This window comes from Meles meles, chromosome 7, assembly GCF_922984935.1.
Source record: "Meles meles chromosome 7, mMelMel3.1 paternal haplotype, whole genome shotgun sequence".
Lineage (NCBI taxonomy): Eukaryota > Metazoa > Chordata > Mammalia > Carnivora > Mustelidae > Meles > Meles meles.
Genome location: NC_060072.1, coordinates 10,242,523 through 10,379,455, shown reverse-complemented (window position 1 = coordinate 10,379,455; position 136,933 = coordinate 10,242,523). Strand labels below are relative to the sequence as shown.

At 57.6% G+C, this 136,933-nt stretch overlaps 6 protein-coding genes across 11 annotated transcripts in view; 3 read left to right on the top strand and 3 right to left on the bottom strand.

The window, feature by feature from the left end:
* The window catches only part of MFNG (MFNG O-fucosylpeptide 3-beta-N-acetylglucosaminyltransferase), a 16,426-nt gene extending 4,819 nt beyond the window's left edge, over positions 1-11,607 (bottom strand). The window contains exons 1-5 of the mRNA XM_046013005.1: positions 10,063-11,607; positions 4,984-5,032; positions 4,515-4,617; positions 3,936-4,089; positions 950-1,035 (exon numbers count right to left, since the gene is read on the bottom strand). Coding sequence (XP_045868961.1) covers positions 950-1,035; positions 3,936-4,089; positions 4,515-4,617; positions 4,984-5,032; positions 10,063-10,317 — 647 coding nt within the window. The 5' untranslated portion in view covers positions 10,318-11,607. The remainder of the gene's footprint in view (positions 1-949; positions 1,036-3,935; positions 4,090-4,514; positions 4,618-4,983; positions 5,033-10,062) is intronic.
* Positions 11,608-13,304: 1,697 nt separating this feature from the next.
* On the bottom strand, positions 13,305-38,529 carry CARD10 (caspase recruitment domain family member 10). Of its 4 annotated transcripts, none has more exons than XM_046012386.1 (21): positions 38,303-38,529; positions 37,877-38,128; positions 36,899-37,036; positions 34,733-35,058; positions 30,734-30,931; positions 29,726-29,881; positions 28,993-29,118; positions 27,774-27,965; positions 26,467-26,601; positions 26,014-26,129; positions 25,112-25,140; positions 24,513-24,657; positions 19,270-19,429; positions 18,737-18,848; positions 18,026-18,269; positions 17,773-17,842; positions 16,478-16,580; positions 15,297-15,455; positions 15,086-15,201; positions 14,509-14,624; positions 13,305-14,331 (listed from the first exon to the last, which is right to left on the bottom strand). In XM_046012386.1, the coding sequence occupies exons 1-21, from the start codon at positions 38,439-38,441 to the stop codon at positions 14,097-14,099; spliced, it is 3,267 nt and encodes a 1,088-aa protein (XP_045868342.1). In that variant the 5' UTR covers positions 38,442-38,529; the 3' UTR covers positions 13,305-14,096. The 4 variants fall into 4 exon arrangements, with proteins under 4 accessions (XP_045868342.1, XP_045868343.1, XP_045868344.1 ...); XM_046012387.1 differs by having other exon boundaries at positions 14,509-14,621; positions 38,303-38,528; XM_046012388.1 differs by having other exon boundaries at positions 24,513-24,636; positions 38,303-38,528.
* Positions 38,530-67,557: 29,028 nt separating this feature from the next.
* On the top strand, positions 67,558-75,812 carry CDC42EP1 (CDC42 effector protein 1). The gene is made up of 3 exons (XM_046012952.1): positions 67,558-67,698; positions 72,133-72,894; positions 74,231-75,812. Exons 2-3 carry the CDS (start codon positions 72,432-72,434, stop codon positions 74,851-74,853), a joined length of 1,086 nt encoding a protein of 361 aa, XP_045868908.1. The 5' UTR covers positions 67,558-67,698; positions 72,133-72,431; the 3' UTR covers positions 74,854-75,812.
* A 139-nt stretch (positions 75,813-75,951) lies between these two features.
* Positions 75,952-80,021, bottom strand: LGALS2 (galectin 2). The gene is made up of 4 exons (XM_046012953.1): positions 79,947-80,021; positions 78,001-78,083; positions 76,419-76,575; positions 75,952-76,254 (listed from the first exon to the last, which is right to left on the bottom strand). The coding sequence occupies exons 1-4, from the start codon at positions 79,950-79,952 to the stop codon at positions 76,108-76,110; spliced, it is 393 nt and encodes a 130-aa protein (XP_045868909.1). The 5' UTR covers positions 79,953-80,021; the 3' UTR covers positions 75,952-76,107.
* Positions 80,022-99,158: 19,137 nt separating this feature from the next.
* GGA1 (golgi associated, gamma adaptin ear containing, ARF binding protein 1) lies at positions 99,159-117,764 on the top strand. Its single transcript, XM_046012646.1, has 17 exons — positions 99,159-99,588; positions 103,321-103,405; positions 104,586-104,661; positions 105,672-105,770; positions 106,744-106,867; positions 107,251-107,351; positions 108,006-108,086; positions 109,091-109,231; positions 109,314-109,395; positions 110,494-110,601; positions 111,347-111,499; positions 114,031-114,095; positions 114,548-114,714; positions 115,162-115,355; positions 116,126-116,295; positions 116,543-116,653; positions 116,741-117,764. The coding sequence occupies exons 1-17, from the start codon at positions 99,546-99,548 to the stop codon at positions 116,849-116,851; spliced, it is 1,911 nt and encodes a 636-aa protein (XP_045868602.1). The 5' UTR covers positions 99,159-99,545; the 3' UTR covers positions 116,852-117,764.
* A 5,133-nt stretch (positions 117,765-122,897) lies between these two features.
* SH3BP1 (SH3 domain binding protein 1) lies at positions 122,898-135,611 on the top strand. Of its 3 annotated transcripts, XM_046013663.1 has the most exons (18): positions 122,898-123,260; positions 124,434-124,476; positions 124,717-124,821; positions 125,860-125,936; positions 126,252-126,363; positions 126,461-126,537; positions 126,999-127,143; positions 127,663-127,731; positions 127,893-127,983; positions 128,368-128,510; positions 129,431-129,542; positions 129,902-129,983; positions 130,072-130,152; positions 131,013-131,129; positions 131,582-131,679; positions 132,218-132,413; positions 133,440-133,534; positions 134,832-135,611. In XM_046013663.1, exons 1-18 carry the CDS (start codon positions 123,202-123,204, stop codon positions 135,233-135,235), a joined length of 2,106 nt encoding a protein of 701 aa, XP_045869619.1. In that variant the 5' UTR covers positions 122,898-123,201; the 3' UTR covers positions 135,236-135,611. The 3 variants fall into 3 exon arrangements, with proteins under 3 accessions (XP_045869619.1, XP_045869620.1, XP_045869621.1); XM_046013664.1 differs by lacking the exon at positions 124,434-124,476 and having other exon boundaries at positions 122,899-123,260; XM_046013665.1 differs by lacking the exons at positions 122,898-123,260; positions 124,434-124,476 and having other exon boundaries at positions 124,759-124,821; positions 126,256-126,363.
* Positions 135,612-136,933: the final 1,322 nt, after the last annotated feature.

Sequence of the window (136,933 nt, the reverse complement as noted above, 5' to 3'; positions counted from 1 at the left end):
CATAAAAGTGGGCGGAAGCCCAGATGGGGGCACCAGGCCAGGGAGGACCCCTCATCACGTGTACACATCTGCTCTGGACATGCTCCCAAGCAGGGCCCGAGTCGCCCCCTGGAGGACCCCTCCCATCCAGGTTGGAGCAGGCTGGGATGGTGTAGTGGCAAAGCAGGCAGGCCTTGGAGTCAAAGCCAGCAGCTGAGTGACCTCAGACCTGGGTGACCTTGGACCAATCACTTGCCCAACCTCTCACGCCTCAGTTTCCTTAGCTGTGCAAACAAGACTGACACGCAGTCAGTCTTGACGCCCCGGTGGAGCACAGGCCCGGCTCAGAGTGGGCCCCCAATATAAGGGAGCAACACGGATATTGTTGCTAATAACAAGAGCTAATAATAGTTGCTAATAACAACAGCCTGTCCACGCAGACCTCAAGAGGCCATGCCTTTGCAACTTCCTCTCCAGAATACCAGTACCCTCGTCCTACTGGGGGCTTCGACCACCCCCAGAATCCCCTTCACTCGGGGGCCTCTAGGGCTATCCCAGTACAAAGGCCACCTCTTCCAGGAAGCCTTCCTCCTGGCCCCAAGCAGAAGGCCCTACTTCTTCCTTCCTCTGAACACCTCTACACCTGGCCTTCACCTCCCCTGTGATATGAGGGACTGGGTGCCGGCCCAATTGTTCACCCTCCTGCCAACTGTTAGCTATCATATTATCAGGCCCATTTTACAGATGGGGGCACTGAGGCTCCCAGGGATTACACAACTTGCCTGTGTGTGGCAGAGTGCCTTGATGGCAGGATGGATGGAGTGGCTTTCTCACCACTAACTGTAACTGTGGCACGGCATGGATGAGAGGCAGGTTTTTCCTGAGCTCACTCTCAAGCCCTTCCTGCAGCAAAGGACCCCCCACACACCAGGCCCTGCTCTCCACCACCCGCCTGTGGGGCTTTGCTTACCTGGCCCACGGGGCCATCTTCAAAGCCAGTTCGCGGTTGATACAGAAGCCAGCACCCCCCGTGGCAAACCAGAACTGCACCAGCCTCTGGGGAGAGAGATGGGGAGGGCCAAGGTGCAGGGTGAGCCTAGAGGTGGGGGGCCAGCTGTGGCCCCCAACCGGGGGCCTCCGCCCCCAACCAGCATGGCTCGAAACCTTTTTATTTCACCTTTCACTAAAGTCTTGCTACAGCTTGGCATTATCATGCCCATTTTACAGACAAGAATACCGAGTCACATGGCTAATTAAGAGTGATGGGGTCATCAATTAGACGTAGCCTATTAGTCCGCCCAGCACACCTTACCCCTTTACCCAGAGGAATACCCCCACCTCATCCCAGCTGGTTCAGGAGAGGCCACCAAATACAGCACGGGCTCCCCTGGGCCCCAGGAAGGGGTCAGGTGCCCCAGGAAGGGTGGATCGCAAGGCCACACCCCCTGATCCAGTGACTGGCCTAGTGACGGGCACATGACTTAGGCCAGCCAATCCAAGTTCTTCCCTGAGCTCCCTATGCTAACTGGGAGGAAGAGACGCTTTCTACAGGGTCACCAGGCTTGGGGGCGGTAGTCCTGAAACCACCGGTACCAAGCTATCTGCACTGGCCTCGTCACTTCTAGCTCCAGGGGCTGAGAAAGCTTTTCTGCCCAAGGAGAGAATGAAGCCTCTCATGGAGTAAAGTGAGAAGGACAGGCAGGCCTGTGAGCCCCCAAGGCCAGCAAACCCCTTGACATCTCAGTCTCAGGAACCTGTTACCTCCCTTGGGGTTTAAACCACTCTCTGCCCCGCTTCTCTGGGAAGCCTCATGAAGTCACAACTCAAGAATTTCTCTAAGGTTCTGGCAAACCCTGCTCCCTTTCAGCTGTACTATCTCTTGACCAAGTTCCCTGTGGTTACCTTCTCCCAGTACACAGTTGGTGCTTAATTGATGCACATTGCATGGGGTTGGGTTATCTCCTATGATGCAGCAATGAGAAGAACCCGGAGCAGGAAGCTGAGAAGACTGATTCTGGGGCCTCAGCCTCCTCTACTGCCCAGCTGCGTAAACTTGAGAAAGCCACCGCTCCTCTCTGGGCCTCAGATTTGTCACCTTTGAGCACCCTGCTCCAGTTTGGCCATCCCTGTGTCCTCCCCCTAAAGACCTCTGTGAGGTGCTTCTGGAAATGCCGCCCTCTTAGACAGAGGTGTTCAGGCCTCTAAGCAGAATGAACAGGTTCTTAAGATCCTGACACACAGTTGGTGCCCAATGAATGCTTGTTTAATGACCTATGGGTCCAGGGCTTCTCCTCCCAGATAATTAAAGGAAAACAGCAGTAACAGTAGACATGCCCACCCCTGAGCACTGACATGCAGAGACTGGAGGTCAGCAGCCTGAGGTCCCAGAGCTGGGATTGAGCCTGAGCCGGAAATCTTGCCCCCTTTTGCTATCTCCCCCCACACCACATAGCCCTTGGAGGAACCCCAGAATCCAAACAGACTAGGACAGTTTGGGGCAGAGTCTAGGGATCCCGCCAGGGTGCAAGGAGGGTATTAGTGCCTGTTGAGGGTTTGGAGCCTGGGCGTCCCCAGCAGGTGCTGAACCTCCCCAGGAAGCAGAGGGCCCCGAGATGAAGGCCGAGCTGGGTTGGGTACTGACTGCTGACACTCACTAGTGTCGTCACGTGCCAGATCCCACTCCAAGCGCTTGGGTACATGACCTCATTGATTTGTTCCCTTTCCTGCTCACAACCACCCTATTAGGCGGGGACGGTTATCACCCATTTTGCAGATGAGGAAACTAAGGCACAGAAGGGTGGGGTGACTTGAGCAAAGGTCGGGAAGCCCGGGGGTGACAGAGCTGGCGTGTGAAGCCAGGGAGCCAGGCTCCAGAACAGCGTTCTCAACCCCTACAGCCAAGCATGTGGTGGTGTGGGGGCCTGGGGCACCCCTCGCTCACCTGGAGTCGACTCACACGTGCACCCCCAGGGTCCAGGAGGATTTAATTAGGGCTCAGAGGCCGATTAGCCACTGATAATTAAGGTTGTTTCCTACTCTTGGTTTCCCTAATGAAGCAGATGGCGAGCAGGGGTGGTAGAGAGCCCCCCTGCAGGCCCAGCTCCTGCTCCACGTGCTGTCTCAAGGGAGGGGCACCCCCTGACTAGCCTTTTCCCTGGGGCCAAGGGAGCCCTCTAGGGGCCTGGGCCACACCAATGCCAGAAGCCTGGTGGGTCCTGGGGACCAGGAGAGAACCACGCCCCATACTCACACTACCAAATTCTTCCCTGTTCAGCTGAAAGTCCAATTTAACTGTTACCCTGATTTTTGGTTTGTTTGTTTCCTAAGTCTCACAGCCCTCATTAGCGTCCATCTAGGTCTGGAGCTGAAGCTGGTGCTGGGGACCCCACTGTGCCGGGTGTCACCTCTTTAGTTGCTGGTCAGTGAAGTCCGGACAGAGGAGGGGTGCAGAGGGGCGGGGAGAGCATGGGGGGGGGGCTGTGCAATTCACCACAAGGCCCAACGGTATCCGGCATCTGAACAGTCTGTACAACTGCCTGACAATACCAGGGGCTGGGAGCCCTGCCATGGAGTCACAGCCTCAGCTCACCGCCCCCACCCCACCCCACCCCCATCCCACCCCCACATCCCTGTCACTGTGTGACCAGAAGGAGCCGCTGCTCCTCAGTGACTGAGGCCCTGCTGTATGCCGGAGTCTGCGCCTCACCTGCATCATCTCAGTCTCCCCATTTCACAGAGAAGACAGGATCGGCGGTGAAGTCAGCAACCCAAACGCACAGCGAGGAGACCAAATGGGAAAGCCAGAAAACCCACCTCGCTCCGCCAGGGTCCTGGCCACGCCCCCCACGTGGCCCCACCCCCATATGGCACCGCCCCAGTGCCCCAGCCCCCATATGGCTCCGCCCATGGTCAACCCATGAAGGAGGAAGGAAGAAGGAAGGGACGAAGGGACCCACCGTGCGGTTGTGGGGCCTGGGCTCAGAGGCGCGGATAGGCCGGTTCAGGCTGGGCCGGCCTACGTAGACGTCGCGGGTCTGTGGGAAGGCTTTCAGCAGCTTCAGCAGTGCCCTTGGGTTCACATAGTTGTCGTCATCCACGTGGCAGAACCACCTGTGGGGACAGAAAGGGGATGGGAAGCTTGGAGGAGGGTTCCCAAGGGCTGCCAGCTAGCCAGACTCCCCCTGCACCCCCCCCCCATAAGTCAGTCAGCAAAATTAGGCAGGGAGAGAGTAGCTAACAGCGAAGGCCCATGCCCTGAGCCAGACGGCATCTTGTGTGAGCGCCTGAGGAAAGTGTGCCCACGTAACAGGTGGGGACCGAGGCTCAGAAAGGTTAAGACACCTGCCCAAGGTCACACAGTCGGTAAATGGCAAGACTTGAACCCAGACCGTCTGCCCGGAGACAGACCCCAGGAGGCCCTTACATGCTTAAATTCATAGGACCCAGCTGACTTCACTTCTTTGTCACAACACCCTATTCAGGAACTAGACCAAGGCAAAGGTCACACTTGCCCTCAGAGACCCAGGTGCACTCACCGCAGCCTGCTGGCCAAGAAGGTGTCAAACTCAGCAGCCATCTTGCAGGACAGGGCGGGGTGACTGTGCTCAGCAGAGCAGTTGGTGACCACGAGGTGGGACCCTGAAAAGTGGGGACAAGTCAGGGGACCCTGCCCAGGTCCTCCCTGCAGCCCTGCACACCATGAGAATGCAGAGCAAGAGCCCACCCATTCCCATTTTACACATGGGGAAACAGACGCCAGGGAGCGCTGACCCTCTCAGGACCCCAGAGCTAATGAATGGGAGGCTGGGCTGGGACCCAGGGGTCCAGGGTACTGTCCAGGACAGCCCCTTTTCATGCCACACCCACTTCCAGGAAAGAAGCCTGCTCCCCTCCCCACATGGCAAAGGAGGGCAGCCCTGTTTCCTGGGGACCCTGGACCAGGGGATAGTCACACCCGCTTTCCCTGGAAACAACCAAGGGGTCTCCACCCCCATCTGGACCTACCCAGTCTCTCCTGAAGGCCTTCATCTGGGCTGTCGGTGAAGACAAACGTCTAAGAAGGAGAAAGAGGGAGGAGTCAGGACCCGAGTCAGCCAAGGGCAGCCCACAGCCACGCCCCTGCTGAAACACGGGTCCAGAGCTGTGCCCTCCGTCAGCGACAGACACACCCCCCAACATCATCACGCACTCCTTTCAGACACCATGACTTTCTCAGCTACCCCCACGAGACACACAACACAGCCTCCCAGCACACACCAGCCACTGTGTCGCCTGCAAGAGCACCCTTGTAGACCGGCGCCCACGGAGACCCTCCCGGAGTCACACCGTCTTCTATCCCGCACACATACGCACCCTGCAGCCCCACTTGGCGCCTCCATCACCACGCTTACACAACCCGAGACACTTTGTCGGGAGACAGACTCTTGGTGGGAAGACCCATGCCCTGGGGCACCACACCAGCCTGGGGAGTTGCTTGTGTCTCTCCATAGCCGCAACGGCTCCCCCAGGGCAGGTGCGGGGTCCTTACAAATCTCAGAAATTTTACATCGTGATCCAACCCCAGCTCTGATGACCTCCCTGAACCTCGAGCCAGGTGATCTGTTCCCCTCACAAGATGGCTAAGACACAGACTATGGTTGTACAGTTGGAAACTGCTGAGCTGGGATTCAGACCCACAGGTCTCGGAACCCCCCCCCACCCCCAACCCCGGGCAGGGAGAGGCTGCTCAGGCCCTAGATAAATTGAACACAAACTAAACAAGAGACAAATTAGAGGTCGCTTGGGGCCAGACAGACCGCAGCTGGGGACCCGTCTAACCCCTATTCCACGCCTTGCCCAGTACATGTCCCTTTCCCTGCCTGAGCAGGTCCTCACAGCAAGAGCCTCCTCTGACCCCTAGGGGGCCCTGCCCAGACCCTGGACAATTTTGAATTCTTTCCAAAGGAGGACCAAGGAAAAAGCATCCCACCTGTTGAAAGGCCGTCAGCCACCCCGGGGCTGGCCCTGTCCTCCTTCCAGACTCAGGGCCTCCAACTGCACGCCCCTCCCTGCTCAGCCACAAACTTCTCCCTGGTTTCCAGGAACCAGCCCTTCAGCTCAGATCCACCCCTGCCTTGAGGCCTCAGTTTGCCTGGCTGGAAAATGGGGACTAGGGGTAGCTGTGATGGTGAAGTGAGATAATGTGAGAAAGGAGAAGAAAGAGGTGGCAGTGAAGCCAGGCTCCGCTTCTTATCTTGGGGGAAACTGAGGCATCGGAGGCCAGAAGCCAAGGTTGGGCACAGGAAGGGGCACAAAGGAAGAAGTCCTGTCTCCCCAGGGCCCATAACCCCGGGCCTTCTGAGCTACTTACTATCGTTCAACGGATTCGTGCAAGACCTTCAGATCTGTTCTCTTGTGGGCACCAGAACCAGATAATACCCACATGCACCACCCCGCCTAGCACCTTCTGTGGCTCCCTACTGCCCTTGGGATAAAGGCCAGCCTCCTAAGTGTGACCATGAGGGTCCACCCAGCCCCTGGGCCTGAGGCAGCCTATCTCACCACTTCCTGCCCCACCCTCTCTTAAACCCAAAGGTTTTTCAGTTCCCCAAACGTGCCACACACATGCACACTCCTCTGAGCCTTTGAGCACGCTGTGCCTGTTTCTTGCCCCCTAAGTCCTAGTTCAGTCACCGCTTCCTCCAGAAAGCCTTCCCTGACACCCCTCCCATGTGTCCCTCAGCCACCTGTTCCTCCTGATGGTAAGTAACAGCAGCCCCTCAGTTACAGAAATCTGTCCTTTGGACTTTGCCACCAGACAATGACATCCTGAAGGGCACAGGCCTGGTCTGCTTTATCTCCCCGTCCCGACACCCAGCTCACCTGCGAGAGGCCTGGGCAGCACCCACCTCCTCAGCATCCCCTCCCTGAAATGTGTCTCCCGCCTTCAGATTTAGATAACACTGGAGGTCCCCAGATATCCCTGCAGAAAGTGCTGGCGGCCTACACTGGCCTCTTCTCTGTACCACCCACTGCCTCAGCAACGCTCTCCCGCCTCTCGGCGTTCAGCCCCATCAAGAAGCCAGCAAACCCCACGGCAGCCACAGTTTCTCCCTGGGTGCCTCAGATTCAATGGCCCAGCTCCCCCCAGACCTGTGCTCCTCTGGGTGCTCCCCATCTTGCTAGGTCCCAGCACCTTGGGGTCACCATATCTCCTCTCCTCCTCCCCCAGGATGCCAGCTCTCCACAGCAGCCAGCATGGCCAGCGGTGGCCCAGCCCCTCCATGGTCCTCTCCTGCCGGCTTTGCCGCAGTCACCTTTGCCCTGGTCTCCCTACTCTGTCCTGCCCTCACCCCAAGTCTGTTTTCAACACAGCCCCCCCAGGGAGCCAAGGAAAGAAATCAGGCCTTTCTTGCCCTGCTCCCTGGCAAACTTTTGCCACCAAACAGCCATCAGAACAGTTGGAACTCTCTGGAGTTGGGAGCATGGGCCAAATGGGCCAGGGCATATTTGCTGGTGGATGAATGAGCCCGAATCAGTGGGGAAGTGGGGGGTTCCTGCAGCAGGGCTGGGGGCTGGGCGGGGCGCGTGAGGCTGGCGTTCCAGTCCCCGGGAACCCTGAGATTGGCACAGAGCAGTGGGCAGAGTTTCCTCTGAGCCAAGGGTTGCATTTAATTTGTTTGAGGAGACTCTAACAATGGTTAAAACCTCACAGGAAAACAAAAGGCCAGGCAGCCCGCTGGGGTCAGGAGAGGGGGGCTGGGGGCCATCTGCTGAAGAGGAGGGAAGATGTGAGGCGGGCACTGCGGCCCCACCGCACTCGAGGTGCCTGCGGGGAAGGGAAAGTTCTCCCCACTGATCACAAAACGGGCCTCCCCCAGCCCGCCCCCTCTGCCTGGGACAAAGGCCACACGAGCCCCAGCCTGCCGCAACAAAGGCCCACCTGCCACCCGGCTGCCCTTAACCAGCTGGGGCGGGCACCCAGCCCTGGAGTTAACCAGCTCAGGCCCGCTCCTGCGGGCAGAGTTAAGAGGGGCTCCGAGACCCTCCTGTCCCATGCAGATGGGGAAACTGAGGGCTGAAACGGGGAGGGCCTCGGCCAAGATCACAGAGAAAGATGAGACAAAGGGGCCCCAGACGAGGTGCGGTAAGAATGTGTCTCCCTGTCTCCCTTCCTCTTCCTCAATGCGAGCATCCTTCCTGTTCTCAACGCTGCATGAAGGACAAGTTTTCTCGACTGTGCCCCTTTGTGCTGGGGTGGGGGTTGCGCAACGGAGTGAATTCATCTCCCACCTCAATCCCTCCCACTCGTGGCTGTCGTGAGGGTGAAAGGGAGCGAGGCATCTGATGGGCAGCTCCTGGGGTACTGAGCCGCTCCTCCCGCTGCTCGCCTAGCTGGCATGTGGGATTGAGCTCCAGACACAGAGTGAGTGGCTGCGTCCTCTCCTTTGCTGACCTGGTCCCGCCAGGCCCACCCAGGCTGGGGGCCCAAGGACCCTCTCCTATAAGTCGAGTGACGAGGCAGCACCGGGATCCTGGGTCTCAGCAGAGAAAGAAGGGTCCCAGCGGGGAGGAGGGGGCTGGGTTCCCCTGGGCTCTGCGCCCCCAGGCTCTTGGCGTGACGCTGACAAGCACTTCCTCCCTCTGGCCTCAGTTTCCTCATCCGGGGCAAGGGCACCACCATGGTGATCGAGACAAGGCAGGAAGGGGCCTCAGATCACGTGAGGCAGGCTCCCGGGTACACAGACGCAGCACCATAAACAGGAAGGTCTGCGGGGAGGGCCAGACTCGGCAGCTTCCGCAGGAGGAACCGGAATCTCCCCCAAGATGAGAAGCAGCGCGGGGGCCCCAGGGAAGAACCTGGGTGCTGGCGTCCCACTGGAGGAAGGGTTAGATAGGGTGCTAGAACATAATGGTCAGGAAATCGGGGGTGGGGTGCCCTCGTCCCAGAAGGCCCTGGGCTCCTACAGACATCACCTCGCCTACTCCTTGGTCTCCCAGGAGCCCCCAGTCTCCTCCAAAGGCCCAGTCACTTCCTCCCACTGAGCCAGTCACCATAGTATGGACTGTGTGTGTGTGTGTGTGTGTGTGTGTGTGTGTGTGTCTAAAGCCTTCACCTCCCCCAGAGATGGTTCCCTAAATCACTGACTTGGTTTGGGGAAGGCACTGGGTCTGGGGAGAACAAGAGCCAGAGGGACTCAGCTTGTCCCCAGAGACACAAGTCACGCACCCCCGTCATCCCCACACGTCTTGTCATGGCCCATCTAAGGCGGATACCGGGCTCCATACAGAGGCACACACACACACACACGCATGCACACACCACACACACACACACTGACTTGCTGGGCAGACCTCTAACCTCTCCCCGCCAGCGCCCCCTCGCTCGGCCACCCCCTCACAGCGGACCTCCCCACTGCGTCCCAAACTGCCCCACAGGAAAGGAGCACAGGAGATGAGGCTCAGCTGCGCTGGGCACGCCCTGGGCAGCCGCCACACGGGGCCCAGGGCTGTCAGGAATTCTGAAAGGATGCCCCCCCACCCCACCCCTCTCCTCCCAAAAGGCGCCCCCCAGACCTTCCCCTCCTCAGCAGCTCAGCGCCTGTTCCCCCCACCCCCAGCACAGCCAGAGCAGTGGGACAGCCGCTGGGGGCCTGGACTGGGGACAGCCTGGCCTGGGCACACGTCAGAGTCAGGACCTCGCAGAGGTCTCTACCCCAGCCGCCCAGCACCCCCCGCTGGCCCCATCACCAGCCTGGGCCAAGGTGGGCAGGAGCAAACCTGGTCCTAGAACAGCCAGGGACGAGAGGGACCCCCGGGAGGGGCTGAGGAGCCTGGGCAGGGCCCGGGCTGGCCCCTGAAAGACAGGGAGCAGGGGGTCAGAGGAGAACCTGGCTCCAGGGCCAGTGAGCGAGGGGCACAGGCAGGGCCGCAGGAGCCCCTGATCCCAGGAGGACGGAGGAATGGGAAGACAAGCCCAGACAGGGCAGGTGGGCAGGTGGCTTCTCCCTGGAGGCCGCCATGGACCCCAGCCCAACAGAAAGGCCTCTGGGCGTCCCTCAGGCCAGGGCCCACTCCTGGGGCCCAGAGTCACCCACTTGTCACCTGTTCCCTGGTCCTGGAGACCCACGTGTCGAGCAGCAGCTCCAGGCGGGAGCGGTGGAAGGCTCGGGTCGTCTTGACTGCAATGAAGACATCGTGCAGCCGCAGCTCACGGGACAGAGGGCTTGGAGGGCTCAGCCCGGGGGTCTCCTGCACGCCCTGTGGGGACAGGCTCGAGTGGTACTGTAGGGAGAGGAGCCCCATGCACAGAAGGGTGAGGAGGGCTCCCGCCAGGCCCCGGAGGAGGCGGCACTGCATTGGCCCTGGGACCCCAGACAGCTCAGCCCCCGAATCCCAGCCGGACAGGGAGGAGAGGCTGGTTTGTCAGGGGCCCCGGCCAAGGCAAAAGTCTGGCAGGCATGGGGGGCAGGCGAGGAGGGGAGAGGTAGGGACTAGTGCTCTGGCCCCGGAGGCCGAGCCCCGGCAGCCCCGCCGCCGCCACGGGCCCTCCCCACCTGCTTGGACGCGCTCCCGCCCGGGTCTGGGACGCCTGGCCCCGCCCCTGCCTCCCGCGCAGCCCGAGGGGCGGGGCCGGCCCGGGGGAGCCCCAGAGGTGGCTGGAGAATGCTCTGCTGAAGGGACAGCCCCAGCCCCGGCCTGCCGCCGGCCAGCTGCTGCAGTGGGGGTGGGGACAACAGCAAACCCTCCGTGCCCCATGGAAGGGAGGGGCCTTCCAGCCTCCCCACTCCCCAGAGGCTGTCGCTTAGCTCGTTCAACACGCATTGTTTTTTGGTGTCCTGCTCTCCAGCCTCTCAGCTTTTGCTCACACTGTACCTCCTCCTGGATGCCCTCGCCCATCCTCCCCATTGTCACCCGTGTTCCTTTCACCCAGCTTCATCCTTTTTGGACGTTAAGGCTCAGCTCAAGTGTTCCCGCCTCTAGAAAGCCTTCCCTGATGCCCCCCTCCCAACCTCCAGGGCGCCCACAGTAGTTGGCTCTGCTCCTTGGCTCTTGACAACAGCTCGAGCATTGGTAGTCCCAACTGAGAGCTGAGCACATAAAGCATGGAACGATCTAAGACGACCCAGCAGCTCAGCCACAGAACCAGTGGAACCCAGGTCTCTGGGCCTCCCCTGGCCCACAGGAGGCCCCAAGGAGTGCCTGTCCTGCTGTGGCTCGCCACCCCCCATCTCACTCAGCAGTCTTTACTGCTGCCTCTCTCCCAGCCAGGTGGGGACAGAGGGCATTCTCCAGCCAGCCCCTCCATCTGGTTGAACACAAGGCCACTCGCATCTCATCCTTCCTCTGTTAGAACCCTGCATCTCTCAGCTCCCTCAGAATAAAAGTTCAAGATCATATAGCAGCCAATAAGCCCTGTGTGAACTGGCTCCCCGTTCCCTCCAACCTCTCCTCCTACTATTCTTCCCTTGCTTCCTCCGCTCCACCCACTGGGCTTCTGGCTAGTCCAGGCACATACCCACCTCAGGACCTTTGCACATGCTGTTCCTGCCTGGGCCTTTCCCTGGAAGTCTGCACATCTCACTCCCTCACCTCCTTCAGATCTACACAAATATGTTCTCCATAAGGACTTCCCAGGCCACTTTTTAAAAATTGCAATATCTTCTCCCCCCCTCCTCCCTAATCTCCCCACCCCCAGGCCTGTCCTTTCCAGGCCCCTTTTTCTGCTATGTTCTCTCCATAGCACTTTTTAATCTTCCAACACCCTGCATATTTCACTTATCTATTGTCTGTCTTTCTCGTGTGTATATCAGGGCAGGGGGGTCTTTTTTATTCACTGAATCCCCATTGCCTAAGCACATAGTAGGAGCTCAAGAAATATTCATTAAACACAAGAAAGTACCAGATGGCTGGTGGATTGCACTGGGCCTTCCATGGTCCAAGCCTGCACTCGGTCTGCAGAGGGAGAGGAAAGAACCAACCCTTTTGAATCACGCTCCTGTGGGCCAACCCCATGCCAAGCCCACTCACGGCGCATCCCCTCAGAATGGCATCTCTGAGGGATGATCCTAGGCTTCATGCCACATGGACCAGAGTTCAAATCCTGACTGGGCTACTTACTAGCTGTATGGCTTTGGGCAAGTTACTTTACCTCTCTGAATTTTAATTTCACCATTTGACAAATGGAGACAAACTTAAGACGTGGTGAGGATTAAGGGGTTAGGGGCTTCCCAGTAAAAGGATACCTACCATGGGACCAGACAAAGGCAGAGGCCTCACTGATGTCCCACGATGTTACCCAGACTCATATGTCCATAGACCAAGCACTGGTCCAAGCACACGGCGAGAAAGTGGGGAGGTTCATTTACCCAAATGGGCATTACCCAGTCTCCACACCCAGGCAACCCACAGCCGCCTTCAGAGATCCGCCATCCTGCCACAAGGCAGCCCATGGCATGGCTAAGAAGTCCCAAGGTCTGGCAGAATCAAGCAGGCTTCGTGGAGATGGTGTCTGAGCCAGACCTCAGAAGACACTAAGATATAGGCAGCCCCGACCCCTGAATTTGGACTTCCGAGCCTCATCTCCTACCACTCCCCAGGGGGCCAAATTCAACTCATTTTCTGTCTCTGAGGCCTTCACTCTGGGGATTCCTTCCACCTAGTAACCCACTCTCCCAAAACCTGCACGGGCTGACCCAAGTTCATCACTGTGACAGAGGGCGGTAGAGGATGACCAAGGACAGCACTTAGGCACCTAGGTCCAATAAATACTTCTTGAAGGAATCCCAGACCCTGAGCTGAAGCGGCACCCCCGTAGTAATCCCGCCTGCACCGTCCTCTCACTGGCGGAGCAGTCAGGACCTGACTGTGCACAGACGGTTTGCTCTGGGTCTCCTGGCCTTGGGAGCCGGGCGTTTTTTTTTTTTTTTTTTTTTTTTTGAAGGCAGCAGCCTATTTATTTATTTTTTTTCAGCGTAACAGTATTCATTCTTTTTGCACAACACCCAGTGGAGCCGGGCGTTTTAAGCCAAGACCATACCCTGCTAGCTTCAGTGTCCCCTCTTCAGGGGACGCTCCTTTGATGATCAGACACGGGCAGAGCTGAGCGTGGAGGTGGCCCATCTGTGGGGCCCTTTTTCGGTCATTCGGGGGCAGGTAAGGTGATGCCAGCAGATGGCGGGCGGCTCTGGGATGAGCCAGGAACGAAATCTGACCCTTCCCATGGGTAAGCAAGGGGGTGGGGGAGCCCGAGAAGTGGTATCAGCCTGATCTGGGGGTGGGGACAAGTCAGGGGAGTGGAGAGGGGGCCCGGCAGCAGGGAGGCAGGCACGCAAAAAGCCACCAGCTTCTATAACAAACTGTTTAATGTTCCATAATGTGCAGATTCTGAGTGAAGAGGGCCCGTTCAAAATCAACGGGCCATACATTCTGGTGACGGAGCAGCCACCTTCTCCCTGCTGTCCCTCTGAGAGGCGGGTCACCACAGAGAGATGGCGCTGTGAGAACATGGTCCTCGGCATGCTCCCGGGAACACACGACTGTTAGTGCCCAAGGTCACAGGCCGGGGTCTGACATTTACACAGGAGAGAACCACAGATACACAGGAGACGGGAAGACGCGAGGGGCACGGTGGGCCGGGGAGGCCACAGTGCCCACGTGTGGAGGTATACATAAGGAACGTGAGCGGGGTGGGGGGGGGGGGCAGAGGCTCGCGGGACGGGCTTGGGGTTCCTCGGACAGAAGGGAACGAGAACCCAGAAGACCTCAGGTGCCTGCCGTGAGAACCTGGGTGTGTAAACCAGTGCACAGGAGTGAGAGCTCAGATGCTCCTGGGGGGCCAGAAGGACAAGGACACAGACGCGCACGTGAGACCCGCAAGTGGAATCACGGAGACACAGGGGGGCGCACAGAAGGCCCAGAGCAGCAACTACAGGGGCGGTGGGAGCTCCACCCCGGCGGCTCCCGGAAATTCGCTCCGGATGGAGGAGAGCCCAGAGCCGGGGGGCCCCATGTCTGGGAGTCCAAGGGTCTAGTTAGGCTCAGGATGGGGAGGACCCAGCTCCACTGCAGACTCCTGGGGCCCGGTCGGGGGGGCTTCGCAGGCGTGTGAGGAAGCCGCAGGCATCGGAAGGGGCCCCTCAGGCCTCGCTGCTGCCGCCCCCGCCGCCGCCGCTGCCGCGCTCCACCCACACGAGCCGGGCCTGCTCCTGCAGGATGCGGCCGCGCACCACCTTGGCCAGCTCCTCGGAGTGTCCCCACGCGTGCGCCGGCACCTGCACCCAGGAGCAGGGCAGCCCCCACAGCACCTGCTCCGAGCGAAGGCACTGCCGCAGCAGCTCCGAGTCCCGGCAGCCAGGCCGGCCCAGCAGACCCCTGCCGAGACAGCGGGTGGCCGTGGTCAGAGCAGGGGACAGGGACGGCCGGGGACGCAGAGACACACCAGGGTGTGGAGAGCCAGAGAGAGGACGGACAGAGGCAGGGAGACACAGAGAGACACAGACATGCAAAGAGGAGGGAAGGCTGGTCCTACCCACCCCCAGCCTTCCTCACCTGACTTCCCGGACATTCTTCTCTGTCACCTCCACGTGGATGACAATGGGGTAGATCTCGTTCCGGACCAGCTCCCGCACGCCCCGTGCGCCCAACTCCAGCAAGCAGTGCTTCTTCTCCGGAGACCAAGGCTATATTTTACTCCAGCCCGGAGACTCGAACCTCCCTGCCCCCACTGGGCTCCTGGGGCACAACCCCCCATGGGGGCCCACGTCCCCCTCCAGAAGGGTCTTGACAATAAGGAAAGACCCGCAAGGGAAGGCGAGAGGCCTGGAGAAGTCAGTCTCACTCCTGCTCTGGACCTCACCCTCGCCATCAGTGGGATGGAGTGAACCCCACCACCACCCCCATGCCTGGCAGCCCCTGGCCAGCCCCCCCAGGTAGTGGTGAATCTGAGATGGGACAGACAGGGAAGACGGACCAGCCAAACACCTCAAGGCTGACCCACGTGTGACCAGCCCAGCCGTCCTATTCGCAGGTGAGGCAACAGGCCCGTGGAAGGGCAGGGAGCAGCACAGGCCTGTGCTCAGACTCTAGCCCCCAGCCCAGAGAGGCAGCCCCCCACCCCAGCACCTACCTTCCCGACAGACTCCTGGATGGCACGGAGCCTGCTGCCCAGCCCGGGGGTGGCAGGCTGGGCCTTGGGGGCTCCAGGCGCTGCGGATGAGCACTGTTCCTCCCCAGAGAGGCTTTCTGCAGAGCAGCAAGAGGCAGGGAGGAGGGGCCAGTGGGCCATGCCGCCCAGCCCTCCCCTGCCCTCCCCACCCCTGCCCGGGACACAGGCTCACCCGCCGGGCACACTTGGAAGTCCAGCCGGGAGTTGGGCAGGTCGAGCAGGTCACGGATGAGCCGAGACGCCAGGCACTCGGGCAGCAGCACCACGGGCCGCAGGGCGGATACCAGCAGCGGCCGCACCAGGCTGTAGGGTCTGAGGCTTCGCTCCGGCTCTGCGGTGGGGTGGGGTACGGAAGAGACGAGGCTGCCCACAGGGTCCCCAGCGCCTCCTTCCGAGGGTGGCCAGCCCCCTCCATACCCAAAACCCCATCACCTCTTCTTTCCCTTCCTGAGTCTTGCTGTTGCTCCTCGTACGTGTGTGTGCACGTGCACACACACACACACTGCACACACACACACTTCAGTGTGCCAGTGACTTCCCACGACCCGCAGGAAGAAGGCCACATCCTCCACACGGGTGACCCAGCCCTGCCAGCGCCCAGACAGGGGCCAAGTCCCACGCCCCAACACCTGGACCAGCTGCCTCCCATCACAGGGCCTCCACATGACTTTGCAGCTGCCCCCCCCCGCCCCCATGAGGCAGGATGCCCCGAGAGGAGGTGCCACAGTGTCCCCTGGTCCAAGAACAATTCGCAACAGAGCTGGTGTTTGATAATACACTTGCTGTACTCAATGGCCTGCACACACACCACACACAGCGGTACCTCAGTGCCTTTGCATGGCTGTGCCTTGTGCCTGGAACAAACTCCTCTTCATCCCTGAAAACCCCACCGCAGACCATCTCCCTTCCAGAGAGTCTTCCCCAACCACCATCCTCTTGCCCATTTGGGCTCCCCCAAGCCGTTCTCCCTGATCTGACCCGAGGCCTCCCCTACTGCCTCCAGAAACCCACTCTGGGGTCTTCGTGGTGCCCGCCGGCACACGCCTGTGAGAGGCGCAGTTCTGCCCGCTCCGCATGACAAGAACGGTGCCGTGCTCACATGTGCCCCAAAGTCGCACAGACCCACAATCCCACGTGCACACATATGCCCCCTTCAACCAGCTCCCTCCACCCTGGTGGCCCACCTCCCCCCTGGCCTCCCCCACAGGAAGCCTCTCAGGCCCCTGGACACCCTGCTCCCCAGGGAAGCCCCACAGCAGGCTCTCTCAGGCCAAAAGGACCACGGGGGCCCAGGCCCCCCGGACAGACACTCTTCCAAGCCGCACGGGGCGCCCCGCGGCCACACGTGCTCACCTGAGCAGGGCTCCGGCAGAAGCGGCTCTGGAGAATCCCCTGACGAGCTTCCCCCGTGTTTGGGCTTCACCAGCCGGAGCTGGTCCAGGGCTCGCTTCTTCAGCTGGGGAGGGGGCAGAGGAAGAAAAGCCCCTGAGAGCCAGCTCTGTCCCACCCTCAGGGAGGAGAGGAGGGACGGGACCCTGGGGCCAGGCTGCCCCTGCCGTCCACGCTCTGCGGAAGAGCTTGCGTCAGCAGGAGAGCCCCCTCCCCACTAGGCCGTCTCCCAGCCCAGTGCAGAGCGCCCCACCACCACCCCAGCAGGTGAGGGCCACCATCCCTGTGGGCTCAGGGAAGCAAGCTTGTCAGAGGCGCCTGAGGTCCACCCCCCACTTTACAGATGGGGAAACCGAGGCCCAGCAACCCGAGGAAACTAATGTCACGTAAGAGACAAACTTTGGGACTCTTCCAACGGATGAGCAATGTGACCTCGTGTAAGGAGAAAAAGAACGTCAATAATGACAACATCAGGGGCGCATGGGTGGCTCAATGGGTTAAAGCCTCTGCCTTTGGCTCAGGTCACGATCCCAGGGTCCTGGGATTGAGCCCCGCATCGGGCTTTCTGCTCAGCAGGGAGCCTGCTTCCCCCTCTCTCTCTCTGCCTGCCTCTCTGCCTACTCGTGATCTCTCTCTGTCAAATAAATAAATAAAATCTTAAAAAGGACTAATAATAATGATGACAGCACCAATCACGCCAACAGCCACCAGGGGTCCAGTGGCTACCATATGACAAACACTGAGGCCCAGATGAGGAAACAGAGCCTCAAGGGTGGATCAGGTGCTGGTCCAAGGCGGTGAGGCTGGCATGTGGCAGGGCTGGGATTCGAGCCCGGGCAACCTGGCTCCAGAGCCCGAGTTCTCATCCCTGCGAGCTCCACGGCCTCGAGTTATTTTTACTTCTCTGAGCCTCACTTTGCCCCTACGGACATCGGGAGGCTCACCCAACCTGGCCCTTAGCCTGGCACCAGGAAAAGGGATGTGACGGCTGCTCTGTCAAGTGCTCCCGGTGGCCAGGCCGGCTGCTGAGCACCGGGCGCCCACTACCTCCCTTCATCCCCCCAGCGCCCCTGGTCAGTGAGCCCCGCCATTGCTCTGTTTGCCCGGAACTCAGCAGCCCGCCAGCCACGTCCAGGGGCAGGAGCGAGATGAGGGCTTCCCTCTCCTCCTCCCCGCAGGGCTGCCAGAGAACGGAGCCTGGCCTCACCCTTTGGGACCCCATCCCTGGCAGCCCCTCGCCCCAGGCCCTTGCCGCTTACGTTACTTCGGGACCCACGGTGGCGGCTGGAGAACAGGCCTTTCTCCTGAACTTCCAGGAGTTGCTGGGCTCTGTGGGGGGAAAGGAGGGGGCACGTGTCAAGCATTTTTAGACAGAAAGGGAGCCCCTCCGCTCCATCCCCCTCATCCTGTCCCAGAGGAATGCAAGGGTTTTGCAGGGAGAGAGAAAAAAGTCTCCCGGCCAGCTCCTGGCTCCCTGCAGGACCTGTCCCCAGACTCCCGGTTCCACGTCACCTCTGGTAATTGGGCACAGTGCCCCGGTCCAGGTCCCGCAGCGTCAGGGGATCCACCCGGGTGCAGAACCACTCTGGCCGCCGCTTATATGCCGGATCCACCAGACGCAGGATCTCCTGGGCTTTCACACGTAGGGCATGAGGGTCTGCTCGCTCGGGCAGGGAGAGGTTGGCTCGAATATAGAAGGGCTCGGTGCTCAGCCCCTTTGTCCAGGCATCCAGGGCCTCGTGGAAGGACTGACAGGCTGAACGTGGGCAGCAAGGAGGGCAACAGAAGGATAAAGTCAGGGAGCAGCCTCGGGTCACAGACACGCCCCTTTCAAGGCCTGAGCTTCCAAAACCCTGCTCTTCCTCTTTCTAAAATCAGAGTCTGAGGCCAGAGAGGGCAGAGGCCTGCCCAAGGCCACCAAGCCCACTAGGAACAGAGCCAGGACTTGAACCCAGGTCTCTGGACTCCTGTCGGGTGCTCCTTTCACGGTAAGCTCCTTACTGAGGATGAGATGGGCAACCAGCAAGCGGGACAGCAGTTCGGGAGGGAAAAGCATTGCCAAGAGTCAAGCAGCAAAGTCAGTCTCCTTCTCTCTCTCTTTCTCTCTCTCTCTCTCGTGCTTTGGTTGTCCCACCTATACAATGGGCTGGACAAGCCCTCTCTTGGGCTCCCTCCTTCTAGCACCCAGAGTCCCTAGTTCCTCCCTGCCCGGGCCAGACTTACCCTTGAAGTCCATCAGGAAGGGGAGCGTGGACACCTGGTTCCAGGGCAAGGTTCTCTGCGGGACCTCACCTTCCAGGCTTGTGCCCTCCAGGCCAGCAGCCTCAGCCCTTGGCTGAGAGAAAACCCAGGCAGGGAAAGAAGTGAGCTTCCCAGGGCAACACAGCTCTGGGACTGGAGGAAGACTGGGGTGGGGATGATATGTCCCATAATTCTGATGCCCCCATCTGCCAGGATGCCTATCCAATCAGACCTGTCTCCCATCAACAGGACTCCCCACCCAGGCTGGCCCATCCTGGTCTCTCCCGTATTCAAGGGTGGACATCTGTCCAGCTGCTGTCAGTCTGCCCCTGCCTGCTCAGATTTAATTTACTGCTGGTTAAGGTAAGACAACCGCAGTGTCATCTCTGAGCTGCCCACTGCTTTGGTCAACCTCCCCTGAAATTCCGCCCAGTGACGTGGATCCACCAATCAGAGAGCTCCAGGCCCAGCTGATGCGTTGGCTCCACCCCCAACTCAGAGGGGCGGGGTCGCACCTCTCTGGACTCCACCCTGGCAGACCCTGGTCCAGAGAGCACCCTCGGCACGACCGCCCCAGACCAGCTGTCCCCAAGGAACGACAGGCCATCTGGGCCCTTGTCATGGGACTCAGGCCCCCCCGGGGGGCTGCGGCAAGACACCCGGATGGCCAGAGACCTGGGAAGAGAAAAGGGAGAGGGGAATTAGAGTTCAGTCAGTAGTTGCGCTCAGTTCAACCTTCTTGGGAGAACCATCACAGCTATCCCCAAAAGGTGACATGACTCCCACCCGGGGGCCACTGCACCTGCTGTGGCTGGAACGCCCTTCACCCTCTTCTCTGCCTCCAATCGGCCTGCAAAAGCTCAGCTCCGAAGCGACCTCTCCCTCCCAGACCCCTGCATATGATGAGGCAGAGCTCTTCCTGCAGGACCGAACCGCGAGCTCGGCACCTGGCGGGGAAAATCCCTTGGAACCAGCCCGCTAGCCGGCTCGGCCCCGGCTCCCTAGCACCAAACCCAGTGTCTGGCACATAGCAGACGACAAATAAAAGTTTGTTACGCTCACAGCTGAGGGAGGAAGATCACCATGAGAACACAACACAGACCAAAGATGGTTACAGCCGGCTGTGGGAGCACAGAGGAGAGCTTCCCGGAGGAAGAGGCCTCGGGGCTACACGGTGATGGAGAAGAGAGGCACTTCGGGAACAGACAGAGAGGAGATGGTGTTCCAGGCCGAAGGGCTGGCAGGGACAGAGGTGTAGAGGACAGAATACAGGATGTGGGGAAGGATTTAGTAACAACAGTAATGATAGCGGCAGCGAACGCTTACTGAGTTCTCCCCGTGTGCCAGACGCCACGCTAAGCTCCTTGTCCTAATTAACTAATTTGACATCATGGGAAACAGCTCCCAGAAAAGGCTGGCTGGAGCCAGCCTGCGGAGGGCACAGAATGAAGGCGACTGGCCTTCCCCTTGTGGGCAGTGGAAACCGCTGACAGTTAAGACAAAGAGTCACCCAGATCCCCACCGTGGCGGCACTCTTCCATCCCTGGATAGAACTGGTTGGGCCCAGTGGCCGGCTCAGAGACAACTGCCTGGAATTCCCTTCTGTGAGCAGCCCCCCCACAGCCCCACCCCCGGCCAGAGCATCAGAGGAGAGGAGAGACCAGAATGTGCCCGGCCTCCGCACCCGCCCCTGCACCGGCAGCTGCAACACGCAGCCACACTGCCCCCTGCTGCCAGCATGCGGCGAGCAAGGCTGCAAGGACTTTAACCCCATCAGCACCTACGCGGAGTGGAGAACTTTGATGAGTGGGGAACTTTGACGTTCAGAGTCTTTCTCGGCTTCCACTCCCTCAAGTCAAAACAAAGAGCCAACCCCGAAGGGCTGCGGCTGGACATGGGGGCCAGAGGCATCCACGCTGCCTTCACGGGCCCCAGGACTGTCCTGGCTGCTGTCAGTGTGGCCCAGCCAGATGGGAGGTCCAGGCTGGGCCTGGCTAGGCTGCCCCACGGCTGGAGACACACGGTCCCGCTGACGCCCAGCATTAACTGGGCCCCGGATTTGGACGAGTGAGCTGGCTGCTTGATTCTGTCACCACAGCCACAGAGCGGGGACAGTGATGGCCCCGCCTCCCACCACAGGGGTGGCAATCAAACTAATATAGAGATACCGGAGGAGTGTAAACCAGAGGGCTCCAGGGAACACCCAGCGGCAGGCCCAGCCCCTCTGAGGGTTGTGAAACTCACAAGGTCAAGGCCAGGGCCATTTCTGATTGGAATGGCATAGAAATCCTGCGTAGAGTCAATCAAACCATTGTCTCTCGATTCTTTTCGGGAATGTGTACTGGGTGTCTGTCGCAGTGGGGTGCCATCAGGGGAGTCTGAGGGAAGGGGCAGCAGCAGGGATTCTAGGGCCAGGCGGCCTGGGCGCTTAGCCTCTGGTCCTCAGCAGCCCCAGCGGCATCCACCCACCTCACGGTGGGACTCAGTGATTCAAACGCGGAGCGCTCAGAACGTGGCGGGGTGACACTGAGAGCCCAGTAACACTTGGACACCTACTGTCCTCTGGTGTGGCCCCCACTTTCCCCACCTGTTCCAGACCCACAGACAACCGAGCATCACGGCTGCCCCAGTGGAGAGCCCGCCCAGCAGCCTGTACTCAGCCCTTCTCGGTCCCACCTGCTTGCCCCACCCCCACCCCCTGCCCTGGCACACCACCTCACCCCCAGCCCGGCAACCCCTCCCTGAAACCCCAGGTTTTCACGCTCTTCCCACCAGCCCGGCTCTGGCACCACCTCCTTCAGAACACCCTTGCCCAACTTCCCGAGGGACTAAGTGCCTTCTCTGGGGAAAAGGGGAGAATCCACAGGGGAGGTCCCTGCGGCTAGGTCCAAACTGGGTCCCTCTGAGCACCAGGCCTCAGCAGACAAGTACACGGGGACGGGGGATGGGGCTGCCTCCTCCAGCCTCTGGATTCCTGGGTCTCTAGCAACACAATCAGACTGACCCCAACCCTGCCTGTAAGCGGTGGGAAGGATAGCCGTCCCCATCTCCCAGCCCCTTCCTCCAGTGTCCCGTCAGGAGTCGGGTCACAGAGGGAAACCAGGCCAGTGCTTCACTCTGCCAACTCTGAGCAGTGATGGGCGGAGCAGCCTGGAAGAGAGCTCCCCTGCCCCATGAACTGTGGGAAGTCCTCCGGGCAGTGCGCATGACCGCTCTGCTCCAGGCCAGGGACCTATGACCCCCAGACTCAAGCCTGTCACATAAATGACCTCATTTAATCCTCCCGATAGGGGCGCCTGGGTGGCTCAGTGGGTTAAAGCCTCTGCCTTCGGCTCAGGTCATGATCCCAGGGTCCTGGGATCAAGCCCCGCATCGGGCTCTCTGCTCAGCAGGGAGCGTGCTTCCCTTCCTCTCTCTCTGCCTGCCTCTCTGCCCACTTGTGATCTTTGTCTGTCAAATAAGTAAATAAAATCTTTTTAAAAAACCCTCCCGATAGCTCCATGGGAACCATCTGTGAGCCCTCATGTTAGAGAAGAGGGAAACTGAGACACAGGGCAGTTGTAACCTGACAAGGGTGGCCCGACCTGTGGGTGGAGGGCTACACCAATAACACCTCTGGGCAGACCGTGGCAGAGCTTCGGTGTCCCTGTGAGCAGTGCGCCTGCCAGCGAGCCCCACCCTGACGCTCACCCAGAGACCCTCGCCCAGCGCTCGCCCCACTCAGCGCCCCACTTACACTCTCTGGCTCTTCCTTGCTATCTCCCCGCCTGCCCAGGCGTTCACCCTTCACGCTGCACCCCCTGCCCTGCCCTGAGGCCCTAGGAGCCCAGAAGGGCAGGGAGACCTGGAGGCTGCAGAGGCCCAGCATACAGTGAACACGGAACACAACCATTAGCTGAAAGCCGCTTAGACAGAAGGGAGGTAGAATAGAATCCCCAATTCCACCGCCTAGTGGCCTTGGGACAAATTCCTGACTCTCCCTGGACCCCCGCTGTTGTCATCTGTATAATGGGGCTAAACGCCTCGGCCTTGCAGGGTTCCTGTGGGGACCGAGCAGCACTGTTCCAAACACTCTCATGGGGACCCTGGGACCCTACAACAACCCCACTTTACAGAGCCGGAAACTGAGGCCGTGGGAAATTTGGAGACTTGCACAATATCCCTCTGCAGCTGGTGACAGAGCCTGTGTCTGCTCTTCCCACCATGCTCTGCGCGGTACCACCAGCCCGGGACGCGCACACACACGCGGGCAGCACCCCGCCACCGGTCTGGGCTCCCCCCTCCCTCCCCACCCACCTACCCACATCTTTCTCTCTCAGTCCATCCCAGCCCCGCTCTGATCTGTGCTCTCCACTCCCCTCCCCATCTCCCTCCTCCCCCAGAACTGCAGAGGGCCCCTGGCAGGGGGCTGGGCCAGAACCTCCTGCCCCCGCCCCCCCCCCCTGCCCCCTGGATAGCAGCCAGGACCCCTGCTGCAGGCTGAGCTGCAGGAAGGGAGGCAGGCAGGAAGGGAGGCACCTCCGCCCCTTCCCCCAGAAGCATGTCCTGCGAAGGGAGAAACAATGTGGTACTGGGCCTGCTGCCGGAGGACCAGAGTGGGGGCAGGGCCTGGACGAGGGCCTGGCCCAGCTGCTTCAGGCTCCTGATCCTGCTCTGGCCCGATTTCTTGCACGGCCAACATTCCCACAGTCCAGCTCTGACGTGCCGCCCCAGACCCAAATCTGAGGTCACTGTGGACCTTGGCCCTGGGCGCTTCCCAGCTGTGTGACCTCAGACAAGCGCCTTAACCTCTCTGAGCCTGTTTGCTCCTCTATAAAACAGGGATAATCATAACAACACCCACTTCCCTGAACGGAGAGGATGCTGCGAGGCAGCCGGCAATAACAGCCGAAACTTCGCCACGGTTTCCCGGAGCGTGCAAGCCAAAGTCCACACTTTGCCGCCTGACTCACACCACCAGGCTGACTCATGGAGCCTGTCCCTGCCCCTCCCCCTCTGGCTGGGCTCCCATCACAGCCAAGCGCAGGGCCCTCCCTCCCTCCCTGGACAGCCTCTGGCCTCTGCTCTTCCCCAGCCGCCCTCCCTACCTGAGTTCGAAGGCCACATTCTCAGCGCGGCCTCCTCTGTCATTCACCCTCCTGAGACCCACCAGCGAGCCTGACTCGGGAGGTCACCCTTCACCCAACACCAACAAAGCACTTGGCCCGCCATGCATGCTGAACCCATCTGTTTTGCGACTCCCGTCGCGGGTTGCAGCCAGCCCAGCGGCAGGGCTCCCAGGGTGGCCCACCCACAGCGCGACACTCTGCCGGGAGCTCAGAGCCAGGGGAATGAGTAACAGTTAACCATTTTCTGAGCACCTACTACCACGCCCGGCAAAGCTGGTGCTCTCCCGACACGGGTCCTAGACCCCCAAACACCCCCGCGCAGAAGAGATCACTGACCACCTCCGGCAGAGGCAACGGAGACCCTGAAAGAGAAGTGACCACCAGTCCAGGTCACCCAAAGGATGAGAGGCGGGGACAGGATGTGAATCCCAGGTCTCTGTGAAAAGCCTGAATATTCTACACCTGCTGGGAGAGACTAAGGCTTAGCTGCTGCTCCCTCCCACCCACCACTGCCACCCTGCTGCAGGAGCCTGACCCTCCCACCACCACCACCCCACCCCACACTGACCACCTCACACTGAACCCCCACTCCCCCATCCTTACCCCACCCCTCCCCCCCCCCAGCTCCACCACCCAGGCAGCCACGATACCTGTTGATGAGCTCGAGGCCACAGCCTCTGGCCAGGGGGCCGTCTGGCTTCCCCAAAGGCCACACGCTGTCTGAGGATGAGGACGAGGAGAGGCCAGGAGACCAGGGCTTAAGCGTCACACTCCCTGTTTGGGGGGGGTGAGGTTCTGGGGTGCCAAACCAAGAAACAGGGGCAAGCCAGGGATCATGAGAAGGGGGTAAGCCCCTTGAGCCCGAGGACTGCCCAGGACTTTGGCAGGTTTGAGGCCCCAAAAGCACACTGGACCCGTGGGGCTCAGGGCTGGGCCCGGGCTGGCCAGGGTGACCCTTCGGTTCCCTGGGAGAGGACGGAGGGCGGGCTGGAACCGAGGAACCCTTGGAACCCGCGTACAGCACAGCCAGGCGTGCGAGAGAGGAGCAGGCCTGGGCTCTGGGGAAGTAACGCGTGGCCGGACTCCCCAGGGTCCTCCCAAGTACAGCCTCCCTGCCTGGCCTGGGCACAGTGGGGCCTTAGGAAGGGGCGCTAAGGGCAGAGCTGGCGGTGCAGGCCTCAGGTGGGCTGGAAAGCCACCGCCTTCCCCGGAGATGAGCCCTCCCCACGGAGTCCCCGAGGGTCATTACCTGTGATGTCCGACATGCTGCTGAAGGACCTGGTGAGGGGGGAGAGGCGGGAGCTGGGGCACAGGGGGCACTCTGTCCCACTCCCTCCTCCGTGCGCCCTGGCCCCGGAGGGGTCCTACGTCCTCTGCAGCTACAGCCGAGGTAGGGGTCCCAAGCACAGGGCAGTTGTGCCAACCAGCCCCCCTAAACTCACAAAGCAAGAAGCTAACATCATGACCTCCGCCTGCCCCACGTCCTTCCCCGTAGGATGCCTCCTGGCCTGGCCCCTCCTGGAAGCCTCCCCTGACCTCTCACCCCCTCGCCTCACCCCTACTCTCTGCCTTTGTCATTCGTGACTCCCAGATGCCTCCTCACACACCCTATCAGTCAAGCCCATGTCGATCACAGCCCCCCATGCCCAGCATCCGTGAGGGAAAAAATCAAGGGCAACTTACCCAGAAAAAGCTGTGACAGGGGACATATACCATCCTCTGCCCTTGGTCTTGCCACCAACAGACACAGCCTGACTTTTCTGGACCCCGTTTGCGCTCATGTCTGAACGCGGGGCCTGGTTCTCCTGCCTGAGGCTCCTGGCCCCTTGGAACATTCTCCTCGTCCCCTAGTCCTGAACCACCGAGGCTTACCCTCAAGGTTTAGGATCACTGAGGCTTGCCCTTCAGTGGCTCTCTTGCCACGGTGCTCGGCAAGGGCCTTTTGGCCTCGTCTTAGCCCCCAGCCTGGGTCACGGCTGTGACTCCCGAGACCTAAGTCCCCAGCGCCCTGGCCGTTGAAGAGCAGTCAGGGGAGGCGCGGGCCCAGCCCTGACACCGGCGCTGGCGCTAGGGATTCTGGGAGACGGCTGTTCTGAGAAAAAGCAGCAGCACCTCCCTGAGCCTCGACTGATTTCTCCCCAGTCTGTTTACCTCTTTGGGGGCGCAGGGTCCTCCTCACGCTGCCGGCGGAGGATAGAGCCAGCACTTGGGGGGAAAGGCAGGATGGAGAGCCGGTTGATCTCCTTCTCGCTGTCGGTGGCCTCCTCCTGCCAAGGGTCACAACAGGGTCTGGGTCACCTCCACGACACCTCCCACACCTCCACACACCTCCTGTGCCCATTCCATAGGTGACAAGTGGGGCCCAGGGCGGGGGGTGTGGGCTCTGTCCGAGTACGCCGGGGGTCCCAAGTCTCCCAGCACCCGGGCCCAGCACTGAGCTGGCTCTGGACAAGCTTAAATAAGACACTTGGCCTTCAGGGGCCTCCACGTCCTCACGTATGAAACGGGACTGTTGGCAAACTGGACAGCACTCCCCATGTCAGTAATTACACGATGCGAACATTCAGCATCCACGTCCACGCGCAGGGAGGGTAGTTGTCTTACCGAGGTGTGGGGCTCGGATCCCCCCATGACAGCCACCTCCCCGGCTGCTTCCGAGCCTCCCAGCAGCGGGGGGAGATCACTGAGGCTCCAGGTGCTGCTGAGGTTGGAGCACAGGGAATGGGAGGAGGCACAAGCCTGGGAGAGGAAGCGGGGAGAGGAGGTGAGCAGGGCGGGGCAAGGATCAGCCACAGTCATTTACTGAATGCCGGGAACAGGGACACAGCAGAGAATGAGACAGCTGGATCCCTGCCCTCGCAGGAGCTCACAGACAGACTGTAAACAAGCAGGCTGATTAAGGAAATAACCCCAAACTGCCAAGAGAGCAGGGAAAGAAGGTGCCCAGGGTGAGGAAGGCATTCAAAGGGCCCACAACGGAGTGCCTTCCAGAGAAAGTGTGGTTTGAACTAAGGACTCAAGGGTAAGTAGATATTAAGCTAATAAAGTTGAGAAGGATTGTCCAGGCAGAGGGAATGGTACACACAAAGGCCCTGGGGCAGGACTGTGACAACCGTCCAGGAATGAAGAGATGTGACCCAGAGAACAAGGTTAGAGGAGGAAGGGGCCCACGTTTCAGGTCTCTAGGGTCTGATAAGGGGCTCTGTTTTTCCCCAAGCAAAAAAGCCACTGAGAATTTTAAGTGAGAAGGGACAGATTTATGCTTCCTTTGTTCTATTCCTCCGGGCTCCATGCATCAAACACGGAGCCAAGGGAACATCTTTAAGCAAACCCAAGACTAGAAATGGCGGAGCTGCCGACAAAGGTCCGAGGACTAGCATCTGGCTGAAAGGGCACTGGCTGGCTGTGTGATCTTGGGCAAGCCCTCACACCCTCTGGGCCCCATATAATGAGGGACTTGGCCTAGCTGGTTTCTGGAGGGCTTTCAGGCCCTCATGAAGCTGCACTTCTCCAAGTGTACGCAGAACACGCTCCACCATTCCTAGTGCCCCGGGAGCAACCCCAGAGACTCGGAGACACACGGGCCCCTTTCCCATCCCCTGACATAGCAACCCACCCCCGCCCCCGCAGAAAGCTCCACCAGACCTGCATATTCTCCGTCCTGCCCAAGAGCTCCCTCCCAGACTAGCAAGTTCTTGACCCAGACGGCTAGGGCCCCACGGGGAGGGCCCCAGCCAGGAACCCACATATTTCCTCCCGGGCTCAGCCAAGGGCGCCCACCAGGTACTGTGGAGGCCCATCCCCAGGGCTGAGGTCTCCCACCAGGTCCCGCATGTTCCCAACCCCAGCCAAGAGCTCGGGCCAGGACCCCAGCTTTCCCACCAGCACCCCCGTAGGATGACCCTGCTCACCTTGAGGCAGGGACCGCCCTGGACCCGCTGCAGCTGTGCCTCTAGCAGGGCCTTGGCGCCCTCCAGGCTGGTGAGCGTGGTCAGCAGCTCGTCCCGCTCAGCCTCCAGGCCCCGCACCTGCTTGCGGTACTGGTCCTTCTCGATGAGGCTTTGGGAGTACTGCAGCTGGATCCGGTCACGGCTCTGGATGGCCTAGGGGGAGCAGGCAGTGAGAGAGAAGGCGCCACACTCGCCCAAGGGGAGGGCGGGGGGAGCAACAAGACCAGCAGCTGCCATGTAGTATGCCCTGGACTAAATATCAGCTCATTTAACCACGAACTTTCCAAGATGGACCCTGTCTTTATTCTCATTTTCCAGACCAGCCCACCCAGCAGGGACAGACTGGGATTCAGACTAGGTGGTGGAGGGGCCGCGTCTGGGCTCTTACTGTCTCCCAAGGGCAACTTCAGCCTCTTCAAGGAAACCCACCACGTATCCCGGGCGTTACTCACAGCATCTGGGCTAGTGGATGAGCTGGGATTCAAACCCAGCACCCCGCACCCAAAGCACTTGTCCCCACCGTGAAGACCGGGGTCCCTGGGAGCTGGACCACGGCCGTATCCTGACCTCCAATGCCGCAGAGGGAGTGGGGGGGGCCAGAGGGGTGCAGGGTCCTGGGCCCACTCCAGACCACGGGGCAGGGCCAGGGGCACCTGCACTTTCACCACGCCCACCAGGGGGCCCCAGGCTTGTTCTCATGCAGACTTCAACTCCTCTAGTGGGATTCAAACTTGGTGCAAGGACAAAACCTGCCCTGCACCCTGCGTGGGGAGCCCTCCACTAGGAAGGAGGGGGGCCAGGAGGAGAGGGCTCACCCTGTGGCCTCAGGAGATGAAGGCCATGAGATCCAGGGCCCGGGATTTTCTAGGGAATTTCTTCCCTGGCAAATATTTCCAACGCCTCCCTATATGGGCCTAGTCTTTGACAGAAAGGGAACAAGGGGTCGAGAAACAATGGGTGCGGGACCAGCTCTCCTGAACAGGGAGCTCCGGTGAGGCAGGTGTGTTCAGGCGGCAGGGCTGATGGATCTCGAGGGCTTATGGGCGAGAGTCTGTGCTTCTGCGGGCCTCCTTGTCCCCCACCCCCCAGACCAGTCGGAGCACCGGGAAAGTCTCCAGCTTCAACCCCAGTCCCGCTTTTCTGCGTCCCCCCACCTACGAGAACCAGCGGCCGGTCCCACCTGGTCCCGCTCCTTCTCGAGCTCCTCCAGCTGGGCCAGGACCGTGGCCATGCGGTGCTTGTACAGGTCGCAGTCCTTCTGCAGCGTGCGGTGCTTCAGCCGCAAGTCCTCCATCTCCTGCAGGTACTGGGGCCGGGCGGAGGGGGCGGGCCCCGGTCAGACCAGGCCGAGCTCACCGGCAGGTGCCCATGGGTCCAGGGAGAGAGATGAGAGCCTCGAGCACAAGGGTCCACCTCCCCCGCTGGGTGACCTGGGCCACAGACTGACTTCCCCTCCCTGGGCGCCAGTGGCCTACCCTGTCAAACGCGGAGAATCCCAACAATGACGTCTCCCCCCGCAACCCTGGCCACATCCCATCTAAACGGGGATCTGCCCTGCCGCTCATCTTCTTGCCCTCTGCTTCTCGGCTTCTTGCCCTCTGCCGCGTGCAGTAACGGACTCAGGATTATGCACACAGAGGACTGTGGGTCTCCCCTGCTGGAATTTGCCCTCTACAGGGGCAGAAACCTTTGTTTTGTTGGCGGCTGTTCTCAACATTCGAGAACAAACGAATGCACGTTTCTTAGCCCAGGTGCCTGGCACACAGCAGAAGCTCAGAGAAGGTGGGCTGCAGCCCAGCGCTGAGGCCCAGCCCCCTCCCCTCCCCAGGGAGTCAGGCTGTGAGCAAGGAGGACCAAGGGGACAAGGCCAAGACAAGGCAGGGTGGTCGGGGAGAGCGCGAGGGCAACACTACCTTGTCCCGCAGCTCCTCGGCCCACTGCAGCTCCCCCTGGACAGCGTCCAGCTTCTGGCACAGCTCCTGCCTGCTGTCCTGAGCCTCCCGCCAGTCATGCTCCAGGATGTCCAGGAGGATACGCTCTGAGCCCGGGGCCCCCAGCCTGCTCGCTTCCTGGGGGTCACAGTTCAGAGGCCACCTCAGCCTCTCGCGCAGGGCCCACCATGACTGGGGCAGGAGAGAGGGGGACGCACAGCCCTCCGCCCTCAGCCCCGCCCCACTCGCTCTGCCACCTTGGCCAAGGGCCTTGACCTCTCTGGACCTCCACTTCCCCGTCTGCAGAGTGGGTGCGGCCCACGGCCCTGCACACCCTCCAGGGAACATCTGGGATGGAAATGAAGTAAGTGTATGAGGGTGTGCTTACACAAGTTGGCCGGGATTTTATTCCTGAGCAAGAACCAGGCCCTGTTTGCTCTTGCTCCCGCCCCCACCCACGGCCCAAGGCAACAGATGGGCCCTATTTTCAAAGTCTGTCCCCAGCCCACTGACAAGGGGTCTTCACAGGGGCTGAGCCTGGCCTAGCAGGTAGATATGGGCCCGAGGTACAGCCCCCAGATCCACACCCCAGCCGGGCACCCCAACCTTGAAAGATAAGAGAGGCCCGGCTCCCATGCCCCACACTGCCACTGACCCCCTACTGACCTGCCATGGGATACCAAGCAAGTCCCAGAGTCACCCAGACCTCTGGGGTCTGAACCTTTCCAGGGTCACAGACTCTACCAATCTGAGGAAAGCTGCGGGCCGATCCCCAGAAAAATGCTCACACACGACATCAGGTGCACCGTTTCGGGATGTTCAGACACTTCCCGGGGCCACCCCCAGGCCCCAGAACAAACACCCAGGGAGAGCCGAGCGCTAAGGACCCTCCGTTCAGGGCTTAAGACAAGACGCCCGCCAGGATTCCGTCTCTGGCTCTGGAATCCTCACCCTCTGGGCCCCGCGGTCCAGCCCTCCCCGCACTCGCACCTGCTGCAGGCCTTCCTGAAGCTCCCGCAGGGACGCGGCCAGCCGCTGGTTCTCGGCGCGCAGCTCGGACACCAGGTCCACGCCGTCCGGCTCCTTGTCCTTCTCCTTGTCCTCAGCCCCGGGGGGCGGCCCCCTGGCCCTCCGCAGCAGCGCGCACTCCTCCTCCAGCCGGCTCACCTGGAGCTTCAGCTGATCCACCTGCGGCCCAACACGCAGATCAGCCCCAGGAGGGACACGGCCCGGGGGAGGGCCACCGGCAAGGCCACGGGGAGAGAGAGCACCCTCTCAGCTCCCACTGCCATCCGGGTTCCCTGAGCAGGAGGAGTCCTCCCTGGACTGGTCTCTGGAGAAGGGACAGGCTGGGCAATGACCATGCTTCAAGGACTCGGAGGCAGGTGTAGCAACCCCCCGGCAACAGGCTCTCCTGTCCCACAGCTCCAACACCAGCACAGGTGATCCAGCCCAGGGCCCTGTGCGACAGAGGAGCCGGGCTACACCAGGCCCAGGGAGAGCCGGGGTCTGGGCCTAGCTCTGCCTCTACTTCAGCATGACCTTGGGCAAGTCACTGCCCCCCTCTGTGCCTCAGTCTCCTCACCCATTAGATGGGCCCCCCCCCTTCCATGCCCCTGCTCCACACCCTAGCTCCCAGAGTCCCTGCAAGAATTCGACAACATGGTCGACGGGTAGAGGCCTTCAGATGGTCAGAGGCTGGCTTTCGGACTGCCAGGGACGGGACGGTGGCTGTCTTCACAGTCCTTGCTAAAACCCCAGAACCCCAACCTATCACCAGCTGAGTGTGCACAGCCAGAAACCAGCCCAAGGGGATGGGTCGGCAGCTGCGTGGTGGCCTGGCCCATGGCGACACGCAAGCCCGGCCTGCTTGCTGGGTGAGGAGAGAGCTCGGCCAGAGCTACTTCCCATGTGGGGTCTGAGGTGGCTGGGCAGGGACAAGGGCAGCCGTACGTGGCAGGCCACAAAATGAAGTCACTGTTGGGATAAGGACACAATGACCTCTGGTGCTTGGCACAGGCGTGCCAACGTCTGCTGTCCTAGGAGGGCCCTGCGCTCTCCAGGAAACGGCGGGTAGCCCCGCACCCCTCAGAGCCAGGCATGGCCGCATACACACACACACACACGCACACACACACGCGCGTGTGGGTCTGGATGCTGGGTCAGGCAGCCCCACTCCTCCTCCACAAAGGACTCAGAAAGAAATTCATGACTCTCACATTCCTTTCCCCTCACAAAACATGCTTTGTGAACTGCCAGAGAAAGACAGAGGCTAGTTACAAGGGCAAGTGTAGTCACACCCTCTCCAGCGAATCACAACCACACACCACGGCCCCGGGCCTGCCCCGCGGCCAGCAGGCGCCCCCGATGAGCTCAGAGGACAGGCCACTTGGGAGTCTCCCCCCCGCCCCCGCCCAAACACCAGGAAACGTGGACGCGTTTAATCCTGGCGTACACACTCACTGAGCACAAAATTACAGCGTTCGGGTCTGGAGTTTATGTTGCTCAGAAATAAGAGCTCATTAAATTTGCACCTTATAAAACACGGTATTAAATCACAGCCACCACACACCTGCCCGTGGGGGGAGGGGACCCAAGCGGCCAAGACAGGCGCTGTTGGCTGTTCTGTTCATTTCCACCTGCAACACCGCTCTCAGCTTCGTGGCAGGAAGGCTCCAGAAAGTTAAGGCAAATTTACGCAGGCTACCTTCAAAGAAAATCCTATCTACTGATCGAAGTTCATTCCTTGCTCTCTAGCCCCTAAAGTGGGGAAAAGCGGTCACTAACTGCCCAGGGGCAGATGACCCCACCCAAGGGGGGACATAAAAAGGACGTTGCCGCTAATCCGGAGACGCACAGAGGTACCCCCAACACATCTTCTTCATCCCCTTACCCCACCCCTGGAGACCCCAGACAGCTGTACACACACACACACACACACACACACACACACCTGTCACTTCCAAGGCCCCAACTCACAACTACACCCAAGCCAAAGACGAAATAAACCATGCCCCTCCTGACACCCCGGGGCTGGTGGCCGCCCCCCGATCCGCTCTGAGTAGCAAGACCCCTTTCTGCAGACCCCTTTCTTCCGGGAAAACCTCACAGCAAAGCCCCGCATCCGTTCCAGGAAAAGCAGACACAGTGAAGAAGCGGGGACCCTCAGCCGCCCCCAGTGGCAGCTGAGAGCAAAGTCAGAAATCCTTCACTGGTAGAACCCTGGGAAAGTGCTCCAACCAACCTCTCTGGGCCTGTTTCCTCAACCAGACTCGGGGGCGCTCCCAGGGTGCCCCCCAGCCCCTGCCTGGCCCGGTGGAGCTGCGAATCACGAAGTCCGGGAGAGCTGGTGTCGGGCAGACACGGAGGACCATTCGTGAGACCGGAGGCATGGCACCGCGGGTCCAGCAGCCTCTTCCAAAACCTCCCGCAAGGACGAGAAGGCAACTGAGGCACAGGGAGGGAAGCCTTGCTGGGGCCACCCTTTGCTCACCCTGCCGCCAGTCTGTGGGCCTCAGGCAGCCCCAACACATGCCAAACACAGAGCAGATGCTCAGAGGACAGCCTCACGGTCCCCTCACACCCTCGCATCGACCCCCTAGACGCACGACCAGCAACTCTTCAACGAGTGGCCTCAAAGTCCCCAATCAGGGGTGCCTGGTGGCTCAATGGGTTGGGCCTCTGCCTTCGGCTCAGGTCATGATCCTAGAATCCTGGGATCGAGCCCCGCATCGGGCTCTCTGCTCAGTGGGGAGCCTGCTTCCTCCTCTCTTTCTGACTGCTTCTCTGCCTAGTTCTGATTTCTGTCTGTCAAGTAAATAAATACAATCTAAAAAAAAAAAAAAGCCCCCAATCAGGATTCACTCCTCCCCAAACATCAACCCACCAGCACGCACGGCCACGCTCTGGCACCTACAGCATCACGCATGCCACCCGTCGTCCCGGGGAACCCAACACACCCGCAGCACCCCAGCGACAGGGGGCTTCAAATCGCACCGTCAGCATCCCCCCAACACCCCGCCGGTGGACCTCGTACCCTATCGCTGGAGAGAGCCACTGGCACTTACTCCTAGACTAGCATTCGCCTACTACACCCTTGGGCCAAGTCTCCGCAGTGGTAACACACCAGCTTTAGCCCCGTGCTAAGTCCCAGTAAGAGCGCCACAGAGGCAAGGCTCGGCTTCTTGCCCTAGACCAGGCGCAGGCGCACTCACCGCCGGGAAGGAGCAGGTGAGAGGGCCCCTGGACGGCAGCGGGCAGAGGAGCGTCACCGGGCGGAGGCCAGCCCGGGTGCCACGCCAGGCTGTGCCACTTCCCCGCTCTGGGACCCCGAGCCAGCGCCTCTGCAATCCCAGCCCTGGTGCCTATGTTTCAGAATGAAATCTGGTGCTTGGTGCCTCAGCAGGACAGCCCAACACGGCGTGTATATCTGGGAGGTGGCACATGGTCACACTGAACCACAGTGGCCGACGGCGAGACTGGTCTGAGCTTAGCCAATGGCGCCAGGCCCTTGTGTGTCTCAGACTCTGGGTCTTAAATTCCTGGAATCCACACTAACCAAGGTTGCTGCTTCCCCTCGGCGCTTAGTGACATCTTGGGCTAGGTAATGTGTGGCTGTGGGGGTTTTCCTGTCCACTATATGCTGCTCGGCAGCACCCCGGAGCTCCACCCACGAGAGGCTGAGGGCACGCTCTCGCCGGGATGACCGAACACGTCTCCAGATGCTACCAAATGTTGCTGGGGGTGGGCAAAGTTACCCTCCACTGAGAACCACCATCGTAACTCAATAAAATCAGTGCTACCAATATCCCCATGTTACAGATGAGGAAACTGAGGCACAGGACGCGGAAGGGACCTGTGCCGTGGTCCGAGAGCTGGCAGACAGTGGCTCTGGGACACAGTCCGGCTACCACAGGACCGGTCAGTTTTTGCAAAGGTGGTCCCTTCCCTGCTTCCCCGCTCTACCCCGCTCCCCTCCCCGGGGCCTACCGCCAGCTGCAAGTCCCGGCTGCGCAGCACAGCGGAGTTCTTCTCCTCGCTGAGCTGTGCCAGGCGCATGGCAATCATGTAGTTCTCGTCCTTGAGCCGCAGCAGCTCCAGGCTGCCCGCCTCCCAGTCCTCCCGCAGCCTCTGGCAGCGCTCCTGCGTCTGCTGCTGCTCCCGCAGCCGCTGCTCCAGTCCTGCCCGTTCCTCTTCCAGCACCCGGCCCCGAGCCTGCAATTGCTGCTCCCGTTGCAGCTGACTCTTACGAGCCTCCCGCAGGCGGCGCACCTCCGTCATCAGGAACTGGGTCAGGCCTTCCGGCCCCTCCTCATCTGCCAGAGACAGGGGAGAGAAACGTCAGGTCAAGCAGGTAAAATCCAGGAGGACAGGAGCCCACACAGAAAAACCCAGACCATAAAAACACTAGGTGGAAATTCTGGAATGCAGTTTATCATTCTGGAGTGGAGAAGGCCTTCCTAATCAAAGTACAAAATCTAGAACCTATAAAAGATAGACAAACCCATATAAAAAAATTTTTAACTTCTGAACCATGTAAGACAAGACATAACAGGGGCGCCTGGGTGGCTCAGTGGGTTAAGCCTCTGCCTTTGGCTCAGGTCATGATCTCAGGGTCCTGGGATCGAGCCCCACATCGGGCTCTCTGCTCAGCAGGGAACCTGCTTCCCCCTCTCTCTCTGCCTGCCTCTCTGCCTACTTGTGATCTCTGTCAAATAAATAAATAAAATCTTTAAAAAAAAAAAAAAAGAAAAAAAAAACACATAACAAAAAGTTAAAAGATAAGCAGCAGAACAGGAGAAAGTGTAACAAACATAACAGATAACTCAGAGCCACAATATGTAAACAGCTCCTACAAATCAATAAGAGCTATAAGAGAAAAAAACCAGACATATCCGTATAAAAATTTTGTAAACTTCTAAACAATGAAAGCTCTAACAAAAAAAGTTCAAATGTAAAAAGCAGAGCAGGAGAAAATATAACAAAGGATTTGGAGCCACATATACAAAGGGCTCCTACAAATCAAAAAGAAAAGAAACCAACTAAACATATGGCCAAAAACTAATGAGCAAGTTCCAAAACAAAGTTGGTTAATAAACAAAGAAAAGGACACTACAACTCACCAGCAATAATAATGATAATTATAGTAACAGTAGCCATGAACATTTGGCTTCCTTCTTTGTGCTAAGTAAATATAATAATTTACTTAACCTCATGACAAGAGCATAAGGTACTGTTATTACAACCACTTGAAAGACAAAAAAACTGAAGCCCAGGAAGGTCAAGTCATTTGCCCAAGGTTTACTCACTCATAAGCCGTAAACTACATCTCTCAATGAAGTACAAATTTAAAATAAGGTATTTTTGACATAGGAAACTATAAAAACCATTTTTAAATGATCCCCAGGATTCACGAGGGTACAGCAAAATGGGCACTCATACCCTGTTGGTGGGATGAACGCTAATTTAACACTTCAAATACGTATAGTCTTTGAGAAATCTTACTTCCCAGAACCTCTCCTCCCAAGGCACCCATTTGCATAAACATACACATACAAAGATGTTCCCAGCATCACTGTAAATGTTACAAAATGAGAAACAACCTGGATTTCCATGAACAGAGGGTCCGTTGAATGACTTATGGCACATCACTAAGGAACATCTGCAGCCATTTCAAATAAATGCACCAGATGCGCTAGAATTACTAAAATCAGTTTTCAGGAAAAGTGAAAAACGGAGCAACTCAAGTAGTTACACCTGTGAGCGTGTATGCGTGTGTGTTTGTGTGTGTGTGTGTGTGTGTGTGTGCAAATGCAAAGAAAAAAGAGACTCACCAAACTGTCACCAGCAGAACAGAGCTGAAGGAAGAAGTAAAGATCTTTTAAAGTCACCCGGAGTGTCTGAATTACTTACACAGGAAACTGTAAACCCTTGGAAGGCCTGACACACGCGCATCCGAAAACAATTTTAGGGGGAAAGGGCCATGTTAAGTGCGCAGGCTCTGAACTCAGACTAAATTGGGCAAACTGCTTTCGGTCTCTCCGTGCCTCAGTTTCCCCATCTGTTCAACAGGGATCATGGAAGCGCCTCCACGACAGGGCTGGGGTAAGGAACCTCTGCACGGCTGCCCGAGGCCAGCACCTACTGGGGACTCACCAAGGATCATGGAGCAGCGCTGGGCAGGTTCCTGGCCTGTGAGCAGCGTGAAGTGCTCGGGGTAGTAGAACTCCAGCGATTCCAGGAAGGCCTCATAACCCCTCTTGCCACGGCAGCGCAAGATGTCCATCAAGCGCCCTGGGGAGTGGCAGGGGGGGTGCCCCAGGGTCAAGTTCAGGGCTTCCCCCAGGACCTAGCTACTTCCTCCCCCTTTCCCACCCCATACTCCAGAGCCCACATTTCCCAGACTTTTTATTTGCCCAGATTTTTGGAGCCAGTGACACACACAGGGGCCTGTCTCAACACATCAGTGGGCAGAACCTGTCTGCCACAGCCAGGAAAGCCAGGACCCTCCTGCTAGGGCACTTGTACTTCAAGGGCTCCCCAACCCCCAGCCTGCCCCCCCAGACACACACACACAGATCTGGGGCCAGCAAATACTCCCTGCCTTTTCAGTGGCACACACGAGCCCCCTCTATCCCAAACACAAAGAAAAATACTATCATTTCTCCCCGCGGTCAATGCCTGAAATTCCACCATTAGACCCTCATCCCTTAGCCAGCTCGCTCTAGTTCAAAGACACACCCTGTGGGAGAGGGCACCCTCACAAAGTCTGATGGCTCTGAGCACTTAAGGAAAAGCGGCTCTCCAAGGAAATGTGTGCCACAGAGGGAGAGGGCAGAGAAAACCCAGGAGATCAAAGGGCTCAGGAAAGATGCCAGCAGGTCCCCAGATCTAGCCGGCACAGGCAACCGCATCCACCTCCCGGCTCTAAAGTGGGCCCAGGACGTGGGAGGAAAGTCCAAGAGAGATAAACCCCAGATGTCAGAGTGGGCACTACACACCCGCTGGATCGTGACGGTGGTTTCGCGGAAGGCGGGATGGTGGGCACCAGAACCCCAGGCCTCGAGCGCCAAGGCTCCGTGCGCGGCGCTCAGCCCCGGGAAGACCCGACCCCGCGCGCCCCCCGAGGCTCACCGGTGCGGTTGACACGGCATGGGAAACGGTAGGTGCTCAGCACCTCCTCCTCGTCCTGCTCGTCGATGACCCGGCACTGGCGCAGATAGGGCGTCAGCTTGGCCGGGTTGAGGGCGCGAGTCAGCCGGTGCCGGACGCCCTCGATCCGCTCCCACAGAGCGTCCTCCTCCGCCTCGGACCCGGAGCCGGCCCCAGCCTCCTCCTCGGCCTCCCCAGCCTCGGCCCCGCCTGGCATGGCCGCGTCCTCGGGCTCTGCGGGCCAGAGGCGCGCGCGGGGTCAGGCGGGTCGCCCAGGGGCGGGGTGGGCCGGCCGATCCCCTCCTCGGGACGGCGCCCGCGGGACCGGCCGCACGTCGTCGCCGGAGCCCCCGCCCCGCGCCTCGCCCTCCTCGCCGGGCCCTCGCGCCCCGCGCCCCCGGGACTCACCCCGCACGCCGCAGCCGCCGCGGGCTCCCGGGTCCGCGCTCGGGCGGCGGCTCCGCCGGCGCAGGGGGGCGGTGTCCGCGGCGCGCCGGGCTCCGCCTCCGTCCCCGCGGCCGCGGGGGCTGCCCGGGCCCCCCCACATCGCCGCCCCGGCCCGGGCCGAGCGTCCGGCCCCGCCAGCCACCCGCACGTCCGCCCGCACGCCCTGCCTCTCGGCCCTCCGGCCGCGCGCCTCCCCCCCGCTTCCTGTTTCCCGCCGGCGCTCCCGGCCCCGGCCCCCGCGGGGTCCAGGCGGCCCGCCCACACCTGCGCGGCCTCCGGGCGGAGCAGGGGCGGGCCACGCAAGCTCTCCCCAGCCGGCGCCGGGACACACCTCGCCCCCACCAACCCCGCCGCCACCCGGCACCCGCCGTCGGCTGCCCCCCAGCGCTGCAGTCTGCACCGCGGCCGCACGGGCCGGCGTCCCGCCCGCACGCAGCGCACCCGGCACGCGCGTCCCGCCGGCACTCGGCGTCCTCACATGAAGCTCCCACGGCACGGGGGTCCCGCCCGACGACGCACACAGCGCAGCGGCTCTGTGCAGAGCCACACACCCAAGCTCGGTCCTATCTGCTCCGTGATCTGACCGGGAAGCGTGGGGCGAGGGCTCCCGTGTTTACAGAACCCCAGAGGCCGCCCACGTCTAAAGCACGTCCATTGCCCCGCTGGGTTGTGGGGCCACTGGCGCCCTCGGAGTGGGAGCACCGCCTGGGAGCACTCAATCCTGAACCCAGCCACGCCTCTGACCTGCTCCTGATCTGGGCGACTGGGCAAGTGCTTGTGGTCTTGGGCCTCGGCGTCCCCAAAGAGACTCCCAACTCTGGCATCTTCCCTCAAGTTTCAGGGCAGCCTCTGGGTGGGCAACAAAGGACAGAGGTCACGGCCACCGCCTCAGAGATGGAGTCTGAACTGTAAGGCCACCACTACTAACTCCCACCTTACAAAAAGTCTCACTGAAGAACATGGGGCCAGGGGCCCCATGTTTCGCAAAGGGGTTCCTCCAGAGGAGGAGCTGAATCCAGAAATGCTTGGGAGTAGTTCTGTGGTCAAAGTCAACTAAGTTTGAGAAACGCTGGGTCCATACTCTCCCCCTCTTCCCCCTTGGGAAACTCATGGTCACTTACCATGATAAAGTCTATACCCATATCTACTGGCACAGGCGATACTATCTCTCTGCACATTAGAAATTGCAGATGTTGTCTGCTGGGAGGGGGGGATCAGGTGGGGCCAAATCCTAGCCCTGCCCCTCCAGTGAGGTCATCAGGCTGGGCGGGCCTGAGAATGGAGACAATAAGCCCGTTAAATAAACGACTTCACAGTAAAGTGCTTGGCACAGAGTTGGCCTCAGTGACAACAATAGCAAACAGTTTTGAGCGCTTATTATGTATGTGACATATTATGTACAATCGTTTTCCAGAATATATAGCCCCTTCAATCAACAAACCCATTTGTTAGGGTTCGTGGGGCTTCTCCTATTAGCCCCATCTTCCAGATGAAGAAATAGCTAAAACACGTGGAGCCACATGAGCGATATTGTTGGTGCCGTGCTAAGCCTGGAGGGGTGGGGGTCTGCTCTGCCCTATATGAGCCCCCTGCCACGTGCCAGCGCGGTTGCCTTCCCAGATTCTTGGAGCAGCGCTGTTTGGTGCCCACGACAGCGTAGAGCAAATTGCTTGCGGCCCTAAGAATAGGGAATCCTCAACTCTGCCCAGGGACATTAAAAACTAAAACTCAGGAAGAGGCAAGACAGAGAAGGGCGGTCCTGCAGAAGGAACAGATGGTGCAAAGGCCCCGGGGTAGGAAATCTCACTTTACATTCCCAGAGGGTCCTTCATTCCTCTCACTTGCTCAGACTTGCACCATTCCAAGCCATGGTCCCACTCACCAAGTTTTCATGACTCAGAACCCCCCCAGGGGTAGAGATGAGGTGAGTGGGCGGTCCTGCCCAGAAGGATGGTGACTAATCACCCCACGGGCTTTGCAGAGGGAGTTCTGACCCTGTGCTGGATTCTGGACTCATTACATATCACGCAAGCCCAGAGGGGACGCCAGCCATTCTTCAAGGACAAGTGAGGAAGCCGAAGCTCAGGTGAGGCCACGGGCCGACCGCCCACTCCCAACCAGGAAACTGTTGACTTCAACACCCTCTTGTGAGAATGAGCAGTCTCGGTGTGGACAAGGAAACCAGGTTGAAATCCCTACTCTGCCCCTCACTCGGGACTGGACTTTGGGGAGCTGGAAACTCCTCTCTTGACTTAGTCTCCCCCGCCCATGCGGTGGGGCCAGTCTGAACAAAATGTGAAACTGTGACCTGGTACAGGCTCTGGAACCAGACTGCCTGCATTCAAAGCCCTTTCCTGGTGCCTCAGTCTCTTTATCTGTGAAATGGGGAGGATAAGAGTACCAATCAGGGGGCGTCTGGGTGGCTCAGTGGGTTAAAGTCTCTGCCTTCGGCTCAGGTCATGATCCCGGGGTTCTGGGATTGAGCCCCACATCAGGCTCTCTGTTCAGCAGGGAGCCTGCATCCTCCTCTCTCTCTGCCTGCCTCTCTGCCTACTTGCAATCTCTATCTGTCAAATAAGTAAATAAAATCTTTTAAAAAAAAAAAAAGAGTACCAATCAGATAGGACTATTCTGAGGATGAAATGAGTTAACACACGCAGTACCCGGCACGTAATAGGTGTTCAGCGTAGTACCGGCTGCTGGAATCCACGAGGGCTCTGTCTGCTGGGAAGGCCCACGACTAGCAGGTTCTGCCCCAGTCCTGGCCACCCCACCTCCACATTCGTCTTGGTTTCAGTGCCGGCACACTTGGACCCCAAAGGAACCTCTGCCCTAGTCTATCTGGAATGTTCCTCCCTCCCTTTTCCTCGTGACTGGCTCCTCTCTACCCTTTAATTCTCTGCTCATAGGTTCCCTCATCAGAGCAGTTTCCTTGTCTGCTTTGCAGAAAGGAGACCCTCCTGTTACTACTCTTTTCTCCGCCTCCTTCTTTTGCCCTTTGGGGCTCTTGTGAAAATCTGTCAGTTCTTCAATGCATCCGTCCACATCCAACCCTAATAGAATGCAAGCCCCTAAGGGCAAATGTGGTGTCCACACCCACATCCCCGGCATCCGCAGAGCCTCGCTCGATGCCTGGCACACAGCAGCAATACACGGAGAATAAATGAATGAACGAACAAATAATACATATTAGGGTTCCATGCATCTCACAAACCGAGTAAGCTCCCAGAGCTCAGAACTGACAAGACCCCAGGGCTTGGGGCAATAATAAGGCTCACCAACACTGTAGAAATGCTTCCAGTATACTGGGGTCATTCTGAGGGCTTTCCACAGATTAATCCTCACCACAGACCTGGGAATTAGCCACTATTACCACCCCATTCCATGGATGAGAAGACTGAGGCTCCAAGCTAAGTAAGTTGCCCAAGGGCACCCACCTGGGAAGTCGGAAATCTGGGACTTTAACGCAGACACAATCTACTTTTGGAGTCAGCTTGCCTTTTTTTTTCTTTTTTTAAATAGGCTTTTTTTTTTTTTTAGAGCAGTTTTAGGTTCACAATAAAACAGACTGGAAGGTACAGAGATTTCCCATATACTTCCTGCCTCCCCCATTATCACCATCAGCTTGCTTGTGAGCACTGCCCAACTGCAGACAGGAAGGCTTCCTGGAGGAGGCAGGGCGGAAGCTGAGCCTGGGAGATTGGAAGAGATTTCTGCATGCAGACGGTGGGGGGGGGGAGGGGGGCGGGGGGCTGGGGGCGGCTGGCCTGCTCCTGCAGGAGGGAACTGAATGTATCTGGGCGCAGCTGGCACGAGCTGAGCCGAGAGGGCCTGGAGGGAGCCCTGGCGAAGGAAGTTAGGAGGTGTTCTGGTTGCCTGTTGGTGCATATCAACCCTGCCCAAACAGCAGCGTGAACAACCACCACCACTTTATTTGGCTTTGTGATTTGGCAGTGGAGCAGCTGCTCTCTGTTCCCATGGCATCCGTTGGGACACGTGAAAGGACGGCGCAGGCTAGACAGCCGGGGCTCCTCTGGCCCCTCTCTCTTTCCGTGGGCTCACGGCACAGTCTATCTCCAGGGCGTGGTGGCAGCGGGACAGCCAGCTTCCCACATGGTGGTTTCAAAAACACACGTCAAAAAGAGAGTCAGGGGAAGCCGTCCCACTTTATGACCTGGCCCTGGAAGTCAGCCAGGGTCACTTGGGTCACCCTCCACTGGTCAAAGCAGTCATAAGCTCGCCCAGGTTTGGCAGGGACAGGGGACAGGGCATAGACAGCCCCTCTGGATGGAGGAGTGACAGCGTTCCGCCAGACATTTTGGGGAAATTTTTTCTGTCCTAGCAGACGACTGGGGCTGGATCAAGGTGTCAGCCAGGAAGCCCGTACATTGTAGATTCAGTCTATGAGGCGTGGGGGAAGGTGACCTTATGCCCCAAGCCTTTCTTTAAGGCTCCGCAAACATTTTTACTCCCGTCTGAAACACAGGAAGTTGCACAGATCTTAAGCGAGAGCAAAACTGATTTCTACTTATGCGCACACCCGGGCGACCGCCCCCGCAATCGAGGTACTGAGCGTTCTCCATGCCTAGTCAAGACCCCCTCGGAGGCAGTTACTCTCCCATCCTCGATCCCCATGGATTGAGTTTCAGCAATCGTGCTCTTCCTGTGAAGGGACCCACACAGCAGGTGCCCTTTGGTCTCTGGGGTCTTTCACATGGGTAATACCTGTGCCTGTAGATTGCCTGTTCTCGGTCCTGAGTGGTGCTCTGTTACGTGACCGACCCGTGGAGTGGGCATCTGGGGCAGTTCCTGTTGGGGTTCACCGTTGCTGTGAACATGTGGGAGTACTTCTCTTTTTTTTTTTTTTTAAGATTTTATTTATTTATTTATTTGTCAGAGAGAGAAAGAGAGAGAGTATAAGCAAGCAGAGAGCAGGCTCCCCACAAGAAGCCCGATGTGGGACTCAATCCCAAGACCCTGGGATCATGACCTGAGCCGAAGGCAGCGGCTTAACCGACTGAGCCACCCAGGCGTCCCAGGGAGCACTTCTGATAAACACATCGGGCATTTCTGTTGGATTCATCCTCCTAGAGGGGGCTGGCCCGATCAGGGGGTCGGTCCCTTCAGGGCCTCGGTGATCTGCCCGGCAGTCAGCCCTCCCCACGCCAGCACCATGGTACCCTCCTGCCCACGCTGTGTGCCTTCCACACCCTCTGCGGCACATGCTGAGATCAGTTTAATTTTAGCCAGCCTCTTGGAGGTGAAATGGAAACCACTGTTTCGAGCACGGTCTGCTCTAAGACAAATGAAAGCAGACGTGAAGTGAAAGCGAGCGCTAGGGAACACGGTGTCATTGTTGGACTGGCTGACCCTGTGTTATGTATCGCTACCTTTATTGGGGTGATTCTGTATGGTAAGATGAAAAATAATCAACATCAGACACGTCTGAGGCTTTCCTGGAAAAGTTCCTGGCAAGGACAAGGAGCCACATAGGAGAAGACCCTAGAGCAATGATCTCAGAAATAGGGAAGCCGTGGGGACCAAGGCGAACACGGAATCCACCTCACTGTAAAATTAAAACAAAACAAGGGAAGAAGTTAGAGTGGGGGGAAAAAACCCACAAAATGTAAGTGTCATAAACTCCAACAAAGCAAAAATAATGTAAGCAGTAATAACAGGGAAGTGGGAACGAAGGGAGGTGGGAGAAGCAGAGAGGGAATCCAACGTCAAAGAGTCCATTCATTCTGATTAAATGGAAATATGTCGTTTTTTGGTTTTACTCCAAATATTCCAAGGGAAAGATAAAATTGTGCAACTAGATACAAATAACCAACCCAACTATGTGCTACATACAAGAGACACGATTTAAATCTAAGGACACAGAAAGGTTGAAAAGGATAGAAAGACATACCACACAGGGCACCTGGCTGGCTCAATTGTTTGAGTGTCTGACTCTTGGTTTCGGCTCAGGTCATGATTTCTGGGTCGTGAAATCGAGCCCTGCATCAGGCTCCTTGCTCAGTGCAGAATCTGCTTGAATTTCTCTCTCTCCTTCTCCCTCTGCCCTTCCCCCACTGCTCATGCACTCTCTCTCTCTGTGCCTCATAAATAAATCTTTCCAAAAAAAAAAAAAAAAAAAAAGAAAGACAAGGACGCCTGGGTGGCTCAGTTCGTTAAGTGGCTGCCTTCAGCTCAGGTCATGATCCCAGGGTCCCGGGATCAAGTCCCACATCCGGCTCCTGGCTCAGCAGGGAGCCTGCTTCTCCCTTCCACTCTGCCTGCTGCTCTCCCTGCTTGTACTCTCCCTCTCTGTTAAATGAATAAATAAAATCTTATAAAAAAAAAAAAAAAGAAGAAGAAAGAAAGAAAGACATACCACACAAACCATAACCAAGTCTGCTACAGCTGTCCCAGAGTAGACCTGCAGATAAGAAGCATTACTGGAAATAAAAGGGACATGTCAGTCAGGAAGATATCAGTCATCCCAAATGTGTCCGTACCCCGGGGCAGGGCTTCAAAATACAAGCAAAACTTACTGGAACTGGGGCACCCGGCTGGCTCAGTTGGTGGAACGTGTGACTCTTGATCTCAGGGTTGTGAGTTCGAGCCCCACATTGGGTATAGAGATTACTAAAAAAGAAATAAACTTGAGAAGTATAGTCATTTTTTCAAAAAGATGCTTCTCATATGTCATTAGGGAATTGCACGTTAAATCAACTGTGAGATTACACACCTATTAGCATGGCCAAAATCCAGAACGTTGACAACACCAAATGCTGTCGAAGATGTGGAGCCACAGGAGGGCTCATCCATGGCTGGTGGGGATACAAGAAGGTACAGTCACTTGGGAAGACAGCTTGGCAGTTTCTAACAAAATTAAACAGACTTTTACCACACGATCCTGCTGTCGTACTCCTTGGTCTTTACCCAGAGGAGTTGAAAACTTAAGGTCACACAAAAGCCCACGCATGGATGTTTGTGGCAGTTTTATTCACAATCGCCAAAAATTGGAAGCAACCAAAATATCCTTCTTCAGGTGAACGAATAAATAAACTACGGCATCCCCAAGCAATGGTGTATTTTTCAGCGCCAAAAACGAATGAGCTGTCAAGCCATGACAAACACAGAAGAACCTCGAATGTATATTCCTGAAAGAAGCTAATATGGAAAGACAAGATACAGTATGATTCTAACTCCGTGACTTTCTGGAAAAAAGCAAAACTATGGAGATGGCAAAAAGATCAGTGGTTTCCAGGGGTTGGTGGGGAAGGAGGGATGAAGAGATGGAGCACAGAGGACTTTTAGGATGGTGAGACTATTCTGTATGGTCCTATAATGATGAGCCCATGTCATTTCAAATTCGTCCAAGCCCATAACACGTACAACACCAAGAGTCAACCCTAATGTAAGCAATGGACTTTAGGCAATAAGCGTTAGTGTAGTTTCGTTCTTGATAAAACAGGTTGTGAATAGTGGCAGGAGCTACGTGTCCAAGGGATAGATGGAAACCCTCTGATCCTTCCGCTCAGTTTTGCTGTGAACCTAAAACTGCCCTAAAAAATAAAATCTGGGCGCCTGGGTGGCTCAGTGGGTTAAAGCCTCTGCCTTTGGCTCAGGTGATGATCTCAGGGTCCTGGGATCAAGCCCCGCATCGGGCTCTCTGCTCAGTGAGGAGCCTGCCTCCCCTTCTCCCTCTGCCTGCCTCTCTGCCTACTTGTGATCTCTCTCTGTCAAATGAATAAATAAAATCTTTAAAACAAAAACAAAAACATCAACTTCCTAGGCATACAGGTTTCCCCCACTATACACAAGTGGAGTGTTGCCATGAAAACTTTTGTAAGCCACAATCCTGTAAACTGAGGAACAGTTACCATTCATTTCTATGGGAACATGTCTGAGTGTTCCCAGACCCCAAAAAAACAACCTGTCTTAGGCTTTTCTGATAGCTGAGGACACATCTTGCTAAGAGATGCGTAGAATAAACCTGGATAAAGCAGAGATGTGCAGAGTTCAAAGCTCTGGCGGCTGGATGCTGAGGGTAGTCCCATGGAAGGAGCTCAGCGGGGTGACCCTTGCCACTGAGGGTGTAGGGAGGAAGGCTGCTTCTATAATGGCTCCTTGCAAAACCAAAGCTGAATGTTTTTGCTTTGCGCCTTTTTTGTAAAACTGAAAATCTTCAGATTTCTTTCGGCTAGTGAAAACAGGTGCCAATGGAGGTCCTCTGTAAAAAAAACGAAGTGGTGAGACACGAACTTTGGAAAATTGGGGGGGACCCGAAAATCGAACGGTGTGCAAGATCCCTACACAGAAAATACAAAATTGGATTTAGCATCAGGAAAGTAGAAACAGAAACCACAAGAAGATTCTATTCCACACCCACAAGAATACCTTAATCAAAATGACAGACAGTAACAAGTGTTGGCCAGGATGCAGAGAAATGAGAATGCTCTTCCACTGCTGATAGAAATGCAAAAAAAAAAAAAAAAAAAAAAAAGGTGCAGCCACTTTGGAAAAGAGTTTAGCAGGTTTTCAAAAAGTTAAATATAGAGTTCCCAGGTGACTCAGCCATTTTCACCCCAGGTATAAGATACCCAAGAGAATCGAAAATATATCTGCCCACACAAAGACTTACACATAATGTCCATCGCAGCGTTATTCACAAGAGCCCAAACATGGAAACAAACCTGAATGTCCATCAGCTGATGCATGAACAAACAAAATGTGTATATTCCTGCAATTAAATATTATCCAGCCACAAAAAGGAATGAAGTCCTGACACCTGTCACAACATGAATGAACCTGGGAGACATTATGTGGCGTGAAAGAAGCCAGACATATTTTGATTCCATTTATTTTTTTAAGAGTTTATTTATGTAGAGCGAATGGGGGAGGGGAGTGGGGAGGAGGAGGGAAAGAGGGAGAAGGAATCTCAAGCAGACTCCGCTCTCAGCACAGAGCCCGATGTAGGACTCTATCTCACAACCCTGAGATCATGATGTGAGCAGAAATCAAGAGTTGGATGCTTAACCGGCTATGCCACCCAGACGTCCCTGGTTGGTTCCATTTATATGAAATGTCCAGCAGAAGCAAACCCATAGAGACAGGAGGTGACAAGTGTTTGGCAAATGCTGGGTGTGGGGATGATAATGAATGACTACTACTGGGTATGGAGTTTCTTTGGGGAGTGATAATAATAATTGGGAATTAGGGGGCGCCTGGGTGGCTCAGTGGATTAAGCCACTGCCTTCGGCTCAGGTCATGATCTCAGGGTCCTGGGATCGAGCCCCGCATCGGGCTCTCTGCTCCGCGGGGAGCCTGCTTCCTCCTCTCTCTCTGCCTGCCTCTCTGCCTAGTTGTGATTTCTCTCTGTCAAATAAATAAATAAAATCTTAAAAAAAAATAATTGGGAATTAGATAGTGGGTACTGATTTTACAACTTTGTAAATATGCTAAAAAGCCACTAAATTGTACACTTTACACTGGCGAGTTTTATGGCATGTGAATTATATCTCAGCTTCTAATTTTTTAATAACATTTTACTGTCGAGCTACAATAAGATCGAAAAGAACTGAAATTAAATAAGATCTAAATAAATCGAGGGACATGTCGTGTTTATGGAGTAGAAGACTCAATATTGTAAACATATCAACTCTTCTCTGATTACAGATTCAGTTGACTCCCAATCAAAATCCCAGAAGATTTCCCCCTGAAATTAGCATGCTGATTCTCAAACTTACACGGAGATGCAAAGAAAAAGCCATTTATATAAAATACAAAAATGAAGGACAAAACCGGAGAACGTTCTGTACCAGATATCAAGAACAATTGTAAGTGTTAAAATGTAGACATTGTGGTGTTGATATAAGAATAGACAAACAGATTAATGGTACAGAATAGAGTCCAAAAACAACACACACCTGATCTATGACAAAATGACACCACAGTGTGGTGCAGAAGGATGATCTTTTTAGTAAATAGTGCTGGGTCAACTGGGCAGGACTGGGGGAAACGTGTGTGTGTGTGAGAGAGAGAGAGAGAAAGAGAGGGAAATCTCCTTCTGCCCTCCTCCTATAAGGACACATGTCGTTGGGGCTCCTGGGTGGCTCAGTAGGTTAAGTGTCTGCTTTCGGCTCAGGACATTATCTCAGGGTCCTGGGATCGAGTTCCACATTGGCCTCCCTGTTCAGAGGGGAGCCTGCTTCTCCCTCTGCCCCACCCCCACTCACAAAAATAAATAAATAAAACCTTTAAACAAAGGGTACATGTGGTTGTGTTTAAGACCCAACTAGATAAGCCGGGATAATCTCCCTACCTCAAAATCCTTAACTTAATCACATCTGCCAACACACTTCACATCTTTGGGAGCCCATTTTTCAGCCTACCACGATCCCTACCTTACACCATAAACAGAAATAAATTCCATGCCTAAATGTGAAAGATTAAAACAATAAAGCCTTCGAAAAAAATACAAGAGCACATCTTGATGACCTTGGAACAGGCAAAGTTCTCTTAAACCAAAAACAAAAGCACCAACCATTAAAAATAAAAAAGCCATATGTATGTGTAAATGGACGATACTAAAATTAAGAAATATGTTCAGGGTGCCTGGGTGGCTCAGTGGGTTGGGCTCTGCTTTCGGCTTGGGTCATGATCTCAGGGTCCTGGGATCGAGCCCCATATCCGGCTCTGCTCAGCGGGGACCCTGCTTCTCCTTCTCTCTCTGCCTGCCTTTCTGCCTACTTGTGATCTCTATCTGTCAAATAAATAAAATCTTAAAAAAAAAAAAAAAGAAATATGTTCAACAGGGGCAACTGGATGGCTCAATCAATTAAGCCTCTGTCTTCAGCTCAGGTCACAATCCCAGGGTCCTGGGCTTGAGCCCTGCATCAGGCTCTCCACTCAGCAGCGAGTCTGCTTCTCCTTCTCCCTCTGTGATCTCTCTCGCTTTCACTCTCTTGCAAATAAACAAATAAAATCTTTTTAAAAAAAAAGAAGAAGAGGGCGCCTGGGTGGCTCAGTGGTTTAAGCCGCTGCCTTCGGCTCAGGTCATGATCTCAGGGTCCTGGGATCGAGTCCCACATCGGGCTCTCTGCTTGGCAGGGAGCCTGCTTCCCTCTCACTCTCTCTGCCTGCCTCTCTGCCTACTTATGATCTCTCTCTGTCAAATAAATAAATAAAATCTTTTAAAAAAAAGAAGAAGAGTTAAAAGACAACCCACAAAGTGGGGGAGGATATTTATAATACACACATACAACAAAAAACTTCTACTTTATATACAGGAGATAAATATAAATATGTGTGTGTGTGTGTGTGTGTGTGTGTGTGTGTGTATAAAGAGCTCCTACAAATCAATATGAGAAAGGCAGGCATCCCAATAGAAACATAAGCAAAAGACTTAAACAGATAAAAGAGAATACCCAGATGGCCAGTAAATGCATGGAAAGGGGCTCAACCTCATTAGTAATCAGGGAAATGCAGACTAAAACCACAAGGCAACAGCACGGTACACCTACCAGAATGGCCACAGTGAAAAAGGTCGAAAATGCAAGTCAGGGAGGATGTTGAGTGATCAGAACTGGTGGGAACATAAATCGCTTGCTACCATCACCTTGGAAAATCTTTAGGGCAGCTTCTGCTAAAACAGAACATTAGCAGACCTTTGACCCAGCAGGTCTGTCCCTAGGTATACACCTAACATACTCACCAATAGACACGTAGCACTCTAGAATATTAATAGCAACACTGTAACGGGCAAAACCTGTAAACTCTCCGAATGTCCGTCAATGGTAGAACAGATAAAACGGGGGCACCTGGGTGGCTCAGTCGGTTCAGTGTCCAACTCTTGATCTCAGCTCAGGTCTTGATCTCAGGGTCACGAGTTCAAGACCCATGTTAGGCGTGAACTTACTTAAAAAGAGAGAGAATGGGGCACCTGGGTGGCTCAGTCCTTAAGGGTCTGCCTTCAACTCAGGTCATGGTCCCAGGGTCCTGGGATCGAGCCCCACTTTGGGCTCCCTGCTCAGCGGGGAGTCTGCTTTTCCCTCTCCCACACCCCCTGCTTGTGCTCTGTCTCCCTCTCTCTCTGTCAAATAAATAAGTAAAATCTTTAAAAAAAAAAAAAAAGAAAGAAAGAAAAGAAAGAGAGAAAAAAAAAACTGTAGAATAGATAAAGCCTGGTATAGTCGCACACTGGAGGACCACACAGCAATGTGAGCAAATAGTGTACAACCACAGCAACAACACAGAGGGGTCCCACAAACATGGTGTTGAGCAAGAGAAGCTGAAGACAAAAGAGGATATGATTCTATTCACACAGAGAACAAAAATAGGTCAAAATTTAAGAGGTCAGGACAGTGGTTCCCTTTGTGGAGAGTTGCAAGGGGCACAGAGTTCATGAGGGGCTGGTGGTGTTCAGTGTCTTTTTTTAAATTATTATTTTTTTAAAAGATTTTATTTAATTTGACAGAGAGAGATCACAAGTAGGCAGAAAGGCAGCCAGATAGAGAGAGGGGAACAGGCTCCCCACTGAGCAGAGAGCCTGATGTGGGGCTTGATCCCAGGACCCTGAGACCATGACCCGAGCTGAAGGCAGAGCCCAACCCACTGAGCCATCCAGGCACCCCTTAAATTATTATTTTTATTGTTTTTTAAAGGTTTTATTTATTTGAGAGAGAGAGAGTACCAGCGGGGACAGGGTGCAGGGAGGTGGGGGGAGAGGGAGAAGCAGGCTTCCCGCTGAGCATGGAGCCTGACCTGGGGCTGGATCCCAGGACTCTGGGATCATGACCTGAGCTGAAGGCAGACTTAACAGACTGAGCCACCCAGGTGCCTTTATTATTTCTCATTTTTTAAAAGTAGGCTCCATGACCAACATGGGGCTTGAACTCACGAAATCAAGATTTGCCTGTTAAGGGCATCTGGATGGCTCAGTCCATTAGACATCTGCCCTCGGCTCAGGTCATGATCTCAGGGTCCTGGAATCGAGCCCCACATCAGGCTCCCTGCTCAGCAGGAAGCGTGCTTCTCACTCTCCCTCTGCTGCTCCCCCAGCTTGTGCTCTCTGGCTCTCTCTCTCTGTCAAATACATAAATAAAATCTTTAAAAAAAAAAAAAAGAAAGAAAGAAAGAAAGAAAAAGATTCACATGTTCTACCAACTGAGCCAGTCAGCTGCCCCTCCATGTCTTTATGTGGGGCGCTGGCTGCTTGTCGTGTTCAGTCTGTAAACACTTACGAGTTTTGCATGTATATATAGAGTTATATTCAATAGAAAATTGTACCCACAAAAGTAAATTACACATTCTAGTAGAGGTCAAATGTAAAAATGTAATAAAGTGACAAAGTAAAGGCAGAATGTATATTGCATGCCACCATTTGTTTCAAAACATGGGGGGGTGTGAACATGCGTGTGTGGGTGTGTATAAGTGCATGTATATATGCAAACATATGCAGATATATGCATATGCGGACTTCATCCCTTGACGGAATCTAGAAGCTGCCATCAGCTTACTGTCTATCGGTGCGGGACCTGGAGGCCTGCGTGACGTTTTATCCAGGAAGTACATTTTCAAAACTATTAAATAGTTCACACATGTGAAAGTGTTTACAGAAAGACAATAAACACCTAAAAAAATGTATGAAAGACCAGTATTTGGAAAGTACTGGGAAGTGGCAAGGTCCACAGGATACCTCATTTGGGTTTCTTTCTTTTTTTACTTTTTTTCACTTTTTTTTTTTTTTAAAGATTTTATTGATTTATTCTTTGAGAAAGACAGAGAGCATGAGTGGAGAGAGGGAGAAGCAGGCTCCCCGCTGAGCCTGGAGCTCCATCCCAAGACCCTGAGATCATGACCTGAGCGGAAGGCAGATGCTTAACCGACTGAGCCACCCAGGTGCCCCCTCATTTGGGTTTCTGTTGGGATCAGAGAACTACGGGGGAGGGGGGTGGCTTACGCGCACCCCCTCTCCTTTACAGGCCGGGAAACCCGAGGTAGGACAGCAACCCAAGTGTGCGCCGCGCGCCCCCCTCCCCCCAGGTGTGACTCGGCTTGAGGATAGTGGGCGGGGCTTTGGAGTCAGATGGGGCTGGAAGGTTGTGTGACTTCTGGGCCGGACTCTGCTAGTCTGAAGAGTGGGACAACAACCCCCACTCCGTTCAGATGTCAGCAGAACCGAGGTATGTGGGTGGAGTGGCTGGCGGGCTGCGGGAGCTCTGTAAGTGGCCGCCTCACGCCGCCTGCCGGGAGGGGACTGCCCGGAGGCTCCGCGCGCTCTAGTCCAAAAGGGACACACGGTGGCGCCCTCCCCCCGCGGGTCCCGCGAAGTCCCAGCCTCCGAGGGTTTTGGGGGCTGGAGGGAGGGAGAGGTGGGAGGAAGCTGCGTGGGCACACTCAGGTCAGGCTTCTGGGCCCTGGGGTTGGAAGGGTGAAAGGCGGAGGGCGTCCCTGCTCAGGGAGGCAGGACCGTAGGGACTGGATTAGCCCGGGAAGGAGGGAAAAGGGAAAAAAAACGTTCCATCGGGCTCTTGGTTAAGATCTAGCCGTGTGTTGAGGGGTGGTCCCCTAAAAGATAGGTCCACCTGGAACCCCTGAATGTGACCTTATTCAGAAAAAGAGTCTTTGCAGAGGTAATTAACACGAGGCTCTAGAGATGAGATCATTGGATTACCCAGGCGGGTCCTAAACCAATGACAGGTGTCCTTGGGAGGGAAGACACAGACTGGGAGAAGGCCATGTGGTCGCAGTACAGGTTGAAGTGACACAGCCATGAGCCAAGGAAGCCAGTAGAGCTGAAAGAAGCAAGAAAGGAACCCTCCCCCTAGAGCCTTCCGGGAGCCTCGCCTGCCAACACCTTGATTTCAGACTTTTGGCCTCCAGAATCAAGAGGAAATAAATTTCTGTTCTAAGTCACCTAGTTTGTGGTCATTCATTCTAACGGCCCCAGGAAACCAATACATGTTTAAATTCTTTTGCTGCTGCTCAGGCCGCTGACTCCCAGCCCCAGGAGCCTACAGGACAGCACCCGAGGCCCCCTAGCTCCTGACCCCACGATTTGCTCCCCAAATCCAAGCTCCAGCACACCCACTGCTTCCCAAACATGGGCTCTTTCACCTTCTACGCTTTTGCTTTTGGTGGCCCGCTGCCTGGGGTGCCCCTCCTTATGGGTCCCCCCCCCATACAACTCCTATACACCCTTCAAAGCCCTCCTTAAACATCCTCTCCATCTCTCCCCAGGACCCTTGTGCCACTCCTCACTGGAGTGTTCCGCTGAGGCCCAGAAGGCAGAAGAACCTTCAGAAGTGGCAGAAGGATCTGAGCCCAGCCTGCACTGTGGCTCCTCCCGTGGGGGTCCCAGTCAGACACTGCCGATGCCTCCCCTTATCCACACCGCAGCTCCTGGCCCCAAACTCATGGCTGGCTCTTCTGTGGATTCTGAACCTTGTCAACACAGTCCTCCAGTGAGCAGGAGTGACCCAATCACACAATGCTCTCCCCACTAGGAAGCACCTGAAAAACTCTCTTTACTTCCCTCGCTCAGTGATAACTGGGCAATGGAAGGGGTTCCGTAAACCAGAATGAACAAGCGAGCCATTCTGAATGACAGAATGGTTTCCAAGGATGTCAGGTCCCGGGAATGTGTCACTCTCCTCAAAGGCAAGAATAAATTATGCAAATCTCTGAAGCCAGACTTTTTGCCTTCCCCCTCCCTGCCTCCTTCCTCCAACCACCTCCAACCCCCACCCCAACCGGGTTTCTGGGAGGGCACTGGGCTCTCCAGAAAATGCCCCAGGCTCTCTAGTGGCCCGTTTCCTGATTGCAGACGAAACTAGAGCTTAAAGCTGAGTGAATCACTAGCAGCCACCAGCCAGGGCCTGTTGGGGTGCCGGGCAGGAAAAGAGAAACCAGGCTCCCCCACCCGCTTCCCCTATTCCTGCCACCCCCGGCCCCACCATCACTATACAACTTTGCAGACCTCTGTAGTCTTGGCCATACGAGGTGGAAAGTGCCGAGCCCTGGGTACAGGCGACTTTGAACAGCTCCAAGACTGTCCCCACTCCCAGAACCCACTCAGCCACACCCAGATCCCAAAGAACCCACAGCCTGAACAGCTTGTAAACCCTCTTCCCATCCCTGGCGACTCACCAATGACACCCAGGTACAGCAGCCCCATTTGAGCAGTAGGGAAACCAGCTCAGGGAGCAGGAACTACTGAGACCATCGTCAAGTGTTCCTGGGGCTGGAGGCAGAGGTGGGGGAACTATAGAAGAACCCAAGTCCAGGTTCAAATTCTAAGTCAACTCTGGCAAGTCTTGGGATCCTGGCAAACTTGGGCACATTTCTTAGCTTCTATAGGCTTCAGTTTCCCCGTCAATAAAATGGGAGTCCTGGGGCACCTGGGTGGCTCAGTGGGTTAAAGCCTCTGCCTTTGGCTCAGATCATGATCCTGGGGTCCTGGGATAGAGCCCCGCATTGGGCTCTCTGCTCAGCGGGGAGCCTGCTTCCCCTCCTTTCCTCTCTCTCTGCCTGCCTCTCTGCCTACTTGTGATCTCTGTCAAGTAAATAAATAAAATCTTTTCTAAAAAATAAAATAAAATGGGAGTCCCTCTAAGTACCTGCACATCACAAGACTGTTGTGAGGATCCCGTGAGTTGACACAGAGAAGGCTTAGAACAAGCAACGCATCCTCTATAAACAGTGGCTGTTTTTTAAAGGGTATTTTGAAGGAATCTTTTCCCAAGGACAAAGCATTTGGAAGAATCCTTGTCATCAGAGAGGAATGTTCCCCACACCTGTCTGGTAGAAAGCTCAGGCCTGGGGCCTCCTTATAAATCCTGAGACCTGCCTCCCCCACCCCCGCCACACCTGCCAGGTCAGAGTCTGGGGGTGGGAAGCTGATGTTTTTAATAAGGGCCCCCAGGGTTCCTTGAATCATGCAAGTCTGGAGATCTCAAAAGACTTGGAAAGTCAAGTCTTCTGAAGATTCTTCTGGTAACATACCTTCTGCCCACCTGTCAACAGGTCCTTGGGGAGAAAACCAACTTTCTCTTTTTCCCAATTAGTAACACCACCCCTTTTAAACCAGTATAAGCACTCACCAGCTCTACTGAATGCTAAACTCATTCGATCCATCAACAGCCCTCTAAGGCAGGTTCTCTCTCTAGCCCCATTCTACTGAGGCCAGGGAACTTGGCAGGGCGAGGACTTCATTCACCATCTCAGTGTGGCCTGTGCCAACAGCCCGAACTCCTCGAGGACGTGCCTTGACGCCCTGGGACAGATGTCTCGGGAACCCGCAGTCTTCTCCAGCTGCTTCACAGAGCTAGAGGCCAAGGTCCTGGTCCCAGTCCCCAGGACCTTCCCTACACCTTGGCCATGAAGCCACACCAAATCCTGCTGGCTCCTTTACTGCCTCCTGGTCTAGGGCAGAAGAGGGCGCTCCAGAGCCAAGGCAAGTCCAGGCTTTGAGGCATCCCCCATCCCATCCTCTCTCCCCTTGCTCCCTCACCTGCTCCTTTCTCCAGCCCCATCGTGTCACTAGCCTTTTCTCTGGAAGCGCAGTGCCTTTGACCAGGCTGTTTCCCCGGCCAGGCCCACCCTTTCCCTATTGTAAGCTTCCATGTTGAGAGGGCAGCCTCCTCCAGGAAGCCCTCCCTGACTGCCGCTCTGGGTTAGCTGGCTCCTCAGTGCCCCCACCGCCCTCTAGGGCATGACTGCCTCAAACAGGGATGATGCTGTGACCTAAGGATCTATCTCCAGGTACTCTAAGCTGGTGGGGAAAGCGGGGAGGAGGAGCAGAGACAGAGAACAGGTGTCACTCACCTCCTTCCAGGCAAGGCAGGGGAAGAGGGACAGGGCCAGTCTCCCTGCCCTGCCTCTTCCACTGACCATGACCCCAGGCCCTTAGTCAATACCTGTTGGGCAACCACAGGACACACTGGCAGGGACTGACTGGAGGAGAAGGAGGGCGGAACTGTTTGCTTCCTCAGGGACAACTTTGGCCAGCCCCACCCCTCTCTGCACCCCACCCACACACACACCTGTGCTTGGGCCCCCGGGCTTGGAACACGGAGGCATTCCTTAAGGTGTGACTTCTTGATGGGTGGTCTCTCCAGGGGTCCCAAGCCCCCAGGCAGCCCCTGCCCCATCCTCCAGGGGACCCTGCAGGAATGAGGCTGACGGAGTCGCTGGCCCGTGGCCCTTGCCCACAGATGAGAGCCTGTGGCTTCCAGAGCCCGGTCAAGCCAGAGCTGAAGTCTTGTGGCCCCAGCGAGGCAGGATGGGGTCTGGCCTCCTCCCTTCCAGCTCCCACAGCCCTGCCCTCTCCAAGCAAGGGAGGCCGCTGGGGTGGGGGAAAGAGAATGGGGCGGGGCACCCAGAAGGTGGGGGTGGGGGCTGGGCTCTGGAGCCAGGGATGCTTCCTGCGGACATTCTGGACATTCGACTCCCACATTCCGGGCCCTTCCAAAGACTCCTCACTCCTCCTCCCTTCTCCCTTCCCTGGTGTAGGGGGAGGGCAGTGGCCCGGGTCTGAGCTAGCAGGCACGGGGGCCTCTTGGGGAGGGACTGAGGTCTGGACTGGAGGGGCTGCCCCGAGTCCTGTCCGAGAGGCACCGCCCCAGGGGTCCTTGTGATTCTCATAAACAGGAAGTCCCCCCCCCTCCACTGTTGCAGACAGGCCCGTGTGTGTGCAGACGCTGGGCTCTGGAGGCCCAGCGGTCCTTGACCTCTCCGGCTGCTTCCTGTTAGCTGGGCCAGAGGAGAGAGAGGGAGACAGAAATGGCCTGAGATGGGGAGAGGCCTGAGGGAGTGGGAGAGCAGCGGAGACAAGCACCGTGAGGCGGAGAGGGGGGAGGCCAGAAGTCTGGCCCATAGTAGGCGCTCAGGAAATAAGGCGGCCTGCGGCTGAGTAGGGAGGAGCGGGCCACTCTGGGGACAGAAGCCCAGTTAGGGGAGACAGAGGCACCCCACTCTCACTAAAGCCTGGCCCGTAGTAGGTGCTCAGCAAGCATGGGAGGCCTATGTTTAGGATAGGCGAGAAGGGAGTGTTCTTGGCGGAGTAGCACTACTGGGGGGTGGGGGGCGGGGACAAAGGGGGCTCCCCTGGCCTGGCTGCTCCCTGTGTGTGGACAGCCCCCCCAAGACTCAGCATCCCATTGTCCCTGTCTGGCCCCCACCCACACCACCCCCCACGACTGGCTGGGCCAGGCCACTGTCTCAAGGCCCTTTATTTTTAAAATCCCTGTGGTGTTCCCACCCCAAACCGAAGGAGCGGTGCCAGCCACAGACCGGCCTGCGGCCTGGGCTCAGGGCCCAGAGGCACTGGGGGCGGGGCATCCGGCCAGCCCGCAGCTGCTGGGACAATTCCGGGAGGACAGCGAGCCCCGCGAGGCCCCTGGGATGCCCCCACACTGGGCCCAAGGGGTTAGAGCCCAGAGGCCCCCTGGGGCAGCAACCAGAGGAGCATGTTAAATCCAGTGGTATATTCTTCTGCCCAGCAAACCTGTGTCCCCACAGTCCACCAGACAAACATGAGCACAGCACCTACTGGGGGGTAAGGAAGGACCAGCAGGCTCGACCTTGAGGGGTGACAGGTGGGGTCTTGCAAGGATGCAAGGGCGACATCTGTGGAGCAGTTCCGGAAAGGGCCCCCAGCTCCTCCCAGGCTGTGTGGCCTTGGGCATGGCATGCGGCCTCTCTGAGCCTCAGGCTCCTCCAGTGAGACGGGACAGTGAGAGCCGCCGCAGAAAGCCATGCGCCACCTCCCTGCGCAGCAGTGAGCAGGGCAGCGGTGGTTCCTGCCCACGGGGAGCTTAGTGTCCTGGGTGGAGGGGAGGGGCCCCTGTATGAGCAAAGTCATGGTAGTCTCTTAAGACACGGAGGAGAGGCACAGGAGGGAGTGTGCCCGTGAAGGCGGGTGAGGCTAGGGGTGGCGCCAAAGTCCATTTAAATGGGTGGTCTGGGGGGGCATCTGGGGGGCTCAGTCGTTAAGCATCTCTCTTCGGCTCAGTTCATGATCCCAGCGCCCTGGGATGGAGCCCCATATCGGGCTCCCTGCTCAGTGGGAGGCCTGCTTCTCCCTCTCCCACTACCCCTGCTTGTATTCCATCTCTCACTGTCTCTGTCAAATAAATGAATAAAATCTTTAAAAAAAGAAAGAAAGAGGGCGCCTGGGTGGCTCAGTGGTTTAAGCTGCTGCCTTCGGCTCAGGTCATGATCTCAGGGTCCTGGGATCAAGTCCCGCATCGGGCTCTCTGCTCTGCAGGGAGCCTGCTTCCCTCTCACTCTCTCTGCCTGCCTCTCTGCCTACTTGTGATCTCTTTCTGTCAAATAAATAAATAAAATCTTTTTAAAAAATAATAATAATAAATAAAAATAAAAATAAAAAAAGAAAGAAAGAAACAATAAAAGGTAAAAGGTATCCCCTTAAATAAATAAATAAATAAACGGGTGTTCTAGCAGGCTTCTGAGGAGGTGAATTGGGGCTAACAAGGAGGCCGACTTTCACTTACCTTGGGGAAGAGTGTTCCGGGCTGAGGAAGGGCAGAGGAAGATGCGGTGCAAAGGCCCTGAGGCAAGGATGGAGGGAAAGCCTCATATCATGGGTAGAAAAGGACTTTGTAAACTCTGGGGGGCTGTGCACTTGCCCTTTCAAGTCTTCTTGGTATTGTCATTATGTCAGTTCTGGGGAGGAGACAGGAATGTCCCATAGACTCAAACCGCCACTAAGGGCCATCCAGGCATCTGTTCCCCTTCATTTACTCCACCTAGAGAGTACCAGGCTGGCTGGCTGGCCAGCCGCGGTGCGTGGGCCCTTGGCCTACAAAGGGTGTTCACTCCGGCCCAACCCGTTTTCTCCTTTGATCCTCCCAACGGCCATGAGGTAGAGGAGGAGGGGCGCTTATCACGGGGTCCATTTGGCGGACCGGGAAACCGAGACCGGGGGTGGGCGCTAGACGGTGGCGGCGGCTTGCTGAGATCACCCAGCTCATTAAGGGCAAAATGAAGCCATGTGCCCAAGTAGCCTGGTTCCCAGGCAAGTCCATTTCCCCCCTCAGTCTCCCTTGAGACCTCCCTCGGGCCTCCCCCAAAAAGCATTTCCCTACCTTACCCCAGCATCTACGTTGGCACCCGCAAACCAGCACGCAGACTCCACCAGGAGGTGCCAGTCTCCCCCCAGGCTCTTGCCAGAGAAGAATGCGGCCTGACCCTCCCCGCGGGAGTTCTGGCCAGCAGGCCTTGGCAGAAGAGACACTGGCTGAGTCAACAAGAGACTGGCAGGGGCTCAGCCTGCCCACCGAGTAGAATCAGAGACCAAGACGGGGCTGCCCATCTCCCGCCCCTCACTCTCCAGGCCACCCACCCTCCTCCTGGTCTCAGCATCCCCCAACCCGCTTAACCCCTGCAGGCCTGCCCAGGACGTGGCCTGGTGAGAATCAGCTGGTCAGTCCCCTGCAGAGAGGTACTGTACGACCTCAGGTAGGCTGCTCCACCTCTCTGGGTCTGTTTTCTCACCCGTGAGATCCTCTATTCAGCCCTGAGGCTGTCGTTGGCTTTGTGGATGAATAAAGGTTATTCTGCACAGAAAACCACAAGCCACTGTATGTCTGCGAGCTGCAGGGGGCACTCCTGAGTCCAAAGGCAGGAGCTGTGCCCTGTTGCCTGTGCCAAGTAGGTACTTACCAAGGGCTTGCTGGGGTGTGACAACTGAGCCCATGGAACGATGCAGAGAAGGACAAGAAGGCTGAACATCTGCGATCATCGTGACCCACATCCCCAGCCTATGTGTACAAAGGTCCTTCCCAGCTATCTTCCTTGATCACAGGCATTGTTATTCCCATTTTACAGATGAGAAAACTGAGGCCCTTGGGGGTGAAGGAACTGGCCCATCCATAGCTGGGACTAATGGAAGCCAGGTCTTCTGACTCCTGGGGTGGGGGGCATTGGGAGAAGGGGATCCCCTGGGGGCATCTGTGTGCAGCACCAGGAGGCGGAAGGAGGAAGAGTGAGCAGGGATTATGGGGAGTCAATTTTGGCTCTATTTCAGGGAGAAATTCTTGACTGGCAGAGCTGTCCCCTCGGGGTGAGCTCCCAGTCACCAGAAAGGTAGAGACAACACCCAGTAGTCAAGGCTGCTTCTGCGCAAGTCCGGCCCCAGGAGGACACGTTTGTGGCCCTTCCCAGACACCGAGACTGACAGAACAGGGTCCCTTGTGGCCTCAGAGTCTTTGCCCTCAAGGCAGCCGAGCACTGGGGACACCACAGGCCTGGGCTTGAATCCCGTGGGACCACTTCTGCACTGTGAGAGGTTGAGGAAGTCACTTTACCTCTTTGGCCTCAGTTTCCTCGTCTGTACAATGGGGGTGTGAGGATTAGAGCAAACCCAAGTAAAGCGCCCAGCCCAGAGCTCAAGCTTGACCCAGACACTTAGGTGGTGTTTCATGAATGCTCTTCTGAATTCTGATAACCTTCCTCCTGCCATCAGTCTCAGAGAGGAAGGAGAAAACCAGGAGCTGAGAAGAGGTGGCACGGAGGAGGGTCATTGGGTGAACCCAAGACTTGGAGCCGGGAGCACCGGGTTTGAGCCCCAGCTCCACCAGGAACAGGATACCTGCTTCCCCTCTTCTGTAAGAGACCATGTCCTTAAAAACCCTTCATGGACCCAAGCGGGCCAGCTTTTGTTAGAAGAAAACAGATGGACCCATGCATCCCGGAATGAGACTTAGGGTGAGAAAGGAACCCCGAACCCCATCTAGATGGGGCCACGTGAAGACCCAAGGGCTGGGCGAGGTGGCGGCGGGGGGGGTGATCCTGGAGATGGTCAGGCCAAGGCAGCGCTGGCTCCCAGCCCACGGGCCTATCTCTCAGGCCAGGCTGGACCGCAGAGAATAGTCCATTGTTTCTGCTCCTCAAATACTTTTCCTGTCCCCCTTGCCCCTCCTCTCTCCACACCCCGCCCCTACCTTGAGAACAAAGATCCCCTGGAAGACCCCCTCCTCACTGCCCTTCCATCGAGGCTCCTGGACGCCTGGCCCAGCTCTGGAGAACCTGGTTCCTTCACCCCTGGGACAACAGGGTCACCAGGTCCAGACCTTTCGGCTGCCCTTCCCCACCTCCTGCGGCTACGGGCCCCTCAGGCCCCCACTCCGGCCTCCATCCATCCATCGGACTGTCCTCCTCAGGGGTGGGGCTGGAGGAACTGACCCTACATCCTTCCTAGCCCCCGTCCAACTTCTTGTCCTGTTCTCCAAGAGAAAGGGAGCCTGGCAGCAGGGAGGGGGTGGGGGAGCCTTTCCCCGCCCCCGTTTCCCTGCAGAGCGGGGGGGGGGGGGGGGGGGGGAACAAGGAATCAGAGCTGAATTGGCCTGCAAGGGTCCAGCTGAGAAAACTCTTCGACATGGCCAGCCCTTTTCCCAGAGCCTGGAATTCCAGAGGCGTTTCCGGCCCTGACAGCTGCCTGCCTCCAGGAGCTGAGCTCTCCCTCCAGGCCTCCCGGCCACGCCCTCCCAAATACCCTTGGGATTAACTCCCATCCTAACCCCACCGTCCCAACAAGCCACTCACACCCAGGCATCACCCCTAGAAACAGCTGAGCTGGACAGCCAGGGACTAATCTGCCATCACCTGGCCCTCAGGCCACCCGCCGGCCCCGCCACGGGGCCCCATTGTCCCTCATCACTCAGTCATCACTCCAGCCGACTCCTCGCCAGGCACACACTCGTGCCAGACACACACGCTTAGTGTACTCAGCCTAGCTCACACGCCTTCTGCTTTGCACAGCTTCACACATCTGTAGAGAGCCCCATCCTGCCTCCTCCAGGAAGCCTTCCAGGGAGCCCTGCTGCGTCCGTGCTCTGTCTGAGCCTTCACTGTCTGTGAGCCTGTGTGTTTCATCATTAGGGCTGGGAGCGGTCACCAGAAGGCACTCAGCAGATGGTCACCCACACCGAAGGCAGCCGTGGGGAGTGTGGCTTCCAGGGACTCCCAGCTCTGCTGTGGGCTGGCTGGGTAGCCCTGACAGACCTGCCCTCAGTGTCTCCACAGCCCTCTGAGGCCCTGACACTCCACACTCCACAACCAATGTTGACTCCTGGGGCTCTCCTGTAAAGAGGAAGGAATGAGAGGATGGAAGTTTCCTTCTAGAAGGATCTCTATCCCGTGGCTCCCTCAGAGCACATTCCTATCCTCAAGGTCCACCAGGAGAGAAAGACCTGGGGCTAGCTTGCTGTCTGGTCTGTTAGTGAGGAAACCCCAACCAGGATCCCAAAGCACCCCACTCCCAAGGGCAGCCCTCGCTGGGGGCGGAGCAGCAACCCAAGCTAGCTCAGGCCACAGAGGGCCTGGCATTCAAAGCTTCTCTCCCATCCTCCATAGTAGACCCTTCCTAGCTCCTCCTCTACCCTTCTGGCTCCTGTTCTCTACCCAGCTCACCTATGGGCCATGATTCCCTAAGATACTAAGCACAGCTCAAATACCACCTCCTCCAGGAAGCCTCCCTGGGCCTCCTCAATCAGTCCACTGGCTCCCTGGCCCCTTCTACCACTGTTTTGACCCTTCATCCTCACCAGTATCTTCCCTGTGTCTTCCCTACCAGACCAGAAGTCTCTGGAGAGTAGGAACTACACTCCTTACTCACAGCTGCCTCCTCACAAGACATCCCGCCTGGGGGGCCGACCCACAGCAGGAACTTACTTAAAATGTGTTAAATGAAATCATCTTTGGGGAAAGAGAATAATAGTAGCTGTCTTTCCTTGAGCAGTAACTATACAGGTCAGGCAGTGAACGTTATAGCCCATCACAGACAACACAAATGAGGCCCAGGCAAAAAAGCGGCTTGTCCAAGGTCACTGTGCTAGTGAGAGGCAAAGCCAGGATGTGGATATGGGTTGGTCCAATTTGCAGATGCACGCTGGGCTGTACAGGTTAGAGCATGGGATGGGGGGGGTAACCCCCTCAGTGCCATTACCGGTCTACCCTAGCAGATGACATAATCTGTCTCATGAACTTCCTCAGGCACCCAGTGCTGCCCCCTCCCCCTGCAACACCTAGGTATGTCTGAGGCCCTGCCGGGAGTCTGGCCCATGGAGACTCTCTCCCTAGAGTGGTCCTAGGAGGAGGGCTCCTGCCCTTATGGTGAGGGCAGTCAAGTTCAGGGGACAAGGATCCCCTTCGACGCTGCCTGTGACCGTGCATTTCCCCAAATGTGCCAGGAGTACTGGGAGACCCTCTCCTGGGAGACCTCGCAGGCCAACCGACATCAATATAAAGGATGAACCTGGTGCAGGGGAGAGGCTCTCTCTGAAGGAGGACCTCCAGGAGGAGGCGACATTTCAAAGTAGTCCGTCAAGGATGTTCTGCCCCAGGGTGACCTACTGATGGAGGTGAGCGAGGTCTGTGGATGTGAGAAAGATGAAGACAAGTTCGGAGACCATGCTGGTCCACAGAAACCAGGTGTGAGTCGATGTAAGGGGTTTGGACAGGATGGACAGGGGAAAGAACGAGTGAGCGCAGGAAAGGGTACGGGGTGGGTAGATGGGTGTGCGTGGGGCTAGCGGGTCAGCTGAGGAGTGGATAAGTGGTTAGGTGATTGGATGGGTAGCGGGTCAAAGGATGGGTAAGTGGGTGGGTCAATGGAGGGGTGGAGGGGGAGTAGAGGGATAGATGGGAGCGTGGGCGGCATCCAGGAGGATGGAATGGTGATCGCATCCGTAGATGGATGGACCCCTGGCTACTCAGGAGAGAGAGTACCGGGAACAGCCATCAATGGGCCAGAAAGCCCAGGCAGACTTTGGGAGGGAAAGGGTACATGCTAAGCTCCCTAGGGAGGGGCTGGGATGAGGGCTGATAGATGTGGCCAAGCCAACGCACTCAGCTTAAGGATCCCACTCCAAACCTCACTGGAGCCGGGTGGGCAGCCACTGGCATTCTTGAGTCCCCAAGAGGGAAGTGTCCCTCTCTAGCTGTTCCCTGAGAGGATACCCAGCCCAGAAACTGCCTCCTGCGCATAAGCCCCAAGCCTCAGCCCACCCAGTCTGCAGGGATGAGCTGAGGGGGCAGCTGAGCTCTGTGATTCGGCCCAACTCCACGCCCCCCACCACCACCCGCAGCCCCCTTCCTCCGGGTCAGAGGAGGAGCTGGATTCTAGGCAGCCAGAACCCGCTAGCAGCTCCCAGTCCCTGGCTGGGACACATTTGTTCTGCATTCTACACGGTGATTACAGCTCCCCAGGGTTAACCCGTGCACTCCTGGACACAGACAGCCCCTCCGGAGGGGAAGGAAAGGGACCCTGAGAAATTGGTGGAGGAAAAAAGAGCACAGGAAATGGGGGCTGCCTAGCCTTTCATCCTTCACAAGGATGCCAAGATCCCTCCAATCTACCCATTTTCCAAAGAGAAAAACTGAGTTGGATCCTTAAATCAGGAGTAGAGCAAGGAACAGGAAAACAGCCTACATGGAGAGGTAACTTCTGTCTGGAGAGAGGCTTTGAATGAAGGGAGAGAGCATCTCTTAGCCTCAGTTTACCTATCTGTAAAATGGGGCCAAAAAAACCCCCCATTCCTGACTCACAGACCGCCTTGCCATGTGCTAGTGGAGACCAAGTACCTCACACATAGGAGGAAGGTTCTCAGCCACTGGTTCCCTGCCCCCAGCCCGGAGCTAGAGAGGATGGAGGGAGTGTGTAGCAGGCTGTAAGCACTCCCACAAAGACTGCCTTCTCAGCCATCTCTGGGGCTGCCGACAAGTAGCAAATATCTGTCCTGGTATATACCATTTTATAGACAAAAAACTAGAGGATCAGAGAGGCCAAGTGCCTTTCCCCCAGTCACACAGTGCCTGGGAAGCCGCGTGAGCCAAGTTTTGGGTTCAAGGCCTTTGACACGGCACTAAATCGCTTCCTTTGCTAGTTGTTCTGGGGATCCTCTGGCTAGAATGCCAAGTAATTTATTGTCTAAATAAGTCACCTTTGAGAATAAAAGGAACTGTTGCTAATACACTGACGGGCGCCTGGCTCGCTCAGTCGGTAGGGCCTGCAACTCTTGATCCCAAGGTTGTAAGTTCAAGCCCCACGCTCGGTATAGAGATTACTTAAAAATAAAACCTTAGAGTGCCTGTGTGGCTCAGTCGGTTAAGTGTCCAACTCCTGACTTCAGCTCAGGTCATGGTCTCAGGGTTGTGGGATCGGGCCCCGTATCAGGCTCCGTGCTTGGCATGGAGTCTGCTTGAGATTGTCTCTCCCTCTGCCTCCTCCCCTCTCCTCTCTCTCTCTCTCAGATAAATAACTCTTTAAAAAATTTTTAATAACATCTTTTAAAAGATAAAATAATTGTGCTGGGCCCATCCTGGGCAAACAGGGAAGTATAGCCATCGTGCCAGAGCAGGAAGCTTTGGGCAAATCACTGCACGTCCCTGCAAAATGGACATGAGGCACTATTGTCCCTATGGGGGTCTCATGAGGATTAAATGTGGCAGTGCCTGTAGGAGGCTGTAGGGACTGGTGCTCAATAAATGCTGCTTATTACTACCATTATTAATGAAAACAGCTCCTAGTTCCTGCCTCCATCACTGTCCTTCCAGTCCATTCCTGGCTCAGAGAAAGGGCTTCCAAATACACATCTGACTCACACTGCCGACTGGCTCCCCATCCTGCCTGGGAGAGGCTGGACACCCGGACCAAGGTTAAGCCCCTACCACCTGGCCCAGTTCTCTCCCAGCCCTTGACTGTGCCCCCGCCCGCATCCCTGCCTCTCAGGGGTAGTCTCCCTTCTTCTTCACCCGTGCTCTTCAGCACCCCTGAGACTGTCCCCAGTTCCCCCAGGACAAAACACCTCTGAGCCGGACCGCAAGGAAAGGGCTCTGACCCATGGGAGTCTCAGTCCTACTGCTGTACCACTCGAGCGGGTGCTGGGAATTCTTTGGGCCTCAGTTTCCCCACCTGTTCCTCTGTCCAGCTGGGGAAAGAACCCCGTGCCTTGGTGGTCAGTGTGAGGATTCAGGGAGCCAATGCCAGAGGGCGAGCCCTCTGTCAACAGCAAAACCTTGTCTCCTCCACCTGAGGGTAAACACAGCCCTCCTCCCCAGCCCCGACATCACACTCAGACGACTTCCTCCAGCCACACCCGCCTCCTCCAGGAGATCCTTAGCTCCAAATCTTTGCTTGTGCCCTTCCCCTCCGTTCCCCCTGCCTACGTGTCCTTTACAGCTTAAGTCAGCCATCACCTTCTCACTTGCTGGGCCCCTCCTCTCCCCTGGAGGCTGTTAGGGGTCTCTGTGCAATGACAGCCCCAGGGACTTTCAGCCTGTCCCCAGGGAACTCACAGTAGCAGAGGAGGGGGGGAGGGGGAGAGAGAGAGACAGAGATCAGAGCTCTATCTCCCCTCCTTGAGGACCTGTGCAGGGCCGTTCCCTGCCCCTCCCAGCTGGGGTTGGGGGATGCTCAATAAAGCTTTCAGAACCCATCGGTCTCAGGTGTGGTCTTACCACCACTGAGTACCTGTTCAGCAGGCCTCCAAGGTGCTGACAGAGCAGAGAACAGCTAAGAACGTAACATCTGATGCCTACTATTATCCTATTTTACAGATGGGAAACTGAGGCCCAGAAAGGGTAAGCAGTGGCTAGGGCGGGGGAGGAAACCAGCCGGTGGGGTCCTAGGGCCCCCGTCCTTGACTACCACACCACACACCGCTCTACAAGTTGCCTACTGGGGTCTGCTCCCGGGTCTGGCTCAGTCAGGTCTGTGTCCCAGCACCCCTGAGGCCTGCGCTGGACTGAAAGGAATCCGGGATTGGGAGAAAGGCAGTGGGCATCCCAACTTGTAGAGCTCAGGGTCTACGCGGGTGTTCCCGGCATTCAAGGCCCCGGAGACCCAAAAGGAGCGGCTGGGGAGGCCAGGAGCCAGAGTCCTCAGATCTGGGCGCCCCAAGGCCCCGCGGGGAGCCAGTGGGGGAGGGGAGGGCTGCAGACGACGTGCGTCTCCCCCCACACCCCGCCCGCCCCCGGGCACCCGCACTTTCCCCGGGTCCCCCCTGCCCGGGGCCGCGGGCCAGAATCCCGGCCCCGCGCCCTGGCCGCCGTCCCTCCCCCCCCCCCCCACCCCGCCGCCCCGGCTCTCACCGCCCCTCGGGGCGGCACGAATGGTGCCCCGGAGGGGGCCCGGCCCCGCCCGCGGGCGGGAGGAGCGAGGCGCGGGGAGGGAGCGCGCCCACACCCCGCCCCCGCCCCGGAGCCAGCCCGCGGAGCCCGCGGCCAGGGCGGCGCAGACCGGCCCAGCCACTCGCCCGGGCTGCGCGCCGCGACGCGCCGCCGCCACCCCTGCCGCCGCGTCCTCCCCTCGGCCCCCGGTCCCCGGGGCTCGCGGAGCGAAGGTAACAGCGCCACCTGGGTGGGCGTGGACGCCGGCGGGGGAGTGGGGGGGAATCCCGGCACCCTCCTAGGCACCCGGGGGTGGGGTTGGGGGGAGGCCAGGCGGCCCAGGCGCCCCCGGTGCCAACAAGGAAGGCCCAGCCGCCGGCCGCGGGAGCGGCGTGGGGTCCCTTCAAGTTTGGGGGTTTTGTACTGTCCCCGGCGAGCGGAGGGGCGCAGAGTTGGTGTGTGTGAGCGGTAAAGCGGGCTGCGGGAGGAGGGGGCGAGCGGAGGGCCGTCTACGCTCCTTCCTGCCCTGGGAAAGGAAGGGAAGGAACGGGGAGGGGGCGACGTCCCGGAATGTCGGGCCCCTTGGCGAGGCCGGCGTGGAGAGCGGGAAGTGGGGGGCGGGAGGGACCGCTGGGGAGATGGACCAGGCACCCTGCCCCCTCCCCAACCGCCGCATTCCAGGCCGAGCAGCGGATGAGGTCATCCCGTCCGGTTCCCCTCGGGCCACGGCAGCCGGCTGTCCCCTTCTCCCGCGGAGCGACCCTCCCCATTCTAAACCCCTGCCTCCCAGAGGGAATGTTTTATAGCCAAAGTCTTTGCCGGGACTTCCAACGCTGACTGGCCTCGAGATTGTTCTGTCCTTGCCTCAACCAGGCAAGACCCGCGAAATCTGAAGCCCATTTTCTAGACGGGGAAACTGAGGCCTAGGGAGGCAGAGGGACCCGCCCGAGGCCGCGCCAAGTGCCTTTCGGGGACTGGAAACCAGGACTGGGGGACACTTGGTCCGTGGCCAACCCCCTTCCCGAGTCGAGGGCTTCGGCCCTAACTTGGAGTGGTGGGCCAAGAAATGTCTCCCCTCGCCCCCCACCCTCTTCCCTCTCACTCCCCTGTGACCCTTGGTGCTCCCTCCTAACCCCCTCAGAGTCCAGCAACAGCGTCCCTGCTGCGACTTCGGACAGCTTGATACCCTTTTCCTGGTTTCAGTTTGCCTGTCTCTCCACGTGCGGGGGTGGGGGTGGGGGCTTCAAGGGCTACGAGGGTCCCCAGGGAGTTAATCTTTTATTCTAGCGCCAGTCCTGACCCAGGCAGGGCCACGCTGTCCAGCGGTACTGGTGGTGTTACCTAGCTGGACACCGGTGGCAAGGGGGCTGTGTGCATGTGCGTGGCCTCCCTGGTGACAGGTGGCGCGGTGGCAGGCACACGGGTGACCCCCAGGTGAGCCCGAGGGTGCAGCCGCCCAGCCTCTGCCCTCCCCCAATGTCAGACAGCCCCCTCCCTCCACCGCACCATGGAGCCTCCACAGCGGCCCCTGTCGGCTGCTGTGAAAGCGTGGTCCCTGCCTCCCGCCTCTAACCTTGTCCTTTGCGGTCATGACCACCATTGAGTAACCTCTTCCCAAGTGCTTCCGCCTGACTATCCTCTGTAGACTAAATACAAGGACTGCTGGGACCTTGAGGCTGCTCGCTGACCACTCCTGCCCAGGTTAGGGGCACTGAATCCACGCAGCTGAGTCTCCGGCCTCCCAGGCCCGCCCTTCCTGAGCTTAGCTGCTGGGCATTGCCTCCTCCAACAACCCTCCCTGGGCCCTTGTGGTCCTGCCTGTGCCCTGGCATTTACTAGTGATGGTGACAGAATCCCAGGGAGGCTCCCGGCCACGGCACTTTCTTTGCTCTGTGACTTGGGGCTGGTCAGTCCCCTTTTCTGCACCTCATTTTGTTCACCTGTAAAATGGGTGTCATGAGCGTTAACAGGTAGTAATTCTGGGCTGTTGGGGGGAAGTAGGCCTTGCACCGGGACACCTGGAGCCCCTCTTCCTCCAGAGCCAGGTGGGTGCATCTGATCTTCCCCAGTAAACCCTGCAGTCAGCACCTGGGGCGAAGTAGCTGGGACCAAGGGGGCCCCGAATGAGAGATCTGTTTGTGCTGGCATGTTGGGTTTGAGCCGGGGCTGCTCTGCTCCAGGAACTGGGGCTCTTACGGCTCCTCTGGGAAAGGACCAGCTCTTGATGTTTGTTCTTGTTTTCCACGTGGGAAAAGAGGTCCCCCGTAGCAATGCCCTGCCCTTGACCCCACAGCCACTCTATGGGCAGGGTCTCTTTCTTGCAGTGTGCAAGGTAGAGAGTGAGGACAGACCTTCCAGAGGCATCCGGGAGGCAGGAGCATCCAAAGACTGGGGCAGAAGCTGGGCTCGCAAGTCAAAGTGGCCATGGGGATTCGGTGGGCACCAGAGTCCCTTTTGCTGAGACAAGAGTGGCTACTTTGAGGTGGGGGCTGGGAGAGCAGTGGGTGTAGCCACAAGACAAACATAGGGGCCCCTCACATGGCATCTCAGGGTGACCCCCCCCAGTTCCATCCCCCTCCCAAAAAGTCATCCCTACCTCTGCAGAGCTCAGAAACCTGGCCCCTGCCCTGTACCTGCTAGGAGACCTTGGCCAAGTCCCTTCCCTCTGAACCTTGGCTCTCCCTATAAAAATGGGCTAACCCCTCAGCTTTGCAGGGCTCTAGGAGTCCGATGACGTCATGTACTGGTTGGCCAACAGCAGAGTGCTCCGTAACTTAGCAAACATTACACGAGGACTTGGTGCCCGGGGTGCCAGGGAAAAGGATGATTCAGACACCCCCCCCCAGGGGGAGGAGTTAGCGTTGGGGGAGGATCCGAAGGTGGGAAGGGAAGAGAATGTAGTCAGAGAACAAAGCAAGCTCTGTTTTATTGCTTTCTTTGTTTTTATCTTGTTATTTAACCCTATTTTGAATTTCAAATAACATTCAGAGGGCAGTATTGAGATTTTTCTGCTTGGAGGTGGCTGCAAAATTAAAAAAAAAAAAAAGTTGAGGCACAGATCTAGGTGTTCTTGTTAAGGATTATTATCAACTTTTATCAGCTGAGGTCCCAGGCGCTTGGCAGTAGGTGACTTGCTCAAAGTCATACGGTGAAGCTTTTTCCCATCCACCCACCTACCTGCCCTCCCTTGGAAGGTGGCAAGGGGTGATCTTTCGGCAGGAAGGTCATTGTAGCTATCTCCTGCGATTGAACCCCTGTTGATATGGCACTTGCCACGTGCAGAGCCCAAGCTGGGTGTCAGGAGGGAGGGAGACAGGATTATCAAGACGGAGGCCACACCTTCACAGTGTGTCGCCAATTTGGGGAAACAAGACCGGGTTCCAGGAGCCGGTCAAGGGCTGTGTGAGTCAGAGGCTCTGAGTTCAAGTTTTGACTAGCTCTCTTGACGTGACCTGAGTTCAAGTCTCGACTAGCTCTTTTGAGATGACCTTGAGCAAATTTGGACCTTCTCTGGGCCACAGGAAAACCAGAGATCAGATCACAGGCTCATAGGCATCCTCCAGGGATGAGATCAGACCAAGAGAAGCTTAGAGAAGGATGGGGCGGGGGTGGCAAGGAATAGGCTTCTGACACCAACTAAGCTTTTTCCAAAACTTGTTCCCTGACAGCAAGTCTCCTGCCTCAATTTGAAAATAGTAAAGTTCTTCCCTGCGGGCCTACTCAGAGCCTTGAATCTGCTCAGGCATGCAATCGGCAGCTGGGAAAAGCCACTTTTGACCACAGGATCCTTTTTCCAGGAAGCACCTTGAAGGCGGAGGGTTCTGAGGAACCTTGGTACAGGCTGTTTACACAGCAGTTCCCAAAGCCTGTGGCAGGGCACCACCTCCCTCCTGGACTCTCTGAGTGGAAGACAGTTTAACCTGGGAGCAGAGGAGACTGTAGCTTTGGGCTCAAGGACTCTGAGTTGGTGGGGCAGAGTAAAGGATAGGCGGTGCCTTGGCCTTTTTTTTTTTTAACAGAAGCTTTTTTTTTTTTAAGATTTTATTTATATAGCTGACACAGAGAGACAACAGCGAGAGGGGGAACACAAGCAAGGGGAGTGAGAGGAAGAAGCAGGCTTCCTGCTGAGCAGGGAGCCTGATGCAGGGCTCGATTCCAGAACCCTGGAATCATGACCTGAGCCTAAGGCAGACGCTTAATGGCTGAGCCACCCAGGCGCCCCTGCCTTGGCCTTTTGACCGTGTAGACTCTTGCAAGACTCGGTGCCGCCTTTACTGTGAAACAGCGCCTCCCTCAGGGCTGTCGTGTGAGTTTCGTGAATGACCGAGGTAATTTACCAGCACTTAGTAGGCGCGTCCCAGATGGTGTGGCTGTAAGGACCATCCACGATCCTTCCTGCTGCACATCTCCAGTGGACAGCTGGGTGGATTATTCTGTCCCCCCTCCCAGTGGCCCCTGCTCAGTGGCAGCCACAATGCCGACCTGACCCCTGTCGTTTCCTTTGCCCACTCTTCAGTGTCAGGTGCCCGGCATTATACAGCGTGTCCTCCTCGTGCACTGGCAGAGACCCCCATCTCTGTCTGGTGGGTGTAGTCCCCTGCTCTCCCTCACGATGATTTGGACCCAGGATCCCCCGGGCCCACCATCATTTTCTCTCTTTCTTTCAGGAATCTACCCCTGGGCAGAGAGGGGCTGTCCACACTCGAGGCACAACCTGTCCCTTCCCTGTTCTGCGACCGAACACCTACGGGGGCTTCCCCAGGGCCAGGAGGCAGGCCCCAGAGAGAGAACAGCCATGGGCCTTCCACAGCCACAGCCTTTGGGGGCGACACGTTAGGAGCACAGAGGGTGAGGGGGGCAGCCTTCGTGCACCCCCTTCCGTGGGGAAGGAGGGAGCAGAGACGCAGACCCCCAGTCCAGGCCCCGGGCAGGGGCATGGACCAGCAGCTGTGAAGAGCCAGAGCTGATGCCAGGCCCCCAGGGGGCAGGAAGAGCCCCCACCATGAGCCTGGGCAAGCTCTCACCCGTGGGCTGGGTGTCCAGCTCACACGGGAAGAGGCGGCTGACGGCAGACATGATCAGCCCCCCGCTCGGGGACTTCCGCCACACCATGCATGTGGGCCGTGGCGGGGATGTCTTCGGCGACACCTCCTTTCTCAGCAACCACGGGGGCAACTCGGGGAGCACTCACCGCTCACCCCGAAGCTTCCTGGCCAAGAAGCTCCAGCAGGTGCGGCGGGTGGGGGCGCCGCCCCGGCGGATGGCCTCCCCGCCCGCACCCTCCCCTGCTCCACCCGCCGTCTCCCCGATCATCAAGAACGCCATCTCCCTGCCCCAGCTCAACCAGGCCGCCTACGACAGCCTTGTGGTGGGCAAATTCACCTTCGACCGCAGCCCTGCCGGCTCCACGGACGGCCGCTCCAGTTACGGTGAGGGCCTGGGCTCGCTGCTCATTCTGTAGGTGCTGAAAGGGTTTGATGGGTCAGCCCAGCCTCCGAGTGGCCGCTTTTCCCCCATGTGTTTGGTTTCCCCCACGGAGGTCAGGCCGAGACTGCAGACCGTGGATGGGGTAGGGGCCAAAGGGGACAAGCCAGCTCACTCCCCAAAACACACCGAGGTTGAGAGGTGAGGAGCTTGGGTTGGAGTCAGGCCGGCCTCTAACCTGCCCCGCTGTGTCCAAGCCCCTGGCGGAGCCCATCCCCTCCTGTCCCCTTCAACCGAAGCAGCCCTCTTGCATCAGAATGACAGAGTGGAGAGACTGGGAGTCTGGGCTCAGGATTAAAATCCTGGTTCTTCCTGATGTCCGACAAGCCAGCTGACCTCCATCAGGTCCAGGCCTGGCCTGTATCATTGCTGGGATCCACAGATGGGATAACATGCATCAGGCGTGGCCCCGAGTCGCAGAGTAGGTTCTTAGGACACAGGACTCACTGCTGTGTTGTTATTTGAACAGAAGTTCCCGAAACTTGGCCAGTTTGGAAAAAACACTCCCAGGGACGGTAGCCAGAGGTCCCTCCTGCTGTGGGGCGAGTGGCCAGGGCCACTTGGGAGCCACTGCTCAGCTCACCTGGGAAGTGGAGCCCCTGCTGCCCCCTGGTGGCCGTTCCCTGCCATGTGGCTTTGCCTCACCGCCAGGGGCTTCCTCCAGTGCTGCGCCTTCCCACGGCGGTGCTCAGACCTCCACGGGGAGCTGGTCCGCAGTAAACACCCCCCGGCCTTGGGCCTGGCGGTCCTGGAGCGAGAGTATGGTCCAGAGCTCCTTCGCAGGGCATCTGCCTGTCCTTCGAGTCTGTGACTTCTGTGCAGTCAGACCCTGGCTGCTGGTCCTCTCCCTGTGCATACAAACCAGCCCACGAGCTGTGGGTTCGCCTGCAGCCCTCGGCCCCTGTTGTGGAAGGGGATCAGGGACCATGACCATCAGTTGGGACTGAGAGCCAGGAGGTTTGAGCTCCAGGCTTCGCGCCACCGCCTCAGACTCTGTGACCCAGGGCAAGCCTTTCCCCTTGTCTCCAACTGAGTCTTACTTTCTTAATCTGCAAAATGGGAATGAGGACTGCGTGTCCATTTTCCACTTCGAGACTTGATAAGAAGATCCTATGAAAGACTCCAGGGTTCACTATATGGGAAAGAGGGGAGAAACTGAGGCCAGAGGGGAGAGTGACATGCTAGAGGCCAGTTAGCAACCTGGGCCCGGTCCTGGCTCTCCCCTCCCCAATTCCTGGTTAGGGATCCCAACTGTGACCCTGCTCCCCATTTTTCTTACAGGCGTGGACTCTGGGTTCTGCACTATCTCCCGCCTGCCTCGCCAGGAAAAGCCTTGTGACCGAGACCGTGATAGTACCTTCCCCCCGGAGCCCGGGCTTCGCCGCTCTGACTCCCTCTTGTCCTTCCACCTGGACCTCGACCTTGGCCCATCTCTCCTTAGTGAGCTGCTTGGGGTCATGAGCCTTTCAGAAGCCTCTGCAGCTGAGACCCCAGCCCCCACCACAAACCCCCCAGCCCCTGCCGCCAGTCCCCCAGCCCCTGCCTCAAGCCCCCAATCCCGTGGACACTGCCCCAATGGGGTAACTACTGGGTTGGGCCCAGCAGCTGAGATGAGGGCCAGCCCGGTGGAAGAGTATCCCCATGCACCTGCTCACATGGCCCCTGGCAGGCCTTGCGGAGCGAGCTGGGGGGACAGGGACAGGCAGGGCAGCTGCCACCACACTGAGCTAGATTCCTGGCCGGAGCCCAGGAAGGTGCTTCCCCAGGCTCGGGCTTCTTGGGAGAGCCTGGACGAAGAGTGGGGGGTTCCCCAGGCAGCCAGCAGGGCCCCCGTGCCCAGCACAGTGCAAGCAAACACCTTCGAGTTTGCTGATGCTGAGGAGGACGATGAAGTCAAGGTGTGAGCTCAGGACCCTGCCTGGGCCCAGGGCGCCACCCAGGAACAGCCCAGGTGCAGCGCCTGCACCTGACGACTAGGTCTTCTGGTGATTGATGGGAGAGCTGAGCCGCCCCCCAGCTCCTCCGCACCTCTGCAGGACAGACAAGGGAGGGAGCCCAGAGGAGACCAGGCTCATTCTGGATCCTGCTGGGCTGCTTTGCCCAGCTCCCCCGGTCACTCTGGACCCACGGTCATTCCTGAGGCCCACCCCCACCCCTGTGCCACCCCCCGCTGGTTGTGGAGGGCCCAGCATCACAGTGCAGCCTTTGTGCAGGAAAAACTGTCCTTGCTGGGGGCGGAAAGGGGGGCAGCGGGGTGCATACCACACAGGGCCTTTGTCTCCTCTCCCAAAGGGACCGCCTGTCCCTAGCCCATCCTAGAGCTGCCCCCAGCAGGGTCCCTGCTGCATGCCCAAGAGCCCCAGCCCTTGCCTAAGGCTGCTTCCCAGACATTACAGACCTAAGACCTGGCTTATCCCAAAAGTCTCAGAGAAAAGTCAGGTGTGACCTCACAGGGGAGGAATCCCATCTTCCTGTGCACCCCAGACCCGCTTCTGGGTCCTGATTAAAAAAAGCTTTTTGATAAAAGGTGTCCTGCAAGATGCTTGGAGAACTAGGAGAACAGGGTCCCCTCCACCTGCTTAAACAGCCTCCCAGCATGTTTGGAAAACCAAAGAATCACGCTTTCTCTCCCCCCCCCCCATCACCCAAACGCCCGGGGGCCCCCAGTGAAGGGAGGGGCCGAAGCAGGGGGTAATGAGTAACCAGATTGGAATGAATGTTCCAGCGATAAAGAGGCCCAGGTGGGAGCCTTATCTACAGTTCCTGGAACAGCCCCTGGCCCAGGTGCCTGGAACCAGGGCCTGTCCGGAGATCCCAGGGGGCAGCTTGGCGCTGGGCCCTGGTGATAATCGGAGACAAAGAGGCAGCAGTGGGTGCTTGCAAGTGTTTGGGAGCGCGTCCCGACCCCCACCTTGCAGCCCTGTGACCTCGTGCCTCAGTTTCCTTCTCCATAGCATGAGGATGCTGAGGGTGTGATGTAATGAAAACAGTGGCCATGGAAAGACTGGCTTAAAGATGGGTTCTTTGTTGGTTCTTAGCCTTAGGGGAGGAGAGGAAGGTCCCAGGGGCAGGAACCGCTGGTCCTGTGTGAGTGGGTGGAGAAGCCCAGGAGAGGGCATCTGCACCCGGGGTCTTCACTCCAGGGAGGCGCTGTCCCCTTAGTCGATCTTGAAGGAGGAGACGCTCAGCCCGCCCAGCACGCTCAGGTAGCTCAGGTGGCTGTGGCCCATCCTGTTGGGAAAGGTCAGCTGGTGCCCATCTGGCAGCTTCACTTCGAATCCGTCATCCCCAAAGGTCACGGTGATCTGTGGAGAGAGGAGGGTGTCAGGGAGGCAGGAGGCCCCGGAAGTGGGCCGGGGCGGCCCGCGGTGGCTCAAAACAGTGCCAACACGTGTCTAGGCCAGGGGGCCCTACCCTCTGGGCTCTCCCAATGACCTCCTCCTCAGGTGCCTTTCCCCTCCAACCTCACCTTGACCTCTGACCCGGGGCTGAAGCACATATGACCTTCCCGTTGCTCCTGCCCCCATCTGCCATCCCGTGAGTTGCAGACGATAGTGGATTCACTGAAGCGTGGGTTGAAATGCAGGTTGAGCTTCTCCGGCCCCTGGCCTAGATTGATCACAAATCTGGCGGGAAAGGGGTGACAAGTCAGGACTGGGGGCCAGCCCTGGGGGAAACTGCTTGGGTTGACCACAAGCGGAAAGGATCACGAGAGAAAGTATTAATTGCAGCCCGTGCCTTAAAACAAAGGAGGCAACAACCCGGTCAAACGTAGCATGGGGAGAACCGAGTTCCGTTTGGTGCCCGGACTCAGGCTCTGGACAGGAGGGTCACTGGGAGTGACAGTGTCTGGGATGGGAAATGCCCATCCTGGCCGGGGGGGGGGGGGGGGGGGGGGGGGGGGGGGGAGGACTGCTGTCCTCAGGTATCTGGAGGCCTATTGTGTTTGACCCTAAACATTTAAGCTAAGGTTTTGTGTTTTGTTTTGTTTTTTTAAGAAACAGACTTTTTTTTTTTTTTTTAACAGACAGAGATCTCAAGTAGTTGGAGAGGCAGGCAGAGAGAGAGAGAGAGGAGGAAGCAGGCTTCCCACTGAGCAGAGAGCCCGATGTGGGGCTTGATCCCAGGACCCTGGTACCATGACCTGAGCGGAAGGCAGAGGCTTAACCCACTGAGCCACCCAGGCGCTCCTAAGCTAAGGTTTAAACGTTAAATGTGAGCTCCCTGTCGTTGCAGGTGCTCAATTAGGGGTCTCTACAGCCTGGCTTAGGCCGTCAAGGTGCCTGAAAGTAGGATGCGCTGAGTCATAAAGAGGGTGCTTTCAGCGGGGGGTCTCAGACCCGAGGACTCACAAATGTCTGTAAACTTGAGGAACCCAAGTAGGAGGAGGGGGGTGACCTTGCTGTTGGCTCCTCCCACCTACATCAGCCCGCCCCTCCCCAACCAAAAGTTCATGGAGATCAGCCTCAAGAAATTCTCTACCGGTTCAGCACACAGGTAGATCCTGATGCTGAGCTGTAACCCCGGGGAGCGTCCCTGAGGCCCCTCCTAACGGAGAGGAGGCAAGTGAGACCCCTTGGCGCCTCCTGGTGGCTGTCCCCGGTGTAACATGTGAGAGGTTGGCCCTCTGCCGGTTCAGCGGGGTAAAGCGGGTGATGGAGGGGGCGGGCGTGGGCTTTCAATAGACACACCTGACCCCCCGGGGGGCTGGGCAGAGCTCCAGGGGCTTCTCCACCTGCCCCGTCAACGTCTTTGGGGACCACGGAGTTGAGCATATAGCATGAGCTGTGAAATTCTGAGGGTCCCCAAGCAGCCTCAGCCATGAAGGCAGGCCCCTCACAGGAGGGGAGCCAGCGGGGGCGTGGGAGGGTGTGAGAATGAGCAAGGACGTAAAAAAAGCCCTTTTGGGCTGAGGTCGCTGTCCTCCGTGTGCATCTCACAGGGCTGCCCTGCCCGCCCCCACCTTCCAGGCCTGTTTGGGCTTGTGGACAGCTCCCCTGCCCCCTTCTGCCCCACCCCATCCCCCACTCCCCGCCCCTCCCCTTGCTCACCCATCAGCATCACTGGCAATCTTGCCCTTGATCTTCAGGGTTGTCCCCAACTTCATGTCCATGTTCATTATCTCAAATTTTCCCTGTGCCAACAGAGAAGCATTGCACAAAAAGCCCATCACACGCATGCCCAGAGCATTTCTGCCACTCACAAGCACCATCGCATGGGGCTGCAGGTCGCACTCACCCTCTGCACCCTCGAGGGCACCGAGCTGGGAAGGGTTCCCCCACCATTAATATAAGAGATTTGGACTGGGGGCGCCTGGGTGGCTCAGTGGGTTAAAGCCTCTGCTTTCAGCTCAGGTCATGATCTCAGGGTCCTGGGATCTAGCCCCACATTAGGCTCTCTGCTCGGCAGGGAGCCTGCTTCCTCCTCTCTCTGCCTGCCTCTCTACCTAGTTGTGATTTCTCTCTGTCAAATAAATAAAATATTTAAAAAAAAAGAGAGAGATTTGGACTGGGTGCTCTCTGGAGCAGGAGGGAAGAGAAGGCAGGGTTGGAATGAGCGGAGAAGCAGAAAGAGGGTCGGGAAGGTCTCTGGGCCACAGAGCTCCCCGCCCCCCACCCCCAGAGGCTGAGGACAGGTACGACATCATCCCTGCCACACATGACCCCACCTGTGGCATTCACGTTCTGCATCTTTTTTTTTCTTTTTTAAGATTGTATTTATTTATTTGACAGAAAGATAGAGAGCACAAGTAGGCAGAGCGGCAGGCAGAGGCAGAGGGAGAGTGAGAAGCAGTCTCCCTGCTGAGCAGGGACCCTAAATCCCAGGACCCTGGGATCATGACCTGAGCCGAAGGTAGCTGCTCAACTGACTGAGCCACCCAGGTGCCCCACACATTCTGCATCTTATCCATACTGGCTTGAATGGTGTTTCCCAAAAAGTCACGGCCACCTAACACCCGAGGCTGTGACCTATCTGGAGTTACGGTCTTTGCAGATGCAATCAAATTAAGAATTGCTTAGGGCGGGCCTTAAGCCCAATATGACTGGCATCCTGATAAGCAAAGGGAAAGTGGGTCCAAGGACACAGACATGCAGAGGAGAAGGCTCCGAGGACAGAAGCAGAGATGGGAGCCATCCGGCCACAGCCAAGGACCACCGGACTCCCCGCAACCACTGGAAGCTGGAAGAGACCAGAAAGGATCCTTGCCTGGAGCCTTCAGGGGAGACCTGACCCTGCCGACCCCTGGATTTCAGACTTCTACCCTCTGAAACTCTGAATCAATGTGTTACGGCAGCCACGGGACACTAAGACACTTTCTGATCCTCAGACGCCGTCTGTGACCAGTTCCACAAAGGCAGGAAACTGGGGCTCAGAGAGGGGGAGTGACTTGTCTGAAGCCACACAGCCAGCTATGACAGAGAACCAGGGACCGCAAGGAGGATCCACTCAAACTCCTGCACTTCACAGGTTGTGACCTTGGGCCACTTCCTCCCCCAGCCTCAGTTTCTTCATCTTTGGAAAGCTCAGTCGAGAGGCATCGATCGGTCTGCCTTGGTCTCAGGTCACATCTTGGAGTCCTGAGTTTGAGGCCTGGCTCATCAGGGAGTCTGTTTCTCCTTCTGCCCCTCCCCCTGCTCGTGTGCACGCTCTCTCTCTCAAATAAATACATAATTTTTAAAAAATTCAGTGGGTGTTGGCAATTATTATTACTCCTAATATTATTATTATTATGGATAAGCAACTGAGTGTAGAGAGGGAGAGAGGCAGGCGTGGGCTCCCGCTGCAGGGTGCTGGGAAGAGCAGAAAACATCCCTGCGACAGGGCAGTGGAGGCCGTCTGTCTGTCTGTTCCACTCGGTCACGATACAGATAGGGAAACCGAGGCCCAGAGTGGGGCAGTGACGCTCTTCCCCAGCCCCCCTCCCCACCAAGCCGCTGTGCTCAGGCAGGGATCCAGGAACGGAGGAGGGGAGCAGCCGGGAAGCCGGCATCCTCACCGACATGGTGGCAGCTCCTGGCCGCAGCTCTCGGGGCTCCTGGAGGCCTGGGCTCAGAATTGCACCTCCCGGCCCAGTTTATATTCTAGAATATTACACATTAACTCTCTCAAGGCCATAAATGGGGACTTTAGTCCCTTCTGCCGGGTGTCTCTCCACGGGCATCTCCCAGGACCCAGAACAAACAGGAGAGACACTTCTCATCTGGGCGTGCCCAGCCCCACCCAGAGCATCCTCCGGACTTACCTGCTCCCAGCCTCCTGCCTCCAGCCCCCAGGCCCCCTGCACCCAGCCCCTGCCTCCCACCCCCTGCACCCAGCCCCCCCTACCCACCCTCCAGCCCCCCTGCTCCTAACCGCCCATCCCCTGCCCAGCCGGGCCAGCACGAATCCTGTATGAGCTTGGCAAGCCACCTGAGGTCCCGAGCCCCGCTTCCTCATCCTCAAACAGAGAGACTTGCTCTGTAAAAAAAACCTCGAAGCTTCTCATTTTCTCTGATGTCAAGGTTCATTGAGAGCCTTTTGTTTTGTTTTCTCCCCTCACCCCATGATTTTTCTGATTGTACGAGTAAGTCTTAAAAGCAACCCATGGTGGATTCAAGGAAAACTCTAGAAGTATCAACATCCAACTGTTAAAAATCAGAGAAGGCGGTGGGGGGGGGCTGAAGTGGGGCAGGTACTGGGAGTTTAAATGCTTTGATCTTCGGTGACTTACGTCACTGACGGGCTCACAAAGGCAGTTCGAGATATGAAGGGTGAGAAAAGTCAGAAACAAAGCAAGCGCTCACAACCCTCCCGCCAGAAGGAAACCTGCTTGCTCTCCGGGTGCCTTTCCCTCCTCCGGGTTCTCTGTGGACTCATATCACAGGCAGCTCTCTGTCGATGCCGTTTTGTGTCCTGCTTCATTGACTAAACGTTAATGCTCACAAATCTGTATTTCACAACGATCGTGTAATGCCCCTGAACTATTACGCTGTTCACTGGCTAAATTGATTGGACTCGTTTCCTTTTGCTGAACACTTAACCTTAATTCTAAATGTTTGCTCTTAAAAGTGCGGCTGCATTAAAATCTATTTGCATAGGACGTTTGACTGCATCCTGACCACGAATTTAGGGTGGATTCCCAAAAAAGCAGGATTTTTCTAGAGCCCTGGTTTGGCCGGCCAGAGTGGTTTCCGCTCTGGGAAGGGGTGCGGGCAGGCCGGCCCCACGGGGAGGCCTCGGGTGCCAGGAGCTGACGGGTGGCTTGCTGCCCAGTGCTCACAGAGGACACCACCTCCAGGCCCCCACCTTCCTCGAGAGGAAGGTGATTTCCTCATTTTAAGCCACAAGGAAATCAATCCCTTCTCGGCCTTCCTCCCAGGGCTGCGGCAAAGCCCAAGCAAGATAAGGAATTTTCAAGTGCTCTGTACACAAAAACCCCTTATCAACAGAAACTACACCTTGAAAAGGTGCTATTTTTCTGATTATAGCGTAATTCTAGCTCCGGGTAGGTTTCGATAAGCTCACAAAGTAGAAAGAACTTACACGCTCACTTGTTTTAGAAAAGTCCTTAAAGAGGGGAGCACGTGGGCGCCTGGGTGGCTCAGTGGTTTGAGCCGCTGCCTTCGGCTCCGGTCATGATCTCAGGGTCCTGGGATAGAGTCCCACGTCGGGCTCTCTGCTCGGCAGGGAGCCTACTTCCCTTCCTCTCTCTGCCTCTCTGCCTACTTGTGATCTCTCTCTGTCAAATAAATAAAAATAAATAAAATCTTTAAAAAAAAAAGGGGGGGGAGCACGTGCCCTCGTTCCGAATCAGACACTCTTCTGTGTGTATGTGTGACATCAAAGAAAGATTTGTTGAAATAGAGGCGCCTGACTTTCTCAGTTAGCTGAACGACTGCCTTCGGCTCAGGTCATGATCCCAGGGTTCTGGGATCGAGCCCCGAGTTGGGATCCTTGTTCAGCAGGGAACCTGATTCTCCCTCGCCCTTTGCCTGCCACTCTGCCTGTTTGTGCTCTCTCTCTCTCTCTGTCAAATAAATAAATAAATAAATTTTTAAAAAATCTTTTAAAAGGAAGGGGCAAAGGGAGGGAGGGAGGAAAGAAAGAGAAGGAAAGAAAATATCTAAATGTCCAATTCTTGCATCACCAACCTTGTTCTCTTAATAATGTCTGCCTTCCGGGGCGCCCAGGTGGCTTAGCCTGGTTAAGCGTCTGCCTTTGGCTCAGGTTAAGATCTCAGGATCCTGGGATGGAGCTCTGTGTCGGTTCTCTGCTCCCCAGGGAGTCTGCTTCTCCCTCTCCCTCTGTGCACTCTCTCTCTCTCACTCTTTCTTGAGAAAATAAATAAAATAAAGCCTTCCTCCTATAGGGTACTCTGTCCAGCAGTTCATCCAGCCCTCATCACAATAAACTCAACAAATGTTCAAGGTGATATTTATTATGATCCCATTTTTCAGATGGGGAAGGAAGGGTCCCATGTAAGGACTGAGTAGCAGAGCTTGCCTTAGCTCCCAACCCATGGTTCGCGGCCCTCACTTAGCGAAAGGAAGAGTTGCCCTCCAGAAGGATGACCTTTGTGTGACACACAGCCTGGGTCGTGGTGCCCAGAGATCCCTACCTCCTGGAATTCACACCTTGATATATTGACTCCTCTTGACTGTGGCTGGACCCAGAGACTTTCATGTAACTGGCAGAATACTAGAATAGGGCAAAAGTCACAGGGTGTCACTTCCAAAATTAGGTTCTGAAAAGACTGATTACAAAAAGCGACATTAAAGAGGACTGTCCCCTTCCCTCTCTTTCTGTGTCCTAACTCCGGGGGAAGCAAGCCACATTATGATCAGTCCTACGGACGAGGCCCATGGGCCATGTGCCAAGGAATCCATGTCTCCAGCCCACAGCCAGTGAAGACCTGAGGCTCGCTGACAGCCCACCGAGTGAACCGGGCAATGGATTCCCCCCACCCCTACCCCCTGGCGACTTAAGTCGTGGGGTGGCTGAGGTCGCCAACAGCTTGACTGCAGCCTTGTGAGAGACCCAGCAAAGTCCTGTCTGGATTGGAGCACAGAAGCTGTGCGAAACCTGTTTCTGGTTTTATGTCTCTACGTTTGGATGAATTTGTTACACGGCAAGGGATAACTAGTACACTTGGCTGAATGATTACTACCAAAAGCTCGGTGGGAGAAATATCCACGAAGGCTCCCCACCAAGGAATCTGCAGTCCGGGCATGTCCCTAGACATCCCATCATATTGGTCTTCTTAAAGACCCAGCTCCTGGTTTTGTGTCCTTAATTGTCCTCATTTCCTTCCTTTATGTCCTATTAGCTCTTCCTCTTGATGTTTCTTTTATTTTATTGCTCTTTTTCTCACTTCTCAAGTTGAATGTTCAGTTCATTCATTTTTCGTTTCATCTTTTTACCAAGAAATGTATTTGAAGCTATACATTTCCCTCACTGCCTCCTTGGCCACTTCTCAGAAAAAGATTTTTTAATATTTTATTTCTTGGGGCGCCCGGGTGGCTCAGTGGATTAAAGCCTCTGCCTTCCACTCAGGTCATGATCCCGGTGTCCTGGGATCAAGCCCTGCATCGGGCTCCCTGCTCAGCGGGCAGCCTGCTTCCTCCTCTCTCTCTGCCCACTTCTCTGCCTACTTGTGATCTCTGTCTGTCAAATAAATAAATAAAGTCTTTTTTTTTTTAATTTTTTTAAAGATTTTATTTATTCACTTGACAGACAGAGATCACAAGTAGGCAAAGAGGCAGGCAGAGATAGAGGGAGGAAGCAGGCTCCCCGCTGAGCAGAGAGCCCTGATGTAGGGCTCCATCCCAGGACCCTGGGATCATGACCTGAGCTGAAGGCAGAGGCTTTAGCCCACTGAGCTACTCAGGCACCCCAATAAAGTCTTTTAAATAAATAAAGTGATCAAGCCTCAGCAGGGAGAGAAGCTTGAGCACAGGAAACAACCAGAAAACAATTAATTACCCCCCCTCCCCCAGCGGAAGGCTGCAGAAAGTTCCAGACTCCTGGGGCGGAAAGGGTCCTTGGAAGTCCTTGAGAGGGCAATATGGAACCAGTGGAATCCTGGTTCTGCCCTTGCCAACTGTGTGACCTCGGGCCCAGTTACTTAACCTCTCAGATCAATCTCTTCCTCTGTAAAATGAGAACAAAAGTGTTAAAAGCATTAAGGGAGATAACACCTGGAGTTTTAATAGTTAACGGATATATTTGTTATTAGGACCAGGAGTCCAGTGCCCCCCTTGTGTTGGCTGTGAGGAGGGTAACTTACCCCCCCCCCCCCCCCCCCCCCCCCCGCCCCACACACACATCCATACCTGGCAGCTGCGTGTGGACCCTCAGTCTCAGACCTCAGGCCTGTGAGAAAGTTCTGGCAACCTCCCAGGGCCCCGTTATGACCTCTGCGAGCCCAGGGTACTTCTGCCTTCATGGGCCTCTTCCTGAAGTAACTACGCGTATTTTCATGTACCCATGCACAAACACGCACACCTATTGTCTTTTCCACGGCGCTCAATGAATGTGTCAGTGTTCTGTATTAACGCACCGGAAACCAACTTAACACTGTATGTTACAACCCGACTCTGGATTTCAGCTCAGGTCGTGATCTCAGGGTTGTGAGATCGAGCCCGGTGGGGGTGGGGGTGGGGCTCTGTGCTGCGCAGGGATCTGCTGGAGATTGTCTCTCCCTCCCCCTCTGCCTGTCTCCCCGACTCATACACACACTTTCTCTCTCAAAAAAAAAAAATTAACGTTATATATTAAACATTTTCTCAGGGGTGGGCGAAACGGATGAAGGGGTCAAAAGATATAAACTTTCAGTTATAAAGTAAAGAAGTCACAGGAGGTACACCACGGTGACTATGCTTAATTATACTCTAGCATAATTGAAAGCTGCTAACAGAATAGGTCTGAAAAGTCCTCATCACGAGAAAAAGCCAAGAAAAACAAAACAGGGACACGCGGTGGTGATGGCAGGCAGTGGTCACTTCTCCACACACGCGGATGTCAAATCCTTCTCTTGCGCACCTGGAACTAATATCGTGTGATATGTCAACTATTCCCCAGTTTTAAAAAAGCACTCCAAACGCCCACACTTTTTTCGACCTGAAAGTTCATTTTCTTTCGATTTTATAAGAAATGGAAACCTTTCGGTGAGCCTCCGAAGGGTGCTGGGTTCACGGCACGGGGTCTGCCGTGCCCACTGCGGGAGCCAGTCCCGTGGGGTTCTGGGGACTGCTGCCCACTGGCCTTTTGCTGTTGGAGGACTTTGGTCCTGAGGTCTGTGAGATCCCAGCCTATCTCCTCTCCTGTCCTGCTCCTCCCAAAGAACAAACAGCCCAACGCATCCCTGGTATTCTTCCTGCTTCCCTTCCTGCTCCCCTCCTCCCCAACAGCCTCCTTCAGCTGGAGCACAGAAGCCCTGAGAGAATCAAATGGGAAAATGTCAAGTGTCCCCTGCGGGCCGAGGAGCCACGGCAAGTCACTCTGAGCCTCGGTTTCTTCATCTGTGAGAGGGGGCTAAGAGTGCCTTCTTCACGGGGTGGCTGGGAGAATTTTTTTTTTAATTTAATTTAAAAACTTGACTTCCATGGCATGTGGGGCACATTCCTAGATGCTAAAAAGATAAATAAACAGGTATCTTCCTTCCTTGGGGAGGATTCCTGGAACGGTTCCACCTGCACTGATGACCCCAGAGCCCAGGAGAGTGGACAGAGCAGAAGCTTGAGTGAATCTGGAGCGAGCAGCCCCCCCAGCCGCGGAGGGTAGCTGGCAAGCACACTCCTTCCCTTGCCACCAGGGAGGACAGTTCTCCTTGGGAAGCCAGTGTCCATTCTGCCGGAGCCCGGGATCCTGGACAGGAGCATGGGGCATGAGAAGAAAGATGCTGGTGACAGTCGGACGTAGCCTACACAAATATCGAATCGGCTGGGGGCCCCATCTCCCAGACAGAGCTGGTGCTCGTGATCTATGCTTTCCAGTCCCCATGGAGATTAAAACCCTCCTAGCCTCGGTCTTTCTTCAGGTGTGTTGGCCTCAGGCACAGGGAGGCTGGTCTATAGCTGTGTGGCCTTGGGCAAGTCACGCAACCTCTCTGGGCTTCAGTTTGTCCATCTGTAAAATGGGAACTGTCACACCTCACTGGGTGGATATGAATCTTAAAGGAGAATGTACATGAAATGCTAAACACAGTGCCGAGCCAAGTTCAGTGTTGAATAAGCATTTGCTGTTATTAAATGTTATCTCTTGGGCTGACTTGGATATTAGGGCTGCCGGAGTAGATGTCCAGACCTGCTGCTCCAGCACCAAACAACCGCCCATCCGTCCGTCCTTCAAGAGACTTCCACCGGGTTCTTGCCTCATCTGCCCCAGAGGTCTTCTTTATTTAACCTGACCCCAGTTTCTGTGGCTCCACTCTGAGCCCCAGCTGCTGGCTAGACCTGGCCGCAGGCCTGGCTCACATCCCTCCAGGACCGCTGAGGTCCCCTGGAGTCCTGGGGTCATCCTCACCTCACCTGGAATTGGGGAGGGGCCTCGAAGAAGGAAGGATTTTGGAGAAGTGGTAGGAGGGGGTGGGCCACAGTCACTGAGCCGTACCCCCAACCCGTCCTCCACTCTTTTATTTTTTTTTTAAGATTTAATTTATTCATTTGACAGAGAGAGGGCACAGGCAGAGGGAGTGGCAGGCAGAGGGAGGAGCCCGAGAAATGGCTCAACCCCAGGACCCTGGAATCATGACCTGAGCCAAAGGCAGACGCTTAACCCACTGAGCCACCCAGGCGCCCCTACTCCCGCCCTGTCCTCCACTCTTGCCCCACAACCTTTGGCTGGGATCTTTATAAATCTAAGTGACAACACCCCAGCCTCCTGCACTAAACCCTCCAGTAGCTTCTTCTGGCATTTGGAACAAAATCCTAACTCCCCTCTTGGCCGACAAGACCTATTTGATCTGGTCCTGTCCATCTCGCAGCCTTGTATCACCTGCCATGTCCCCCCTGGCCAGGCTGACCCTTGAATTCACCAAACTCATTCCAGCCTCAAGCCTTTGTCCTTGCTGTTGCCTCTATCTAGAACTCTTCCCAGCTCTAGGATGGAACTCTTGGATGAGATGGATCATATCCATCTCAGCCCAAAGGTGGGTGGGTGTTGAATTTAAGTTAAAAAAAAAATTGGGTCCCTGGGTGGCTCAGTTGGTTGGGCGGCTGTCTTGAGTTCAGGTCATGATCCTGGAGTCCCAGGATGGAGACCTGCATCCGGCTCCCTGCTCAGTAGGGAGTCTGCTTTTCCCTCTGACCCTCCCCACCTTGTGCTCTCTCTCTCTCTCTCTCTCTCTCATTCTCTCTCTCAAATAAATAAAATCTTAAAAAAAAAAAAAAAGGTGGGTGGCTGGATGGTCCATGTGCGGCTGGATGGTGGTTTGGCGGCAAAAGCCCTCATCAGAGAGGCCAGAAGTGTGGGAATTTGCAGGAGCTCCAATCTAGGGACGCATGGCCCCATCACTTCCCTCCCTGGCCCCCAGCTTACTACCCAGGCCCTTTGGACCAGGAAGGCTCCCTCTCAGGGTAACACCTCCCTATGCCCAGACGGTGCTGGGAAGCTTTACAGAAGAGGCTATCATGTGCTGTGTTCTGTTTCATGTAAGTGGCAAGAGGAACATGTCCATAGAGAATGTCTCTCTAGAAATTAAGCAAGTGAATCAAACTGTTTCTGTCCTTAGGTGGTCCTGTAGTGCTCTTCCTGGCGGAGGGGAGACCCCAGCCCTGAGCCCCACTGCTCCTCCTGGGGCCACTCCATCTTCCTGCGGACGATGGTCTGCTTTGATGTCCCTTATCACGCAGCTGATGGAGCAGATCTGTGGGGGACAGAAACAGCCCCAGACTGACATTCCCACCCTGCTCCCCACCCCTGTCCTGGCAAACTCAAGGGCAGTACTCTATCTGCCTTGGGGCAGGTGGGCGGTCTTTGTGTGGGTGAGGGGAAGGGGCATTTATCTGCCGGGTTTTGGTAAACCGCAGAGGAAGCTCCGCACCAGGGGACACTCACTCCCTCCCAAGGCCTCCAGTCCACCTTGAGCTCCGGAAGCCACGAGAAAGACTTCCCTCTCATTGAGTCAACATCCGTCACCATCTTGCACCCCAGAATCAGAGTAGATGCTGCAGGATTCCAGGGGCTGGTGAAGTCCTTGGGGAAATACCCATTTCAGAGTCTGGCCCTCCCTCTTTAAAGTGGAGATGGAACCTGGGACCTATAATACTTCTATGAGTCAACTTGACAATTCAGAGAGCCACCGCCCAGAGCTGTAATGGGCCCCTGTCAAACTCCCAGAGGCCCCGCCGGGAGACCACAAGCCGCCGGCACAGGGCTAAAGAAGACCAGTGAGGATGGAGACCCCAAGTCCAGAAGAGCTGCGAGGGGGAGGGGGGCGTCAGTGGAATGACATCATCCTCAAGCCCTGGCTCCGCCCCTTACTCATTGCATGACCTTGGCCTCAGTTTCCCTGCCAGGAAAGTCATTTTATTTCTTTTTTTTTTTTTTAAGATTTTATTTATTGGGGTGCCTGGGTGGCTCAGTGGGTTAAGCCTCTGTCTTCCCCTCAGGTCATGATCTCAGGGTCCTGGGATCGAGCCCCCCATCAGGCTCTCTGCTCAGTAGGGAGCCTGCTTCACCCTCTCTCTCTGTCTGCCTCTCTGCCTACTTGTGATCTCTCTGTCAAATAAATAAATAGAATCTTTAAAAAAAAAAAGATTTTATTTATTGATTTATTTATCTGAGAGCGAGAAAAAGCGGACAGAGGGAGGGGCAGAGGGAGAGAGAGAATCTCAAGCAGGGTCCACCCTGAGCAGGGAGCGTGACGCGGGGCTGATCTCCCGACCCTGAGATCAGGACCTGAGCCAAAATCAAGAGTCCGGTATCTGACTGAGGCCCCCTGGCGCCCTTGGAAAGTCGTTTTGGAGATTTCTACTTCACAGTATTGCCACGGGGCTAAACGGGAGAACACGCGTGATGGGCTTCAGTACAGAGTCTGGCACGTGGTAGGACCTCCGCTACCACGACTCTTGTGACCAGTAGCTGGCAGCTGGCGTTTACGCGGTGGCTCCCACACTCTCCCTCGCCCGCATCGTCACGTTTACCGCGAGGCGCTCTGGGGCCTTCACAGAGCAAGCACTCCGGCAACAATCATCCTGTCGTCCGGACCCATGACAGCCCCCACCCTCCAGTCTCCCCAGCTGCACAGAGAGGAGTTGGGAGCAATGACCCTCCAGCTCCATGTCCAGGGGTCTCTCTGGGTGTTGGTTTCTCCCTCTGCCACTCTGCCCTGCCACGGCCACCCACCTCTCATGGCTCGCAGGCCTGAGTGCCCCTCCCCCCAGCAGAATTCTAGAGGCCCTCCCAGCCCCTCCCTCCCCGGTCTCCCCTCCCTAGGTCACCCTGAGCCCCACCCCCAGAAACTGATTTGCAAAGAGGATAAGGGACTTCACCCTCAGCTCACTGGAGTCTGTCCATTTCCCTGCAAGCCACAGATGGAACCGTTCAAGGTTTGGGGGCATCTGGGTGGCTCCATCGGTTAAGCATCTGACGCTTGATCTCAGCTCAGGTCTTGATCTCAGGGTCTTGAGTTCAAGTCCAGCTCTGGACGCCACACTGGGCATAGAGCTTACTTAAAAAAAAAAAAGAAAAGAAAAATCAAGGTTTCAACCCCAATTCATTGCAGGTAGGAATGTAAAAGCGTGTAGCCATTATGGAAAACAGTTTGACAGTTCCTCAAAAAGCTCAAAGTAGGATTACCACGTGACCCAACAGTTTGACTCCTAGGTAGGGTCAAAAGAGACGGACAAGGACTTGAACAGATCCATGTGCACCCCTGTTTACAGCAACGTCAGTCATGACACACAGAAGATGGAAACAGCCCAGCGTCCGTCAGCGGGTGGACGCATAAGCAGGACGGGCCGTGCACCCACGATGGAATGGTATTCAGCCTTAAAAAGGAACAAGAAGCCAATCCATGCCGCCACGTGGATGAAGCTTGAAAACTGTACGCTCAGTGAAGGAAGAAGGACACGAAAAGCCACACATCGCGTGATTCCACTTTGATGAAGTCTCTGTCATAGATAAATCCATGGAGACAGAAAGGAAATCAGCGGTTCCGTAGGGGACTGGGGGTGGGGAGTTACTATCTGATGAACACAGAGTTTCTATTTGGAGCGATAAAAAAAGTTTTGGAAATAGATGTGACGTTGCACAACATTGTGAATGCGATTACTGCCACTGAGTTATGCACTTAAAATAGTTAAAATGGAAATTTTTATGTTACATGTATTTTGCTATATATATATATATATTTTTTTTTTTTTTTTGAGAGAGAGAGTGTGTATGCACGCGAACTGGTTGGGAAGGTGCCCAGCGCTCAGAGGGAAAGAGAGAATCTTTTTTTTTTTTTTTAAGATTTATTTATTTGACAGATAGAGATCACAAGTAGGCAGAGAGGCAGGCAGAGAGAGAGAGGAGGAAGCAGGCTCCCAGCCAAGCAGAGAGCCCGATGCGGGGCTCGATCCCAGGACCCTGGGATCATGACCTGAGCTGAAGGCAGAGGCTTTAACCCACTGAGCCACCCAGGCGCCCCTGAAATATTTTTAAAAGAATAAAGTAAGTTAACAAAAAAATGAGCTTATCAATTGCTAAGCATCTATATCAGAAAGATAAGAAATTACGACATGCACGTGATTTAGAAAATACTTCGTAGAACTCGAAAGGGTTCGACCAGGAAAAAGCAAGTGTTCCCTTATGAAAATTCCCACGGCCACCCAGAGGAGAAAACACCATTCTCACCCTTCCTTCCAGAGTGACGCTCCATGCCTCTCAGGGCAGAGCCTGCCATACGTATTGTCCCATATCTCGGTTTTATTCTCTTAACGATTTGTCTCGGAAATTGTTCCATGTCACTAAAACAATTTTCTCTCTCTAGAGGCTGGGTCTAACTTGAGGTCCAGCCATGGGAAGCCAAGTTGAATTTGCCTTTAGTTGGAGTGTTCGTGGGTTATCATGATAAAGCTCACAGTCACTGCCAGGAATAGTTAGGTGTTGGCTCCCTGCCCCAGTGCAGACAGTGGTCTCCAGAAATCCAGCCATCACCAATACCATACCCCCTCTGCTGATCCAGCTGGTGTCCTGACACAAAGGTGCAGGGAAAGAGGTCCCATCACTCTGTCCCCCAGACTCTACCCCAGGCACCCGATGAGGGAAGAATGTGGGCGGTGGGGGAGAACCAAGGTCTGCATTGCACAGACCAGCAGGTGGTCTACGGAAAACCCTTCCAGTTCTCAGACAAGCAGTGAACTCCGTTCTGTCACCTAGCGACAAGGAATTCTGCGCGGTAGACAGTCAATGACACGTCGTCATATGTGACTCTAAATGTACCACACACTGCTTTCTTCTTTGTTGGGAATCCTGTGCAATTGAATGGATCAGAACGTCTCTGCTGTAGGACCCAAGCCTGTAACTAGCGCAAACACCAAGCGCCTTCCTGTGTTACGGTGAATACTTTCTAGAACGCAGGGCGTAGGGGTGTGTCTCGGCCTAGATCGCATTTTGTTTCGACCAAACTTTACAGTTCCTGATGAAACCACACATGAAGTTTGGCTTTCCCAAGCCTGACAATATGAGAAATTTAAGATTTATGTGACATTTCCTGTAACAGATTATAAAAAGCAGAATAAAATAAAAAATAAAATACAAAACTTTTTGATCAAACAGGCTAGAAGCCTGACTTTTCTTTCTCATTATAGAAAATGTAATAGGGCACCTGGATGGCTCAGTGGATTAAAGCCCCTGCCTTTGGCTCAGGTCATGATTCCAGGGTCCTGGGATGGAATGCCGCATCGGGCTCTCTGCTCGGCAGGGAGTCTGCTTCCCCCTCTCTCTCTGCCTGCCTCTCTGCGTACTTGTGACCTCTGTCTGTCAAATAAATAAATAAAATCTTTTTAAAAAATGTAATAAAATCACTGCTCTTGGGGTGCTTGGGTGACTCAGTTGGTTAAGCACTGCCTTCAGCTCAGGTCATGATCCCAGGGTCCTGGGATCGAGCCCCACATCAGGCTCCCTGCTCAGAGGGGAACCTGCTTCTCCCTCTCCCTCTGCTGGTCTGCCTGCTTGTGTCTCTTGCTCCCTGTCAAATAAATAAATAAAATCTTAAAAAAAAAAAATCACTGCTCTGTGAAGAGCATACAGCCCAAATTGTAGGGGAAAAAAAATGTTGGGGTGCCTGGGTGGCTCAGTCAGTTGGGCATCTGCCTTCAGCTCACGTCCTAACCTCGGGGTCCAAGGCGAGCCTCCCCCCACCTCAGGATCCTTGCCCAGCAGGGCATCGGCTTCTCCCTCTCCCTCTGCCCCTCTCCCTGCTCATGCACGCACTCTCTATCTCAAATAAACAAAATATTTTTAAAAACACGGGGCACCTGGGTGGCTCAGTGGGTTAAAGCCTCTGCCTTTGGCTCAGGTCATGATCCCAGGGTCCTGGGATCGAGCCCCGCATCGGGCTCTCTGCTCAGCGGGGAGCCTGCTTCCCCCTCTCTCTCTGCCTGCCTCTCCGCCTACTTGTGATCTCTGTCTGTCAAATAAATAAATAAAATCTTTAAAAAAAAAAAACATACTACGGTGGCATGTCAGGTAGTTAGGTAAAAATTTCTTATCGTTCCGATCTTACAAGTATGGTATTCATCAGCTTTTTTAAAGTTTGTAATTCATGGAAATTTATTTTCTCACTCTCAATGAATACCTAATTTTGCATGTGTCGTTTCATATTCTTCTGTTTTAATGAGGTCTCCAAAGTTTTATAAGCTTCAGTCTCCGTAAAACTTGAGTTCCCCTTGTCCTTATGTAAAGCACGCTGCTTACACTGGGTACCTGTCCAAAAAAAAAAAAAAAAGGACTGAACACCCACCCCCCCATCTTTTTTTCCCTAGTTATAGTCAGATGTTTATTTAAAAATCTGATCCAGGGGCACCCGGGTGGCTCAGTTGTTATGCATCTGCCTTCGGCTCAGGTCACAATCCTGGGGTCACAATCCTGGGATCCAGTCCCACATTGGGCTCCCTGCTCATTGGGAAGCCCGCTTCTCTCTCTCCCACGCCTCCTGCTTGTGTTCCCTCTCTCACTCTCTGTCAAATGAATAAATAAAATCCTTAAAAATAAATAAAATAAAAATCTGCTAGCCCAATGTAGCATTTTCCACGGGTGGAGGAAAGGTGCAGAAACCTTCCCAGGCTTCACAATCTCTTGTTTAGTTGCTGTCTTCGTGGGAGCCATTGCTGTGGTTTTCGAAGCTTGCTTAGCCTTTTTTGCTTCCTTGGCAGCCCTGATGGCCTCTTTGCTCCTTGAGCCTTCCTAACTTCAGGCTTCTGATTCCTCTGGGCCTTTATATCAGCAAGAAATGCACCAGGGATGGCCCTTTGGAGTTGGACTGCATGGCGGGTCCTTTTCTTTTGAATTTCTTCCAACTGTCCCTTGTGCTTTCTTCTGTAGCCGACTGTCCAGTTTATCTGCCAAGGATTAGATAAACGATCTCAGCGATTTCCTCCAGCTCCAGAATTCTCTCTGTGGGAAATGTGCCCTGCCCGCCCCCTCCTCCCCTCAGCTTGACTCGGCAGAAAGACAAGGAAGTCCTGTCTTGGAGCTTATCCAAGTCTTTCCTGCTGTACTCTGTGTCCTTTTCCGGCAGGGAGACGAAAGTACTGGGATGCAGAGCTCTGGGGGGCGAGGTGAAGACGGATACCTTGAAGATATAAGCTTTGGGGCAAAGGGAAGACAAAGGGGTAGGAACCAAACCCTAAACCTAGGGGATAGAGAGGGGGTGGGGGGGTGGGGGGAGGGAGCACTCCCACTATAACAGCACCAGTGACCGTTCAGAGCTTTCTTTCATTTAGCATTTAGTGAGTGCCTACTGTATGCTAGGTGTGGCAACGTATTATCTCTAATCCTCCCCGGGTCCCGGTCCGACTCAAAGTGGAGTGCCCTGCCCAAAGTCACAGGTAGCTCTGCTCTCTCCTGCCCTGCATGGCCTTCCCTCCAGCCAAGCCATACTTCCCACATCCTGTCCCCTTCTCTCCAGGAAGGCATTCCTGCTCTTACTTTAGTTCTCTGCTCAAGGGCACCTCCTCTCTGTCACCCCTCAGGATTACTGGTCTCCCCCCCCCCATTCCCCTCCCCCGCAGCCCCTGCTCCTGCAACACTTAGAAGACACCCTAAAGGATAATGACTGTGCAGCCAGCTCACAGCTCCCGGGCATCATCTTCCTGGCATCACCCCACTGGAAATTATCCTGTTCACTTACAGGTTTGTCAGTTTCGCAGAATGTAAATCCCACCAGGGCACATTAACGAATGCTAAGCATCTGTCCATCCACAATTAGAGAAGAGCCATGATTGAATATTGTCTTCCGATTGGTGAATTCTGGGGTTGCTTCTTTCCTTCCAGCCAATAGGGTGAGGGTCATAGTGTGGTGTCTGTGGCCACACACCCCAGTAAACCAGAAAACGGGTGCAGGGGGAAAGCAGGGTTGCTTAGAGCCTTCATTCCCTCGCCTTTTCCTCCTCCCTACCGGCTGGGTTGGCGTGTACAATTCAGTCCCTGGAAAGTGTGCCTTTCACTTGGTACATCTGAGAACCAAAGCAGGGAAAGGTTGATGTTACAATGAGCTGGGGCAGAGGGAGGCCAGGAATTGGGGTCCCATTCTGCTGCAGAGATCATCCATATGATCTCTGGTAGGACCTTCAAGGATGAGTCTGTGTAACACTAAATGTGCCCATCTCAGATCCGAGGTCCTGGAGGATCCAGGATGCAGGTGCTGGGGGCCCGGGGAGCAGGGGATGATAAGGCTAACTTTGGACCACGAATTCCCGGGCCATAACCCCAGCAAGTCCAAACTGAATATGAGATTGTCCAGGAGCCTGTATCCTTCAGTAGCTCCCCAGAGGACATTGACACACAAAGTCACCTCGGAGGAAATCAGCAGAGTAGTCCCAGCGCAACCTCAGAAATCAACAGAAATTGGTCCCAGCTCCCCACTGAATTGCAGCCTCAGTCATTATCCTCTTTAACATCTCTGGACCTCAGTTTCCTCCTCCGCAAAATGGGGAGATGAATCCCCATCTCAGAGGTGTGATATATTTGTAAGAGTCACGGTACACTTGACTTTCAAATCAAGTCATTGGCACACACAACCGGTGAGTCAATAACCGGTAGCAGGTTATCTTTGTCATGGAATCAAAGCGAAGACAGTGAAACTGTCACAGGAGAGATCCGCACCCATTGCCCAACTCCCCTAGGACATGGAAAAGTTCAATGAACAAGTTCATTTCCCCAGGGGCCTCAACCCTCTCCCTCTACACACAAGAAATGACCCAGTCCCCTGAGAACACATGTTTACTGTCCCATTATTTCAGGCAGTCCAGATTTGCTGGGACAGCTCTCATTGTAAACAACCAATTAGATCCTTTTCTGTAATAGAGGCTTTAGATCTGAGCTGAATTTATCCTTCCTTCCACCTCAAAGGTCAATCTTTTCAATAAGGATAATTCATTAAATGTACGGGGGGAGAGGGGAGTAAATGTACCAGGAAATAGGGCTGAATTTTAATACTTCATGAGACTTCTCATTTATGTCAATTAATAAATCAGGCCAATAATCTTCCCTATACCATGCGACCTAGTTCTGATTCAGAAAATAGGAGCCCCTGTCCCTGTTCCCGTGCACATACGTAAATGGCTGAAGACATCAGCTACATGAACCCTCTCACCTTTCTGATGCCTGCTTTCCCCTCGGCCAGCAGTAGAACCCGGAATCGTGGTTTCTGGAACCAAGCACATACTGGGTGCAGAGACTCAAGCTTGAGCTCGGATTCTGTCTCAGGTTTGCTGAGTCTGATGACCTCAGGACCTCTGCACTTACTATTTTCTTGGCTTGGACACACTTCCTACAGCGAGCTCCTTCTCAGCTATAATGTGAACTCATCGAAAAGGGCTGCCCTCACCCCCCACACCCGGCCTCCACTCCCACAGCAGCCCATCGCAGTGTTTTTTTATAATGAATTCAGCATATTTTGTTTGCTTTTGTATTTTCTGTCCTTGGAAGGCAAGGACTTGGGTCTTGCGTAGGCTCTTGTGATGGAGGCCATGTGGCAACACTGATCAAAACACAGCCATACGCGGGGCCTCAGAACGCTCATCTGTAGGACTGGGAGCATAACACCCAGCTCTGAGGTCTGTGTGAGGATTATGGGACACAAGGACACCCGTGGTGCTCTGTGCCCCCCTCCCCCTTTCTGGGCAGGCTGGAAGGGAGATGTGAGCCAGGATCTGGCTGGGGTCACAGGGGCTGGAACTAAGTCCATGACTCAGCCTGTCCCTGGGTCTTCTACCACCTGACCCTCCCCAACCCCCCCCCCCCAAAGGACTGAGTGCCTTCCTACTTGTTCAAGATCTCTCCGCATTTCCTCTTTCCCCCTCCCCCACCCGTCCTCACCACCTTTTCCAGTGTTGGAAGGGTTTTCCGGGGAAGGGTCTGAGGCCTGAAGCCCTTGGAGGTCAGCTTGGGTTGTTAGTTACAGGTGCTTCAAGGATGGCTCGGCTTTCTTGCAATCCCCCACCCCAAGGTTTCCTAGTCACTCAGAGCAGGACATTTGCAAACAGTAGAGATAGCCACAGCTTTCAAAGGCCAAAGCCCTATGTTTCCTGCTTCAGGTGCTGGTGCTCCTTCCTTTCACCAACCTCGGGTTCCTCCTCCTGCCCCTTCTCCAGGGGACCCCCCACCCCCAGCCTGGACCAGGCCCGACCTGCCTGGCCGCAGCTCCTGAGTCTCCCTCACCAAGCCCTGTTGGACTCACTGACACACAGTCTTGAGCCGTAACAGCGCAGCCTGACCTCCACCCACCCCCACATTCCTTTGCAATTCCTGCACCCTTCCATCTATAAAATTTATGAAATAATGCTTTCTACTCCTTCATTTATTCAGTGCGAATCTATGAAATACCTACCATGTACCAACAACTCTTTTTAAGCTTTGGAGTTACAACGGGAAACCAAACATGAAATTCCTGGTTCTCGCACAGCTTACATTCTGCTGGGGGAAGAGTGACCAGCAAACACAATGAAAAGGGGCGCCTGGGTGGCTCAATGGGTTAAAGCCTCTGCCTTAAGCTCAGGTCATGATCTCAGGGCCCTGGGATGGAGCCCTATGTTGGGCTCTCTGCTCAGCAGGGAGACTGCTTCCCTTTCTCTCTCTCTCTGCCTGTCTCTCTGTCTACTTGTAATCTCTGGCAAATAAATACAATCTTTTAATAAAAAAAAACAATGAGGGGCGCCTGGGTGGCTCAGTCGTTAAGCGTCTGCCTTCGGCTCAGGTCATGATCCCAGGGTCCTGGGATAGAGCCTCACATCGGGCTCTCTGCTCAGTGGGAAGCCTGCTTCTCCCTCTTCCACTCCCCCTGCTAGTGTTCCCTCTCTCACTGTGTCTCTCTCTGTCAAATAAATAAAATCTTTAAAAAAAAAAAAAGAAAAAAGAAAATACATAATAAAGATATGTACTAAGAAGAAAAGTTCAGCAAGGAAAGTGGGTAGGAAGCCTGTGTTGGGGGGGTTCACTTTGCAGACACATTTCTTTGGATTCTCACAACGATGTTTCAGATGAGATCATAATCTGACATCTAGGGAGGCTAAGTGACTTGCCCAAGGTCATACAGCTGGAAAGCAATGAAGGCAGAATTTGAATCCAGGTCAAATCTATGCTATCTTTAAAAAAGTGACTCCCGACTGCCCTTAAATCGGTACTGTAAATACGGTTGCCTTTTATTTCTGGGATAATTCATTTCAGTAAAAAAAGAAGCAGAAAGAGGTCGAAGTACACATTACTTTATGGCTTTTATTGAGCAATGCAATGAACGTACATATCACTTTCCTGCATAATTTCAACGGCCTGCGGGGGAGAATTTTAGAAAAGCATCTCAGTCGGCTGCATGGTGAGTTTAGGGGGAAAACTGACCCCGCACAACCTAACCCCCTCATCTCCCAGATGAGGTCACTGCAGTTCTGCAAGGTGACTCGAGGTCGTTCAAGGCGCTCACCAAGCCCAACCGGCTTCACCAGATTTCCTGGTCTCTGCGGCTTTAACCCTCCCCGGGACTGAGTGGCTCCAGAGGGCGCTATGAAGTGGTTCCCCCGAGGGCCACCAGGGGGCGATAGACTGCAAAGGACTCGGGAGCCAGGGACCTGCTCCCCCCGAGCATGACGTCATCTTGCGATCCACCTGCCGCGGGTGCGAAAGCCAGAGGAGAGAGACCTTGGATGGAGGGAGAAACGGCAGGAGAAAAGACACTGTGGCTAGAAAGTCTGTCCATTCTACCTCCCTGAGTTCAGACTAGCCCCCACCGGTACCGTCTCCCCACTGTTGCCGCCTGGACCGCGCTAAAACAAAAGCCTGACTTTGTCGCCACCCCTGAAACTCTTCAACGACACCAACATAGCTTACTGGAAAAAAGCTAAACACAGACCTGCATGGTCTTGCCGTGGCCTAATTCCAGGCCCACCTCCTCTGGGGCCCTACGGACATGTTATCAATTCTCTCAACGCATCCTACTCTTTCTACCTTGCGAGCCCCGAAACGTTTGGTTCCCTCCACCTGAAAGACCCTTCCGCACCAGGGTTTATCCGGAGAAATCCGTCTGTCTTTCTGCTAAATGTCACCTCCGTGAAACCTCCCCTCACAAGAGCCCCTGCCTCATCCCCGAGACCCCTCGACTCCAATTTGGAGCCGGGGCAACCCCCTGAGCTGCCACGACCCCACAGCTTCCGCTACCGCACTGTAATAAATATCCGGCCTTGCCTTTCTCCTCCGGTTCTCCTCCAGCGCCCGTCACAGAGCAAAGCAAAGGCAGAGTTCCTTAAAATATCGCAGAACGAATGCAGAGATAACACGGGGTTTAGGTTCTGCCACTTGCGGATACCCTCAAACTATCTCATGGGCTCATGCGTTTGTTGTGGGAGGGAACGCAGTCATGCATAAAAAGTGCTTAGAACAACGCCTGGAACACTGTGAGCCCGCAACAAACTTTGACTTTCTCATTTTCGCCGCGACCAACGTACGTCATTGCCCTTTTAAGGGCCCCTCCCACTTTCGCACCTAAGCGGAAATAGCCCCTCAGCGTTCCGGACGTGACCTCAGAGCCCCTCAGAAACATGGCCGCGGAGCGTTCTTCCGGAAGCCGTCACGGGCATCTTCGTGACGCACAACGAGTTACAGCGTCCCGTGAGGTTTCCATGGTAGAGCTCTCGGCCCCCAGTCCCTGCGCTTCCTCTTCGGCCTGAGTGCCGTGAACGGGGAGGCCGACGCCGGGTTCCTCCCGCGCGGTAGACTCCACCCGGGGGGAGGAATTGGGAGAGCTGGTGACGCTCTAGGAGAGCTCGCTCGCGTCTCTATGGTGCTGAGCGCTCCTGTGCGCCGCTCCCGCGCGTCGGGGCGGACGTTGCCCCTTTAATCGGCGGAGGGCGGTGCCGAGGAGGTCCCGCGAGAGCAGCGGGGGGCGGGGGGCGGTGCCGAGGCTGGGGGCCCGTGGCGGATGGAGCCCGCGATGGAGCCGGAGACTCTGGAGGCGCGAATCAGTGAGTGTCCGGGAGGGGCGCGGGCCGGACCGGAACCGGAACCGGGGGCACGAGGCGGGCCCCTTCCCGGCGGGGGCGGGGTACGCGGCGCCCCCTCCCCACGCCCCGCCTCCGGCCCAGGAGAGGCGGTGCCCGGAGCCCGTTCCTCCGACCCTAGGGTGAAGGAAGACCCCACTAGCCGCGCGGACCCGCGGTGGGAGCGGGCACCGCCCACCCATCCGATCTTTGGGCCGCGACCCTCGGGGAGGAGTGAGCTGCACCCAGAATCCCCAGGACGGTGACAGTAGTCGAAGTAGTCTCGAAGCCCCTGAGGCCCAGACTTGTCCACCGCGGGTCGGACCCCCAAGGCTTTCCTTTAGGCCCGGGAAGAGGCAAGCCAGCGGCCCTAGGGCTGCATCTCCCCGAGGGAGGGACCTTACTCTTTCTGGGCCCCAAATTCTCCACTCTCTGGCCCTGCATGGCGTGATTCCCTCCTATCCGTTCCTTGAGCCTGGAACTCTTTCCTCTCAGATTTGCTCGTTTCCTCGCCCAGAAAGGGAGGACTCACTGGCCCATCAGATCCTCCAAGCTCTGGCCACACAGTGAGAAACCCTTAAACACAGGCTTAGGAGGGTCCCATTTGAGACTCCAGAAGTAATGTCAAGTTCTCTGTCACTACCCTCAGCCCAGCCCCTCAGGTTCTGTACCTCCACCGAGACCCCATTCCCAGCCCTTGCTGACCTTCTTCCAGAGGCCCTCGAACCCTTTTCTGTGTGTGTCCTCAGGCAATGGTTCCTACTAGTCAGACCTCTTATCCCATATTGCTGATGGAGATCCTCGGCTCTCGAAGCCCCACGCTGGACTCTTCCTGGGCTAATGACAGCTCCCTCCCAAGTCTCTTCTCTCCTTGGTTCACGTCAATGCCAGGGCCTCAGGGAGCCCTCGGTCATCTACCTTCAGCTCAGCTCCTTGGCCCCTCGCACACCAGGGAGCTGTGCAGGGTGATTTGAGGTCACGGTCAGCCCTTTTTGAGCCAGTCTTGAGCAGAATTGAACCCTGAGGTTGGCCCTAGAGCCACAGCTTTTCCAGCCACGTTTCAGAGTCAGTCTAGTCAGTGGAGGGGGATGGCGTGGAAAGGAAGCACTAGGTGGCCCTCGAGACTGTTCCAGAATGCCACAAGTGTCCAGGTCCCAGCAGCAGCTTGGGAGGATGGGCAGGGCCCTGGCTGACAGATCTGACAAACCTCAGGACTTGAGCTGAAGGTGATACAAAGCACGGTCAGGTGTAACAACAGTGGGGATTTTCTGAGAGTCCCCAGTCTGATCTGAGAAACAGGAGTCAGGACACCCGGGTTTGGCAGTAGGCTGGATTTCAGTAGACTGAGGCTACAGTCGTTCTCTCTTTTTCTGCCCCTTTGTGCCCCACCAAAATTAGAAGCTCTTCCCTGGGCAGTGGTTTGGAGGTAAAGAATAGTTTCTGATAGATAAATGATGATATTGTCACCACTGTGGAGTGAGAGGGTGGAGACGTGCCCTGTTGTGAAAGACTTCCCTCTTGCCCTCCCTGGGTGTTCTCCCTTGCTTCCTGCCAGGGAAAGTGCTCCCCCCAGGTGGAGGTAAGAGGGCTGGGGGTCGGGGGCCCAGGCCACAGAGGTTGGTCAGGCCTCCTCGGACCCAGTGGGTTTCACTCTGAGCCAGATGCAGGGGAGAAAGCTAATGTCTCGTGATGCCCTTGCTTCTTCCTCACTGGCTTCTGACTCAGGAACAGTTTCTAGAATTAGCTTCTCTGTCCTCACTCAGACTCATGTGTCCGATACTTGTGCGGGACTTCCGGACTTCCCGTTTTAGGGTCTCCCTGCCAGATGTCATTGAGAAGGCAAGACCCAGTCCCATTCTCTCTTTCTAACTCCAGACGGGTGTGCCCCAGCCTCTGGCCACACTGGGGGACTAGAAGGCAGAGTAGATGACCACACTTTACCTTGGTTGGGGGTGGGGGAAGAGCGGCTGTTCCTGGATCCCTGGGCGGTCAGCAGGGGCTTCGTCTCCCTGAGGGACCAGAGGGCTCTGCAGGGCTCCTGGAGCAGAGATTTGTACCCAGAGAGAAAATGTTTCATTCAGATCTCTGCTCAGCTGTGCCTCCTCTGAGAGCTCTCCCCGAGAGAGCAGCAGCCCCCCTCCCAATCAAGACACCCTCTATACGTTCTCCTTGTTTTGATTTTCTGTATGATGCTCCTCAACAGCGTACAGTGTCCTGTTTCTTTGTTTGTCTGAGTCGTCGGTGTTTCTCTTGCTGGGCTCTGAGCTCCGGGAGGGCAGGAATTTTGTCTTTTTCACCTCTGTGGCCTCAGCTCTCAGAATATTTCTTGAATAAATAGGAATGGACTAAATGGCTGCCAGGCACTGGGATCCCAGAGCGCTGGGCCTCCTACCACAGCATAGAACCCAAGTGGGCAGGTGCCACACGCTGGGTCCCCAGCCTCCTGCCATCCACAGATCCTTCTCTGTCCCACCTGCTAGGCTGTGTTCTCTCCACACGCCGGCTCAATGTCAGGCTTGGGCAGAAGAGGCCAGGATAGGGAGAAGCTTAGAGACAGGCTTCTGGGAAGGTGATAAGGATCCAGCTCTGGCTGTCACCACGGCCCCAACTTGCGTCAAGAGTTTTGTCCTCTAAATCAGTCCACGTTTCACTCCAGCTTTATAAATGGAGAAACAGAGGTTCAGGGAAGTTATATTAGCTACTTGATTGTTTTCTAACCAGCGCTGGGTGTCAGGGAGGTGACTGTCTGGCCTGGTGTGTCACCCCTCCTGTAGGCCTGTACCCTCTCCTGGCCACTGCCTGTACCTGGGTTCAGACTCCCCCAGACCCTGCACCCACCTGCCGGCAGCTGAGCCCTTCATTCATTCGTTTGCCAAGGGGAAACGGGCGTGTGCCCTAGAGGCTGGGATGCCGCACAACAGCAGGCTTGGGCCCTCTGGTGAAGGTCAGAGCTGAGGCACGCACGAGAAAGAGCCGATCCGGCCGTGCCCCCCTGGGCAAGAGCCTGGGTTAGGGAAGACTTCGAGGAGGAGGGGATACCTGAGCCGCACTCCTTACCAAGGTCCTTCATGCCCTGCTCTGTGCCCAGTGATCCACATCTCACCTCCCCCGCCCAGCCCTTGTGCCATCCCCAGTTAACTCCTGCTTGAGTGTTGCCTCTTCCGGGCAGCTTCCCTGGCCCCAGGCCCAACTGAGTCCCCTGCTCGTGGCTTCCTCACCTCCCTTTTCTCACATTATGTTGAGAACCTAGCTTCCCTTGGCCCATTTCCCAGCCACACGGCTCCTTGAGAGCAGAACTGTGGCTTTTTTTTTTTTTTCTTACCTGTGGATCTGAGTGTGTAAATTCCACGAGAATTGTAAGGACACTTTCCGAAGCAGAATCAGAGGAGGTACAGGCAGGCAGGCAGACAGGCGTGCGGCTGCGGAGATGGGAGCCCTGGGGAGCAGGGGAACCACCCCGAGCACCATCTCTATAAGTAGGGCTCTCCGGGGCAAGGCCACAAGGGGAAGCCCGTGTATGGGAGCTCATCTGTCCACTGATCCAGCCGAAAGATAATCACTCAGGTCTTAAAGCTGTTGGGCCAGGAAGTCAAGGGGAGTCTTTTTGTTTGCTCAGTCCTCTCCCCGTCCCCTGCTGGCCAACCTTGCTGCCAGAGTAGGGAGCGGGAGAGGCAGGAACCCTTTCACCAGGCCACGGGGGCCCTCTCTCTCCTGCAGACAGAGCCACCAACCCCCTGAACAAGGAGCTGAATTGGGCCAGCATCAACGGCTTCTGCGAGCAGCTCAACGAGGACTTTGAGGGGTAGGTGGCCTCCTCCTTTGCTCACATACTCAACAGAATCCACTGTGCGCCTGCGTGCCCGCTCCAGACCCTGGCCTGGGGCGGAGACTTGAGCGTGGTGCGACTCCAGTTACGTTCTCATCGTGCTCACAAACTGATGATGGCACCGTTACCATAAGGTGCGCCACCTGTAAACCGGGCCTCGCTGAACCCATCGTACAGGTGAAGAAGCTGAGGCCCAGGGGACTCGGGGGTTCCCCACAAAGAAAGTGGTAGTCCTGGGCTTAATGAAGCCCAGGCCCGCCTGAGCCCTAGCCAGTGTTTTGTTGGGACATGCTCCCCAGCTGGGAGGAGGCCAGCGGGCCCTCTGCTCAAGGGAGAGTGAGAACCACCAGCATTAGAATTAGTGCTTGTCATTAATGCACATTTGGGGCTTGGTGCAGGCAGGGGCTGGAGTGGCAGGTAGCATGGGGTGGCTTTGCTAGCAGGCTCCCCACGTGGTGCTCAAGTCTGGGGAGCACAGCACGCCACCGTGCAGGCGCTGCGCTCTGGGAGGCCGTGATACTGCGTGATGGGCGCGACCCGGAGTCCAGCCGCTGGGGTGCGAGTCCTGTCCCTCTGTCGGCTGAGTCAGCCAGGCAAGCCTCCATTTTTTCTGTTGTAAAATGGGGGCGAGAGGGCTGTCGACTCTGAAGGGCCCCACTGAAGGCTGTGCAGGGAAAAGCATCTGGGGTGCTTCATTCATTCTAAGCACTCTGTCCATGTTCAGTGTCACGGTCACCGGTGATGGGTCTTTTGTGATCTAGTAGAGGGTATCACCGCCTCCACTGTGAGCTGCTTTGCTTTCTCCCAGCAAAATGTCCCTGTCTGCCTGTTTTTCATGGTCCGTTGTCATGGTGTACTCCCAGACCAGGCCCTTGGAGGCCGTGGCCCCCTCTCCAGCTCACAGTTCTCAGCAAAGCCAGCTAAGGGGCTGAGCTGATGCCTTTTGAAGGTCCCCAGCTCTGCATCCTTGCTTGGTTCTGCCCTGTCATGCCGCCATCTCTAACCCCATCGGACCAGAAAAGAAGCTGGGCCTTTGCATCTCCCTGCCCCACTGAAGCAGCCAAGGGCTGCGGTCCCAGCAGGGTGGTGTGGCAGCCCTCCCCTGGGGCGCCTCGGTCTCTGGCCATTTGGGATCTGTGCCGTTCCTCTTGTCCAGGCCTCCACTTGCCACCCGGCTGTTGGCTCACAAGATCCAGTCACCGCAGGAGTGGGAGGCGATCCAAGCCCTGACGGTGAGAAGGGGAGAGAGGGTGCCATCTGTGCCCCGACCATGGGGATGGCACCCGGGGAGGCCAAGACTGAGGTTGATTTGGGGTCCCGACAGGCTCTTCTTTAGAACCCAAAGGAGTGGTGCTGGAATGGCCTAGACTGGGAGTCCGGGCCAGCTCCTGGACTCCCGTGGCCTACTGCGCCAGCCCCTGCACAGTTAGGCTTCTTGTGGGGGCAAAGGCCCTAGGATCGTCTGACCCAGGGGTTCCCTGCTCCAGCCGTGTGTCAGATCTCCAGGAGGCTGGGCACATGCTGAACGAGGGCTGCACCCTGGGCTCGCTGAACCTGAACTCCTTCAGTATCTGCTCCCAGGAATCAGCATGTCAATAAAGGTCCCAGGAGCAGTGTGCGGCCCGCGGAGCCTGTCAGGGGTCTCCAGACCCAGGATGGTGCCGTCCTTCCCATGACGGTTTGACTGCTGATGCTAGGCTCACGCCAGAGCTTTCAAAGCTGTGTCAGCGGAAGACTGGGTGGGTTGGGGGGTGTGCTATGGCCCCCAAGCACAGGCCACACAGCAACCCACTGTAGAGCATGGCTGACCTCGGCTGGTAAAGTTTTTCTTTTCATAGTTCTGTATGCGTTTTCATGGGATAGGGTTTTCTCAGATACATGCTGGTCCTCTGAGGTCACAGATGTGTGGAGTAAGGCAAAGTAGATGGTGCCTGTTGAACTTTTAAAAAATCATCAAAGAAAAATCACAGGAAAATCATTGACAAGCAGTGCTGCTCCGTGGCCAGCCCCAAGTGGGGCTCCCCGGCACTGCCAGGTGGGTATCGCCAGCCCTCGAGGGCGCCCGCCCACCGTGGGGTGTGGCAGTCAGGCTCGGGGCTCTGACCCTCAGAGTCCTCTGGTCCTCAGGAGTCATTCCCCCCTACCCTCCAAATGCCCACCCCTGAGCTTCTGGGCCCTGGCCAACGTGTGAGGGGAGGCTGTCTCCTCTGACTTCTCTCGCTGGGATCCCCTCTCAACCCAGGTTCTGGAAACATGCATGAAGAGCTGCGGCAAAAGGTTCCATGACGAGGTGGGCAAGTTCCGCTTCCTCAACGAGCTCATCAAGGTCGTGTCTCCCAAGGTGGGTGGGTGCTCTGAGCCCCAGCTCAGGCCTGCACTGTCACTTGGGGGAGTTAGGGAAGGAGGACCCCTGCTCAGCCCCCGTTAGAAGTCTTGCACAAACACAGCCTTTCTCTCGGTCCTTCACAGCCAAGTCCGGGGCACCGTGGGGTCTGGGATGGGGGCTTCCAGGCCACCTGGTGGCTGGCGGCTCTGGACCTGCTCACGGATGGGGCTGCCCAGGCTTAGTGAGGGGTGACACACAGGGTGTGCACGCAGCTCAGCCACCCCGGCTCCGCTCTCTCCCCACGGACCTGATTGCCGTGCCCCCCACCCCCAGGCTCTAGTAGAGGGTCTCCCTGTCCCCACATCAGGATGCTGAGGCCCCACACCTAAGCGGGGGAGCCTGCTGAGGGGCCCAGCCCCAGCCTTGGCCTGGCGGGGTCTTCCCATAAGACATGCACCTGTTTGAGGCGCCTTGGATGAGATCCCAGCCCTTTGGCCCCTCCTTCGCTCCTACGCCCCTCTCTCGACCAGAGCAGCTGAATGTCCCCGCCAGCCCCGCGTTCTTTTCCCACAAGGCGACGGCTGTGAGAGCCCCTGCCGCAGCCTAGCCTGCTGCTAAGAGACTGGAAGTGGGACGCGCTGAGCGGTGCCACTCCCGCCCCTTCCCTGGCCCGCCCCCAGCCAGGCGGCTCCTTCTTCCCGAGGTCACAGTTAGGCCCTAGACGAGCTGGCCGCGGGCACTGGGCTCCGCGCCTTCCCTGGGTCAGCCCTTCATCCTCGCCGCTGCCTAACAGGTGGGCCGGCGGCGCTCAGAGGGGAGCTCAGTGTGCACCGGGTCGCTAGGGGGCGGGGAGGGAATGCCAGGGCCCTGCAGGCTGAGCTTTCTGGACGGAGTCCTGGGGAGGCGGCCAGCTCAGGCCGGGGGTTGGGGCCCGCAGCGAGGGGGGCCGGATGATGGCAGCGGCCTCCTCTCCCCTCCGTCTCTGAAGTACCTGGGCTCGCGGACGTCGGAGAAGGTGAAGAACAAGATCTTGGAGCTCCTCTACAGCTGGACGGTTGGCCTGCCCGAGGAGGTGAAAATCGCCGAGGCCTACCAGATGCTGAAGAAGCAGGGTGAGGGCCCGAGGGTGGGGTGTGGGCAGCGCCTCTGCCCCTCCTCCCCGAGCTGGGGCTTCTGGCAGCGAGGTCATGGGGCTCTCCTTTACCTTTTCAAGAACCTGTAGCTAGTGGGGCCTTTCTGTGGCTCTGTCTGAAGCTAGGTTGGGTGGAGGGAAGGTGAGTTTGGGTCACACTTCCCCTCAGAGAGTGGCCCCCACAGAGTGGCCTCGAAATATGGCTGCCTAGACTCCACCACGCAGTTCGACACTATAGTTCCGGAGCCAGCCTGGCCCACCAGAGTCCAGAGCCCACATGCTGGAGAAGACCCCTCCTGCCCCCCCATCCCCCACCCTGGCTGGAGGCCTTGTTCACAGCCTTCCCACCACCGTCTACTCCAGGGATTGTGAAGTCCGACCCGAAGCTTCCAGATGATGCCACCTTTCCTCTTCCTCCTCCTCGACCCAAGAATGTGATCTTCGAAGACGAGGAGAAATCCAAGGTGCAGCTCCAGGGGCGGGTAGGAGGGGTACAGGAGGACCTTTGGGGCCTACAGCGTCTGAGCTCCAGGTGCTGGCTGCCCTGCCCCAAAGCAGGGTCTCATGAGGGCCCCGGTCACCGTAGTGGGTGACAGGAGGGTCGGTGAAGCACTTATGTGCACTGAGCACGTCCCACCCAAAGTCCTGGCGTTCAGTAGACATGGGCGCACATCTGGTGTCCCTGGGATTAGTTTGAGGACATTTCAAAGGTTGAGCAGGAGTTTACATATTTTTGTCTTCAATCCTTGTGATGATAAGTTCATGTTAAAGAAGCATGTGCTCACGGGCGAGAATCTAAACACTATGGAGGAGGTAAGATAAAAAGCAAATATCTATCTAGTCTTGAACTAGAGAGTAAGCACTGTTGAGTTCCTGGTACATCCTTCCAGAAGATTCTCTGGTGAGAGTAACGTAACATTCTGTGTCATCTGTCGAGGATTTTCTCGGGGAACACTCGCATGCAGTGTCTCAGTGTCCCCCCTTAAGCTTCAGTAGATGCCTACTGTCTCACGGAGAGCTTAGTACGTACCCCACATCCCCTAGCGAGGACATGGGGAGCCGGGATATGACCCCAGGCCCAGTGCTGGTGACCCAGGTGTGCCCCTCTGTCCCTGCAGATGCTGGCCCGCTTGCTGAAGAGCTCTCACCCCGAGGACCTCCGAGCAGCCAACAAACTCATCAAGGAGATGGTGCAGGAGGTGATCGCCGAGCCCATAGTGTGGGGAGGAGGCAGAGGCGGGATTGAGCTGGGCCAGCGAGGGGGGGGTTGTGTGTGTGCGTATGAGAGCCCTGTGGTGGCCCCGTAAAGGGCTGTGCCAGCCAAGAAAGAGCTCACTGGGGGAGCCCAGTGGGCAGAGCCAGGACCCACGTGGAGGGAGAATTTCCCAGCAGCCGAGCTAGCCTGCTCTTGGAGGCTGACGGCCTCTTTCACAAGAGGTAGAAATAAATGAGGCCTCTTTATATTTAAGGTACTTCTGTACGTATATTTATCACGAGAGAGAGAAGCTTGCATATTTAAGTTCTAAGTGAGTGTACGGACGCGGTGGGTGCACACTGAAACGTTTTGTGTGGACGAGGCAGGACATCAGAGCTTATGGTCTGGAGACCCGCAAGGCAGGAGTCCCAGGCTGTCTCCCAAAGGCCAGCTGTGTGCCCTGACAGTGCAGCAGAAGGCCGGGGTGGCCCCCCGCAAGGAGAGTGACAAGGAGAGTGTGGCATGGCACAGCACAAGCCCACCTTCTGTCCCTCAGGGAAGGAGCTTGTCTGGTCAGCACAGGGAGACTGGGGTGGGAGGTTCCCTGTCTTAGCTTCTGGTTGTACTGGGTGACCACAAAGGCCCCCTTTCTCTCGTAAGTCTGGGCACCTCCTTTCAAAGGACAGACGCAAGGAGGACAAGGGTCATGGAGAGCCACACGTGTGGTCTGCAGCTCTGGTCCTCCAGTAGCACCTGGGCCAGATTCCTGAGCCATCCTGGAGGTGGTGTCTGAGGGCCCCAGCCGTTCTGACAGGCTCATGCGGAGGCCGGGGGCCAGGGGGCATCAGAAGGATGAGAGGAAGTGAGCATAGGGTTGGCAGAGGACTTCTCGGTCTAGAGTGCCCTGTGGTGGGCACAGCAAGCCAGTGCAAACTCTGTAGAGTGCTGTGGACGGTGCCTGGCTCAGAGCCGGCATGACCTGGGCTCCCCGGGGGGCGGCCTCCCTAGGACCAGAAGCGGATGGAGAAGATCTCAAAGCGGGTGAGCGCCATTGAGGAGGTCAACAACAACGTGAAGCTGCTGACCGAGATGGTGATGAGCCACAGCCAAGGCGGGGCCTCAGCCCACAGCAGCGAGGACCTCATGAAGGTGCACCGGCCTCCTCTGCCCAGCCCCTGCCCTCTCCCCGCCCCTGCCGGCCTGACCCCTCCCCCAACCCTATTGCCCCCAGGAGCTGTACCAGCGCTGTGAGCGGATGCGGCCAACGCTCTTCCGACTGGCCAGTGACACAGAAGACAATGACGAGGCCTTAGGTGAGCCCCTGGCTGAGTCAGTCCTATCCTCTGCCTCCTTCCCTCTCCTTTCCCAGGCTGTTAAGTAACTGCAGTTGGCGGGAGCTGCCACCAGGGGGCCCCCCTTCTCCAGCCCCAACCTTGGGTTCCTCCACATTGAGGAGAAAGCAGAGAGCAGGGGCGGATAGGGTGACAGGAGAGCCCAGGGGCCAAGTCCCTCCTCAGGCATTTCATGTGCTGCTCCTGAGCTGAACAGCCTGGAATGGGAAGGGACTGGCCCAGGTCACCGAGCCTGACAGTAGTAGGCCGGGGGCTCTCCCCAGACACTGCCTCCCTGATAAGGGCCAGAAGCTGAGCACAGATCCCACGGGCCGGAGCTGTTCCAGAGCTGGACCCCGTGACTCCTGCCAGGGCCACGTACCAGGTTCTCGTCCTTATTCTCTGCCGCTGTGTCAGCCAGAGTCTCTGGGGCCACAGTCCGGGTACCATCTCAGCCCCTGACTCCGTGGAAGCCCACTGAGGGCCTCCCTGTGCCAAGTGCCTTGTCCCGCCCACGGGACTTGCTGCCTGGACCCCTCTGAGCCCAGCCCCTGAGGGCGTGACGTTGGTACGGGCCTCGTCTCTGCCGGGTGCTCTTCTAGTCCCTGGGGACGTGGTGTGCTTAAAATGGACCAAAGCCACGTCCTCAGCAGAGCGTGTAGCCTAAGGAGAGGGGACGGACAAGAAACCAAGGCCGTGAGCAGTGGTCATTTCTCCGGTGATCATCAGGGACCCAGAGACCAGCCAGCAGGGAAGGGACAGAGTGTGGGGGTGGCGAGGAAAGGCCTCCTGAGGGGACTTGGCGTGAAGACCTGAAGGCAGGCAGGAAGGAAGCCACGCAGAGATGCGGGCGGCTTCCGGGCAGCAGAGGCAGTGCCAAGACCTGGAGGCCAGAGTGTGCAGCCGTGGTCGGGGCGGCAGGGACGCTGGACAGGGGGAGGTGAGCAGCGCCGTCGGGATGCTCCCGGCCCCACCCCCTCAAACCCTCACACGAGGGTTGGGATGCACGCAGGGTGTTCCTCTCCCCCGAGAGCCCCCCACCTTCCTTCAGCTTACTCTCTCTCCTCCTGCCTGTTCCAGCCGAGATCCTGCAGGCCAACGACAACCTCACCCAGGTGATCAACCTGTACAAGCAGCTGGTGAGGGGAGAGGAGGTGAACGGCGATGCGGCAGCCGGCTCCCTGCCTGGTGAGCGGGTGGCAGGGGGCCCGGGAGGGGCCTGGCAGCTGGAGTGGCGCAGAGCCCAGAGGGGAAGCGCAGGTTCTAGAGCCGGGGGCTGGGACTGCCGGGGTGACCCTGCCCCCTTAAGATGGGGAAGGCCCCTAGGGAGAGAGCTGGGGGGAGTCTGTGCCCAGGCTGCAGCTGTTGGGGGGAGGAAATCTGGACATGGGGCAGAGGGGGCTGGGAGCCAGGTTTTGGCAAGGACGGGCAGAAGATGGAAGACCTTTTTTTCATTTGATAAATCTGGCACCTGTTGTGCAGGGCTGGATGGTGCCCTCCAGGCCTAGTCACTTCTCAAAAGGTGATTGGTGGGAGGGGTTGCCGCACAGAAGTTGCGGGCTCGGCTCCAGTCAGGGTGAAGGGACAGCCATGGGGGCCCACGGAGGTTAGAATAGGCCCTGGTGGGGCAGTGGGGGGGGGGTACTACACAGAAGCAGTAGAGTTTAGGCGAGATCTCAAGGGATGGGAGGCCGTTGGCCAAGTAGAGAAGGAGGAAATAGGTTCTGGACAGAAGGAACACCGTGTGCTAGACAAAGGGCCTAGTGGCAGATTTGGGGGCCAGGGCAGTGTGGCCAAGGAGGGGGAAGGAAGCGGGAGGGCTGTGAGGGGAAGGGGTGCAGCTTGCTGCCTCCCCCTGTCCTCCGCGGGCACCTTGGCTTCCGAGAGCCTTGCTGTCCTTCATTCAGGGCGTGCCTGACTCGTTTCCCCACAGGGAGCACCTCAGCCCTGCTGGACCTCTCCGGCCTGGATCTCCCTCCTGCGGGCACCACCTACCCTCCCGTGCCCACCCACCCTGCTGATCCGGCCAGCCCCGAGCAGCCTAGCACCTCAGTTTCCCTGCTTGACGATGAGCTCATGTCTCTGGGTGAGGAGGGGGCGGGGCCTGGAGGAGGGCGGGATGGCTGCAGGTTGGGGTGAGGCCTCTGGAGGCTGGGGTGGGGGTTAGGCCCTTTTCATGACCGAGGAGGCTGAGGCTCAGGGAGGTCAGAGAGTTGCCACAAGTTCTCAGTCCGTAGGCGAGGCCAGCCAGCCTCTGAACCCGCCACAGGTGGGCTCCTGTGGCCCGCGGGAAACCAGCGGGACTTCCCTGCATCGGGTTAGAGCCGAGAATGGGGCACAGGCTGGCAGCGGACCCGTGGGGCAGAGGGGAGCCGTGGCTGGCCCTGCCGCACCAGTGCCCCAGGCACCTCGTGCCCCAAGCTGGTCCTGGACCACAGGCCAGGCGCAGGGCTCCAGAGCCCACGGGGAACCGGGCGCACTCCCGGGGAAGACAGTTGTCAGGAGTCTAGCTTTCTGGTGCAGCGGCCCCATCTGAGGGCTTGGAAGTGGAGGACCGTAGTGACAGCCTGAAGTTACTAAAGGCAGAGAGAGCTTGAGCTCTGTCAAAAGAATCTGGAAGGTTTTGCTGGGGAACCGACTTGGGAGGCAGTCAGACTGTGTTCTCTTGAGCCAAGTCTGAGGTTAAAAACCCAACCTGACGGACCCGAAAAAGTGCTCGTGTGCCGGGGTCCTGGGCAGGGGACTGGGCAGGGGGCTTCCCCAACAGCTGCTACCGCACCGTCGTATCACAGACCACCCTCCACAGGAGCGGGGGCTGCCGACATCTCTGCTTCATGGATGCGGAAGCAAGGCTTAGGAAGGCGGGGTGACTTGCCCAGAGGGGGGCGCGCAGGTTAGAACAAGGCACCCAAATCCTGAGGCCTCTCTCCGAGCCTCTCTGCTGCTTGAACTCACCTCTCGGCCGGGAAAGGGTCATAAGGACTTGGAATGGGACACGACGGGAGTGGGACAGTGGATCACCAGCAGACGCCCTGCCTAAGAGGGTCTGACCACAGGATGTCCAGGCTCAGGTGGCCCAGCAGGGCCGGCACCCGGTGGCTGGTGCCCCACTGGGCGGTTGGAGAGTGGGGCCCGGCCCCCCAGTGACCAGCGGGGACCAAGCTGCCACCTCACGAGAGGCAAGGTGTGCCTGGTACTTCCTGTCCAGCCGCTGAGCAGCTGCAGCAGCGCCCTGAGCCTCCAGCTTCCGTTCGTGTCTACTCAAAGGCAGAGGAAATGTGGGAACAGGAACCGCAAGTGCCAGGGCAGCACCCGCCCGGCTTGGCGGAATAGAGGAAGCCCCGGGACCACGGAGGGGGCTTGTCCTAAACGGTTCTTTGTGGCAGGAAGGGTGAGGGCTGGGGGCAGGGGAAGCCATGCGGACTTCCCGCCCGCCGAGGAGGGTGTCCCAGCACTGCTCAGGCACTTCTCTGAAGGGCTGGTTTGTCATGGTCCCCTCACGCAGACGCTGTCGTCAGCTTGGTTTTACAGATGAGGCGCGGGGAGGTTGTCACCAGCCCGAGGTCACACAGCCAAGTGGCCGGGCTGAGTTCAAACCCCTGTAAGGAGGTTGCAGACTCCGTCCGGGCCCCGGTGCTGCCCCTTGCCGGTCGCGTGGCCTGGGACAGATTCCCTGATCCCTCTTGGCATCCGTTTCCTCAGCCCAGAAAGAGGGATGACATCTCTACCCTGGCTTCCATGGTTGTTGGAGGAGTCAGTGAGCCCCGTGCCTGAGGAGCCTGACGTGTCAGGGGCCGGGGGTACGCGTGGGAAATGTTAGCGGCCACCCCCGTGTCGTCCCGGTTCTCGGGGCGGTGTGCCTGGAGGAGACCCGGCCTTCTGAGCTGCCTGCACCAGGCTGTAGCTCACACCTGAATGATTTGCTAGAAACGGGATGACTTGTCTTCCCTAGGTAAAGCCCGTGGTGAACTTGGCGGAGGTTAGACTGGTTGGTGACCTGCCGCACGGCAAGCCAGCGAGCAGAGCCACGCCGAGGGCTGCCGGCTCCCCTCAGCCCCAGCCAGCCCGCGCTGTGGGCATGGGCCAGGGCAGAGAGGGCCTGTAGGGTCTGCACCAGCTCCACCGGCCAGCGTGCACGTGGGGACACCACAGCTCAGCCAGGAGGGCTGTTGGGAGTCTGGGGCACCGCCTGCCCCCCCACCCGCACGCTCAGAGGCCATTGTGGGGGGGTGGGGAAGTGCAGAATGGTGCCTCCTGTCCGTGGCTCCTCACCTGGTGTCTCCCACCCTGCCTCCCTCCCCACCACCCCCGGGCTGCCAGCTGCCAGCTCACTTTGAAGACAGAATTCTGGGGTCCGGTGGTGGAGGTGGCTTTAGAGTGGCAGGCACGGAGGCGTGAAGGGTTGCAGGGAATGGGCCTTCGGGCTCTCTGGTTTCTGCTGCTGCTGTACCGCTGGTTCCCTCTAAAAGTGGGTTCTCCCCTTTGAGCTAAGCCTCTTGGGGGGGAGGCAGGGGGCGGGCAGGCACCAGCGACCCCCAGGCCAGCACGCAGCGCCCCCAGCTCCCATGCTTCCGCTCAGGAATCTGCCTCCTTGACCTCCGTCTCGCTTCCTCACAGGACTAAGCGACCCCACACCCCCTCCAGGCCCAAGCTTGGACGGTGCCGGATGGAACAGCTTCCAGGTAGGAGGGCCAGGAACCAGCCTGAGCTGTCGGGGTGGGGGGGGGGAGGACGGCTGGGCCAGGCAGCCTGCTGGGGGCAGTGAGGAGGGACGACCCTGCGGTGGCGGCCCTGGGGCTAAGGCACCGTGCGCGGGTGGTGGAGGGCCGGCGTGCTCTCCTCGCCTCCGCACCCTCTCCCTGTGTCTCCGTGTTCAGTTGTGATGGGGTTCCCGATTCTTTTTCTCTCGGGGGCGACTTTAAGGTCCCTGGAATGTGATGGTTTCTAGAGTAGAACCCCAGACCAGGCCAGCCCACGAGAGGGGTGTGGGCCAGCAGGAAGGTTGTCCCCCTCGGTGCTGCTGCTTCCCCAGATGTCGCCTGCCAGGCGGAGAAGGGGCCTCAGGGCAGTCCGGGTGACTGCTCCTTCTCTAGCACAGCCCTACCCCTCTGCACACTTTGTATATGCCCAACAGTCCTCCGATGGCGCAGAACCCCCAGCCCCGCCTCGGGTCCCCAACACGGACAGCCAGCCCTCCGTGCAGACGCCCCTGCCGGCGAGCAGTGGTCTGGACGACCTGGATCTCCTAGGGAAGACCCTCCTGCAGCAGTCACTGCCCCCAGAGTCCCAGCAAGTGCGGTGGTGAGTGCCCCCCCGGCCTGACGTTGGGGGGGATTCGCACCCATCCCGTCCCCCACCCAGCCCCACGGGTGGCAGCTTTGGGACTCTCCCAGGCCCAGCAGGGAGAGACCCAGTGCCCGCGTGCTCCTGCGAGCAGCGGCTGCTGGAGGACCGCCGTGTGCCAGGCTTCGTGCTGGGCTGGAGGAGGTGGTGGTGCCCAGGGCAGGGGCAGGGCCCCCATCCCGTGGAGTACAGAGGTTATGGGAGAAGGGGGAGCTGCGCCCTACAGGGCAGGGGTGGTGGGCAGGAGAGCAAGAGCCGCCTGTTTCGAGGTGAGGAGACCAAGGTCCGAGAGACAGGAGGCGTCTGAGCTGGCCATTTGGGATGGTCAGGAAGCCCAGCCTTTCCTATGCCCCTGATCTCTCAGCCCCCCAAGATTCACACCCCAATGCCACATCCCCCAACAAGGGAGAAGCAGCAGCCGGCCCCCCGGCTCACACTTCGGGACCTGCAGAATAAAAGCAACTGCAGCTCGCCCAGCCCCAGCGTCCCTGGCCTCCTCCACGCTGCCTTCCCTGAGCCCCCCGGGCCTCCGCAGCAGCCCGCGACAACTGAGCTCTCGCTGGCCAGCATCACTGTGCCCCTGGAGTCCATCAAACCCAGTGAGTGGGCCGGGGGCGCCGGCGGGTATGGGCTGGGCCAGGACCCCCTCGCCATCCACTTGGGAGCTCTTGGCGAGCCCCTTGCCCTTTTCGGGCCTCTGCTTTCTCATCTGTGCCAGAGTGAGGGCAGAGCGTTCCGCAGAGCCCAGGCTCCCGTAGGCAGGAGGACTTTTTTCGCTAGGTGCACCTTCCCCAGAAAGGCAGGGCCAGGACAGAGAGGTTTGGGGTCTCTTCAAGATCGTGAAACTAAATGAGCCTGAGCTGCCCCACGCCTGAGCTGCCCCTGCCCAGGAGCAAGAGGTGGGCCCGCCCAGCCCAGGCCATGAACAGACCAATGAAGACGGGCAGGTGTTCTCGACCTTGTCCCTCTCGTGACTACACTGTCACCAAGGGCCTCACCCCCAGTGTCCCCAAGAAGTGGGGAGTGGGAGCACCCTGAACAGCACGGTGACTGTACCGGGGTTGCATGGTGAGAGCGTGACCCCAGCTCACCCCTTGGCCTGCCTTCCAGCACTGGGGGATCCCCAGCTGTGACCCCGTCTGGGGTGGGTGTCCTGCTGCCACCAACACAGTGGAAGTGTCCCTGCCCCATCTGAGTGCCGGTCTGCAGCCCCCGGCCACCCTGCTACCCAGGGTCAAGGCGAGGACCTGAGCTCCTAGACCCATCCACTCCTTCCAGCAGCGCGGCGAGTGCCTGCCGGGAGCCAAGTTGGGAGTGGGCTGGTCTCGGGCCTAGCACCACCCATCACCCCTACCCTTCCCCCTGCCAGGCAGCATCTTGCCAGTGACGGTGTATGACCAGCATGGCTTCCGGGTCCTCTTCCACTTTGCCCGAGACCCGCTGCCGGGGCGCTCGGACGTGCTGGTGGTGGTGGTTTCCATGCTGAGCACCGCCCCCCAGCCCATCCGCAACATCGTTTTCCAGTCAGCTGTCCCCAAGGTGACACACGCGTTCCTCCCTCCTTTGGAAGCAGGGTGACTTGGGGCTGGAAGGGAGCCAGCTGGTGGGGCGCCGGGGACCAGGGGGCAAGGTGCAGGGTCCCTCTGGGAATTAGGGGATAGAAGGGAACCAAAGGACAGAGCCCCAGGACCCCCAGAGGAGGAGCTGGCAGGCGGACTGAGCCCGGTCCATCAGGATGGGGCCAGGAAGCCAGGGCTAGCCAGGTGCCGTCCCACCCCATCTGCAGGTCATGAAAGTGAAGCTGCAGCCGCCCTCAGGCACAGAGCTGCCGGCATTTAACCCCATCGTCCACCCCTCAGCCATCACCCAGGTCCTGCTCCTCGCCAACCCCCAGAAGGTGAGGGGCCTGGCTGGGACAGCACACCGCTGTGGGGGTGGGGCGGCCTCTTCTGTCCACCTGACTCTGCCTTCATCTCTGCCCCAGGAGAAGGTTCGGCTCCGCTACAAGCTTCTCTTCACCATGGGCGACCAGACCTACAACGAGATGGGGGATGTGGACCAGTTCCCCCCACCCGAGACCTGGGGGAGCCTCTAGAACAGGGAGGGGGCGGGGAGAGGAGGGGGCAGCAGGACCGGGCACTGTCTAGCCTGGGTGGGAGGCTGTGGTGGCCTAGGACACCCTTTGTTCCCATGGCGAGATCCCTTGGGCCTGGTGCTTCTCCCTCACCCCTGTGGTCCCCCTCCTTCCTCGTCCCCCTCCCCTGCGGAGCTGAACCCAGCAGGAGGCTGGGCCTGGGTTTGCACTGCTGGGGACCTTCGCCACAGGGGGGAGCCTGGAGCAGGGAGCAGCTGCGTGGCCCTGGAAGGACTTGGGGTCATGGGGGAGAAGCAGGGCTGTCAGGCAGGGGCCAGGACCTCAGGCCCAGCCCCGACCCCAGCCCGGGGTGGGGTCATCCCCACCTTTCTCTTATGCCTTATGGGAAGGCCCAGCCATAACTCGGGGGGCCATGCTGGTGCGGGAACCAGCTCAGGCCTCCTCCATAGGAACCGGGTGACTGGGGTGGGGGGTGTGACGCCTGCTCCCCCAGCTCTTTGCACTCTGTGGTGTGTGGTTTGACTCTTTGCTTTTCTTTCTCAGTGGCCCTGTGGTCACCATCTCAGGAGGCCTGGTTGGGGGAGCCCCACACGGCCCCCACTCCTCATGGGGGTTTCACTCCGCTCACCTGCCCCCTTTGCCATCAGGCCTCCTGAGGAGCTGTAGGGGCTGTGGCTGCTGGCCCAGAGGTTGTGGCGGAGCCGGGTGCCCCAGCTGGGGGCTCCAGGGCTCCTGGCCAAGGGAGGCCCTGCGCTGGAGTTCCTCAGTGCGTTTCCTTCAGTCGCCGGCCTCTGCTGGGGCCTCCCGTGGGTGCCTCCCCTCTGCCCATCCATCTCTCCGGGGGCCGAGTGGGGTCGGTGTGTGAGTGAGAGCAGGAGTATTTATGGAAATAAAAACGTCCTTTTTTCCTGTACCAGCTGCCCTTCTGGCCTTTCTGAGTTGGAGGGAGATGGGGCTCCAGGAGCTGGAGGACCCTGGGGCTGCCCCACAGGCTTCTCTAGCTCAGTCTTTGGAGCTCCAGCCCCCCCCCCCCCCGTCTCCCCGCCCCCCAGCACCCCTGAGCCCTTCACCGGAAGAGGCCCTGCTTGGGGGCCTGTGGTGGTGCTGAGTCACCAGAGAGGGCCCAGGGCTGCGGCGGGCCCAGAGCCGTCCCAGCTGGAAGCGAGTGGACGCTCAGGCCTGCCAGGAGCCCCAGCCGCTGCAGATGCTGAGTGGGAGCAACCCCTCCTCCACCGGCTGCTCACAACTTCCTCCTGCTGCTCTCAGCCCTCCAAACACGACTGCGTGGCGGCCCCAGAGGGCCCTGCCTCGCCTTCTCTTCTCGCTTTCCCCAGAGGCCGCTCCCAGGAAGCAGAGTGCTAATGGCAGCTCAGTTCTAGGGAGGCCTGGGGATGCTGCGCCGGGCCCCCTGCCAGTCCCAGCTGCGGCTCGCCACCCCCCGGTGCTACCAGAGTCCTCTCTTCCTGGGAGGCTCCAGTCCAGTCCCCCGAACGCTCAGCCTCTCAGCCGAGAGAGCAAGCCAGCGAGGAGAGAGCAAGGGGTGGGTCGTCGGGGGGGGGGGGGGGGGAGCTGAGCCATGGGGGGCCAGCCCTCCCGTGCTGCTCTGCAGGCAAGGCTTCCCCTCCAGCCTGGGCAAGGCCGTCCACCATTTCCCCTCCCAAGCAGATGATGGGGAGTCCTGTATTTCAAAAACCAGTTTCACTTTGCCTTACTTAGTGTTTCCCGGGCTGAACCGCTTCCCGCAGAAACGACTGGGACATCTTCCAGAGCCCAGCATGCTCCCTCTTTTCCAGCCAGCAGATGAGAAGGGCTGCCTCTCTGCGCCAGGCCTCGCTGGATGCGTGTGGGAGAGCTTCACGTGCCCGCAGGACCCCCACCCCAGACACAGCCCGCCTGCAGTGGGACTTCGGGTGCCCTGACCCCTGCACACCCCCAGCCGCGTGGCTGGTTCCTGTTCCCTTCCCCAGCAGGCCAGACTCCACGCGGACACCTGTGATGTCCCCGAAAGACTGTAGTAGGAAGGCTCTTGTAACCGAGATGAAACCCTGCCCCCAGCGCTCCTGCCCCTGGCGCTCCTGCCCCGGGTCCCAGAGTACCCGCTGGAGGGGGATCTCATGCGAACCGTTCTAGGGCTGCAGGGTGGGATGGGACCGTGCACAGCCTTGGGCTGGGAGTCTCTCTGCTCCCAGTGGGGCCCCTGACACACTATTCGACTTTGAGCAAATGGCTGCCTTTTCTCGCCTTTGGGTTCCTTGTCGATAGTGGGGAGGGACCCAGGGAGCTGTAAGGCCCCCTAAGGCCTCAAAGAGCCCTTGAACAAACTGGTTCCCCAAGGTGTTGGCCTGGAGTGACCCAAAGGTGACAGGGACAGGGATATCTTTTTCATTTTCCTCATCTCCCCGCTTCCCTTTTCCCTAGTCGGTCCAGCCGTCTGCCATGCTGCAGGGGCGTCTTGAGTGGCCCACATGGGAGGCAGGCCCTGTGGTCATCTCAGAGGCTGGCATGGAACCCGTGAGCCGGGAGCTCAGCATGTCTCATGGAGAGCCCGGAGGGACGTGGACCCAAGAGACCCGCCACGGGAGCCCCGCCTCTCCGAGGGGCTGGGGTCTGATGATGGGAGATGGTCCTCACCCTCCACTTCCCAGAGGAGTCCTAACCAAATAACGTGTCAGCTCGGCCCGCGGTCAGGGGCACCGAGCAGCACACAGGAGACCCAGAGCCTCTGGAGCCCTCCGGCTGGAACGGAGAACAGGGAAGACGCATTCTCTTGTCTCTCAAAGGGTGACCCCCACCTCTCACGCCAGGGGCAGTGGGACTTCCCAGACCCCGAAGCCACACTTCCACTTCTATTCCTGCGGCTGGAGGCTGCTGCTCATTTGGGTTTCTCTTTTAGCAACCGCAGCACACTGCTCCTCTGTTGGTGGCTGCCACTGGCCACAGAGGGGCCGCCACCCGCCCGAGAGCCTGTCTCCGCCGCCGTCCTGCTGCCCCCAGTCTCAGGCCAGGCGGAGACCACAGGAGCTGGAGCCTGACCGAGGTCCGGCCTAGCCCTGTGGCAGGCCTGCTGCTCACACCCTCCCCTTCCGTCCCCAAAGGCCTGCGGCGATGAGAAATGGAGACTCTTGGAGCTTGTCAAGTGCCCAAGGACACATGTTAAGGCCGAGGCCAACCAGCAGTCCCCCCAGGTGCCCCTGTGGCGGCATGTCGCCCCCCCATCTCCCGAGCCCCCTCTCCCTGGCCCTCCCCTGGAGCTAAGGCTAAGGCTTGAGGGCATGGGCTCTCAAGGGCTGTCATGACTGGGGTGTCATGGCTCCGCTCCACCCAGCGTTTCCTTCTAGGAAAGCCCTTCTGGCTTGAGAAGGAGACAGGCAAGTTCTCAGAGCCCCAGAAATCGCACCCCCATAGCTGGCTGCCCTGGGCAGTAGCCTCTGCTCAGAGCTGAGCACCGAGAGGACCAGACCACAAACCAGTGACTCGTCCAGGCGTCCACAGTGCGACATTCTTGCTCAGTCCTGTGGCTGCGCAGCTGACCCCTGCTCCCACCCCAGCCCCCCGCCTCGGCACCAGCCACCGGGCCTCCCAGCCCTCTTCCTGCTTGAGCTTCACCTGCGGGCACTGCCCAGACTGTCCCTGGTCTGCCCCAGCCGTGGGGATGAAGGAGAGGGCAGGGGGCAGCCTTTCCCCGTTCTCATTCTTCTCATCCGACCCAGGACACTGAAGCTCAGACAGGTGAACTCCCCGGCCCAAGGTCACCCAGCTAGCTAGAGGCTGAGCCCAGCTGGCCGGCTTCTTCCACACACACTCAAGCTCTGTTCTAGCTGTCTCTGGGCTGGAAATAAGCGTCCATTGATGCAATGCCTTCACTTGCATTCAAGTCAGCCCTGTCTGTTGAGCTCCTGTGACTCTGGCATGTCGCTAGACCATGCAGGATTCGGCACAAGCAGAGGAGAGCCAGCCAAGCCAAGGAGCCCTCCCAAGGCCGAGTGGAAAGGTCTTGTGATCGGAGATGGTGTTGGCCGGTGACCTCTGATGCCCCCTTCCTGCACCTGCAGCTCTAAAACTGTGATCTCGACATTTCCCGATAAAACCTCATAGTCCAAAAGTCTCTGATTACAACATCCTTTGAAGGAACAGCCTATGATCCAACCTTTGGGGCTTCCAACCCTTTATGATTCAGCATCCAAGTGTGCTCAAGCTTAAATATAACCTAAAACATACCCCTCACCCAAGCCAAGAGGCACAGCAGCCCCACCCAGGCCAGTCAGAGAAGAGCTCTTGGGTCAGGCTGGAGGGTAGCCCAGAGCCTGGGTGAGAGGCCCAGAGCTCCACTGGGCTGATCAGACGGCCCTTCCTGGTGGTTTCCAGCCGCTGCTTCTCCAAGCCGGGTGTCCTGACCCCTGTGAGCTTGGGCTCAGGCCTGGGCAAGCCTAGAGGGGACAAAGAAGCCAGACCGTGCCCTCAGGGACCTTCACAGCAGCGAGGGAAGTGGACAAGCCCAGGCCCAGAGTGTTCCAGGCTGGAGGCAGGGCTGAAACAGGGTGGGGACACCGTGTAACACAGGATTTCCCAGACAGCAAGGCAGCGGCACCTGGTGTCAAGCTGCCGCCTTAGGAGCCTTCAGCTTCCTAACTGTGTACACAGTAGGCTCTGCCCATTGCAGAGACGGGGGAAACTGGAGCCACTACGGTGTTCTGGGATCTGGCAAGTGAGGAAGGGGGAAAGGCCAGGAGTAGCACCCAGGCCTTGCAAACCCCAGCCCCACGTTTTAAGAAGCCAGGTCTACACTGGACTCTGATTGCTACTTCAATCGAGGCATTCCTCAAGCCCTGCCCTTTTCCTAGAATCCCCTCCAGGGGCCTTCCAGTTGGAGAAAGAGAGGTGGGTTAGGAAACCTTGTCTGGGGTCTCCTTATGCAAGATTGAGCCCTCAGTCTGGTGGTGGACTCCACACTCAGGTGGCCTCCCATCTGGGAGGCTCTGACTCCGCAGCAGCAGCTGGAGGGTTCCCTTCTCAGCCCCTCCTGACTCCCGCTGGGCTGGGCATCCCTTGGGTGGGGGGGTGAAGAGCAGCCAGCACCCAGTAAGCGCTCACTGTGTGCCAGATCCCTTGTCTGAGGCCACTGGTCCTGCCCTCGTGCAGTACTAAGTCTGCCCACCCACACACAGTAGGCGCTCAAGTAACCCTCAAACGGAGTTAAAACTCAAAGCAAAGGGCAGGGGGCATGGCTGGACCGCACGGATGTCCCTCTCCCCCCACCCCTGGGGCCTGGGGGGTAGGGGGGTTCAGAGTAAGGAAAGACTACTGTGTGTGGTCCCTCATCTTGTATGAACAGATAGATATGGAGCACCTGCTGTACGCCCAACTGTGATTCGGGTGGAGGGCCAAAGAAAGAACTACGACGGAGTCTGGGGGATGAAAGCAGCACCCGCATCACTGCCTTACAAGAGGAAGGGCAAGGGCTCCCAAAGTTCGCTGAAAGGAGGGGCTCCACAGACGGATGGAGGCAACTGTGCTGGGGCTGGGAAGGAGGGGGGCCACCCTCCTTAAAGGGACGACGGAATAGGCAGGGTCATCTTGTCCACTCTCCAGGATGGGCAGCTGTCCGGCCCATATCAGACCATTAAAGGCAGCAAGTCCAGAGTTCCAGGGACTTGTCCAAAGGCACAAAGGAGCAAGGTGGCCCCAGGAAGCCAAAGTCCCCCAGCCGGGTCTCCAGCAGGGGAGGAGGGGTGGGGGGTAATCTTTAGCTCAAGTTGGCCAAGAGGTCCTCTGGAGAGGGAGTCCAAGGCAGCATCTTTGGGCAAGTCCAGATGGGCCAGTACGGGCTGGAGAGGCCCGTCCTTGCCTCTGGCTCCCAAGCATGGAACCTTCCTTGCCTTTAAGAGGGGTGCAGAAGTTACTGAAACCCGGGGCCCCGGGGCCGGCGGGAGGGGTGGAGCCCAGAGTCCCGCCGCGCGGTGGCAGGAGCCGGCTTACCTGCTTCCCGCCACCGGGGTTGGACGGGGCGGGGCCGGGGGGCGGGGCCGCCACACCAACCTGTGGACGGCCAGGCGGCCGCGGGCGGGACGGTCGCGGGGACCGGCCGGGGGCCTGCGGGGCGCCCGGAAGCCGGGGGCGAACGAGAAAACAAACTTGGAGAGAGGAGTGACCTGGGGGCCGGGGGCGGAGTCGCGCGCGGAGGAGGAGGGAGCGAGCGGCCGCCGGAGCGCGGCTGGCCCAGGAAGCGGAGAGCGCCGCCCACCCATCCGGGGCGAGAGCGGCGCTGCGGGCGCAGGCAGGCTGGGCCGGGGGCTGCCAGGCCCTCGCCCCCTACCCCCCCGTGACCCCGCAGCCCCCAGCCCGTGCCCAAGATGATGAAGAGGCAGCTGCATCGCATGCGGCAGCTGGCCCAGACGGGCAGCTTGGGACGGTGAGTGTCAACCCGCACCCTCCCAGCCCCACGCTCACCCCCGCCGGACCCTCGGGGACGTGGAGGGGTGGGGGAGGTCGGGGACAGCCAACCTCGAACTGGCCAGAGGTCTGCTCTCATTCCCATGCCTCTGAATGCCACCCCCACCTCTCGGCCAGAGCAGGAGGGACAAGGCCCTTTGGGGAAGGGGGCACCCCCACCCCTTCGCCTGCTAGGGAGGATCAAGGATGCTGGGTCTTCTCGGCCTCCATGAGCCTCTTGAGCGAACGGTCTTCCCTGGCCTCACTTGTCCCCTCTGTACAGTGGGGACAGCTATCCATCTCTAGTTGCCTGGAGGGGGAGGAGGGGCAGCGGTCAGGGCCCTAGACTTTGGGGGAGGGGAGGAGACTAGGTCCCAATGTGGTGTGGTGGGAGGAGGGGCCTGCTTGTCCAGCTTTGCGCCTCTCCCCGACCCTGCCCGCAGCCTGGAGGCCTCCAGCTTCTCTATCTCGCTTCTGCTTTTCCCAGCCTCAGGTGGAAACATCCCTGGGCCTCTTTGCTCTCACCTACCCCACCCCGGGGCCCCAGAGGCCAGAAGTTTGGGGAGCTCCCAGGGCCTATCATCTCTCCTCTTCCCCCTGCATTGGGAGTTCCCATTCTCTGGGCCCCGAGGAGGGGACCGGGTGTCCAGGCTCACATAGGCATCTGTGCCGTGGGAGACTAGAGCCAGGGAGGTCAATCCCCCTTGCTCTGGGCCTCAGTGTCCCCATGTGTCCCTGGGCAGAGGGCCAGGGCCTGCACACCACTCCAGTCCAGAGTCCTGTGTGTCTGACCGCCGAGGAGTCTGAGCTCTCACACTTCCCTTTCTCGGGGCCGGCCTGGCCTCCTCTCCCCAGGGTCAGCGCAACAGAGGCTGGGGTGGCTTCCCAACCCCGCCGCTTTGGGTTTCATCCGCCCTCTCTCAGGACACAGCCCTGGGTGGAGGAGGAAAAAGCCATGTATCCTATTCCCGCCCCCATGGAATGTGCTCCGACTGGGATGAGGCAGGCAGGCCGGCCACCCAGGGCGGGCCCCACCAGGAGAGGAGGGGCCCTAGAAGCCACCAGGGTCCAGGTGCCCTCTTGAGGGGGCAGGGGGAGGCAGGGGGTTTCCTACCCTGGGCCGCCTCAGCAGAAGCTCCTCCCTCCCTCACAGCACCCCGGAGACCGCCGAGTTCCTGGGGGAGGACCTGCAGCAGGTACAAGCCTGGGCCGGCAGCGGGTGGCAAGGCAGGCCCGCACAAGCTGTCAGCGGAGGGCCCGGCCAGGACGCCATCTGGGGGGGCCAGGCTGAGTCATTCCCCAAGCTGTTGGCCATGGGGTCTCCAGGAGGAGGGAAGGGAAAGGTGGTTCCTGCTCTGGGAATGAACAGGGTGGGGGGGCGGGGTGGGGGACAGCAACCTCCCACGAGCCACCAACTCTCAGCACCCCTCACCCAGGTGGAACAGCGGCTGGAGCCGGCCAAGCGAGCAGCCCACAATGTCCACAAGCGACTGCAGGCCTGTCTGCAGGGGCAGAGCGGGGCAGACATGGACAAGCGGGTGGTGAGTGGGGGGTCCCAGGAAGTTGGGGCCCGGACAGGACACTTCTACCCAGTGGGAGAGTGAGGTCAGGGCTGGGGTCTCCCTGCTAGTTCGAGCCTCTGGCACACCGAGGGGGTGAAGCCTGTGCTGTCCAGGACCCCTTGGGCACCCCACTCATGAGGCTCTGTTTCTTCCCCATCCCCTTCTCCACCCTGGCCCCCTGCTGCACCGATCCCCCAAGCCAAGGCCAGGCCTCTGACAGCTCCCTAACTTCTCTGTCCTGTCAGCCCCCAGAGCGGAGCAGAGCAGGTCCTCTGAACTGAGGCAGTGCCTGAGGGCTTCCTGAAGGAAGTGGCATTTAAGCTGATACTAATACTCACTGGTATTAATCAACAGCGAGTCTATTGCTAAGCTCTGTTAGCGCATTGCCTCATGTCCCGCTGACGACACCCCTAGGAGGAGGCTGTCTTTATTAGTACTTTGTACAGATGAGGAAACGGACACAGAGAGGTAAAGTCTTAAGGTCACACAGCGCGTTAGTGGCAAAACTGAGGCTTGATCCCTGGTCTTTCCGACTCAAGCTGGGACTCTTCCTAACTCTAGGTGGGAGGGTTTTGAGCTTAGCAGTGACTAAGTGCAGAGCCACCGATGCCCTGGGGCAGGGGGAGAGCCCCGCCCCCAGCCTGCTCCCTGGACCTCCATTCGTCCTCCTCCGTCCAGCTGTGTGACCTTGGGCCAGCTGCCTGCCCCCTCTGTGTGCGAGAGTACTCCGAGAGTACTCGGTGGTTTCTTCACGCCCAGCTGATTGGTTTCTGGGAGGGGGAAAAGATGGGGTGGGCCACATGGTCACAGGGAGATGCCACTCTGCCCTGCCTATCCGTCCTCCCGTCTCAACTCCCACTTAAGACTGTGGCCCTCTTGGCTTCCCTCCTCCCCTGGCCATATCGAGAGCCTCAGTAGGGGCCCTGTCCCCAAGGAGCCCTCTGTATGCTTAGGTGGGGTGGAGGGAGACCCGGCAAGTGAGCACGTGCTCACAGCCAGGCCCTGGCCTTCCTGCAGAAGAAGCTTCCCCTCATGGCTCTGTCCACCACAATGGCTGAGAGCTTCAAGGAGCTGGACCCTGATTCCAGCATGGGGTGAGCATGGACCCGGCCCCAGCCCTCACCCAGAGATGCCAAGGGGGACGGATCTGGGCTGGGAGGGGGTCCAGGTGAGGAAGGGCATCCCCCGTGGAAGGATGACCAGGCTGAGGGTCAGTTAGCGTCTGCACTAGGGATAGGGGGGTGGTCAATGTCCAGGTCAGGGAGGGCGGCCAGGCCTGGCGGGGGGTTGCTTAGCTAAGAGATGAAGGAGAGCTAGAAGGGACAGGGGGTGATGGGGAGGGAGGAGGCCCCACCCAGTGTTTCTGCGTGGGGGTGAGGAGCTGGGCCCAATGGGTGCTGTGTCCACAGAAAGGCCTTAGAGATGAGCTGCGCCATTCAGAACCAGCTGGCCCGCATTCTGGCTGAGTTTGAGATGACTCTGGAGAGGGATGTCCTGCAGCCGCTCAACAAGCTGAGTGAGGTGACCCTCCCCACTCCCCCCAGCCCCGCCCCCAGCCCCACTCCAGCCCCAGCCTCCTCTGCCCGCTGACTTCCACCCTCCTCTTGCCTGCCCCCAGGAGGAGCTGCCAATCATCCTTAAGCACAAGAAGAGCCTGCAGAAGCTGGTGTCGGACTGGAACGCCCTGAAGAGCAGGTGGGAGCCAGAGCCCGTGGGTGGGCTCCGCACCTTGGTCAGCCCCCATAGGCGGCCGCAGAACCCACACTCGGAGGCCGTGGCAGGGCCCGCTGGCGACAGTGTGTGCCCTCGTGTACACCTCTATTCCCTGTGAACATGTGTGTGCACGTGCTCATGCCAGCTGAGGGTGACCCCCCAGAGCCTAGGAAAGCCAGAAATGATCCTCCAAGACCCCTGGACTGCAGGAGGGCCCCGCCCACCTGGCTGCGATCACCAAGCCCGCCACCAGGGGGCGGCCTCGAGCACTCACGGCCCCCCAGACTGAAGGAGGCTCAGGGCAGGTGGGGCTCTGGGATGTTCATCCATAAATCCCAGAATCCTGGGCGGTCAGGCATACGGAAGGGACCCTTGGCTCTGGACAGGCAGTGGGGGGGGGGGGGGGGACACTGACCACCCCACCTCGGGATCGTTGTTGCCAGGCTCACTCAGGCAGCTAAGAACTCAGGCGGCGGTCAGGGCGTGGGCGGCGGCAGCGGCAGTTACGGCCATACCGCCACGGCCACCAAGATGGAGACGCTGAAGGAGGAGGAGGAGGAGCTGAAGAGGAGGGTGGAGACCAGCAAGGTGAGCGGCGCTTGCGGTTCCCGGGATGGGGGTTGGGGGCGGCAAGGGTGGGTCCTGTCCCCCTTTCAGGGAGGGGAAGCTGAAGCTTGTGAGGTGATCTGCCTCACCCAGGGCCACACAGCTGGCAAGCGGCAGAGCCGGGATTCGATCCCAGGGAGTGAGCCTCCGAGCTCTTAGTCTCCTGTCTATGCCGCACACGTGGCTCCTGGGAGGCAGGGACCTGGTGTGCCCGCGGCTGTCCCCGCAGGCTTGCTGAGTGAGTCGAGGAGTGAATGGTCGAGGACGTAAGCACCGTGCTACGGGTGTGGCACAGAGATGAGGGCTAGAAGCTGTAAACGTCCCTGGAGAGTTCCAGGGGGTTCCTGTGGGCCGTCCCCAAGTGCAGACCATACCAGAGAGAGGAGACATGACCAGGGCCCTCCATGGAGAGCTTAGACAAGTCATTCACCCCTCTGGGTCTCAGTTTCCCCTCCGGGCCCCAGCCTCACCGGTGTGAGCCCCCTCCTTTCTGTCTCCAAGGACGAGTACTTGGCCGACCTCTACCACTTTGCCACCAAGGAGGACACGTATGCCAACTACTTCATCCACGTGAGTCCCAAGACGGGGCTCCAGCCACTGGAACTCAAGGGTGGACACCAGGGGCTACTGGGACACCCTTCCAGATGTGGGAGGGAGAAGTGTGTTCTTAGGGACTCCGGGTAGACGTAGCTTCCCTCACTCCCCCTGGGGGTGCCCCCCTGCCTCCGCAGCTCATGGAGATTCAAGCTGATTACCATCGCAAGTCTTTGAGTTCGCTGGACACAGCCCTGGCTGAGCTGAGGGAGAACCACAGCCAAGCAGGTGCAGACAGAGGCAGGGCCGGGCCCCACACCCCCAACCCCGGCCCTGCTCCGGGCCTGTTAAGAAGCTGGCAGATTAGTTCCGATGAGATTTGTGATAGAGAGGTCGTCTGCTACGTAGAGGATGGAATGAAGGGGCAGGACCGGAGTCAGGAGACCTTTAGGAGGCAGAAGGGAGGGGACGGTGGCCTGGACTGGGGGGGCACCGGTGGAAGTGGGTGGGTTCGAGAGAGATGTTGGATGATGTCAGGATCTGTGGTGTTGTGGATGGTTGGGCGGGAGGTGGTACCCTTGGCCAAAGCAGTAGGCTTTACGGATGTCTAAGGGTACCTTGGCTGCCAGGGAGGGGAGGACCCTGGGCCGCTGATCTGTCTCATCCCTGCAGACCCCTCCCCCTTGACGACGGCCACCCCCCTCGGGGTGTATGGGGTGTCCCTGGAAACCCATCTGCAAAATCTGGGCCGGGACATCGCCCTGCCCATCGAGGCCTGCGTCATGATGCTGCTTTCTGACGGCATGAAGGAAGAGGTGGGACCCACGGGGGCAGGTCGGCCGGAGCCCTGGGGCCCTCCCTCTGTCCACAGTCCCCACAGGCTGCCCTGCGCTGGTGCGTGACCCCACCATTAGAGCCCAGGTCCCCGGGAGGCCACGGCCTCCTGCTGCTAAGCTGACACCACCACCCGCTTGGGGATGCCCTAAGGCCTTTATGTTTCTTGCTCCATTTAGTAATCCCAGAAGCCCCTGCAGGAAGCCTTCACTGGCTCCCTTCTACAAGGGGGAGACGGAGGCCACGAGGAACATGTGCCCTGCGGCACACGGGAGGGTGTCAGTAAGGCCTGGCCCCCCCCATGCGGCCCCTGCTGCAGGCGGCCTGCGTCCATCCGCTGCACCAGGCGGTCCCTAGTGTGTTAGCTCCGTTCCTGAGACCAGACCCTTAGGGGATAGAACCTGCTCAAAGGCCGACTTAGGCTTCTTTTTTTTTTTATTTTAAGATTTTGTTTATTTATTTGAAAGAGAGAGCATGAGAGGAGATAGGTCAGTGGGAGAAGCAGACTCCCTGCTGAGCAGGAAGCCCGATGTGGGACTCGATCCTGGGACTCCAGGATCATGACCTAAACCAAAGGCAGTTGCTTAACCGACTGAGCCACCCAGGCGCCCCTCAGCTTAGGCTTCTTGACAGCACTGCCTGGCCTCCTCTCTCACTCCCACTCCTAACCAGACCCCTGTCTCCCCACCACTTTGCCAGCTTCTCCTGGATCTCCCACTTTGGGCCAAATCCTAGGCCTTGAGAGCAAGGGCAGCTGTGCACACCGTGGGCCCCACACTGCCCATTAGACTGGTGGGAACACGTGCCCCGTGAGGGCTGGGCGCCCACCCCGAGTGAGCCAGGGCATCCTCCCCTGCCCACCCCCCCCGTGACCCCTTGCCCGTTTCCTCTCGTACCCCAGGGCCTCTTCCGTCTGGCCGCGGGAGCATCGGTGCTGAAGCGACTCAAGCAGACCATGGCCTCGGACCCCTGCAGCCTGCAGGAGTTCTGCTCCGACCCCCATGCCGTGGCAGGTGCCTGCTCCCAGGAGCCCCGGGAAGAGGGCCTTCCCCCCAAATCCCTTCCCTGCAGCTGCCTGGAGCACTCCCGTGGTAGTTTGGCTGAAGGCCTGGGGATCGACACCTCAGGACACCCAGGGGTCCGTGGAGGGAGGAGGGCTCTGTGATGAACCCCCTGCATGCGTGGACATCTGGCTGGGAACAAGTCTGCCAGACTTCATCATTTTTTCCAAAAGTCCCAGGGCCCAAAGAAATGATCAGACCCACATGTCCGTGTGAACAGGGCCTGGTTCCTAACAGATGCCGAGCGCCAGGCACCGGGGTGGAGGTGGGGGCCTCGGGAACCGTGTCCGAGACCCTTGCCACCACTTCAGGTGCCCTCAAGTCCTATTTGCGGGAGCTGCCGGAGCCCCTGATGACCTTTGACCTCTATGATGATTGGATGAGGGCAGCCAGGTGAGGTAGGGGGATAGGGATGCTGGAGACGGTGGGGCTGCGGAGGTGGGTTCCTGGACCGGCTCACCAGGTTTCTCCCCATCCCCAGCCTGAAGGAGCCAGGGGCCCGGCTGGAGGCCCTCCAACAGGTATGCGGCCGCCTGCCCCGGGAGAGTTTCAACAACCTCAGGTGAGCCCAAGCCCGGCCCCTCGTCCTAGGCAAGATCTCTGAAACCACAGCCGAGACGGGCTAGTCATGTTTTTCCTACTAGACATTGAGCTAATAAACGCACTCCTAGAACCTTTGAAGCCATGCCACCTGGCTGGAAGTTCCCACCTCTGCTGCTGTGTGGCCTTGGGCAGGTGGTCTGACCTCTCTGTGCCTCCATGCCCTCATTGGGAAAACACGGAGCACACCAGTTCCTACCTCACAGGGCAGGGAGGAAGATTCTCACTTAGCACAGCCCCACACATGCGTGGCACTCAGCAGGTCAACTCATTTAGCTATTAAAAATTTTTTGGGACACCTAGGTGGCTCGTTCGGTTAAGCGTCTGCCTTCAACTCAGGTCATGATCCCAGGGTCCTGGGATCGAGCCCCACATTGGGCTTCTTGCTCAGCAGGGAGCCTGCTTCTCCCTCTCCCTCTGCCTGGCCACTTCTGTTTGTGCTCGCTCTCCCTTTCTGACAAATAAATAAAATCTCTAAAAAAAAAAATATAGGGGCGCCTGGGTGACTCAGTCATTAAAGTCTGCCTTCAGCTCTGGTCATGGTCCCAGGGTCCTGGGATCAAGCCCCACATTAGGCTCCCTGCTCAGCAGGAAGCCTGCTTCTCCTTCTCCCTCTCCCACTCCTCCTGCTTGTGTTCCTTCTCTCGCTGTGTCTCTCTCTGTCCAATAATAAATAAAATCTTAAAAAAAAAATCTAAAGCATCCTGAGGGGGACCTTTGCCACTCTTTGGAAACCCCAGGCTGAGAAAGTCTCGGGCCTCAGGGGCATCCCTGGGTGTTCGTGGCCCTGTCCGTGACTGAGCCTACCTTCTGCCTCCCCAGGTACCTGCTGAAGTTCCTGGCACGGCTGGCCGAGGAGCAGGAGGTGAATAAGATGACCCCCAGCAACATCGCCATCGTCCTGGGGCCCAACCTGCTGTGGCCCCCAGAGAAAGAAGGGTGAGGGGAAGAGGGCAGTCCCCCTGCCAACCACAGCCGTCTGCTACTTACTTTTCCTTCGGGCCTCAGCTTCCCCATCCTTGCAGTGGGTTGAGTTCCCCATCTCAAGGCTTGCCGTGAGCAGCAGCCCAAAGAGAACGTGGACCCCCCACAGGGTTTTGGAGCGAGCGAGCGAGAGAGAGAGAGAGAGAGAGAGAGAGAATGTGTGTGAGAGACAGAGAGAGCATGAGCGGTGGGGGAGGGAGCAGCAGAGGGAGAGGGAGAAGCAGACTCCCTGCTGAGCAGGGAGCATGACCTGAGTTGAAGGCAGATGCTTCACCCCCTGAGCCATCCAGGCGCCCGTCCGTGAGCTTGGTGAGAGCAGGCACTTGATCTCATTGGGCCAGAAAGAGAGTTGGGCTCCCGAAGACTTTACGAAATGGACCGCTCGCTTCTGTTCCCTTTTGCTCCAGGGACCAGGCCCAGCTAGATGCGGCCTCCGTGTCCTCCATCCAGGTGGTGGGCGTGGTGGAGGTTCTGATACAGAAGGCGGACACCCTCTTCCCGGGAGGTAAAGCTCCTGCCTCTGTTTGGTTTGGTTTTGTTTTAAGATTTTGTTTATTTGAGAGAGAGAGAGCTGGAGAAAGCAGAGCAGGGGCAGAGGGGCAGAGGGAGAGGGGGAAGTAGACCTTCCCTGCTGAGCAAGGAGCCAGATATGGGACTCCAATCCCAGGACCCTGGGATCATGGCCTCAGCCGAAGGCAGACACTTTGCCCACGGAGCCACCCAGGTGCCCTGAAGTGCCTGCCTTTGTGAACGTGTCCCTCTGCGCCCTCCTCTGCCCAGCTCGGTGCCCTCCAGACTCAGCTCAGTCCCTGGCAGCTCCACGAACTCACTACGAGACCTGGAGCAAATCGCTTCTCTGTTCCGAGCCTCAGTGTCTCATCTGTAAAATGGGCATGATCCTGCCTACCTTGTGGGATTATTGTGAGGCTCGTGTGGGAGCGGGAAGGTGAAACGTGGTCCACGGAGTGTCAGGGGAAAGGGAAGGCAGTCCTGACACTGGCTGAGGTCCTGGAATTTAAGACACGGCTTCCTTCTGTCCGCAGACATCAACTTCAACGTGTCGGGCCTGTTCTCAGCCCCTGACTCCCAGGACAAGGTCAGCCACAGGCCAGAGGCTGAGGAGCTTCCAACGATTGCTGTGGCCACCCCAGGCCCTGCTCCGTCCCCGGCCCCTGCCCCTGCCCCTGCCCCAACTCCGGCCCCCGCCCCAGCCCCAGCCTCAGCAGCTACCAAGGAAAGGTAAGGACTGACAGATAGGACCCCCGTCTTTTCCCCAAGACGTCAGCCTGAGGCACCATCTCAGGGCTTCCAACAATACTTTAGGAAATGTAATTATTGTATTTTCATCCCAGATACCAGGTTTCCCCATTTGGAGGGGGTGGGATGGAGACTCAGAAGCGATATTCCTCCCCGCCTCTGATGTGTTCTCGTTCGTCATATGGCTCTTTACTAAGCCCCTACTGTGTGCCGGGCACTGTTTGGGGTCCTGGGGATTTAGGGAACGAGGGGGCTGGTTAGCCGGAACTTGTAAATACCTTCCAGTCTCCTCTTTGAGCCTCTCGACCTGGAAGGGCTATGTGGTCCCCTGGAAGTACCCTGGCCCTGTGCCAAGCAGGCATGGCTTGTTATCGCACAGCAGGGGCCCAAACTGAGACTTTCCACAGATGAGCAAGGCAGACAAAAGTGGCCCTTAGCGCTTGCTTTCCCGGGGCAGGGGAGAGAGAGTCACCAAGCCCACCGAAGATGGATGCTCTCATGCCGGGCCGTGACTCGTGCCCTCGTAGGAGAGGGGAGCAGGTTGGGGAGCTGGACTGGGCGGCTGCTTTAACGCAGCATCCCTAAGAGGAGCCAAGTGAGCAGAGAGCTGGAGGGAGCCAGGAATGAGCCGTGGCCTCCCCTTCCGCTTCTCAGCCGCTCTCTGGCTTCTGGTGGCTAAAACATCCGGTGATGTTCAGATGGGGCTTAAAAGCCCATACAGGCCCTGCGCTCCACCTGCCTTCCTGTCCCATGGGAATCCGAGGACCCTGTCACAGTGTCACACAGAAACCAGGGCTTCCCTAGACGCAAACCCTAGCCAAAGCCAGAAGCATCCTCTGGGGGAGAGGGGGCAGCCTGGGGACAGATCCCAGGCCTGGCCACAAGGTGGTGGAGGACGAGTCCTGGGAGACCCCAAACTCAGCCTGTTGGCTGGGAGTCTCCCCAGGATTCCAGGAGACCTCCTAGGAGGTGGCCAGGCCTGACCCTGACCCTGTTCTTCCTTCCCAGGGCAGAGTCCGAGGTGCCCCCCAGACCAGCCTCCCCCAAGGTCAGTAGGAGTCCCTCAGAGGCGGCCACTCCAACAGAGGACGTGGCTCGGAAGAGTAAGTTAGCTTGGGGAGGGAGAGGGGAAAGGAGGTGGGCAGGGAGAGGGGCCGTGTTTTCAGACAGCTGGCGAGGCCAGGAGTCCAGGTGGCCAAGAGCTCGGGTTTACTGCCTGGTACTCTGGGTTCAGATTCCAGCTTTGTGACCTTGGGCAGGTGACTTCACCAGGTCTGCCCCTCCTCCCCTACGTCATGGAACAAGACCCACACCTGCCTTTGTTAAACGCTGCTGCCTGACTCTACCCGGCACACAGCTCACGCTCCGTGAAGCTTAGCCATCTTGGGGTGGGTGGCTGAGGGGTCCATTCCGTCAAGAAGTCCAGAGAACGGAGTAAAGACGAGGGAACGTGAGGTGGAGGCTTCCAAGGGCAACGAAGCGGGAGGCGGTGGCGGTGAGAAGAATTTTGGAGTTCCTCTGAATCCCTGTGGTGCATACGCCTGTTGACTTGGCCTCACACCAAGGCCAGGGTTCCGATGGGGAGTCACTGCCAGGGACCAGGACACTTGGGAGGGCCCGACCAGCCCGTGAGGCCCTGGAGTTTTCTACCTGGGGGGTACAGTGTAGAGCCAGGAGCAGCCGTCAGGGCCTCTGGAGCAGCAGGAGTTAAGTCACAGAGGGACTGTCCTGCAGGATGGGGCGTCTAGGGATACGTGTGCACTGGGGCACCACACTTCAGGGGCCCGAAGGTTCTCGTGCCAGCCCTGGGAAGTCCAGGCTTGCTTCCCATCTCACAGAGGAGGAAACTGAGGACCCAAGGGGCATGATTTGCCCCAAACCCAGAGTGGGAGTGGGTGGAATTGAGGCTAGGACCAGAGTCTGGGCTTCCTGGCCTCTCAGCCATCTCATGAGGGTGGAACTGGGCAGTGGGAGCTCTGAAAACTGGGGTGGGGGGCTTCTGGTGGGCTCCCAAGAGGCGAGCAAGACCCCAGAGTCAGAGGGGACAGCCAGCACTTCTTCGTTCAACAAATACGTATGGATATCCACTCCGTGCCCCCAACCCTGGGCTGGGCGACCCCACGCAGAACAGCCTCTTGCCGTTTATGCTCCTCAGGGAGTCAAGCGGACATGCTCCCTTCGGGGGGCAGCGAGTCCTTTGAAGAATAGACAACAGGAAACTGTAACAGTACCTAGAGCGGGGTGGGGGAAGGAGAACTCTAGAGAGGGTGAGGCCCGTGGAGGGAGGCCTAAATGAGGAGGAGCCAGCCGTGGAACAGAGTTCCTGGCAGAAGGAATGGCAGATACAAAGGTCCTGAGGTGGATGCCTAACCGTCTCCCCACCCCATCCTTCCTCCACAGCCAAGCGCCCAGCACCAGCCCGGCCCACCATGCCGCCCCCCCAGGTCTGCAGCACGCGCTCCTCCCCTCCAGCCCCACTCGCGCCCCCCGGCTCTAGCAGCCCTGTGACCCCCCAGGCTCTGCCCCGCCGTCTGGTGGGCAGCAACCTCCGGGCCCCCACAGTGCCACCCCCATTGCCCCCCAATCCTCCCCAGCCCGCCCGGCGCCAGAGCCGGCGTTCACCAGCCTCCCCCAGCCCGGCCTCCCCTGGGCCAGCCTCCCCCAACCCCGGTGCGAATGTGCAGGTGGACCTGGGGGCGGCCCCAGAGGACGGAGGGGCCCCCGAGGCTGTAGGCAGGGCCTCCACTCCCCCCGCTATCCCCCCTCAACCCCGGCCCAGGAGCCTCGCCTCGGAGACCGACTGAGCCTGCCGCCCCTCGGCAACAGCCTCTCAGCGTCTCCTCCCTCCCGCCTGTCCCCCCAGAACACGGCCCTCGCCCTTTCCCTGGGCTGGGGGCCTTCCGCCTTTGCATACAAGTGCCTCGGTGCCCGCTGGGTCGGCCCCCACGGCGAGGAGGACTCAGGACAGTCTTCCACTTCCAGACCCTTTCCTCTGCAGCTGCCCTGGGCTTGGGGGGCCCTCACCTGACTCCCAACTCTCTGGCAGGGTCCCCGGGGAGCCGCCAGAAGGAAGGAGGGTCTTGCCTGCTCCTACAGGACTGTTATTTTTCTCTTGCCAACGTATTGTTTTTAAGGCTGGCAAATAAATTATTTTGGGCTGAACTGGAGCAGCTGCCCCAATGATCGTCAGTTTTTTCCTTTCTGCCCTCAAAATAAAGAAGCCACTTGCGTGAAAGGGAAGATATTCCCCCTTCTTTGCTTCCTTCCATCTTTCCTGTCTGAAATAAAAAGGGCCAGCCTTTCAGCGCTTACTCTGTGCTCTCCCCCCCGTGCTTTTCCCTGCATGGTTTTTCCATAGAACCCTCTCCCGCGGGAGTAAATCCCATCGCCTTTGACTGGTTGAGGAGAGACCGAGGCTCAGAAAGCGACCTGCCAGGCACACAGCAAATGAGGCCTGGACATGGAACCAGGACCGGGATGTCACTGATTCCAGAGCCTGGGTCCGTCCCTCACAGCCCAAGCAAGTCACTTCTTGGTGCTCCGGGAAACGGGACAGCAATCTCCACCCCAGAAGTGTGTGGAAGATTACATGAGACATTCCCGTAAAGGCCCGAGCACCACCCTTGCACACACAAGTGCCCTGTAAACGTCGGCTACTGTGGATGTCAGTGCCCCCAATTCCCGCTGTTCCCAGAGTGGGGGACAGGTAAGGCTCCCTCAAGAAGCAGAGCTTGATCTGTCTGCAGACCATGGTGGCTGCTCGGTGTAGGAACCTGGGCCAGGCCCCCAGCTCAGCCCTACTCCCAAGGAGCTCCTGGGAACAGAAAGGCAGAAGAGCTGACAGTCAGAATCAAGTATAATAGCACTGGGAGCCCACATCAAGCCAGTTAGGGACTGATTGGGTAACCCAGACTGCGTGTGGAGGGTACAGGAAGGCTTCGTGGAAGAGGTGGTTCAAAGAGTCTTTTAGGGGCGCCTGGGGGGCTCAGCCGTTAAGCGTCTGCCTTTAGCTCAGGTCATGATCCCAGGGTTCTGGGATCGAGTCCCCCATCATCAGGCTCCCTGCTCGGCGGGAAGCCTGCTTCTCCCTCTCCCACTCTCCTTCCTTGGGTTCCGTCTCTTGCTCTCTCTCTGTCAAATAAGTAAAATCTTTAAGGAAAAGAAAAAAAAAAAAGTCTTTTAGGAGTTGTCCAGGTAAAAAAAGTCAGAGAAGAAGGAAAAACATTCCAAGCTAAGGAAAGCACCTGAGACAGGAGCAAAAGGCCAGGGCACGGGGGAACAGGAATTATTTGAGCCTCAGAGTGGGGGACAGGGTGGCTTTTCGCAGGTCTTTGGAGCTCTGGTTGCTCCTGGAGGCCAGGTTTTCAGCGCCTTCTCAGAGGTTGGCTGACAACTTGGAATTGTGACACAAGCCTCCCTAGATGGGGACCGAGGCAGCCAAGTGACCCCAACCGCTGTCCTGGGCAACTGGGTCTTACGTCCCCAGGGTGCTAAGTGACAGG

Excerpts from the sequence above, each read along its gene's own strand:
- CDC42EP1 (XM_046012952.1), top strand. The coding sequence starts at position 72,432 with ATGCCAGGCCCCCAGGGGGCAGGAAGAGCCCCCACCATGAGCCTGGGC. Across the intron at positions 72,895-74,230 it reads GGACGGCCGCTCCAGTTACG|GCGTGGACTCTGGGTTCTGC; the intron begins GTGAGGGCCTGG and ends TTTTTCTTACAG.
- SH3BP1 (XM_046013663.1), top strand. The coding sequence starts at position 123,202 with ATGATGAAGAGGCAGCTGCATCGCATGCGGCAGCTGGCCCAGACGGGC. Across the intron at positions 127,732-127,892 it reads ATGCCAACTACTTCATCCAC|CTCATGGAGATTCAAGCTGA; the intron begins GTGAGTCCCAAG and ends CTGCCTCCGCAG. Across the intron at positions 132,414-133,439 it reads TCAGCAGCTACCAAGGAAAG|GGCAGAGTCCGAGGTGCCCC; the intron begins GTAAGGACTGAC and ends CTTCCTTCCCAG.
- CARD10 (XM_046012386.1), bottom strand. The coding sequence starts at position 38,441 with ATGTGGGGGGGCCCGGGCAGCCCCCGCGGCCGCGGGGACGGAGGCGGA. Across the intron at positions 35,059-36,898 it reads GCGCTGCTCCATGATCCTTG|ATGAGGAGGGGCCGGAAGGC; the intron begins GTGAGTCCCCAG and ends TGTCTCTGGCAG. Across the intron at positions 19,430-24,512 it reads GGCCTCGAGCTCATCAACAG|GTCTCTGGCCATCCGGGTGT; the intron begins GTATCGTGGCTG and ends TTCTCTTCCCAG.
- LGALS2 (XM_046012953.1), bottom strand. Across the intron at positions 76,576-78,000 it reads ATTGCCAGTGATGCTGATGG|ATTTGTGATCAATCTAGGCC; the intron begins GTGAGCAAGGGG and ends CTTTCCCGCCAG. Across the intron at positions 76,255-76,418 it reads GCCCCGGGTCAGAGGTCAAG|ATCACCGTGACCTTTGGGGA; the intron begins GTGAGGTTGGAG and ends CTCTCTCCACAG.
- GGA1 (XM_046012646.1), top strand. The coding sequence starts at position 99,546 with ATGGAGCCCGCGATGGAGCCGGAGACTCTGGAGGCGCGAATCA. Across the intron at positions 109,396-110,493 it reads AGACAATGACGAGGCCTTAG|CCGAGATCCTGCAGGCCAAC; the intron begins GTGAGCCCCTGG and ends TGCCTGTTCCAG. Across the intron at positions 116,654-116,740 it reads TCCTCGCCAACCCCCAGAAG|GAGAAGGTTCGGCTCCGCTA; the intron begins GTGAGGGGCCTG and ends TCTCTGCCCCAG.